The sequence below is a fragment of the Nansenia antarctica genome, assembly GCF_963989245.1.
Source record: "Nansenia antarctica genome assembly, chromosome: 5".
NCBI classification, from domain to species: Eukaryota; Metazoa; Chordata; class Actinopteri; order Argentiniformes; family Microstomatidae; genus Nansenia; species Nansenia antarctica.
In genome coordinates, this window is record NC_137690.1 from 56,080,474 (window position 1) to 56,224,652 (window position 144,179).

At 41.5% G+C, this 144,179-nt stretch overlaps 1 protein-coding gene across 1 annotated transcript; it reads left to right on the forward strand.

Annotated features, from left to right (window-relative positions):
• Nucleotides 1-15,725: 15,725 nt before the first annotated feature.
• khdrbs3 (KH domain containing, RNA binding, signal transduction associated 3) lies at nt 15,726-87,997 on the forward strand (the record flags this gene model as incomplete). The annotated part of the gene is made up of 9 exons (XM_080530526.1): nt 15,726-15,816; nt 47,299-47,417; nt 55,760-55,876; nt 61,888-62,034; nt 62,928-63,067; nt 64,095-64,281; nt 70,105-70,187; nt 81,045-81,103; nt 87,906-87,997. 9 exons carry the CDS (start codon nt 15,726-15,728, stop codon nt 87,995-87,997), a joined length of 1,035 nt encoding a protein of 344 aa, XP_080386652.1.
• Nucleotides 87,998-144,179: the final 56,182 nt, after the last annotated feature.

Here is a 144,179-nt window from a genome sequence, read left to right on the forward strand (position 1 = left end):
AATACAACACAAAATTTATGGACAGTGTGTACGCCGATAATATGCAAGGAATTTTTCCTGGATACATGGTGTACAGGTTTTTGCCCTTGCTTGCTTGCTTTGTGCCGGTGGTCCTGGCCTCCCCTGGACCGCTGGGTACTGGTAAGCAAACTGGCTAGTAGTCGCTCTATTGGTAGAGGGCTGCAAGGGAATTTTTTCCTGGCTACATAGTATACAGGTTTTTTACTTTTGCCTGCTCGCGGCTCTGTCAGTATTGATTGATTGATTGACTGATTGACTGAACATTTTCATTGTGTGAAGCGCATTGAGTTACATCTTGTAAGAAATGCGCTATACAAATAAAATTTGATTTGATTTTGATTTGATTGGCATTCACAGGCCTGATTGAAAGGTCTTCAGCTGGTCTCAAAAGTGAGCAATCCCTCATAGCAATGTTGTATCTGGTTTCCCTCCTTAAAGGAACAGTGGTTACATACTGTATGTAACCTAACAATAGTATTAAGGGTTATGATTAAGCCTTGCCTGATGTGTGAATTAAGAAGACAGAAAGGGTGTACTTCTAACCTATATCCCCCACTCTGCATCTATAGAGTGATGTGGCAAGCCTGAGTATAAAATCATGAGTATAAAAATAATACTGTACCTTCGAGGAAAGTTGATTTCAGTCATATTGCTGTATTGTTTTATGTTGGTTGCTATCTGCTGATGTTAAGTCCTTTTTGGGCAAGTAAAAGGGCTTTAAACCAACAGATCTAGTATCCACTCATAGTAAGCAATTGAAACCCCTCTTATTGTAGTGTGTAATCTTAACCGCCTCACCCTTGCACCTCCACATAATTCTCTCCTTTTGACCTCTCCACCTCAAAGCAGACCAATGCCACTTATCCACCTGGCTGCTGGACAAATTGGAGAGACCATATCTGCAGCTGATTTAAACCCACAAGAGGCAGCCCCTTGAAAAAGGATCCTGCATCAGCAATTTCTTCAGCTTCTCGACTTGTCCACCCCCCCGCCACCTGACAGGGATCAAAGGTTTGCAGCGGAAGAGTCTTATGCTGAACATAGGGTTTACTGTGTTGCTTAGATAAGGATTTATTGTGGGATGTTGTGTGTGTTGTACTGTACACTAGAGTATACAGGTGCATCTAAACAAATTTGAATATCATGGAAAAGTTCATTATTTTCTGTAATTTCATTAAAAAGGTTAAACTGAAGGCCGCTATCAAAGCAACCTGGGCTTCCCTAACACTTCAACAGTGCCACAGGCTGATTGCTTCCATGTCACGTCGCATTGATGTAGTAATTTGTGCAAAAGGAGCCCAGACCAAGTATTGAGTGCATAAATTAACCCACTTTTCAGAAGGTCAACATTTCTGTTTTTTAAATCCTTTTTTTTAATGGTTTTAATATTATGTAATATTAAAATATTTTGATATACTGGATTTTTGATTTTCATGAGCTGTAAGCCATAATCATCAAAATTAAAACTAAAAAGGCATAACATATTTCACTTTATGTGTAATGAATAAAAAATATATGGAAGTTTCACTTTTTGAATTAAATGGAAAATAATAATCTTTTCCATGATATATACAGTACGGTATATATATTTTAGATGTACCTGTATGTGACAGCAGCTGGTGATAGCGGGAACAAAAAATTCTGAAAAATGTAAATACATTTCAACGTCAATGACACACTCACCAGTCAAGCAAAGTAGTGTTATAGTTAGTAGTGGTGATTACTCACTGAATCCATTGCATTTCAATATTTTGGCTCGACTAGCGAGTGTGTTGATGATTTTCAACAACGTTGGAATTTATTTTTTAAAATCAGAATAAAAGTCTGAACATTTGATCGGTTGCCTACTTGTTCCCGCTTTCTCCAGCTGCTGTCGCATATGTTTGTGGGAGTGGGAAGGGAGGTGGAATTGAGGCTTAAGATATGTGGGTATTTTAGGATTTACAGTGCAGACACCGTAGCATGACCCAATTCTTCCTTTTACATTATTCTGTTTTGAGTCACAGAGCTAGTCCATACTGAGACATCCTCCAAATGACCAAATGGGGACTGAGATGTCCTCCAAATCGTCCCTTAATGGTTATCAAAAGTCCCTAATGCGACATCCTGCCACGACCAAATGGGGACCTATATGTGACGTCCCCTAATGGTTACTTACTGTCTGGCCCTGTCAAGACCAAACCAGGACGTCCCTGTTAGGTCATGTGGGAGACATCCTATTTTGACCGTCCTCAGGAAGTCCTCAAGAGGTCCTTGAAATGACATCCGAAAAAAGACCATGAGAATGGGTAGGTCCCCCTGGGTATACACTTAAGCTGGGTTGAAAAAAGAGAATGCACTAGTCTCAAAGTACACTACACTACAGTATTTTGCATCAAATTGTGGCATTGATGGAGAATGCAGACAATATGTCTGTGACCAATAGTGGGGGATCTCTCAGTCACACATAAAACTGTTAACTCAACTGCCCTTAGAAGAGTCACAATCAAACACTGTCAGTAAAAGGAGGTTACTCAACTATCTTTTGACGTAAGCAATCACAGAACATGTCAGTTTGGAAGGATTATACTACCCAAATAACTTGATTCTTTAATCTTCTCATTTAGCTCTGTGATTATGTGCTGAGTTTTCCTCCACCCCCACATCGCTGACTGAATCCCAAGCGGCCACAACTTCTCAAACACAGAAGTCACAATCCCTTGCCTGAGAGGTTGTGAAAATTTGCTTGCAGGGTCTTGCTTGCTGTGCTTTTGTCCCCTCTGTTGCTCAGTGGGGATTAGAATTCATTGTGTTAAATGACATTTGAAGTGATTAAAGGGACTTGTTCAGTGGAGATGACAGCTCTAATGGAGAGCAGAAGCCGATCGCCCGGCCCTAATAGCCAACCACTTCTGCTGACAGCTGCTGGAGAGCGCTGCAAGGCTGTGATGAACTAACTAACTACACCAGCAAAAAGTGCCAGGCTGTTCTTCAGCCTAATTTGAATAGCGACTGCTATTGTTGCCTCTGCTATCCACTCTGAGAGAGGATAATTATGATACAGGTATAGTGTGTTTCCTCTCAGGCCCTAGCTTTTTCCAAGAGCTGTCTTGGGATGTTATAGGAAGATGTAGATAATGCTCACAATATCTTATCTTGTGCTCTTGGTAATGGTATGTCACAGCTGCCTCAGTCTCAATGCCAAGTCCAAGACATGCAGTATAATGAGACATAGCAATTAGTGTGTGAAATCAGAACATAAGTCATGTTTGGATTTTTAGTCAGTGATTCTCAGCGTTTAAAGAGGAAGGGAACATGATTCATTCTTCCACACACTTGCAGTCCTCTGCAACTTAAAGAAAGTAAATGTGTTCTCATTAATACCCGGGAACCTAAGCACCTCACTAGACTATTAGAGAGTGCACACACATTTTACAGATCATTATCAACCTGAGAATCCATCCCCCTGTTAACCATCCGTCCGCAGTCAGATGCTCCTTTGTAGTTAACTGCAGCAGCCTTCCCTGTGCTGACACGAAAGTTCCTATTGCTATAAGACCTCACACAGCAAGAATCAGACACAGGCACAGCGCCTTTGGGTTGGGAGGCAGCCGGGGCCAATTACCTATTTTTCTTCATCTTTGCTTTCCTTTTCTGTTCTAAATCAGAGCTAGCAGGAGAGTGCCTGTCAGAAACAGAGCTATTTGAAACCTGAACAAAAATAATGAGGTTGAGTGATCTCCGATTATAGCATGACAAAGAATACTCTGTATTTAATTGTTTGAATTCATTTACTATACGTTTGAAGACCAGAGTCTGATTTTGGTGTATTTACAAAAACAATATTGGAGTGGCATCTCACAAACAAAACTGTGATCATATTAAAGTGTCAACTCCCTGGCCTGTATATACTGTAGTACCATTCCTTAAATATATTCCTTCTCAACCACCTCTCCCTCTCCCACAATAATTTGGTGAGTGGGAGAACCAACTATCAGGGGACTCTGATCCTCTCCTCTATAGTGTCCTCTATATACAGTGACCTGTGTAATGAGACAGTGAAACGTTTTTATTTATTTGATGGTATTTGTATACATAATAATTTCACCATTCAGAAATTACAACACTTTTTATCCATAGTCCCCCTATTTCAGGGGGATTCTATAGGGAAAGTGGTAAGTGGTCTCCACCACCCCCCATCGTTTGAGCAAGAACCTTTTCATCATCTTTACCTTACAGTTACAGGGGTGACATACATTGCACTGATGTATTGTGTTTCCTGTCTGGGCCAACAGGCATTGTAATGTCAGATCAAAGGTGCTATTGGGACCAGGGTAGGGGGGGGACAGGCTTCACCTGCCTGCGCTAGGCAGCTGATAGGTGGGGATAAAGAGGACCCCAGCTGGCAGGACCATCCATCTCCCTCAAAGTCGTTTTCACCGTTCACCCAGCTTCAACACCATTGACATGCAACAGAACACACACCTAGCCCTGCTATACCCCATGGAGGCATAGAGGAGTGGGGCTACTGAGCTCTCCCACCGAAAAATAAATAATCATATGAAAACAAATCGCTCATAGGTCTGTATGTCCTAGAAATACAAAAGGAAATAAATAAAGGGAATTGGGAGGTGAGAGGGGAAAGAGGGGAAAGAGGATATGGCCCCAGGCATTGTCGACTGGTGATATTTCACATAAGCTGCTCTGAGATGTCTCTGCCCTCTTCCCCCCTCGTTTACTCCTTCTCCTTCCATCATCCTTTCCCTTTTTCATGTGAAAACGTGAACCATTAACAAGGGCCATAAAAGGGTAAGTAAGGAACCGATGGTTCTGGGCGATGGTCTAATAGTGACATTCTTTATGTATCAATAATGAAAGAACAGAGACTGATTTCAGGTGTCAGTTTTCAGTCAAATTCATCTTTATAACTTCCTAAGTGAAACCCATCATGTGGTATGGTATGTCCTATCATAGCAAAACAAGTTACTCATATGCAAGTGCTGTACCAAAGGTCTTCCTCTGTATAATGTCATTATTGATACTGTATTGGCAGTTGACCAAGTGCAAAGAAAAGAAAGAATACTTGCAAGAATGCTGATTTATTGTCTTGTATAAAGGCAAAAATACACCCACTGAACACTTTATTAGGAACACTATACTAATACTGGATAACCTAATACTAACACTAATACTGGATAACTAACCCTAACCCTAACAGCCTAAATTCTTCATGGCATTGATTCCACAAGATGTTGGAAACATTCCTTTGAAATTCTGGTCCATGATGACATGGTTGCATGCTACAATTACAAGCTGTGAATCTCCCGTTCTACCACATTCCAAAGGTGTTCTGTTGGATTCAGATCCAGTGACTGTGAAGGCCACTGAAGAACACTGAAATCATTGTCATGACTCATGTTCATGAAACCAGTTTGAGACGACTTTTGCTTTGTGACATGGTGCATTATCATGTTGGAAGTAGCCATTAGAAGATGGCCATGATGGGATGCACATAGTCAGCAACAATACTCAAATAGGCTGTGGCATTCAAGCGATGATTGATTGGTATTAACAGGCCCAAAGTGTGCCAAGAAAACATTCCCCACACCATTACACCACTGTAATGAGAAGGTGTACAGGTGTTCCTAAGAGTAGTTGCCAAATCCTTTAAAAAATACTTTAGGAAACCATTACACCTGTGTATGCCTGTGCAGATCAATCGATTAATCAGATAGATTAATAAACTAATGCTTTAGTTGACACCTAATACATATTTTTATACATAATTGGATTTCTATATACCAGCCCAAGGTCAAGAATTTAAAGCTAGAGATTGGTTCCAGCAATAAGTACCCTTTTGCCTTAATATATGGGAATATAATATATAATATCTGGGAATGTAAGTGTATAATACATGTACTATTACTCCACCACTCATTTCCTAGGCACCACTTAGAGGTTACTGTATAGAAATTGCAAGGTGAAACATTTGTAATTGACTGACAGCTCTACACAGTTACTTCTGTTCAATAGCACTTTGATGACAGGAGACATTGTGCTGCATTTAATTATTCACAAATTGTTGACAGGAATATATAAAAGCCATGTGGCTTTGTTTTAAGGCATGTAACACATTTAATAGTGGACTATGTCAGCTTTCTCCACATTACCTTCAAACTAATGCATATCATGTACACATTTGGCATATCAGAAGTAAGTACCATAAATTGTATAGATGTACTGTAAAAAAACAAGGACAACATGCAATCACAAAACAATGATCACAAACTTAATGGAGGTCACATGTGGTTATGTCCAAAGACTTTTCGTCAGTGAAGCAGATCTTGAGTGCCCTTTAAACTGAATGGCAGGGACACTGCTTTGGCTCAAAGCTCTGAGATGTGTGTGTGTGTGTGTGTGTGTGTGTGTGTGTGTGTGTGTGTGTCTGTTGGGATGGATTTGGTGTGTGTAGGGAGAGTGGCAGTCGACCTTGTGAGCACTCCTGCCGGGTGCCATTGATTTGTTTACCTGTGCTCGGTTGACAGCTTCTCATTAGGTTTCTTTTACACTTCCATGAGAGGCAGAGTCCAAGCTTCACAGCCAGGGGAAAATGTCTGATCAATGCATCTGATAGATTGACGCTGGCAATATAATTCTATTGAATGGCTATTTAGCGGATGTGTGCCCACCATTGACAAAGTGCCCTTTGTAACCTAAGTTGCATTGTGTCGAGTTGGAAACATTGAACAAAAAGCTTATTTGAAAAGGCCAATAGAATTCGGAGAGAGAGCGAGAGAGAGAGAGAGGATGTACTTCACTTTGTGAAGGATTGAACCAAAGTCAGTTACAAAAAGAAAGATTCTATAGGAGGCAAAATTGAGGAGTGGAACGACATTGGAATTGAAAATGAATTTTTTTTTATGGGGAAATGGCTACACAAATGTGAGACTGACAAATAAAAATGTGGGAAAGTGATTCAAAAAGCTTTGCATTGAAAAGGCTGATGCTTATAAGGCTGTGCCTATAATAATTTATCTGCCGTTGCTGAATATTTCTCAATGGCGACAGACTAAATATACAGTAGGCCTAATATCATAATGATCCTTTCAGTGTTTTTCATTCAAACATAATGTGTGAAAAGCAGCTCAGTAGCGATGTGGTTAGAGTGTCTGCCCTGAGATTGGGAGGTCATGAGTTCGATCCCCGGCCGAGATTGGGAGGTCCCCGGCCTGAGATTGGGAGGTCATGAGTTCGATCTCCAGCCGAGTCATAGCAAAGACTATAAAAATGGTACCCGATGCCTCCCTTCTTGGCACTCAGCATAAAGGGGTTGGATTGACATACCAACTTGTACATCAAGCCGCCTCACGCTATGGAAACAGGCCCCCTAATAGCCATTAGGCTCGAGAGAACCATTGGTTTAGCAATTCCATAGAATTGCAAGCTCACAGGCTAGCTGACGACCTTTTTGTGTTGGCCGGCCTATGGACTTTGGTGGCCCTTTGGTGACTTTAGTGGCGGGGGGGGGGGGCTAGCAGAGTTTTCCATTGACGGGTGTTTTGTCGACGAGGGTAGCAGAGTTTTTGATTGACAGGTGTTAAATCGACAGCAAAAGTGTGGCCCCCTCTAGCAGTTGTGGCCCTAAGCAACTGCATAGACTGCTTCAATGCTTATGGCCTGCTAGCTCAGAGAGTTAACAGGGGCTCACAAGGTGAACATTGTCAAACTTGGCTTACCAATTCTATGAAAATCTGATTTTTAATGTTGAGCTGACCCACATAATTCCAGTAGAGACAATCTAATGCCCCGGGAGAAATGATTCTCATTGGAACAGTTAAGTTGTTTAATTGAGTAGGGGTCTTCAGCGAAAGGTAGACAAGAGTGTGTGTCCCAAAGGGAGGGGTCAAACCAAGTCGACTGAAAAAGCACGATGTGTGTGAATGAATTGAAGACAAGTTGTTGATTAATTATTTATTTTCCCAAACCTCTATTTTTCTTGGGAATATACAGTCTGCCGTTGTGAGTGTGTTTACATCACTCATGAATATTAATGTTCCACAGCCCTGATTGGCTGACAGTATCGGTTACTGCCTAAGTCCTCACAAGAACTAAAACAAACCAACATCATAGGCCCTAGAGCCAGAAATGTTCAGCCATACATGTATGAGCCTTTGTCTGACCCAGAATGCTAAGACCTAGAGAAAGCAGAACTACCGGAACAGATCCTGAAGGATGTATCCTAATGGTAAGTTGTGGCTAATTCAAATTCAAACAGTTGGTGAGCATTCAGACATCAGCTTTCAAATAAATTTCTCCTACACAAAAAAAATATACACAACACTTTTGTTTTTGCTACAATTTGAAATCGAATACTTTTTGTACACAAAAGGCCTATTTCTCTCAAATTGTGTTCACAAATTGGTTTAAATCTGTGTTTGTGATCCTTTGCCGATCCTTTGCCGAGATAATCCATCCACATATATTTTTGTTCAGTGTAGTTCCGATATCAGCTGAGCTTGCTAGTGAACTACTTCAGACCTATGAATGATGTTGTTATTATGACATTTATCTTTACTGCATGTTGTCCTAATGGAGTAACAGTGGTTGGTCTATTAAGAAATTCAAATAAGTCTTATTATGACTTTAAAAAGATGGCCAATACAAAAAGAGGAGCAGGTTTGTCAAAAAGTACGCCTTTGTAAAACCATGCAGAACACATTTCACATTTTAACATTGCTTGTTCAATATCCCATTCTGAAAATACTATACAAAAAACAAACAAACAAACAAAAAAAACATTTGAATTTAGACTAGAGGGGGCATTTAAGTCAATGGAAAAAATAGCAATGATAATTAGGGAAGGAATTGACTGTTAGCTACGTTTCTATAACAACAAGATGCAGCCTATTTATGAAATCATATGTAGCTTATGAAAGGTTTGGGCTATGGACAGTCTGTTTTCTACACACAAATTGTACAACCATGATACCAAAATTCATTATTTGAAAACAATCTTGTTTAAGAGCATTCCTAACATTTTGTAATTAGGGGAGGGAGAAATTGTTTAATTGAGCTGTGAGTACATATCCTGGTAGGTTGTGAAATATCAGTCCTTTAGAAACCCTGGAAATTCTTTGCAAGAACATAAGTCACATAGGCCTATAGATGTGGTAAAAGCTGGAAAAAAGACAGGAAATTCAATTGAGCAATATAAATCTGCTTTCATTTGGTTATAGGCCTAGTTTAAAGGGTCTACAATGTAATTATCATCTTTGTTGCAAGCAAAGTAAAGATAACACATGGGTAACACATGTTACACAATGTTACACAATGCTCTGGAATTGATCAACACAGCAGCAATATAATATAGATTATATTGTTATTGCATGAAAATGCTAAAATATTTAAGTTTGGCATAATTGGAAATACATTTAAGGTGCTGAGGTTAAACGACCACAACATACAAATATAATACGGCAGCTCATTACTTATTAGACCCTTGTGGGTAGTCTACATACAGAGTGACATAGGCTGGGGGTGGTGGGTGGGACCACACAAAACGTGCTCCCATAGCCCCTACAGCCACGTAACAACAGTTCAATGCTATGGAATGCCATGGACATTGATAAATATAATGTTTCTGAAACAGCAACAGAATCAACAGCCAAACTCACAAAGGCCTCTATATAATTGACTGTGTTCCAGCACCACACATGAATGGTGTTCACACAGAACTGCAGTATGGTCATGTATTTGCTCTCTTTACTCATAAGGAGGGTTAATTACCCAAGACCCTGATTATTAGGGTGAGGTATGATAACAGAAACGTTGGGCTAGGCCTCCCACTCTAGATGTGAGTGCACTGCCATAGGGTGATAACCTAGACTCACTTTGCAGTGCTCTTTACATGAGTTACACAGTGGCTAAAAAGTGTACTTAAAAGATTTAAAACATGAGCAGAATGTGATAATTGCATTATCTTAACCCAACACATGTTAAATTCATGTATGAAATGCACTCTCAGAGTAGTCAAAGCTGAGAGTGCTGTAAAACCTTATCAGTGCATAGGATATAGATTTGTGGGGCTTGATTACGTTCTGTCTTTTTCGGCTATTACAAAGGCCCAATCCCATTTCACCCCTTGGCCCTCGATTTTAGCCCTACCCCTCCGTTTTGCGCCTTCACGTGCAGGGTAGGGTTGTTCCAATTCTTTGATGGCATATGACGGTCGAAATTTAACTTAAGTTCAGCCATAAAGTTGTTGCACTGTTCTTACCGGTCCTATCAGTGCAGACTGGCAGGGTATTGCATGGGTTGCTAGCCTACCGTTAGAGCACCGTTGTTCTGTCATGAACTGGCCTTATAATGAAGCATTGTTCTTTTTTATTTGATGACTTGTTTGATCGATTGATAGCGTGAAACTTAAGTTGTGAATGAATTGCAAGCGTCAATGCTTTTCTATGATACTACTGATGACGTATCAGGGTCTTGAAGGGTTATCTCATTTCATATCATCATTTTCAACCATTCCCCCTGGTGACTCTCTTCCGAGGGGCAAGCTGAAAAGCGAGTGGCACTCCAAAACAAGATGTAGGGGTAAAAATTACAAATGGGATTGTGCCCAAAAAAGTTTTGTTGTTGTTGTTGCATAGAATATTCTTATTAACGTGGTTAGTTTCTTGAGAATATTGTTCTAGTATATCATCATGATCACAGCAGGAGCACAGCAGGAGCATTACATTTCCCTCAGTCAATTGATTGTAATTTATGAAATGAAAAAATGGAAAGCATGTATAATATAATAACATTTTTCATCACACAGTCATCACAGGTTTAAAACAAATATGTTTTACTTAATTGTGAGATTCAAATTAAATAGATTGCTTTTACTGAGTTTTTATTACTTTCTGCCATGGTCATATGGTCACCAGGAGGCAGTATCGTCACTCTATAGCAGTCAGCATACCCATAAACTGAAAGAAAAAATATATAATTGTGCTTGTGATTAACATTAAAAAAAATGGCTATGATGTCTGTGAATTCTTTAAATCTGGGAGAAAACTAAAAGTTGGTGAAATCAGTATAGAGAAAATCACACTGCATATTCAACCTGTGGCCCTGTGTCCCCAACTACAGTGGCCCTAAGGGGCAAAGGCTGCTTTTTTCTTAGAGTTAACACCAAGTATGTCATTCCTGGGTCTTAACTTTGCCTTGAAAAGGCCAGACCTTGGCTAGCATGTGGATGTGGCCCAGGTCCCAACCACACTCAGACCAAAATTGCCCAGTACAGGAATGTATCAGGGCCACATTCTGCATACCAGAGCTGGCCCACAGCAACTGTCACCCAGGGTTGGCCCCACACATTCAGAGCAGCTCTGGCCCATATAATACATGCCGTTTACGGCACTCAGCCATATGTGTGCCACCACAAGTCCAGATCCAGTTGTCTGCTGGCTGGGTACAGGCAGTTGCAGCGAAAACAGGCTACACTTATGTGTACCCACAATCCCTTGCACACTGTTATCCTTAGTATTTGCTCGAAATCTATTTTAAGTTTCTCTTAAAAGATTTCAAGCACACATTTATTTAGAGAGAGAAAAAGAGAGAAAATAAATAAATAACGCACTCCCAATTGTAAGAGGAGGGTTTCTGAATGAAAAACTGTTTGGATTGTTTCAGAAATACACACTTCTAAGTTGTATTACAGCGTTATAATGCACATTTATTTGGAGGTTGTATTCAAAGAAATGTTGCTTTTTATTTTTACTATATTTAAAAGAAATATATTCAACAATGTGAAAACATTTTAGAGAAAAGTGAACAGAGCATGCTGAAGTCATGTTGAAAAACAAAAGCATGCTCTAATAAACAGAGCTGTACTAGTTTAATGTAAAGCAAGTTTATAATAAATACTGTATAGCAACTTTTTAAAAGAGTGCCTACTTTATTTATTAATTTGTTTTATTTATTATTATTTTAAAATATATCTTTAAAAATGCAAATAAATCATAGAAATGATATTGACTTTTCTTTTTGAAAATACATTATACAGATTTGAGTTGATTTGGCCATGCAATGTTGAACTTTGTCTTTTGATTCCATTCACATTTTTTACGAGTGGTGGCTAAAGTTGGACTCAGTTGAATCCATGCAACTGTTTTCACTCATAAGTCCTAGTTTCAGTTAGTTAGTTATTTTGTCTGAGTGGGGCAGTCACACTAATGTTTTTAATTGTATTGGACAGATACAGTGAAGACAGACAGGAAAGTAAGGAGAGGAAGGGAGAGAGGACATGTCAGCAGGGCATGGGCCGGATTCGAACCCATGTCGACATGGGCATGTGTGCCCTGTAGACCACAGTGCTAGACCACTAGACCACCCCAGGTGAGTTTTTGTCTTTACTATCAGTTACATTCAGGAGAGAATAGGCATACACACTCATTCTGAATACTTCTTGCTCACTAATTTAGCCTATTCTCCCTCCATAACTAACTTGTCTAGAAGGCGTATTGGCTCAATAGACGCCATAATTTGAGTTACAAAGAGTAACTTTACTTTAAGTTACATTTTCTTAATCATCTGTTTTGGAAACAATGATGTAATTACTCAGTGTTTCCATCCCATCATGTTAATCAGTCCTGGCTTCAGTTGAACAATTATTTGTACATGCGCCTAGAAAATTACACATTAGGGTAGCCAAGGCGTAATTAACGTTATATTTATTGGACAGGTAGTGAATGTATGACCACTTGCAGCTGGGTGCAGGTAAAGGCACTCTTGGATGATAAAAAAAACGACACTTTGTCAATGTAATGGCCCAATGTTCCACCTTCTTTAGGTGCCTGTGACGGCACATTTCTCATAGCTTTGTTTACACGAATGCTATGCACTGCTCCACAGGAGACCCATGAATTATGAAAAAGTTTGTTCACAAACTTTGATTCTTTTCATTGCAATTGATGTATTGCAATTACAGGAGTGCTCCCTGTTACCTGTTTTGACATGGAAACCTAATTAAAAGAGATATACATCTTTGGTTCAAATGTAGAGGGCAATGCAACCCTTCCTTTGTCAAGATGATGAGGAAACAGATGGCAAGCATATCTATAAATAAGTCTTTCTTCTGAAAAGGAGATTACTGCATTTGAGCCTGTTTTTAATGGTCCACGAAAGAGATTAAATTGTAAGCTGTTTCATAAGAATTCATTTTTAAAATATTTTTTACTCTTTACAGTAAAACATTCATAAACAATTACTGGACAAGGTGTTGATGATCAAATCCGGGGTTGGGGATGATAGTAGATATCGCTAATTGTCCACCTCTGTAATGACTATTCAAAAGATGCTCCTGTTTATGTCAGATTTTACTTCAGCCTTAAATTCTGTTTTAACCTTCAGTGTTTATATCTGCTTGAATGACAGCATCACCCTACTGTTACCAGGCATTTTTTCAAATCGGATTATTAATTGATTAATTATGATATTGAACCAACCAAGCATCACATTTCAATAATCTGTCCTGTTCCACAGGGCACTGCTAAAGACAAAATTAGAAAAAAAAATCAAGCATCCTGTTGCCTTTATATCTATATATAAACCTCTAATTAATTTCCTCAAGCAGTTATTTCAGAGCACAATTCAACCAATAAAAGCAAACAAAAAGAAAGTTCATTGAGGACAAATATAATTTTTAAAAACATTGATAAATATACATAAACCCATCTTGCTTCTAGCCTCTGGGTCACATATTTTCCAAGTTATTGAGATGGAGAACAAAATAAAGTAGCCTTTCACAACCTTTGGTAATCTGAATTACATAACTATTGCTGATCAGCCCACGAATACCGCCCACCTAAGGTGCTACCTTTGCATCCTCCACAAATATCGACAGGAGCATCTTTTGCCCAGATCTTCTACTAAACTGACTTTACTTCTGCTTAGAGTCTGTTTCTGCTCCTTGTAACTTAATGTGAATTGTGTACACTATCCATTCTCTAAATAGGTTTCTCTACTTCAGGACAAATACTGTATGATGTGTGTTTATGTAGGATTATACTGTTTAGTGGATCGATATAGCAGAGTTTGTACTGTATGATATGTTCAAAGACAAGTAATTGTTTTACTATACACTCACTTATTCTGGATTTAGGAAAGTTTTTTCAATCAGCATGGTATACCTGGATGGTCATGATGAAACATCTAATGTAATCTAGGGATGAGATCTTGTCTATCATTTTTTTTACATTCAGTTCAATAGTGTGAAATGCCTTCGTGGCTAGTGGAGACACATGACAAACTGAACCAATTGAACCACACTTTGTTGTGAATGTCATGATCACCATGTACAACAAACGTTTTCACTGCAAGGATCCTTTACATGATACACAATGTTTGTTATACAATTCAGAACATCATAAATGCACAGGTTTTCATTATTTAAAATGGAAAGCATAACCTATAGTAGATGTATTGACTGCTTGTGAAAGGAACCTGAGGAGTTTTGCATCTAAACAATACATTTCTAAACCATGATCTTTACACACTACAGATCAAAGTTGGGGGTAGATTAAAACACAGTAAAAATGCAATGGGATAATCTACGTATGGGAAAAGTATATAGCAAAGCCATGTCCCTTGTTTTCAAACTGTGGTTAATCTACCACATGTTGCAACAGAGAAAGGAAACATACATCTCTTACATGTACAATAACAGATGTCCCCTGTAGCTGTAGACATCAAGCTTTGTCTTCCATTACGGATGATAGTTCATGTTATTTTGACATAGAGGAGTGATAACTAAGCAAGCTGATGACTTAAACTGCTGTCAGGACGAAACCCCACTTGTGCCCTTGAGGTTATGAATTGTTTTTGGAGAGCCCCACAGCTTGAATATGTATGACACACATCATAAAACCACACTTCTTCACATTTTTCTCATTTTCTACCCACTACCCACTTTTCATATCAGCTCCCAAACCTTTTGAAGTAAACACACATTCACTCTGCTGTCTAAAGTCATGGTACTGTAAGCATGTGATCCTATTAAAGGTATATCAAATAATGCGTTTAGGTGTAGTTAATTATGAAATGTATAGCCTACTAACGATATTGGTATTACGTAGTATTATAAAGACACATATTAATACTGAATTTCATTAAATCTATTCATGGTTGTTGTAAATGTTCTCACTTTGCATACAATTTACGTCGGTGCTGGCTGGTTTCACATTGAACAAGCGAAAGCCGCGCGGAATCAGCACCATGGACAGCGCCAGCTGTTCTACCTTGCCGGGGCTTCCGCCCGCCCCTTTCAATGATGAATTTTGTGAGCCCAGTGAACAGCGACCAATAGTTAAAGGACCTGAATGAGCCTTCGTTGCTAGTGGAGACAACAGGGGGAGCTTCAAAGTGCTTGTTTACAGAAGAGAGATCCAGGCTGGCGGTGTTGCATGTATGAGGCACTGTGAATGCAACTCCGATGGGATAACGGAATTCCAACCAAAGACGCGCACAGCTGATTTTTTTGTGTCGCTGTTACAGCGTATATAACTACTTGTACGCGTTTGTAACGTCTTCGAATGACATTGCTGCATAGATTTTCGTTTTTGAGAATTTATCGCTTTTCATTTTGGCGTGGTAGTTTTTTGGGATAAAACCTGCTTTTGAATTATAGCCTTTCATTGCTGAATCATTTACGTGTACGTGGACCAAAGGCACAAGACGAAATGGATAGCGAAAAGTACTTGCCAGAGCTGATGGCAGAAAAGGACACGCTCGACCCCTCTTTTCAACATTCTTTACGACTACTAGATCAAGGTAGGCTAAAGAAAATATCATATTCATTGGGCATGACAATGTTTCCATTGACTTAGAGATATTTACGTTAAGGACAAACAATTGTTCTGTTTGGACAAGGTCGGTTAGGCTACTGCCACTTGGCCTGTTACCACAGACCTTCAATAAATATTAAGTTTTTGGTGAGGAGCTGATTGTCCTGTAACACCATTTCCAGAACCTCCACACCGAAACGCTTGCCGAGCACTGTAGTCTACACTGTACTGAAATAAGTGTCCATAGAATGGACTTGGAATAGATTTTCTCTATGCACATTTTCTCTCGAATCATCGGCTTCTCCATGTGGTGCGTGCATCAATAGGCTACCATTTCTGAGTGGTTTTACTTGTGCATTTCAATAGGCGACACTATAAACTATTCAAATACTATTCACTATGATTATGACTTGGAATTTTGCATATTCGCAATCCATGTCTTTGTGAATAACTCATAACAATATAAGCGCCCCTTCAAGTAGCTCAGTCATCTGTAGCAGACAAACATCTGTAAATTATGTAGTTAACAGTGGAAACAACACACTCTCATTCAAAGGTGCATTTGTTTTCCCCTATGAAGAATTTGATTCAAATGCAATTTGAAAGGATAAAGCAGCGCGTGTTCCACAGCGATTTGAAGACGCTTTAATTAATCCATTGCTTAGACTGCTGCGCCGTGCGCACAGTTGCTTTGAAGCTGTTTGAATTTTGCAAATACTTCCTTCCAGATGGCCCCCCATGGATCACCTCTTGTGGGAAGTGCACTGGAATAGCGTCCAAGAACATCCTTCGAGTACACTAATACATTAGTCGTGTGTATAGAGCTGTGGTCTAGGCGTTTGAGAGAAAATACATTTGCAAAACAGAATTAATTACCCTGTGAATAAAATGTGAACTTTGGGCCTACAGAGGACAAATGTGTTTAATGATTGTTTTTAACACGTCTGGGTGAGACAATACAAATAACTTTTCTGAATACTTATGAATTCTCACTATTTTTGATGGAAAGAAAATATAAAATTAGAATGTGAGTTCATTGAGTTCATAGGCAGAAATAGTTCAATGGGCATCTTTTCTTAGCAATGTAAGCATATAGTGACCACAGTCCCTAACAGTTAGACTGCAACTTGAACACTTTCCTACTCTGTTCCTATTCCTATTGTGTACCTCGCATGGATGCTGGTTCAGTCGCTGAGAATGTGTGAGAATATCTTGGTTCGGAATGTATTACTGTGTGACTTGTTAGACTCACTTCCTTATTTTGTCATGGGACTGAGAGGCATAATGTGCTGGAAGATATCAAGATAGAGGGAGAGGGAGATTTCGGCAGGTGGTAACACATTTGTGAATTTGAAGGCATTGAGTTAGGGCAATATAGGGCCAGAATAGCTGTTATGAATGAGTTTTTGTCCGCTCTCTCACTTAAGGTAGAATCACTGTAGTCAGGGACAGATAAGGCAATATTTTACTCAGCACTTTTCCTTATCAGCTGGTTTCAGTCTTGAAAATTGGGTTGGTCTTTTTTCCAAGCACAGATTTCCCTCGCCAGAAGAGATAAATGGGGTTTAAAGGAAATGTACATGGCTAGTGCTCACTTCTACGGAATGTCAAGGAAAGTGAAAAAAAAAGTTTAATGAATGGAGCACTGTGAATGGAGCACTATGTACTCTAAATATTCTTAAACTATCTTTTTTTTGTGTTCACAAAATAACACCTCACATAACACAATATATATTTACATGATATACTGTAGTACTGTAGCATTTAAAAAAAAGGAAATCGAATATTCCCCAGTTTAGAACTGTTTCACACTCACAGCATCTAGTTATGAGAGACACTAGATATTTCCTGGCTCTATTTCAAGAATATAAAGAGATAAACAAACAAAAAAAGAATTCAAAAGTTTGTGATATCCCTGGCGAGGAACAGATTTGTAGTTGGATACAATCATATGCAGCAGCATTAAACCATGACATTAAACCATGACATAACAAATCAAGCGACACAAGTTGCTACACAAAATCTGGCTGTAACAGTATGTCACAACTCCAAAACTGTAAATACTGTTATCTCCCTCTTACACAACAGATGGCACATGATGCAATTTAATAGAGCACTTCTTCTGCCATCTTGGTGATGAGCTCCGGACTTGATTATGCAATTGGCAGGGGAGGCATACAGAACTCAAAAGAGTATGCACACATACACAGACGGTGAGTGCATACTAGATTACACTACGTCTGGAGAGGCACACATTCTGGCAAAGTTGGGGTGCTGCTCTACTCAAAGGTAGGAGTTCTGGGACTTGGTTAATCTGAGAGCTCCTTGCCACCCTTCCCCCTTGGGAAGCATGTCTCTGCTGCCCTTTACCAATGTCTTCACACCCTTGCACTCCTCTGCTGGCAGTCACTGTCCCTATTGGGATAACTGTAAAACAGGGTGACTTTGGTCAATTACCAGGTTGAAATACATAAGAAACAAGAAGAAAGCAAATGTAGCCGTATGAGTTTTGTTACACTTTGGTACTATGAATTAATAATAAGTGTAACACCTCAGATGGCAACTATCTATAACATGCATACGACTATCTAGTAAGCAGTGATGCAATTGCTGAAATGAATTGTCATTGACTTACCATGCATCTTACATACTGTGAAGTGAAAATCTGATATTTCATTTGTTAAGTCTGCTGCTCTACACAACACACTCATATGTCTGTAATATGCAGTACTCAGAGTATATGTGCATGTTCTGAACACTGAATTTTAGAGGACCTTTGGCCCAGCTCTGTGGACGCAACCTGCAGTTGCTGCGCATGAACAGCACTGCTCTTGTCCTTCTCTTATAATTGGATGTTCCACAACAGGGACTCTACACAATGTTTGCATTAGACAGCAATGATGACCTCAGCTAGAACAGGTTAGGCCACAAAGGAAAGACCCCCAGAATCATGTGATCCTCAACACATTAGACTGTTGTAAATAAAGCAGGCAGGTTTGGTGGACTCCATTAACTTCAGACATCCTTTATACACAGACAAAAACTTGACACGATTGTATGAGATGATGCCTGAAATGAGCTTGAGAAGCCTGAAATGTGTGAGTGAGTGAGTGCAGTGCAGTGCAGTGAGTGAGTGCAGACTCGGGTAGAACGCCCAGCAGTGAACAAAAATAGGCCTTGGCTAAGGATCAAAGGCAGAGATACTATTGTATTGGGAAAACACAGTGCTTGATAGCGATAATCATCAGTGGCCAGCCAGCACACTGAGCAACACATTGAGATTGTCGCGCAAATGTGCTGCTGAACTTGTTCGAGGTCAGTGGTTGGGTAACACCGTGATTTGATCTACAGATGTGTGCTACAGTGTTGAACTTGTAGGTGAACTAACGGCGGAAGGCCAGACAGGGAGAGCCCCAGAGAACCCACTTTGCATTCAGACAAGTAGTGTAGGGGTGTTGAGTGCTGGCCTGGCTCAGAGGTGTTTCCAGAACAGTGTTTCACTCCTCTCCACTGGATCCCATAGGACTCCAGGGGTGAAATGTAGGCCATGAGTAACACAGACTAGCCATAAAACCTAATGCCATTAGTAATGGCATGTTGTTTACAGGTGTGATGATGAGTTAACATGCTTGCATTGATTTCACTGTTATTGTGTGATGCACACACACACGTTACTTGGACTGTAATGAGTTGATGATGCAGTTATTCAACCACGCTCCTCACCAGGATCTAGCTGTTGTGACATATTCAGGTTCACCGCAGTTAAAATGCTGAACCAGGGAGTCATAGTGTGGGTAAACTGGGAATTATTCATAATGTAGTGTTCCACATAAACAACACAGTTATCACTGGAAAAGGATACGTTATGTCACCACAGTGCTTTCAGACAAGATCGAGGGCAATTGAATGCAATCTTCTGTCTCATTTGATGTGAACATAATTGCTTTAGTCAAAAGAGAGATTTTCAAGAAATCGATTCTCTCCCAGTCTAGTCCTCTTTGTTATCCGTATTTTCTTATGTCACAAATTCTGGAATGCTGTGGAACTATTCTTCCGATAAGTATCCTCATCATCTTGCTCTTAGCTGGGATCCTAAGGGCACTGATACAGTGGGGCCACAGGTTTAAAGTGCTTTTTTGCGTGTTGTTACTGCTTTGAATAGAACATTTATCAAAACGAATAGCTTCCAACCAAGTCGAAATATACAGTCACACAAACTTTGAATGAAATCTAAGAAAAACCAGACTGTCTGATAGCCAACTATCACTGGTCATAGCAGGCTGATATTCTGTCATCTGCCTGCTAACATACCCTACTGGGGTGGACACCTTGCAAATCATGATGATCCACAATTATGAACGCTCTATTGCAATTTTAAATGTGATAAAGATGCGCATTTAGTTTCATTTGCATACACACACTCCTGAGGGCCAGCCTCAAATACCGTACCAGGGCTGCAATCCAAATGAAGGGCTATGGCCTCTCATCTACACCCTCTCCAACTAACCAAGACCATCTTAAATAATGCAAGCAGCGCTTGTTAAGAGAGGGCAAGAGTGTTCTGAAAGCCCACATCCCGGATCTTCTGTAATGAGATCATTTAGACCCAGCGTGCAGCGAGGTCGCGGCCCAACCAGTAGCACAGACCTTTACAGTAACTGCAGGGGTAGACTCAGAGAGGAGCACGGCCTCCAGCCCCCCTCACCACACCACTACAGTATATTAACTCTCGTACTCTGGATTAATCCTGGGCGTGTTATACTTACATTATGTTCTCCCTCAGGCTCCCCTGCTTCAATTATGGATTCATTAATCATATTCTATTGGATAATAATGCACCGTGCAGCATGGCACAAGACTTGTTCAAAGACCAGGATAAGTTGGATTAGTATGAGTGCAGGGGAAAGCCCCAGTCTGTATCCATCTGTTTACTGTACCTAAGGGCATGGCATGAAAGAGAGAGAGAGAGAGAGAGAGAGAGAGAGAGAGAGAGAGAGAGAGAGAGAGAGAGAGAGAGAGAGAGAGAGGGGGTTGTGAGGGATTGTACAAAAAAAAAGAAAATAGGAGACAAAATTGAGGAGTGGATTGAAACTGGAATTGAAATAGAAAAAAAGAAAAAGAGGTAATGGGAAAGTGACTACAGATGTGAAACTGACAAATAAAAATATGGTAGATGTCTTAAAAGGAAATGTGATGGTGAAGCACAGGTTAAGGTAGACCCCTGCTCTCTAAATCTCAGATTTCCTGTGACTAGAACACCTTTACAGAGGTGACGGTTAATTTATACTTAAAAAAAAGAAAGAAGGTAATGCATCTACCTCTCTGAGTGGATTGGTGTCATTGCTGCTGTCAAGAGAAACAGGTGTGATTTCCCTCTCCCTCAAGATGGGAAAGGTGTAAATTCCATGCTTATTCAGTTTTGTCACCAGCATAGCATTTCAAATTCATTTTCTTTCTAATTTAAAAAAGAGACTGTCTTCACATATTGAGAAGTGTTTTATTAATTCCCTACCTTGCTGGCTTGACAGATTTAGTAGTTACTTAACACAAGGAGAATGAGAATGAAGTAAAACAATGTTTTACTGTTTCTGACTGACTTTGTGCCCTGTTTGTCCATAACAGCACATCCAAAAACAAACATGGCATGACTGTGTTGCTACTTGGTTTCCTTCAAGTGATTATAAACTCTCAAAGATTCAATGAGCTGCTATTGATTGCTCACTCACAGCAGTCTGCCTGGCATTGCAGTAGTTTCCGTGTTTGTCCTGTTTTGAAAGCCATGGCCCTTTCAGTGCCCTTACCTTGATCTCTCTGTGACAGCTCCCATTTCCCCTCTTCCCTCTCTTTATTTATGTGGTTCTGTGTGCTTGGCACCTCTATTGAGGGGATCGTGCTGGATTAGCGCCTCCGCCTTCCAAACTGATCTGATCCATTTTGTGTAATCCAACTAAATGTAATTATGTTTATCGTTCCACCTCGCTGGAGTCTGGGACCTGCAGTACACCTCCACAGATAAGCAGTGTGGCTTTTTTCCTCACCATTTGTGCCTTACAGCTTGTGCCTTGTTTCTGGTAGAATATGTATCTGTGTGAAGTGTTGATCCATGACTGTTTTGAGTCAACTAGGCTCTTGGTAGGCTTACATATACCTCCAATGATAATGGCCTGTCACGCAACATAGTATTCCTCTGAATATGCATGTATTGTTTGGGTCATATGTATGTATTGTTTGGGTCATATGTATGTATTGGATTGGAAAGCAAAGCAAGTCAAATGTTGGGGTGAGGATTTTTTTCTGTAAGGTGGAATTAAAACAGTGCATCTTGGCCCTCTGAAGTAGCATCAGGGTCGACAATCTCCTTGATATAATGTGGAAGTGTGCACACACTGTGCATACAATCTCTTTTATTACTTTGGCGAGCCTAATCCCCTGCATGCAATATCAAAAAGCTCACAATATGAACCTTAATATAGTTATGCAAGAAGTCCAATGATAGACTTTGCGTTCTGTAAAAAGAAATTAAAGCTCCATTGTGGAAAAAAGGAAAAAACTGACCGAAGGTTAAGATCTAACTTTTTTCTTTCCTTTTTCCACCGAGCATAGCTATTGTACCACAAAACAGCATGAAATGTATTTTGAGATTAAATGCATTCAGAGACCCTTTGGCTACTGCACCACCCAGTGACTTCTGTAGGAGCAGGAAGAGGCATCCTTTCACACCCAGCCGCCAATGTCAGTGTAATCATGTGTGCTAAACACCAGATGCTACACCCCAACAAGTACTGAGGAAGAAAACTAAAAGAATGTTTTCAGTTTTCTGTCTCAAATAATCCTCCATCAACTACACTGCTTTCATTTATATTCTGTTATGAAAGCCACTAGTAAGAGGACTCTTAGGAATAATGCTAGGAATAATCCTTAGTTTTGGCCCTTAACCTTTGCATGTGGCTGTATCAATAAATTACACTATTCATCTTTGTGCTTTTAGTGCTTTGCTCACCTCATGAAAGAAGAAAAAAATGGAATATAGACTTTGGTGGTGGTGTTGGTGGTGGTGGGTATGAATCTTTAATGACGAAGGGCAGTGGAAATAGGATATCAGTGGCTGAAAGTTAAGTGCATTTTCTGGGTTTTTGGAGCAGGAGAAGTTATGCTGTAATGCACTGAAGAGGGGAGGGGGGGTGGAGGCTCGTTTACCCCCATCGCCAAGAGACCTCTTCTCCATGTCCTGCTAGGACGGCTGCTTTACTTTGTCTCCCGTCTCTATTTTAAGGGCTGTTGTTAAGCTTAATTGTATTCAGATTCTAGGGACGTCATGCTCTTTCCCACTGCTCTGCTTGTTAGGGGGACGTAGATTCTTGCAAACCTAAATTTAACCAGAGACCTGTTTAAATGGTGGGGCTTTTTGCACTGCATTTGTAAAGGTGGTGTAAAGTGTAGAATAATGGCACTCGATCAACCTAAAACATCATTGAAATCACACTGTTATGGCTGAGACAATGAGCATGACATTATCTGTTTATGTTCTATCCTTATTGTGATTGGGGATTGAATGCTTATTTATTCGTATAGCCATCCCATAAACATAGGGTCAAGTATAGATTATGTTTCTTATAACAAGGACATTTAGCCCCTGTCTCTCCTCGGTAATGAAACCCGGTTCTATTGCTGCTGGCTGTGTCTGTTTGCTACTGAAACTGATGTCTCCCATTTGTGATTTGACCCTGCTATTTGGCTTCGCTGCTTGTTAAAGTTTGACCTGGGATTAGATCAAAAGGCTTGTTAAAGTCTGACCTGGGTCTGCATCTTGCTGCTTGTTAAAGCCAGCAATACTCAACACAACACAGCACACCACCACACTACCACCCACTCTATCCATGTCTTGGTCTGTCCTATAGATATCCAATCATTCCAATGCTGGCGTGGAATGTTTTTGGAATACCAATTACGAGAGATTGTTTTGGCTTTTGAGACTATTACGATTTTAAGCTTTATTTTGACCATCTTTACCAAATGAGGACCTTGCAGCAGCTTCTGACAGTAGCAGTGGATGGTCCATATACCAGAGAAACACTTTATGTGTAATGGAAAGCAGCGATGTGAGGTTATTAGGAAAGGACCAGTCACACCACATCCCAGCTCTAACTATCATATATAATATCTCCTTGATGACTAGGATGATAATAATACTCAGCGTTCAGTTCACACATAAGAGATCTTCCTTGGTATTATGTTGTTAAGTTGGTTGTAGGGGTGATCGAATAGAAATCAAGCGTATAGATCGGTGGTTCAGATGTGTTCACACTTCCAAGTGTCAGGCCACGGTTTTAATTGCCATCCAGCCGTGGTTTCGTCGGTGAAGACAGTGTTGGGGCAGGAGACGGGGGGTGCGGTGTAAGGGTGGTTTGTTGCCTCAGTGGTTGTTGTATTGACAGCTCCACATCCTGGAGGAGCTGATAAGAAAGCCGGAGCCAGGGAGACACAGAGAGTAGTGGATCATTTTTCAGGTCCAGGAATCTGAGCTGTTTCTGGGGCTTCTGGCCCACAGAGGGCCTGTCAGATACCCATATGCGGCTCCTGAGGAGGGAATCGAGCGATGGCTGGTTGAAATCTGACAGAGCCTCGCATGGCTATACTAAATCCACAGTTGGCGAAGAAAAAAGCGCAGCAGATGGTAATGCATGAACAAGGACCTCAGGCACCGAGTTGCACAATTGAAACAGCTGCATGTATGTGAGGCGTCCTGTGCCCTCTCATTATTGAAAACCAATGAGCCAAAGTACATTGATTTACTGGTCAGTCACTCGTGTAAAGAAAACATTCGAATTGTATGTTTTTTTTAAATTTATTTTTAAGATCATCCAGTCATGACTTATTTCATGGGTGGAATTCTTTTAAACAGGGGCTAATGTTCCTGCCCCAAATGTAAATCTTCGGGAAGAGGACTACACATTCATATCTGATAACTGATTCACTGAATCAATATTGCACTCATACTGTCGTGCATTAAATGTCCCATTAAGAGCACCGTATGATTTCCTATATCCAACATAGGAAAGACATGTTGGAAATAATTAGTAGAGGGATTGGAGGATCTTCAATTGGAGGGTTTGTACTGTACTGCAATTGTAGCATTATTCAAATATCATCTGGAGAAACGGCTTGGTTCTGTTCCCTCAACATAACACAAATAAGCCCCCTGGCAATTAGTAGTGTCTGCCTCATTATCATATTTATTTAAAGTATCATATGACCCATTTTATTCAAGCATTGGCCCTTCATGATTGAGTGAGCCCATATTTAAGGATAGTCCCACGGGAGGCCGGTATTAAACACTGGAGTCTCTTATGGGAGAATGACTGCACAGTTACATGACTATCATTATCATTATTCACTTAAAAAATAGGAGCTAGCACTTTCTGTTTTCAATTGTACCAAGGGTTTTACAAGGAAGAATTAGTCATAGGTAAATACATTCAGATTTAGACTTATACGACATGACGGCCTACAGTACTTCTTTGGAATGCTACTGTACTGTAGTAGAAAGCTATGAATGTTTCAGGATAGTGAATCAGTCCTGTAATATGTAATGAAATACCATCATAAATAATCTGGCCTGTGGACGAATGATAGAGTTTATAGAGCCATGCTGGGTAGAGCCAGAGGTCATATAGTGCCCTCCTTGTAACCCGACCAATCTAATGGTGGACAACTGATGGATGTTCATTGCTTTACCAATAATACGTATGGGGAGAAATTGCTGTGATTGCTGCCGTAGCTTGTAATATCTGTGTAACCTTTTAAAGGGGAAGTACCCGATATCCATTTTATGTGTATTTCTGGTCAATCCATGTTGCATACGTCTCAAACGATCACAATTTCATATGCAGCTGCATCATACCTATTGAAAGGCAATGTCTGTGTCTTACCGCATTAAAATACATCAGATGTTTTGCACTTTGACCGTGCTCTACTATGCCAGTGATTTCCAAAGAGCAGTACGCGCTAGCTCTTGCGCTGTTCAACAGAAGGAGCTCACATGGGAGGGAGAGGGGAATCTTGGGAGTGTACAAATGTACTCAAATGGGCAATATGGAATATCATATATGACATTTAGCTAACACTTTTATGCATACATTTTTCAGTATATATGGTCCCAGCGGGAATCGAACCCACAGCCTAAGCATTGTTAGCGCCATGCTCTACCAACTCAGAGCCACAGAGGACCACAACATCAGGATCGACTTTTTGTGGATGTGTCTACTATTGACTAATGAAAACAACAAAACCCACTGAATTACAGGGTAAAATTCTGCTTTATTGGTTAGTCCTGTCACTAACTGTCTAAAGCCCACCTAATATGTTCCTCTGCCCTGTGGCATTTAATAGAAGAATTACGTGCGGGCGGTCCATTTCAGATGGGAAATATTGAATGAGTTCCCTTGGATACCCAAGATAGAAATCAGTCACTGGCTTCCCACAGACCTGCTGGCGGATGGAACTGTGCTCTGTCTGCACCTCTCATTGGTCAGAATCTCCCTCAGTGACAGCCATGGCTTCATCTGTGTAATTATATCCATTAAATCATTATAATAATTATAACCACCATGACCTTCCCAATGCTTTTCATTTTGGAAAGCATATCCAGACCATCATTAGAAACACTTAATTACTTTTTATCCTGTTATGTCAAATTATACAGAACATATACCTGGCTGTACTTCTGGTATATATATAAAGGACACGCTGTATCAGTTGGACCAACATTGCTGTTGATGCACCAGTTTGTAGAAGGAGCAGCAGATGGTTTGTGAGGCATAGAACAGTGTATAGATATATTTTGTTCATATCTTAAAGTATCTTAACATAGTTGGTCTTCATTTTAGATCTTTGCTGCTCTTCAGAACAGTATTCCCCCAGAGTTAACCACCATTTTCAGTGTAGTGACAACACTGTTGACAGGCCAGGACTGGGGACGTAACATGAATATCACACTGTGCTCCACACAGCACCATCTCAGTCCCTGCCTCAGCCCCCAAACCCAGCCACATCTCCAGACCCAGACTCAGCCTCAGCCTCAGCCTCAGCCTCAGCCTCAGCCTCAGCCCCAGCCTCAGCCCCAGCCCCAGACTCAGACTCAGCCTCAGCCTCAGCCCCAGACTCAGCCCCAGCCCCAGCCTCAGCCTCATCCCCAGACTCAGCCCCAGCCTCAGCCCCAGACTCAGCCCCAGACTCAGCCCCAGCCCCAGCCTCAGCCTCAGCCCCAGCCTCAGCCTCAGCCTCAGCCTCAGCCTCAGCACCAGCCTCAGCCCGAACCCCTTGAGAGAACAGCTTCTCATTAGCATTAACTTAGTCAAATGGCCAGGACCTCTAGACTGATGTTTCAACAGAGACATTATTAATGAGATGTGCTTATATGTTCTGCTCTGCGCAGGCAGAGAGAGATGTCTGTAGGGACTTGGGGTAGGTGCTAAGGCCAGGAGAAAGAGGAGGAGTGTTGGATATTCTCAGCCACAGTGTGGGTGTCAAATGGATAGCAGTACAGCTGTGTTTCTTCTTAACAAACAGCAACTGCATACAAATAAACCACACTTGTATATCATCAAATTAGTATTATGTTGCATGCCCTACAATTTATTTGAATGATGCATGTTTATAACGTAGTATATGTGCTTGACTCTTGAGAATAACCAGCGTTATTTATTTCTACAGTATTCCTTTAGGCATACTATTTTAGCCCAACTTTCCCCACATTTCCAGATTCGATGACAGTTACTCTTGAATGGCTTTTAAAAATTCCTCAGTGCTTTGCAGTAATTTATTAAAATTTTAGTTATGGACATGTTTTCTTCACAACTAAGAAGTTGATACAATTCAGTTATGTTTAGCACATTTGTCAACCATTAACAGATACATGTAAATGTACATTCCCTTTAGCTACTGAGCTTCCGTCACATTATCATCTATTGGGATTTGCATTTGTTCCGGTTGCATTTTGGGCGGCTGTGGCGCAGGAGGTAGAGCCGCCGTCTAATGATCGCAAGGTCGGTGGTTCGAGCCCCGGCTGGCCACATGTCGAAGTGTCCTTGGGCAAGACACTGAACCCCAAGTTGCTCCCAGTGAGCGGGCCGGCGCCTTGCATGGTAGCTTGTCGCCATTGGTGTGAGAATGGGTGAATGAGAGGCCGTTGTAAAGCGCTTTGGATAAAGGCGCTATATAAGTGCAGTCCATTCCAAAGTCTTCTTTCACACCTAGGCTTTCATGGTACCCCGAGCAATGCACAATCATTATTTTTGTGAAAACCTTGGCTGCCAGCTGAGTTGCGAGCCATACATGGTAGTGACAAACAACAAGTGTTTCAGTCACAATTTGCAGGCTAGTGATACAGTTTAGCCAACTTCACCAATACCAAGGTACCAATGCAGCTCCAGCCATACAATAAAACGATGGATACGATATACATTTTCTTGTAGGAGCTATGGTAATGATGTACAGTGGGCGGCGATGCACTGAGCTGTTGTAGATGTGATGCCACGGGTTAATATTCGTTTCTCGCGTCCAGCTGACAAGGCATCTTCAATGTGTTAGACTGTGAAATAGCATTACTGAGGAGTCAATGTGCATACCCTTCAGAGAGCTCCTTGTTTTCTCTCACTTCTACTCTGTTATCCTCTCCTACGGTCCATGTCACGGCTCTGACACGTTAGGCATCGTCAATTCTTATGATACTATTATGTTTGCGGCAGAAGTGTATAGAGAGACTGTATAGAATGAATGAATGAATGAATGAATGAATGGTCTTTATTGTCATTGCTATAGTACAGGTACCAAACAACGAAATCTGGGAGGGGTGGCTCCCATGGTGCTAGGGGAAAAAAAAAAAAAAAAAAAAAAAGAAGGGAAAGGAGCTGGTTTACATAAATAAAGGCTATGTACACTATCCACTATACTATACTGTACAGATAGACGACTAGGGTATAATAATAGAATAAAGAATAAGGCTGAAGTGTATAAATAGACTGTATAGAATAAGGCAGAAGTGTAGGCTATTTAGAACAGGACATAGGACATAGAGAAGGACATGTTCTAATGATAAAGATACTTCTCTTACCGTAGATATTTCCCAGACTGTTGCCTTCTCTTCCACTCGGATTTCTGTTGACATTTTCTCTGCTCACTTGCTGCTTGCTGCTTGACTAAAGTAACATATGCCACTGGTTGACAACATCAAGCAAAAACAGGTTTACATGTTTCATGTGACAGTTCAATTTCCTCTCTGTCAATCAATGTACTCCCTATTTCTCTCATTTACATTAGAGCGACAGTTCAGGATAGATCTAGTTCTGGTTGACTAACAGAAAGTTGCGATTACACACAGACACACAAGCGAACTCTCACACACACGCGCACGCACACACACACACACACACACGCACGCACGCACGCACGCACACACACACACACACACACACACACACACACACACACACACACACACACACAGTGATATAAATGGCTATCCTGATGTCTCTCTGACGGACTCTAAACTACCAGAAAAACCCCTAACGTAGAATACGATTTCCTGTATTTGTATGCATTTCACAAACACTCATGGTTACTGTAAATCCTGCACAATCCAGTCAGTCAGGGAGGGTGATGGCTTTTGCTCTCCTGTCTGCTTGCTGTGCCCCTCAGAGAGATTGTCATAAAAATGGTGCGTCCTGAAAAGACAGCCAGCGGCAGTGCTGAGTCGACAGCCTGCTGTGTCCTGGAGTAGTCCATTAGCTCTACCTGCCCCTTTTCTCCCCAGGATCCCCACAGCACTAAATGAAGCCAGGCATATTTTCATCTTCCTGACAGGCTGGCTCGGCCTGTAACCATGGGAGATGGAGGTCTGCACCGGCATGTGCATTCTGGTGCATAAGGTGGATGGCTGAGGAGAAAAATAACATGGATGGCCCAGATGCTTATGCACAAATCACCATATCATTTATCAAGGGCTTTTTGCATTTGAAATTAGTTGTGTGTTACTGTAAGCCATTTTAGCACATTGCTAAATCAGATACAGTATTAAGTCATAACGATAACATACGGTTGCATTATTCCACTGAACATACAGCGATATGATAATGCTGTGCTGCTTATACGTACTGGAGTGGAGACTAATGACCTCCATGACCACCTCCAGTCTTTTCCTCTGAGGCGTTAGAGGATAAAAAAATCCCTGAATCCAGATCAAACACTCATGCTGGTGTTCTGTTGCTCTACATTCAGAGGAAGCGCTTCTGAAGGGATGGATGGATTTGAACGCACATACTGTATCTGGTCTCTAGTGCAATCCAGCCCTGGGCCTTAGTGGCCCACACAATGTGAGTCACCTGCTGAAGGGGGATGATGTGATAGTCCACAGTCTTACACTTCTTCTTTGAGTCTTAGCTGTTCAATATCCCTGCACAGTGCATTTTGGTGCGGTTTGTCTGGGGAACTCTGTTCAATGTCTCTTATTACAATGCTTTTCTGAAAATGAATGGCAAAGGGAACAGCCCCTCCCTACTTGCAAGCGATGGTCAGCCCCCAAACTCCTGCCCGATCACTCCGCTCTTCCACCTCGGCTCGCCACCTGCAATACTGCCTCTACGTGGATGCAGCAGTCGCGCTACTCAGTCACGACTTTTCACTGTCCTGGTGCCCCGGTGGTTGAACAAGCTGCCCACTGCTGTCAGGACTGCAGAGTCACTCCCTATCTTCCACTGTACACCCACCTCTTCAGGCTACATCTTAACTGTCCCCCCTAAAGACTTCTTCATCCCCACTACCCCCCTGTACAGTTTCTCTACTACTGTTATTCTTCCTTCTTCTAGCATTTTGCCTGTAAATGGGGGCCAGCATAGAATACTTTTTCTTATGATGACTGATGGATAGATGATTCACTTACGGTACATAATTAAATGTTTATGTTGTAAGTTGCTTTGGTTAAAGGCGTCTGCTAAATGGCCAAAAATGTAAATGCAATGTAACGAATCTCTTTTTTTCACCTTCCTTTTGGTCTTGTTGAATACAGCAAATAATGATTCATAGCAGCAAAGAAAGTTTGACTTTATGGGTTTTCATTCTCCGATGCCTGCCTTGCCCATTGAACAATCAAAACAAGTCAGAATGATGACATTCTTAGCAGTCTCTTCTGTTCAATGCTCCCATGGAACTTCCCTCTCCTACAGCACCACAATACCTCGGGCCTCAGTCGGATTCTGTTAGATTAGATTAGATTAGATTAGATTCAGCCTTGTTGTCATTGTAGAGTATAAGTACCAGACAACAACATTCAGTTTAGCATCTAACCAGAAGTGCAAATGGTGATATAAGAACATGATATAAAAACATGTGAAAATGAAACACGGTAGTACTGTTACCATGCCAAGTACTGCTACCATGTGTGTATTAAGTGTGTACATCATGGTGTCGTCTGAGGTAACAGCAGTGCTCATGTAGCTGGGGTCATAGGGGAGCAGGTGCTGAGAGCCCAGTGCCATCCCCACCTGTGTATATCGATATTGCGATTGGTACAGCACCAGAGCAACTCCATGAACTCATTAATTTCATTCATTCTGTTCTCATGTTGCTGGTCCAGTTACTAAGTCATTACTTTCCACTATTTTTTTTCTCACTATTTGATTACATATACAGTATCACATTGGTGTAAGATGAATAAGGGAAATGAGATTTCTGTTCACACATGAAATACCCTCCGCAATGCAAGATCCTCAACAAAGATGTGGAACAAATCTGCCTGTTAAGCTCCATTTAAAATAATTAATTGCAAACCTTTCCTCAACCCCAGGCGAGTGCAACTGGTGACCTTAGTCCATCAGCCTATCAGGCTGGTACAGGGATAAGTGGCATCAGGACAAGGCCTCCCTCTGGCTCACGGTTTAGCCGAGCACAATAAGCCACACAAAGGCATATTCTTTTTGTCGCTTTTCTCATTTTCTCTCCGTTGATCTTGTCACCGGCCCAGCTCCCCGCCGTGGTCTCTCCTCTGTATCCTCTGTATCCTCTTTCATAAAATCCCTGGTTTGATGTGCTTTCCGGGGTTCTGGTAAGTGCTTGGCAGTGCACGCCGGGTGACTCAGCGAGCACAAAATCAGCAGACTGACACTATCGCTCCTACAGCATGGGGCTTGAAGCGAGTCTAAGCACTCACAATTGATTTAGTCACTGTGGATAGGTGGGGGGAATACAGGAAGGCTCTGTTCAGCCCCAAGCCCCCCCCCCCCAACACACACACACAACTACTACAGGCTCATCAGACACGATGAACCTGATGTGGAGAGTTCAGTAGCCTGAAGTGCATACAGAGTATTATTCTGTCATTTCATTAATGTGGACATGAAAATGTAGTTCAGTACTCAGAGAATTTCTGAGTATACTTTTGACAGTGCGAGATACTGATTGATGACAGCAACTCTTCCTAATATAGGAGTAAAGAGAGCACATTTTAGGGTAAAGGGGTTCATTTGAATGGCTTTGCTTCGATGCCTTCCCATTTCCCATTGCTTATGTACTGGGAGTATGCCCTGTAGCAACGTGACCTTTCAACACAGAGCAAGTTGATACAGCTTGTACAGTAATCATCCTACCCTGAAATACTCCATTCATGAGTGGAACAGTTGTTCCACTGTGATCTGAAGCCCAGCTCCATGGCTTAATTTCACCAGGACTGGATCGGATTGTCCCTGCTGTCATAACCTGTGCTACCGCAAGGTGAACATTGACCAAGAGGTCGCTGCACTTGTGGCTCGACTGCAAATGACAATGCGAAAGGAAATATGTATGAAAACAATATGGGGCTGCTTCCCGGCAATTAGTGTTGACTGAATCGATGGCCCGCTGGATTGTCTGTGTTTCTGCATTATTCTTGGCTTGAGATGAGATTGGTATTGGTAGACAGGTCATATTTGCGAAAATGATATCAAATTTGATTAGAGGAGATCTTTTAGGACCCCTCAAATCCACTTCTTGCGGTAGAATCGGAGCCTCTCAGATTAAGTGGCTCAGCTGCATGTTGGCCTCCATCTTTGGAAACATTTCAATGACGATACAGGCTGAGACATTGTTAAAGGGGAGGGGTGGCAGTGTCCATTTACCCAGGAGAGAGCCGCTGTAATCCATCAGCCTGGCTGGCCGTTCGGCACGGCCGGCCCCAGCTGTCTAACTATCCCTCCATCTCTCTCTTTCCCCACTACCCCTTCTTCCTCTCCTTTCTCTCTCTTTCCCTGTCCCCTGTCTCACTTACCCCACACTCCACTCTCTTTATCCCCCTCCCTCTCTCTTCCCCCCTACCCCTACTCCTTCTTCTTTCTCTCTCTTTCCCTGTTCCTTACTCCACATTCCACTCTCTCTCTCTCCTTCTCTTTCCACCTCCCCTCTTCTCTTTTTCTCTCTCTCATACTCCAGTGTCCATCTCTTTGCACCTCAACAGTTTTAATTGGTAATGTTACATTTTCACAGAGCACATGATAAGTCTGAGCATCAATTGAGAAAAGACTGTTTTCTCATGATCCCTCCATAATAGCAATGCTGTCTTCTTGGCTATATTGTGAGGTCTATGAAATAGGATATATACATGTTGACATCTTTCAAAACCTGTCCAAGTGTTAATTTACTGTACATATCTTTACCTGCATTGAGAATTTATGAGGAAACAAATTGTGTCACAAAATGCTCTGTAATTGAGACTCAAAACTCAACAGGGTAGCCCATAACGAATAATTCATGGTCAGATTTTTATCATCCTGTTGTACTGTAATTGAACAAGGTCTTTTTTTCCGGAAAACTGATGCAATCTCGTTGGTTTCCTGTCCCAGTGATACCCCCCATGCTAAGAGTGCTAAATTTAGACCCCATGTCCCATCCCCTCCCCAGTCCCCCTCTCCCTCCCCCTCTGCACAGAGTGAAAGGTGTACAGGAAAGGAAAAGTGAGCCTGGCTTTCAGTGCACGACTGGAAAGGAGAGAGGCTCTGTATCAGTTTCGTGTCCATTCAGGGATATCACTCACTGTAACATAATATGGCGTCATGGGACACTGAGTGGCATATTAAAGTGCTTTGCCGTGCGGCCCAAATCATATTCAAATCTGTGTGGAGATTGAATACATGGGATGTACATGTATGCACATGTTGGCTTTATTGATATAGAGTACATGTCCAGTAATTGAATGCCTATATTCTTTGTTACAATGAAGTCCTTGACGTCCTATGTCCTCTCTGTGAAAGGCTGAAGGCTGATTTGAGCACAAAGCCAAGCATTTCCAAATGAGTCATATCTGTAATTTCAGTATATTTCGTCCAGTCTTTATTTATTTACCTTTTAATTAACCAGGAAAAGTTTAATTGAGATTTTTTTTAAAAATCTCCTTTACAAGAGCGTCCTGTCACATAATTTTTTATTTTATTAAGTCTGTTAGTTAGTCTGTTAGTGTAAATAAATAAGTACATGATGATGATGTCAGATAACAAATCATGCTTTACAAGCATTTACATTACATTTACATTACATTTTTGGCATTTTCAAAGCGACTACATTATGTCTAAGTAAATTAATAATCTATCCACCAGTCATTGCAAGAAAAAAGTAATCTATGCCAGGGCCAGGGGCCATTGGCATTCATAATGCGAGAAGATGGAAGAGCTTGTACATTGTTTCTGAAAACTGCATTGGCAAGAGTACATTTACCGATGGGGCTGATAGAGACGTCCAATAGATAAGTGGGCATACATTAAGTGATTAGGGTGGTCTTTCACTTCAAGGTTTTTTCATGAGTTCAAGTTGCCTGCATACAGAGGACACGACAGATTAATCTCCTTGACAACCAAACTTTTTAGAAAGATGATGACCAGGAGAAATGATCACAGTCCCTGTATTCATATTTGATCATTATGAAATAATTTTAGTCTCCTTTTTTAATTACATTTTTGACAGTGTGTTAATGGCAAATCTGTAAAAGAAATGTATAAAATATCGCATAACTATTTAATTAGGACCACAGAGTAATTAAAGAGTTTATGCATATTCATTGCATATAAATCTAGTGATTTATACTTTCAACTCAGGAATCACATGATACCGTTTTTGAATCACTGTAGAGTATGAAAAAGGAGAACATGGGAAGGACAAATGTATAAAGCCATTTTTTAGATCTTACAACACATTCCCACACTCCCCAAAAAGTTGTTGCCAGTTGTTGGTTTTTACACCACATGCAAAGAAAAGTACACATGAATAAATAATTACTCATACGCATCAATATAAAAGAGGGGCTGAGAGCAATATGCATAATATGCAACAGCCAGATTAATGATCTGCCTGCTATCCAGTCTTTAGCTGCTCTCCACTGGGTCTCACTGTCACAGGGCACGAGAGAGAGAGAGTTAGTTTGTCCATGCCTTATGGGGTCTTTAAACCAGCCAATGGCTTTGAAACACACAGTAACACAGTTACACCACTGTTGATTAACATGAAGTTATTGGGTCCAACATGAAATGATTGGGTCTACCTCGTCATCCACATTACCTTCAGACTGCTTGGACAAGGCTGGGGCTTTCCCCTCCTCTTTTCCTATCCATTCAATACTTGCTAGATCCTCCCTCATAAAATGGCAGAACTGTATTACCTAAATAATGGTGCCTGCTTAATCAAGACATCCTCTTTTTTTGTGTCTGGGTTTTCATGGTACCCTGTTCCCACATGGGTTCATTAAGGGTTATTCACTCTGCTGCAGTCAAAGTAAGAACGTTCTTATTGAAGCATCTCAAGTTTTCGCAAGTTATTGCATCGCAATATTTGGTGACGCCTACAGCGTGACATAACCAACGTTCCTGTTTGAACGCTTCATTAGTTTGAATGTTGGACACTATGCTAATGATGTCAATATGACATAACAATTAACAAAGATAATGAGTAACGTTTCTTAATGAGTAATAAGAAAATACCTGTTATGTTTTGGGAGACATATTTTGACATCATAATTATTATTCTTTTTATAAAAAATTACTTTAAAGTTTTTATTTTTTTTATAGTTTTATTTTTATACTGTAAAAAAGTAAAATTATAACATTAATACTTGATCTTGGCCCTAATAAAATGCCCTCTGTAACTCAGGAGAATCAGGATGAGCTGCTGTAATGATGCCTTCATGGACATCCGCTTCATTACTTTATAATGAACTGTGAAGAGTCACTGGGCAGCACTGACCCATTATGTAAAAGAAAATACTATAGAGAAGTTACAGAACATCATTAGGCATAATCATAACCTGAAATACTGTGCAAACAAGATTTTGCATAATCTTGAAATCGCTCTGGCCTCACACATACATGTCTGACGTGTCTCCTGGGGCATGTCTTCATCTTTGCTAGAGAGGCAGACATAGTGGTACGAGGCTGTCTGGCAGGCCTTTTGTATGTGAGCCAGAGAACCCATCTTTTCCCTGTCCTGTTATGAGGAATTGTCCATTACGAGGTGTTTGTGGCTTTTGTGATAGGTGAGCCAAGCCCTGTCTATCTTTCTACCGGAAAACACATAGTTGCCAACAATCCAATGTTGAATGCATTATGAATGCAGTATGGTGGCCTTCAATCATGACCATGCTCTCCATGGAATTTATTATTATATTTTATACAGAGCTGTCAGATAATTGTTCCGATGTGATAAAAACAAGTAAATCCTGATAAATGTGTAAACCTGATCAAGTGTGTGATCCCTACGACCCCTGCTATTGATGCAAAACATGGGCTCTATATCTGAGCATACACAGTGTATCATTGCAGTAGGACACAAAGTGCCTCATTTCAATTATGATATTGATTCCGTTTGTTCTGGGACTGTTTGATGCTTGCTGACATGAAAAGGCACTCTGTGTAATTCAATGAATTTGGCTCAGGAGCCGTGGATAACAACCAAAGCCTTTGGCCTTCAAAGGACATGCATGGTGGAGTTCCAGGCTATTAGCTGAAATGAATTATCTATCAACTACATGGAAAACACAGAGCCATATAAAAGCTATGTTGTGCTTTGCTTTGTTTACATAGACATGCAACGTCCGTCTGTATGGTCAGGTGATATCTCTTTAAAAGCATTTCCATTCTCTCAAGCACTCCCCTCGTCTGCAGTTTTAATTGAAATCCAAGCATTAATTGAAATGAAAAATGAAGGCGCTCTGGTCATTATGAGTTATGATGATTCAGTGCATTGTGATAATGCAACCTGAGATGAGTTCCAGATAATGATGTACATTAAGCTGCACAGTTTTCATTTTCAACCGCCCGCACCCCGCCCCCCCCCCCCCCCCCTTTTCAGAGCCTAATGACAGTTTTATGGGAAACTTCATTAGGCAAAGAGATGTTGAACCGATAAACATCATCTTATGTTAATTATATATTAAGAGTTCAAATAGTCTTTCTGTGGTCTTTCTATAAGTATTCACAGGAACAGCTTAGCGTGGAGGTGGGTCGCTGTGGTTGGAACAATGAATTGTAGTAAATAAGATGCACATGATGGGATAATTCGTCATGAGTGGTCACATCCCTATAAGTTAACAACAATGAAAAATATGTTTTTGTTTTTTTCTTCTCCCATTAATTCAAAATCCACAGATGTAGTGGTGTTTGCTTTATTCTTCCTTGGATGGCCTTCAGAGTCTGTAGTGTTGAATAGGAAACACTGCAGGCTGTGTTGTTATTAAAGCTGGCCACACAAAGATAGCAATTCATCTTAGATGCAATCTGACAAGAAAAAGGCATTGGGTCTTTTACACAGGATGGCATACATCCGCTTGCATCTCACCATTCCACAATCCCGTAAACTGCATTTTTAATCAGACACCTTCAAAGTGTAGGTACTGTAGTGCTGCTCAGGGAACAGAGGAGGCTGATGGAGACATCAAGGAGACAGGAGAGGTGTGGGGGTTGGGGAAGGACTCAGCCACATCTCACTGGAGCTGAGGGCCATTCCATCCTCCTACTACTCCTCCTACAGTATTGTCATAGAATCCAACTCCATGGACGGCCTTCCCTCTATACACCCTTATACCTGTGAGGTTCCAGACTAAACCTCAAATGTATGCAGCAATTTCAGTGCAAGGGTGTGCTTTGGTTTTATGAGGAGCTTTTGTTATTTTGTTATTGTTATTTTGTTTGCTAATCTAGTGTTTTGTGAGAAAAACAGAATATTTTATCAAGATAACATTTAGAATTATGCATATAGAATCCTATTAACCTATATAACATGAGGAACAGACTTGAGCGCAGTCTCACTGTAGTGTCAGAAGCACTAAGTGTACAATGTTATGGTGATACTGATGTGTTTAAAACGGCATTGTTATGCTTCGCCACTGTTTGGACTGGCTCCCTTGATATTACACGTACTGTTGGAGATTACACATAAATTACACATTTCCTGTGAATTCAATTAAAAAAGGTCAGGTATTTTTGTAAACAACATTTATTGTGTTATGGTTTGTTGAATATTCAAACAAAACGCTCTTTAAGAGGAATATCTAGGGAAATACGTTCCCAGCTTGAGTCTCTTCATTTTCTTTTGGTCTTCATTATTTTTGTCTGATCGCTTTGAATGAATACCAACTCACATGATATTCTTTTGAGTCTGCATAACTATAAATCACAGGAGGTGCTTCTTAAACTTAAAAAATTACAATGTTTGTGATAGAAACAAGCTTTCCACTGCTCTCAGGACTGCAGATTTATTATATTGTTGTTTTTTTATCTTTATCTCCTATGCACCAACCACACACACCAAGTCAATTTCCTGTATGTGTGAATATCACTTGGCAAGAAAAAGAACTCTGATTCTGAGTCACTACCTATCGTCCACCGTAGATTGAAGACCCATCTCTTCAGGCTACTTAACTTCTTAACTGTCCCTCCTAAAGACCTCTTCATCCCCACTACCCCCATGTACAGTTTCTCTTCTGTAAATACATTTTAATAATGTATTTAGGGTTAGGGTTAACCCTAACCCTAACCCTAACCCTAACCCAAATAATTTAAAAAAAAAAGCATTATGACTAACAATGGCCCCTGGTCCTAGCATAGATTTATTTTTCTTATGATGACTGATGGATGATTCACTTACTTAGACAAATGTATTTCTTGTCATTTTGCTTTGCATAAAGGTGTCTGCTAAATGCCAAAAATGTGATGTAATAAATGTAAATGTAAAAAATGTCTCACACACTGGTTGGGTCACATGTAATTCCATGTGTACAGCAATTAGGATGATGTTGGCCTGGCAGGCAAAGAGAGAGGGTGAGAGAGAGAGAGAGAGTGAGAGAGAGAGAGTGAGAGAGAGAGAGAGAGAGAGAGAGAGAGAGAGAGAGAGAGAGAGAGAGAGAGAGAGAGAGAGAGAGAGAGAGAGAGACTGAGTGTCCTTTTAAATGATGTTGCTTAATCAGGCGAGGCTTTGCGAAGGGCAATTTCCATGACAGGAATAAGTTCCGACTTAATCCAGACACAATTCAATTGTTATTTGATTTCTTTAAAGAATCTGGCACCTTTGCCTCCGGGGGGATTCAGAATGGAAATAGCAAGATTTTCACAGTTTCTTGGAAACCTTTCAAATACAGAATACTCTAAGAAATGTACATAATGCTAAAGCTTTATTGAGGGTAATATTAGCTGAAAATGTAGAAGACTTGTGAGGAGTTGTGATTATGCTGTTAAGTTGCAAGAAAGCATTTGTGTACACTACCTGGAGTATACTTATTATTATTGATATTTGACATCAGTGTCACCTGAGGAGAAAGAGATGGGGGATCTCAACATTCAGTTTGGTTATGGATGAGATATGATAACTCACACACCCATGCAGTTCCACTCATGTCTTTGACTCACTTTGGAACTTCAACAACTCTGTCTCCTCAGACTGTTATATAAAACAAAACAAAAAAATTATAAACACAAATGTAATGTTCTTCTTCTGTAATGTTGCTATGACAGGGGGTGTCTTCATCTATTATTGATGCCAAATCAATGAGATTCTGAAATGTTGAACACTTCATCAAACCATTACTCTTGCACAAAGTTCACATAATAATGGAAAATAATCAGTATTCTTTTCACTGTAGGGTTATGGTGTGTTCACTATGGATGACTTAATACACTATGTCCTATGCCGAAGTAACTGAGGGAGAGTGGGTCAACATAACACCATCCCTATCCACCCCCCACCCACCCAATGAATAGCGGGTGGAAGTCAGTGGAAGACCCAGGTGAGCAGGGAACTGAGCCCATTGCTATCTGGGTGTATCCATGATGCTTATGGCCCGGATGCTGAAATGAAAGAGGCCCCACTTGAGAGGCTCTCAGTCTTAATCCCGGACATTATCTCCTCGCTGTAAGCAGACCTTGGCTCGTTACCCCGCTGCAGAGAGCAGGGCTGGAAGGGCTGCAGGGAGAGGGAGCGAGAGGGAAGGACAGAGAGAGGCAGAGCCCGGGCACGGAGAATGTAATCTCCAGATTAGGGGGCGAGACGAATTCCTGCCGCCAGTCTGACCTTGTCAAGGCGATGGAGAAGCCAGAGTGAAATTGAGATTTCAGGACGGCTGGGTGCGAAGGGCTGTGAGCGTTAGCTTTTCTCTTTCGAGGGTCACAGGCTGACACCATGATTCACACTAAATGTGGGGTCGGTCACACTGGCAGCTCACATGAAACATGCCTGGGCCTGACATCCATCGTGTCACAGTCTAGCCCCCTACAATATGTCTTGATAGTGTCTTTGTATTGAACAAAGACATACTGTTGTGACAACCAGACTAGTGAACCCAAGACACAGACAGGAGGCAAAAGAAGAGTTAAACCCAAGCTGGGTGAATTTATTAGGACCAGGGAGTAGGGGCAGAGCTTCTATAGTGAAGCAGGCAGGTAAGGAGAGGCAGCAGGCAGGACAGGTAGGCAGGGCGGGGCAGGCAGGTAGTGAGGGCAGGCAGGTAGGTCAGTAGGGAGGCGAGGCAGGCAGGGGTATAGGGCAGGCAGGCAGGTGGACAGGGTTGGTAGGGCAGGCAGGAATGTAGGGCAGACAGGCAGGTGGACAGGGCTAGTAGGGCAGACAGGCAGTTAGACAGGACTAGTGGGGCAGGCAAGTAGACAGGAGGCTGGAGTAGGCGGCAGGAATCAGGCTGGGGTATGTGTAACAGAAGCTACGATCTGGCAGAGTGGTGAAGGCTGGACCAAGTATTTATGGTGGGCTAACGATGTGGTAATGAGGAACAGCCGGACACCTGACTCCTGCACACCTGACTCCACTCCTGCCAATTAGAGAGAGAGCGAGAGAGAGAAAGAGAGAGAGAAAGAGAGAGAGAAAGGCACTGCTGGCTACATAGAGGTAGAGGGCGTGACAGTACCCCCCCTCTATGAGCGTCAACTGGCGCACATTTAGGATGGTCCGGGTGCTCCCTGTGGAAGGTGGTAATGAGCAAGGGGTCCAGGATCTGGCGGTGAGGTACTCAACAATGTTCCTCAGGACCGTACCCCTCCCAATCCACCAGGTATTGGAGACCACGACTCTGACGGCGCATGTCCAGGAGCTGCCGGACAGTGTAGGCCGGGTGGTTATCAATAATCCTGGGTTGGGGAGGAACGGGAGTGGGAGGGGCCAGCAAACTGGTGGTGACAGGCTTGATCTGCATGGAGCGGGGTAACCAGAGGCAAACAGCAGAGCGGGTGATAACCCTGCTGATCCGAAACGGACTGATGTATCTGGGAGCCAGCTTGCAGGACTCAACCCTGAGGGGTAGATCACGGGTGGAAAGCCAAACCCTCTGTCCAACATGATAGCGGGGGGCAGGAATCCGATGATGATCAGCCTGACATTTGTGCCTGGCTACAGAGCAGAGCAGGGTGGAGCGTGCTTTATTCAAGGTTTGGTGGCAATGGCGGATGAACTGTTGGGCCGAAGGTACCCTAACCTCCCTCTCCTGGTCGGGAAAGAGAAGGGACTGGTACCTGAGAGCACACTGAAAGGGTGAGAGACCAGTAGAGGAACTGGGCAGAGTGTTGTGGGCATAATCCACCAAGGGCAACTGTTGACTCCAAGTGGTGTGGTTGGATGAATACAAGCATCATAGGATGGTCTCCAGATCCTGGTTGGCATGCTCAGACTGTCCATTGGACTGGGGGTGCAAACCAGATGACAGACTGAGGATGGAACCAATGAGAACACTGAAGGCCTTCCAGAACTGTGAAGTGAACTGATGACTGTGGTCTGACACAATGTCCGTGGGAAGTCCATGGATCTGGAACACATGTAGCACCATCAGTTGGGCTGTCTCCTTTGCCGAAGGCAGTTTAGGCAGAGGGATAAAATGGGAGGTCCACCACTGTCAAAATGGTAGTGTTCCCCTCGGGCGGTGGCAAAACCTTTACAAAATCCATAGAAACATGCGACCAGGGACAACAGGGAACTGGTAGAGGTTGAAGGAGACCAGAGGGAGGCAGGTGTGGGGTCTTGTTCTGGGCGCAGATGGAGCATGCTGTGACAAACTCCTGAGTATCTCCTCCGTTGGTAGGCCACCAGAAGTGCTGCTGAAGGAAGGTGAGGGTACGGTTGACACCAGGGTGTCAGGTTCTCCGGACCGTTGCCTGGATTGTCCCGGTCTTGTTGAGCTTGGTGAACGAGGGACTCAATCTCCTAAATAACGGAAGCAACGTAGCATGTAGGTGACAGAATGGACTCAGAACTGGCATCATCCACTGCGAACTGACGGGACAGCGTGTCGGGCTTGACGTTGTGGGACCCAGGCCGGTAAGTTAGAGTAAAGTTGAAACAACCAAAGAACAGAGCCCGCCTGGCTTGCCAGGAATTCAGTCGCTTGGCAGACTGATTGTAGGAGAGGTTCTTATGGTCAGTCCACACAATGAAAGGCACGACTGCTCCCTCCAGCCAATGGCTCCACTCCTCCAAGGCCAGCTTCACCGCTCCCGGTTGCCTACGTCGTAATTTCTCTCTGCAGGGGAGAGCCAACGAGAGAAAAAGGCGTAGGGGTGCAGCTTGCCGTCAACTGCTGACCTCTGGGAGAGAACCGCTCCAACCCCTGTATCTGAGGCATCCACCACCAGTACAAACTGCAGGTCAGGGTCAGGCTGGATCAGGACTGGAGCGGAGCTGAAGAGCTCATTGAGGTCCCTGAAGGCACTCATAGGTTCTTCAGTCCACCAGGGAGTGGTGGTAGAGGTGTGAGCAGTGAGGGGGGCAGCGATGTGGCTGTAGTGACAAATAAACCTCAAATAAAAATGTTGCTTTAAAGTGGTACGAGCGGGCCACTGTTTGACTGCTGTGACCTTGGTGGGGTCCATCTGCACCTCGCCGTGGGCGATGATGTAGCTGTAGCTCTATGTCGCTGGTGAAAGTAAGAGAATAATGATATGATTTTCCTATTCTAGCATTCATTTGGCCTGTAATTGCGCTTAAAAGCCAAAGCATACTGTAGTTGAACATTAGTGACTCATTGTCTCCACTCTGAAGGAAAAAAGAAAAATATCACATTTATTTTGAGGAAAGTGGATGCAACAACTCTTCTACAACTCTCTTTTTATATCAGGTTTATTTTCGCACATTGGCCCTTAGAGTATGTCTTCTGAAATGTTGAGAGAAAGGTTTGTTTCCTCCCTTGTGTTAACGTCGCCTCAAGGTAGCAACTGAAACCCAACACACTGTAACATTTTTTTCATCAAAGTCTTTCAGTTGTCATGGAAATCTATAGACACTCACAAGCAGGTGGTTATTTGAAAGGAATATAGCAGTGGGTTTGTGACATATTAAAGTGACAGTTGGTAGCCACTGTCCTTTCCTGTGACTTTCCTGTGACTGAAAAGTATTGCTGAATCAAGATGTGACAAAACAGGTAAGGTATTGCCTGTTCATTACAAAGTTCGAAAGATAGATTAAAACACTAGCATACAAAAGTACAATATAAAATGACTTTTATGCATAGTTTTATGAATAGTTATGCATAATTTAATCTAGATATGGTGTTATAAAATATGACTTATTCTCCTTTAACTATGTGTGTGGAGAGGTTTTGTTCACGCTACATTACCAGTCATCAGTCCATCTTGTCCAGCCGCATGGAAGATCAACATGAGATTGGAAGACTTAAAGGCCGGATCCGGAGTTGCTGAAACTCCAGGGGCTACCCCACCACTTGTGCTGAGGAAGGGGAAAAAGGGTTGAATGAAAACATGAGGGCTGGCCTTTTGGGCAAGGTGTGTCTTTGACGTTGCACACAATTTGGCTCACTCAAAGAACGTACACGTTTTCCAAAAACTAAAACCTAGCCAGAACCTGGATGTTATTGGTGGAAAGATTAGATTAGATTAGATTAGATTAGATTAGATTAGTTGGAAATCCATCATCATGAGGGATGTTGGCATTGCATTGTCCATCACTACTTGGAAGGGTGGAGGTCTGTAGTCTTCAGTTAGCTTCATTTATTAAAACATGTTATTAGATTCTTATTACGTAGCTATTGTACTGTAGTAAACTGGTCAACACAGCAGTAAGCTGGCTAACTATTATTATGTAGGCTGGTGTTTTGTTGCTGCAAGGCAAATTGTGTGTGTGTAAGAGACTAAAGTTATTGTGTGGGTATGTGTGCGTGCATGTGTGTGTGTGTGTGTGTGTGTATGTGTGCGTGCATGTGTGTGTGCGTGTGTGTGTGTGTGCGTGCATGTGTGTGTGCGTGTGTGTGTGCGTGTGCATGTGTGTGTGTGTGTGTCTGAAAGAGACATTGTCAAGTTGCAAATAGTACAGTACCAATGAGAGGTTGCTGCTGTAGCTAGTCTTTGGCCGCTGATATCATCCTGATGTTATGGGAAGTAAGGGCGCTAAGCCAAGAGAAAAGATGTATAGTTGCCAACAATCACCATCATTTATCTTACATCTTACATCTTACTTAGAAGGCTAATATTGTAACTGAAAGGAAAGCGTATTTATTTCTGCTGGAGAAGTCTCTCAGAGGCAAGGGGGGAGTGAAAATAAAACACACACACAGCACCAACTTAAAGTTGGAGGGAAGAAAAATGCTGCACAAACAGTAACATCGCTACCAAAGACAAAATATGCTTTGGGGGTGTGGTTTGAAAGCCTCAGTTGTTTTCAGTTCTCCAATGTTCTTTGAGTGGGTGGGATTTTGCGCAGTTAGACAGCTCTCGTGTTTTGATTCAGACCTGCTTGTTCTCCTCCACAACACAAGCAATGGAGCGGCCACTGGAGTTTCAGCAGCTCCAGATCCGGCCTTTAATGACCTGATTGCCTCATCCCTCTAACGCAACTTCAACACTCGGCTTATGTGCAAGTGGAAGTCATGCATAATCCCTCAAATCTACCCAGCTTATGAATTTTTAATGGACGGGCCTAAATCACTGGGCTGCTCTTAAGTGATTCCATTTCTAATAGAGAAGCAGACAGCTGGGATGGCCCACTGCTGAATGTTGCCGTCACTCAAACGCATGCATTTTAAAGGCTGTAAATACAATTTTAATGTGGGACAGTGTTGTGGGCAAGACAGAGCTATAAAAAAAGATCACCAACCTCAAACAAGATATTTTATCGGATCAAGAGCTCCACAAGGGCCCACAGAAATCCATCCTCCACTTGAGTCAACTCTGCTTCAGAGGAGGCCACTCTTCTTGCTCAAACTCTGATCTTTGTAGATTTTTGTCTAAATGTTGGGTAACACTTTTACTTTTTACATTAAATGGCCCCTATACCTGTGTAGTAACATTAGAATTACTGGTGTAACAACATTGTGTTAACATGTTGTTACATAGTCATTCGAAAATGTAGTTGAGTGGTTTGTTTTATTAGACAATGTTTTTACTAGTGTAAATATAACATATTGTGAATATCGCCGTTGTGAAAATTGAAACATATACTGTACCATAGTTGTTTGTTTGGATAGAGGACCACTAAGTAGATGTGCACAGAACAGATGAGGAGTCTGTGCCCTCTTGGGATAAGATGAAGATATCCCCGGTTTACAAATACATGGAAAGGTTTACTGAGATCTCTAAAAGATTCCAACAAGAACCTGTGTGTTTTCCCTGGCATGGAGCTGTTGGAACTAACACTGAGGCATTAAATGAACCATAAAACACTGAATAGTGCCTTGAGGACGACCAAGGAATTGAGGGAAGAAGACTCTCTCTGCATGTTATTAGGGCATGCATTAATATTAATCTGGGCTTTTCTCAGAAAGTGAGAAGTCTGCGCCCTCTTGGGATAAGATGAAGCTTTAAAGATATCCCCGGCTTACAAATACATCTGTTATCCGAGTAAAGAGAAATGTGAAAGCTTTTCATGACATTCCTGGAATCTAATGCTGCATAGCTTTAAGGAGCTTGGACAATTACCTTATTTATTTTTTAAGATTGCTCTGCCAACAGTGTCCACTACTGTAAGTCTGAGTCTATGTAATTGAAGAACTAAGAATTCAAGATGTAATAATGATAATGATATGCTTCATTGAGAAAGTTAATCTAGAGACAGCTTGGGTTGCTACCTACTCTGGCAGAATACAGCTCTATAGCCTGCATGTGTTACTGTATGCCCTGCATTTGTTAGGATCGCATGTCTCAAAGACTCAATGTTGAGCCTTTCCAATATTTTAATTGTATGCCCTTCCTGTAATGCTGGCGGGTGGCATTCATCCAGTAATCCAAATACGCTGACGTTTTTTAGCATGCTTTTTCAAACATGCATTCAGTAGACAAGTGTAAAGAATGAGTGCATGTCAGACAGACATTTTCACCGCCTTTGCTCTTGACCAGTACAAGCCTGAAGGCTTGTGTTATGTCCTCTTATGTCCCCCCCCCCCCCCCCCACCCCCCACCCACCCACCTGTCCCCCCTCCCTCTTCCATTACCATCATTTTATTGGCACTGAAACACAGATGTTATCCATCTTATTAAACCTTCAAGGTTAAATCTACAAATACATCAAAGACCACCTTTTTAACAGGAATTACCATGACGGCCAACATTTTCTGTACCCTCGAGATACACAGCTCTGAACACACAAGTGTCCTCATTAGCATTTCTTTTTTCATAATGCGTATGGACGCTATTCAAGGGTCTAGAAAAAAGTAAATTGGGATCTTCTATCAAATATCACTACCAGAAAGTGTCTTCCGATGGGTAAGATGAATGGCCACGATATGAGTATAACCATATCCAATTAAATTACAGCATTGCCAAAAGAGCCTATTTCACAGTTGACTGAGCAGACAAAAAAAGGTGTGAGAATGAGCGACAACTGGTGAACATAAAGGCTTTTATTTCAGTTCAGATCAAATTGTGATAGAGGGACAAGCATCTTTGATCCTTTGATCACATTTGGAGTGTTTGTCTGACTGTTTCTCGCCATTGACTGTTTGTCCTTTTTTTTTCTTCCTATTTAGAAATCGAAAAAATTCAAAAAGATGAAGATAAAGAAGACGAAAAATTCATTGACGTTGTCATCAACAAGAACATGAAACTGGGACAGAAAGTGTTAATACCTGTCAAACAATTTCCCAAAGTAAGTGGAGATACAGGGCAGAGCTTTTTCAGATCATAGTTAGACAATTATTGAAAAAACATCACAGGCTAATTGAATTCCAACCATTGTCTAACTGGTTTGAATTCAATTAGCCTGTGATGTTTTTTCTTATTCTTTTTGATTTTGAATTTCAGACAGAAGGCATTTGACAGTGTTAGTGTGTCTATTCTTTCATAATGAAAGGTAACATGCATAACTTAGTAAAAGTTAAGAAAAATATGAGTACACCGGGAGCTGACAGAACTAGGCCACTTTCAGAAGACATTTTGTTCTGCAAACATCCACATTTCATTTTATGTCCAACATTAGTCTCCACCCCCATCCCAACTGATCTGCCAGGGAATATTGTTGCTGGTCAGTGACGCACACATGTCCATGTGTGTATTCAAGTAATTATCATTCCGAATATGCTTATGATTAAAGGAAAATGTCTGTACACTGATGCTCTTTTGTTTTAACATGCTATTTTCTGTGTAGTCTAGGAAGAACCAACCAATAAAATTGTTCAGACTTTTATTCTGAAATGTTTAAATAAATGTTAACATTGTTGAGAATCAATAACACACTCGCTAGTCAAGCAAAATATTGCAATGCAATGGATTCGGTGAGTAATCCCCACTACTCTACACTAACTAGGTAGTAATGGGAATACTCACTGAATCCATTGCATTGCAATATTTTGGCTTGACTAGCGAGTGTGTCATTGATTCTCAACAACGTAGAAACTTCTGAATAAAAGTCTGGTCTAGAAAACGGTTGCCGACTTCGTTCCCGGTTTAACCAGCTGCCCTCACATATATAAGCCATTTAGCTGACGGTTTTATCCAAAGCAACTTACATTGCAGTGAGTGCATACATTTTTCAGTATATGCTCTCAGCGGGAACAGAGTGTCTCTAGACAGAGAAACACTAAGCTTACCAGTGACACAAGTACTCTACAACAACAACAACATGGGACCAGTGTGCACACAGAGGTTCACGATGACCTCCATGTGAGGATGAAAAGCCTCACGCTGTTTGAGTGATAATGCTGTTGCCATGAGAGCATTTCAGCACACAGACAGATGCAGGTTCACGATGACCTCCATGTGAGGATGAGAAGCCTCACGCTGTTTGAGTGATAATGTTGTTGCTATGTGATGAGAGCACTTCAGCCCCACTGAGACAGAGCCCCTCAGAACCAGCAGCGTTTAATGGAGCCACATGCTCGGTGCATGACAAGGATACCCCACTGGGAGCACGGCGGGGAGGTTAGTGTAAAAGTGAGAGCCCCTCTCAAATGGTGACATCACTCAAGTTTTCACCTCAGTCCTCCGGGGAGGGACTGTCAATAGAGGGTCATCTTATGAGGGCAGGAAGCTGCAAAAGTGACATGAAAACCTTTCTTTGTGCTCTCAGAATATTTCATGTATTTCATTTTTGGCTTAATCACAATATTAATTTAATATGTAATGTTATTGAACTGTCAAAGAAAGTTTTTTTGGCCCACTACCACGCCCCCTCTTTGGAGGACATAAAAGAAAAATCACAATATTTATTTTAAATAAATATATAATAATATATTATATAATAATAATCATCATAATGATAATGATAATAATAATAATAATAATAATACGTCTTTGAGGGGGGGAAGAAAACAGTTTTTTTCTTTTAGATTGGCTGTCGTTGTATCTGGATTTATGTCGCTCCTTATCAATGGCGATGGCCTTTGGCTCCATTGGTGATGTTACTGACTGGCCATGCAAGATACTGTAGTAGATCATGGTAGTTTCAAGTTTCAAGTTTATTGTTACATCCCATTATATAAGGATAAGAGAGTAAAATTCTTAGGCTTCAGTTTCTCAACATTGCAGCGACAAAGAAATAAAGTGATAAGAGACAAATGGGACAAATGAATGAATGAATGAATGAATGAATGAATGAATGAATGGTCTTTATTGTCATTGCTATAGTACAGGTACCAAACAACGACATTTGGGAGGGGTGGCTCCCCTGGTACTAGGAAAGAAAAAAAACTAAAAAAACAAGAAGGGAAAGGAGCTGGTTTACATAAATAAAGGCTATGTACACTATCCACTATACTATACTGTACAGATAAAACGACTAGGGTTGTCATATTGCACATAGTGTTATTGCACATTCATTTAAAGTGTCACAGTTTGCAGGCTTGAAATGTACACATTTGTGCCTCAGCACTACACCTGATTTTTTCAATCCAGCAGCTGCCATCAATCCGTCCAGACTGTCCAGGGCCCAGAACCTAGGTCTTTGCTGTGTTCAAATACAGTAAGACAAGCGACAATAGTTGTAAGAGACAAATAGGACAAAGGACAAATTGAGCAATACAATAGTGGAAGTAATACAAATAATAGAAAAAGCATAAGTATTGCACTCGGTGGCAGTGGATGCTAGTGGTGGTGCCTTGATTTGGGGATATACCAAAATGATTAACATTCTCTGAACCCAATATACTGAATGTGAGAGCAAAATGTTTCCACTGTGTAAAACAATGACACATACGCATGTAATGTCATCAGAAGGCCAGTATCTTTTCCTCATAGGATTGTAGCTAAACAGATTTGCTTTGACAGGTTTGATAAGTGGAGCCGCTAATACGCTGTTTAGAGCTTCAACAAGCCACTGAAGGAAGACAAATTCAATTTGTTCTATCTGACAGGTAGCAATGGCGAGAGTGATCGTTGTGACTCGAATGGGTTTTCTCTTGAACCACAAACATCACCTTTTGGCTTTTGCCATTGAAGTCGCAGCCATTTTCCAAACATCCATTTAGGCTCATGTTCAAAGGGTCCGAAATCTATCTTCTTAAAGCATGGCTTTTAATATCAGTCCGAAGCAGGGAAGGACAACGTGGTGCAGTTTCCAGATGTGTGTTTTTCTAGGACAGTTAAATTATACTTCAGACATAGAATTTAGGACCTAAAACTGGTCCACATGTCTTGTAAAACACTCAACCATATATTGCATGAAAATTATAATACATTTACATTATTATGATAATACATTGGGGTAATTGGATGGCTCCGCTCTGTATAGCTCTCTGCCTGGAGTAAAACGACCACAAGATACTGTGCACATAGACAATATGGCAGGAAACCCATGATTTATCAACCCCCCCCATAGGTAGGCTACATACAGTATACCAAGCGGGTGGAGGCTGGGGGTGTTGGGAGGGACGACCACACAAAACTTAGTCTCATAACTAGTGCAACCACTGCACTGTTGGATGCTATGGAGGGACTGTAAACTTGGCTGCTTTTAAGCCTCTGTCCCTTGAACATGTGATGAATGTTTTTGCATACAGTACGTGTGACAATTTAAATTCTTCCCCAATCTTCTTGGGGTTTAGTTTACCAGCCCACAAAAGGAAAATGGCTGTGAGCTCTGTGGGATGTCTTGAGGTGTCAAAACTGTCATGTCATCAGTTTAGATTCAATAAGATGAATTATGGTTGGTGGTCTCCTTATCAACAGCTTCTAATTTAGATACTGTGGTTTTTAGGATGATATAAAAGCAGAGGTCATAAAAAGGTTTTCTCTGGTTCTTGTGTCCTGTTGTGAGGTTCTCATCATATTGTTTTCATCATAAGCAGAGTTTAAACTAGTTATTTTCTGCTTTCTGGTATCTGATTCTGGTGAGAATATTTCATTGACAGTGTTTTGCTTCAAAATGGCGTTTGATGTTAGCAACTTTGCTAATCGCTACCGTTTGCAAAGTGATTAAGCAAGTTGGCTTAGCAATGTCTAGTTAGAATGAAGAAAAATGTATCAGTCCAATCTGCATTAAACAGTCTATTTTCTGTATCGACTTAATGTTTCTTTGTAGCCATTTTATGAACTTACTTATTTGTGTCATCTGTCCCACTTTTCGATTCACTACAACTGACGTTAATAGTATGTTTAAGGAAGGGGGCTGGACTATACAATGGCTGGGGGAAATAAGAGGGAACATTTCTTCTTTGATTGCTGAAATTATGAATTATGTTTGGAATATGTGCAAAGAAATGCCAGCCGGAAAGCATCCTTAAAATTATAATTTCGCTATCAAATTATAATTTTTTCCTTCTGGTATTTCTCAAAAAATGTGGTGATACATGGGTTGTAAACAAACTTAAGTTTTAGGACTTGTTTAAAAGCAAGGACTGTGTGATCATCATCATCATCATTATGTGTAGTTATTAGAGTTGTCAATGTTAACACATTAACGTTCGGGATTCATCTGGAAACCTTAACAAGTTTTTTCTTTTTTACATACATATTACCAAGTTTTACTGACATGCGTGGCAAACGCAGATAACACTGTAGAGGGGTTTCAAGACAGACTTATTTGTATACTGGGTTGTAATAATGATGACAGCCGTTACATTCGTGAGCACTTAGGATGTTTACACAATGTAATCACTCTCTATGCTTGGGAGTCAAAGCCCCTAAACCCCAAAATGCACTGTCACTGGCCCAGAGAGTTGTCCCCAAGTGCTTCAAGGCAACAACCATTGTGTTGGTGCTAAAGAACTCTGCTGCAGCGAATCTAACGGACTTCCGTCCTGTGGCGTGTCATGTCCGGCTCCATGAAGGTCTTCGAGAAGTCGCTCCTGGTCCACATAAAAGCTCAGTTTTCCCCGAACTAGCCCCCCAGCAGTACGCCTACCTCAAGAACAGGTCAACGGAGGACGTCATCTCCACGGTGCTTCACTCCACCCTGACCCACCTCGACACAAGCAACACCTACACTAGGAGGCTGTTCACTGATTTCAGCTCAGCTTTCAACACCATCATCCCCTAAGCTGGTTATCAAACTCAGAGACCTTGGTTTCAGCACCTCCCTCTGATCAGCACCTCCCTCTGATCACTGATTGATTTAGATCACAAAAACTCATTCCCTGGGCACCATTTAGTGTGATAATAATAATACTAATAATAATAACTTAAATTTATCTCTGGCGTCTGGAGATGTTCTTGAGGTGGAAGGATTTAGTGATGGATTTGATATGTGATTGGAATGAGAGAGTGGAATCCAGAATGACACCCAGGTTGCGGACTTCAGGGGATGGGGAGATGGAGCAGCCATCCACCTGGAGGACGAGATCTCCAACCTTCTCGAGCAGTGCCGGGGGTGCCACAACCTTGAGCTCTGTTTATCCAGTTTTTTATTTCTTTAAGGCAGTTGATGAGTGACTGGGGGGGAGCAGTGTGGATGGTGAGGTGTTGAGAAACAGTTGAGTATCATCAGCGTAACAGTAAAAGTTGAGTCCATGGCGGCGGATGATCTGACCGAGTGGGAGCATATAAATAGTGAAGAGGAGTGGACCAAGTACAGAGCCCTGAGGAACACCATGGATGACTGGGACCGGGGGGGAGCTGGAACCATTGATGGTGACACACTGCTTCCGGTTGGTGAAATATGATTGAAACCAGGAAAGGACCGGTGAGGCCTAGATGGTCAGATAGGCGGTTGAGGAGGGTTGAGTGGGAGATGGTGTCGAAGGCTGCTGAAAGGTCAAGGAGGATGGGTAGGCTGATATGGTGGGCGTCGGCAGCAATGAGGAGATCATTGGTGACCTTGATGAGGGCGGTCTCTGTGCTGTGACGTTTTCTGAGGCCGGACAAAAGTATCTCAAAGAGCTCATGGTTGGACATGTGCTGGTGGAGTTGGTCGGCCACTGCTCTTTCCAGGATTTTGCTGAGAAACGTAAGGTTGGAGATCGGCCGGTGGTTGTTAAGATCAATGGGATCCAGTCCGGGGTTTTTGAGAATGGGAGTTACTGATGCAGTTTTGAAGCTGGAGGGAACTGTACCGGATTGCAGTGAGGTGTTGATGATATCTACCATAAGGGGGCAGAGGGTGGGTAGGCAGGCCTTGACTAGTGCAGTTGGCATGGAGTCCAGGGAGCAGGTGGAATAATAATAATAAAAAAAAATCTGGCCAGGGGTGGAATATGATTTATTTTCAATTTCTTTACTTCGATAAATGTTTCCACATGCCCTCTCACAAAGTATCTTTTGGCAAAAGTCATCACAAGCCTGCTCAGAGGTGTAAGGAGTCCCACTGGCTTATTTCAAGTTTGAACAACGTCTTTCCTCTGTGGCTGTGATAATTATTTATCCCTCTACTGCCGACTCCGTCCTGCTGTCCTCAGCAGAATAGTGGCGCGCTGGCTTTCTCTGAACACACCTCTTGCCAGGCTCACAGTAATGCATTCAGGAAATGATGAAAAGATATTAGATGTGCATCCCCATCCTCCACAGTTAAGTGTGATCAATCATAGATCCTTTCACTACTTGTGTCGGACAACTTTTTAATCATCCGCGAACCCCATTTCTCTCCTTCTCATGTGACAACTTCAAGATGGTGTCATTGGAAAATGCTATAGTTTTAGTTCTAGTGGTTGTTATGATGACCACTCTCCCTCATGCTCATCTATCACCCTTAAACTAGGGCTGTGTGAGGTTTGTGTTTTAATAGTGTGCTTCATAACTACAAAACCAACATCACAGCAAAGTTTCATGAGACAGCCCATGATTAAGAGACAAACATACCAGTGCTGGAGCAGTTTAGATTATTGGTTTGGTTAGGGAAAACATCTTATGAATAGCAAAAGCCATAAGCACTGTAAACTGTCACAAGCATCGATCAAACTTGGGCAGTTAGATAGGACTTGGTGATGTAAGCATATCAGTGTACAAACACAGAAAGTCACAGAACATCCAAACAAAATCCATTCAAAAATGCAATTATTCTCACTCAATGACGTCTATACAGCCATTAGGTAAATGCCTATACCGTGAGATGTGGTTTAGGAGCTTTACATTAGCAAACATATCAACATGGCTGTGTTTAATGTCCAGATTAAGCTTTATCTCTGCCATTTAGAAGCATTAAACAGATCTGATCTAAGGCAAATATCAATGATCTCTCTGTAAATAACTAGGATGTAACACACAAGCAGTAGGGGACCTATTCAATCAGCACCAATGCTGTTTGGGGTACAGTGAGACAGAGTGTGTTTGAATTGATAACTGTGGATTTTAAAATTATTATTATTATTATTATTATTTTGTTTAGACAGATAAGGCTGTTTTGTTGATGTTATTAATGAAAGGCATGGTCTCACAGCATAAGTCGAGTGATGTTTTGTCTAACTAAAAACCCTGATACTGTTTTTAATAAGGTCCTTGGGGCCAGATTTACTAAGCACTTACCGTACTAAGTCTACATCTGTTATTTTCAAGTTAGACGTGGGTAGCAGACAACAAAACTGATAACAAAGACTACAATGTGTCCCAAATGTACCAGAGTGCACTGACCATGGCAACCACAGTCACCTGGTTGCAGCATTTGAGGGAATCATTCTTAAGCATGGTTCTCTGTTACTGACTGATCCCTCTAGCACAGGAATTGGCAGGAGGCTACTAATAAGCACCCTGCGAGGGAACAAAAGGCAGGAGACATAGGTGAGGTGTAGAACAAAAATGGAAGTGTTTTTTTTCTTCTTCGCTAATTAATGACCCAGAGAGTTGGGGGAGACAGCTGTATAACTCACTGTTAAAGGGAGAGAGCCTGTGAGCAAGCAAGAGCAGCCTCTTTCTCATTCTGTTGCCATCTCCAACTGTCCTCTTGCTCTCTCTCTCCCAGTTTTGAACTTGCATGACCCTGATAAGGGATACTGACTACTACAGTCAGTCATTAGCCAAATGAAAATACCACGTATGCTAATTAGAGCATTATTTTCACAATGGTATCCCTAAAATACCCCCCAAAAAAGTACTGTATTGAGGTGTTGAACAAAGCATCTTCAAAGCATCTTCAAAGTATCTTCATTTCCAACATGATTTCATTAATCATTTGAAATCTTTAAATGTCCACAAGGCACTGCATTAGAAACAACTTACGTGGCGACAAGGCAGTATTAGGCATTCGTTTTGAGTGGTTACGGTTACGGGGTGCTTCGTTCAGGTTGCTAGTCTTGGTTATACAAAACGTCATGCTTCTTTCCTTAAAATCGTAAGAATCTGAAATAAAATTAATTAATGTTTCAGTAGCAAGCTGCCTTGTTCGGGGTTTGAATCAATATACATATTATTATTATTATTATAATATTCTTTTTATGGTTATATATTTTGTGTGTTAGTGATGACAAACAGAAAGCTTGGTAGAGATATCTTCACATGCATAGAAAAATGCTAACAATTCTTGTTTAGTTTTAATCAAAGTACTCTGTTTGAGCCAAATGTGATTAACTGTCTGTTATATTTATCTCCAAAGCACAGATACTCATTGTGCCTTGCTTGTTCTCTTTCTAGTTTAACTTTGTCGGTAAACTCCTTGGGCCACGTGGGAACTCGTTAAAGAGGCTACAGGAGGACACTCTCACAAAGATGTCAATTCTTGGAAAAGGATCCATGCGAGACAAAGAAAAGGTAACACCCAAGCCCCATCTCTTGCTCTCCCTCTCTGTTTCTATCGCACTCCTTATCCCTATCTTTTCTTTCTCTTTCTCTCTCTCACTGTCTCCCCATCTCTTCCTTTCTTTTAATGTTTCTCTCTATCGCTCTGTCTCGATCTCTATCGCAATTTGTGTTGTGAGGTAAATTGAGGCAGAAACCCTGAGTGGAAAGGTATCAATAACAGAAGATGTATTGTGGCTGGGCTTGTCTGCGATCATCTCCTTCTTCATCAGTTTGTCATGGTTGATTTGTGGTGTCAATGATTCTCGGTATTATACAGCACATTCTGTTTGATCGCTGTGATCAATACCCTTTGATGGCAGACAACTCTTGAACACCTGGTGAAAAGACCTGTCATAGAGATGTCTTGACATACAGTAAGCAGACTCCCAGGCCTCCACAAACTCACTAGAGAATCTCTGAGTGACATATCTCTCAAAAAGAGGCATGCTACAGTAGTTTTACTTTAAATTGATTAGAAAAATGATACTCCCTGAAAAACTATTCCTTGGTCTTTTGCTCCAAGTTTTCTAACATGAATAAATTACAGCATGTGGAGCTCTACCCTTTCTCATTGTATCTCTCAATGCCTAAAATACCCTGCAGAGGTCAGGAAGCTGCTCTGCTGTGGAAAAGAGAGAGAGATGGTTTTTTTTGTGAGAGCTAGGACCTGAAATACTGTAGAAGATAAAGGTCCTCATATGCCTGGAGGCATCTTTAGAAAGAGCAGAACTACAGTTATTTACCATGTTACTACCACCACTAATGCAGTGATACAGGTTTGGGTTCTTAAGGCATTCTGGGAGGTTAAAAGCTTAGCGCAATAGAATGGTATAGGCCTACTGTACAACACTACCTCACAGTCCAACCCAGGTGCAAGAGTAAAGAAGCAAAGTAGATGTTAAGATGTTCAGGTATTATTGGAGGACAATGGCAAAATATTCTAGCCTTTTGTAAAGAACCAATGCTTTTAGTCATACAGTGTTCATTCAGGAGCCACATCAACCACATCAGATTGAATCAGGCTCCCTCCCTTCCTCTCTGTTTCCCAGTGTCTCGTGGTGATGACACCCTCGACGTCCTGGAGCTGTCACAGCAGTATGATCTAAAGGCATTCAGAGTGCTCAGCTCCATAGTTTGTGCCATAATTAACTCATCCATTTTCTTCTCTGGGAGTTCTATTCCCCCTTAATCCCTGTGACAGACAAAACAATGTAATGTTCTTTGTCTCGGTTTCTGTGACTCATGCACTGATTTAAATCACTGAACTGTTGTCCAGAAATACCTAAATTGTCTTAAATTAATGTATTAGTTGCTGGAATTCATTTGATGCAAGAGAGATAATGGACATACATATTATGTACATGCGTAAGGCATAAGATTGAGTTAGAGGAAATGACATAATCAGGTTGACATTTTACATTTTACATTTTAACCATTTATTTTAACCACCTCTCATAGGGCTTTCACACCGGCAAAGAACCGTTCCGATTCGCGTTTGAGTTCGGGAACCTCCGAACCTTGGTGCTGTCTTCATACCAAGTTCATACCAGTGTAACCAGAACCATCCGCGTCATCAACAATGGGTGATGAAGGGGCGGGATAAACAAAGATTTCACAACTAGATGGCAGCTACTTCACTGGAAATGAGGATAATATTTTCCACTACAGTATCTGAAATAAAGACTATTTTCTACGAAACAAAACAAAATACACTTTCTACACCAGTGGCGGATACAGAAAGTGGCTGATGGGTAGGCCTGGAAAAATCTGGGTGGGCCTGAGTGAAACTCATCACCGCACGTTTTAGACCTATGTATGAGCAGCCAGATGGATGTGTCGTATATTTTCTACTTAAACACACACATGCATAGATAGTATGATAGGGGCCCATATATATGCTGAAGGGGAGTGTTGTGCAATGTTGTGCAAATAGCCCCCTGAGTGTTGTGCAATGGCTCTTGTAACCTGACCAGCCCTCGGACTTGGGGCCATGGTGACATCACAGGGGACGGCCCTCATGACCATCTAGATAGGGTGATAGGCTGTGGCCTGTGACTGTATTTGCATATTGTTGATGAATAGGGGTGAGACCCAAGGGGGGGCCTCTTTACCAGCCCAGCCCAGCGGAGGACAGACACAAGGCTCCACTGTTGGTATATGTATACCCTGTTTTTGTACTTTAATTAAATCGTCTTAAAACTCAATAACTGTTCTTTGATTCATAACCAATAAGATAAATACACAACAGATGGAACACAACCGGGCTCGCGATCATAGGCGCCGATTTATGTTTCTGCTCGTGGGTGCTCGAAACATTTGGGTACGACCAACACGCATGCACACACACGCACGCACGCAAAATATTCGCAGGGACTGGAGGAGATCACTATGCAGACCATGAAACGAACGGAAAATAAATAAAGTACCTGTCTACCCAGAGAATGCAACGGACAGCCAAACAAGTTATTATAATACACACACGCAAGGCATTCAAGTGCCCGCAATAGTCAACGAATTAACCAATAACCATCAACTATGGAGGACCAAGTATAGAAATTGTAATAAGAAATGCCTGTATTATCATTTGCAAGCTTTTAACTGTGGGTGTTGACAGTCCAGTGCAAACCGAAAGCTCAAGTTGAATCATACATGTACCTGGCTCGGACCAGTTGTGGTGATCCATCATTTTATTACAAAACCTAACGCTGCTTATTAGGGGATTTACGTAAACTGGTGTATACACATATATTGTTGTGTAAAGTTGTGTGCTTCTATTGTATTATATTATTATATCCAGTGAAGGCATACACAATGTTGTTCCACACAAATGTTTCCCTCTTCGTTTTAATCTTGGAAAGTCTCATAAAAAATATACTTCACCGAACTATTACAGCGCTGTCTCGGACTCTCCGCACGTCAGCGTGTGGCGTCATCATCTGTTATTGTGAATAAATAAGATTTCTAGACAAGGCCTGGTCCAAACTTTCATTATTTTCACTGACTTCCAGACGTGGCTTTTTAAGAAAGCGGGGCAATGTTAGCTGTTTAGCCATCGTAGCGCGCACACTGAACAACTGGTCAAGGTCAACTGAACAATCAGAGTCAACGTAAAAGAGGAAGCAATGTAAACGTAAGAGAGGAAGTTGAATATTATTAGTATTAATACATACTTTTAATCATTTCCAAGACAAAACTATTCACATTACAGTTAGTTAGTGAAAATTAAACTTTAAAAATATTTTATTATGAAAAAATATGTTTTTTTATGAATCTGACTGGGTGGGCCAGCTGTCAATCTGGGTGGGCCTAGGCCCACCCAGGCCCACCCATAGATCCGCGCCTGTTCTACACGCGTTCGCTTACTAACCAGCTGCTCCATTGCTGGAATAGAAATGGCTTACGAAATGTGCGCATGTGCGCGCGCCTGTATGTGTTTACTGAGCATGTGAGGAAGATAGAGAGAATGATGAAACTTTTGATAATTGTTTTGATCACTAATGATTAGATTTAGATTAGATAACAATTTTCTCCTTCCTTCTTTCTGGTCTTTGCAGCCTAGAATATGACACACCCACTGACGACGTGACTATTCTACGTCCCACTTGAGAACCACTATTTTCTGGTTACCGCTGCAAACCAACTTTTCAGTCTCTGAATCAATTGAGTTTCGGTCTGAACGCGCCGGCCGGTTCCAGACTTGGTTCGTGAACTGGAACGGTTCTTTGCCAGTGTGAAAGCCCTATCAGTGGTCTGAATTAAAGGTTTACCCAAAATCTTTTTTCAAGTGTATTTCTGGTCAATCCACACATTATTGCACTCTGATCCTGCTCTATTATGCCAGTGGTTCTCAGAGAGCTGGGTCTTGCGCTATTGAACAGAAGGACCTCGAATGGGAGGGTCTTTTAGAAGTGGTAGGAATTTACTCAAATTGGCAATTTGGAACATCAGGATTGATCAGGGCATTCAAAGCCAGATATTCTGACTCAGTGATCATTTTAAAACTGCATGAAAACAACAAATCTACTGGATAACAGGATCAAATTCCACTTTAAGTTAATGAAGGCGTACACTTTTTTTGTTCAGAAAGGGAAATAAAGGCTAGTAGAGCTTAAAAATGTTGCTTATATTGATTCAATGATGTATAGTTTTGACTCTCGTTTCTTTGTCTTTTGTGGCTTTATTTATGTCCGGAATACCTCACTGTAATAATTACTTGCAGTGGTGATTGTTTTTATGCTATTATTCAGATTACCTAATAGGATGACACTTGCAATAACTAAAAGCTCTTTTGTGTACATGTGCATGTATGCTCTGAGCTGGACATATTTTTTTCCTGTGGATTTCCTCATTTGCCTTTGTGCTTCTCTGTTTCCAGGAAGTGAATAGCTTTTGATAAACTGATTTTCTTTGATAAATGTAAACAGGAGGAAGATTCAGCCAATAGATATGAAGAACAGACAGCTTTAATCTCCTGCCATGGGCTGCTTAGCCCCTATAGGACAACAGTATATTATTGATGCCTCTTATCAGTACTGCAAAAGGGTCTATGTAGCTCCTTGTGAGAGGGTGCGCACACACACAGACACAGACACACACACACACACACACACACACACACACACACACACATGCACAGACACGCACACGCACACACATTCACACACTAGCAACACACCGTGTGAGCCCAGCAGCTCCATCAGCAGTGATGTTATACACAGAGGAGCCCTCTCCTCGTAAAGCATAGATTTATGGGGGGAATTACCATATCATTAACATACCACGAGCAATCTTAAAAGAAGGTTATTTATAATTACGTGACATCAGAGACACTGCCTTGCATGGTAGTAGAGAAGGGAAGTGCTCAGTTGCAAGCTGCCATTGGAATGCCCTGGAGAGGACCGGGGGGTTTTGTTGAAAAGAGGAAACTGGGGCGCTAAACCTCCTGTTGTTGCCTGTTCTGTCGTGGTTGACATAGGGTTTGGCTGTTCTATTTCCTCCCATCTATAACATGGACTGGCCTGTTTCTGTCTGGGTTAGATGGCCCATTAAAATTTACACCATTTTCAACCAATGTATGTTTCAAATGGTGCCATGTATTAACATAATATTTAGTCAATTAATGTAGTTACAGTGGCATTGAATTGATTATTGTTGACTTAGATCTTGATCTATATTCACCTCTTTAAACATAATTCCAGTATCTTTTAGAGTTTTGTTGCATTAGAAGTTAAATCAATAGTGTGTTGTATAGTATTGTATATAGTACAATAATCTACTCATGCACACTAGGTGAATTTGCCTTGCTGACACTCTCTTGTCTGGTTGAAATGAACTGTGAAGACAGCATGAGGTGACACTTTGATAAAGTGCCTCAGAGGATTCACAATCATGTGTTGTTTTCAGTTGGTTTCATCTGTAGATTTGTAATGAAGACAGCTATAGGTAGAGACCAACGTGATGAGTTGAATGTGACATCAGAGCGAATACTCCAGGAACTTAAAAGTGATTGATGAGAGATGGGGGCATCATCTGCTCACGGAAATGATAATAGTTTACAGAGAAATAGATGTTTTCTCTGAATAGCTTTAGGGTTACTGAGAAATGCTGCTGTCGCTATATAAATTGCCAAATTTACCCCAGTGGAACACACATTCTAAACACTCTAGTTTGTTGGGTATCAATGGACCCATTCTCTAAAAGACAAAGTCTCACCTAGCAGTTATAATAAATGATAATAGTTTACAGAGAAATAGATGTTTTCTCTGAACAGCTTTCCAATTAGTGACAAATGCTGCTGTCACCATTTGTATTCATGTGCTGGTTACAAACAAAGTCAACAATACATTTAAAAAGTACCACATTTCCCACTGTGGAACACTGCAATCATCTTGGAAAGTTTGTTGGATAGGGGTAGAACTATCAATGGGCCTATTTTCTAAAACGGTGAAGTCTCACCTAGCAGTATGTTTCTTATTGAACAGGAGGAAGACCTACGGAAGAGCGGAGAGGCCAAATATAATCACCTGAGTGAAGACCTCCATGTCCTCATTGAAGTGTTCGCTCCTCCTGCAGAGGCTTACGCCAGGATGGGTCATGCTCTGGAGGAGATCAAGAAGTTTCTCATACCAGTACGTACTGTACTCACTATCTCTCTCTCTCTCTCTCTCTCTCTCTCTCTCTCTCTCTCTCTCTCTCTCTCCCTTTCCCTCTCCCTCTCTCTCTCTCTCTCTCTCTCTCTCTCTCTCTCTCTCTCTCTCTCTCTCTCTCTCCATAGAGCTCCCTCACCCTCTGCCCCTTCATAGTTATACAACATGTGTCAGCACTGTGCTCTATACAGAAGTAACCAATGGCTAAACTTAAATTGAGTCTACAGAATCCTAACACTTCTGCCTCATACAAGTCAGCCTTCTGTCTCACACAAGTCAGCAGATGCTGTGAAGACTCTGAAGGTTGTCTGATTCAGTGCACGTCCCTGTGTGTGAAGCCCTGGGTATAACAGAGTGAAATAACACAGGCAGAAATCACTCAGCGTGAGGCAAGTCTCTCTGGGACTCACATACTGGGAGTTTATTTACTCTTCGTCCATTTATTATGTATGATCTGTCCCATGCTCTTGAGTGCTGCTGATTTATTTCCTAACATTAATTATGCCTGTAATTCCCTTCACAAATATACGTATTGATACGGGGAAAACACACGACAATCATCTCAATCGCATTATGATTAAAGACTTATTTCCATATTAATTGGGTGTTTCATTCAACGGTATAAACAACTGTGTGTGTGATGATAAAGCCAAATGGGATCCCTGGATTTATCAACGGGGATCAGAAATGTTTTGCTGCCTCAGGAACAGCGGTCACGGCAGTACTGTAAAGTACATTAATTAGATATTCCCGGGGCTGTAACCCTGGAGATAAAGGACGTGTAATTGAAAGAGTGTGTGTGTGGTGTAATTGAAAGAGTGTGTGTGTGTGTGTGTGTGTGTGTGTGTGTGTGTGACTGTCTCTCTTGTCTACAGGATTACAATGATGAGATCAGACAGGCCCAGCTGCAGGAGCTCACCTACCTGAATGGTGGCTCGGAGGATGCCAAGGTGCCAGCGGTGAGGGGCAAACCAGCCGCCCGTGGGAGAGGGACACCTGCTCCTGGGCCTCTCAGGTACCTGCTGCCAAAGAGAGAAAGGGGGAGGGAGGGAAGGAGGGAAGGAGAAAGATAGAGAGAGAGAGAGAGGAGGGGGGGAAGGGAGAGAAAGAGAGAAAGAGAGTGTATGTGTGACTAACAGATATGTGTGTGTTTGTGTGTGTGTGTGTGTGTATTAATAGACTTCATGGTAGAAATGCTTGTGCAACTCAACAAAAGATCGACAGTATTTCATTTCCACCGCACAGTATAAGGACAAATTTATAGGGCATTTATAGATACAGTACAGGACATTAGGGGTCTGTAATTCAGTCCATGCCATTAAACATGTTTCTTTACAAGGAGCCGTTATGTCTTATAACACATTATCTGTCATACACTGTGAACAACACAACAATAGGGGTAACAACTACAGTATTGATATTCAATTATTTTTCATATGCACTGCTTGTTACTGATCTAATGTATTCTCTTTGAGACCTAGCTCCTCTGGGAACTCAAAAAGAATAAGCAAATAGTCACTGCCATCGTAATATTATTTGTTGCAAGTATGTTAAGCTTAAGCTTTCTATGTCAACAGCATATTTGAAAAGAAAATGCAAAAAAAAAGAAAAAGCATGGTGTTGTTTGTTCTTTGTGTTTATAAAAGCAAACACATTTTTCATCAGATGTACAGATAAACAAGGTCATTGAGAAGGGATGTTTGTATAGCTCTGAGACAGAATATAATTGGATCTGTTTTGAATTACACTATAATTAGCATTTACCATGTCTAATTTGAGTGCGATAAGCAAGAGGTCCCACAGGCGGGTACAGTAAGTGATATGTATGCTTCATATTCACAACAAAACATTATATGCTATAGCTCCATTGGTATCATACAAACACACATGTGAGGGGAGTTTATAGTATGTGGTTGTGGCATTGCTGTATTACGTAATTTCGTTTCTTTAACTGGCTAGAATGAAACAAAGATTGACAGACCTTCTTCGTCCACTGTGTCTCACACCTGCTACCTCTGTCTGTCTTGTGTGTTGTGCTTTAGGAGTCGAGGAGGAGTTCCCCCTCCACATGCAGCAGTGCCCCGCGGTGCAGCACCGAGGGGGGCACCACCGAGCCGGGCGCCTTCCACCAGAGGGAGGGGTGTGCCAGCACAGAGAGCGAGAGGGGCACCCCCACCAGCAGGGTACAGACCACCACCACCCGTAGTGCAGGACACGTATGTGGAATATGTGAGTATCCACTGTGAAACAAATGTATCACACACCCACACACGCACGTGCATGCACACGCGCGCACACACACACACACACACACACACACACACACACACACACACACACACACAGACACACACACAGACACACACAAAAACACACACACACACACACACACACACACACAGACACACACAAAAACACACACACACACACACACACACACACGCACACATACATTATGTTGTTGTTCTCAAGGGACTCTCAAGGGGGCTAAAATACTGTATTTACATCTGCCAGATATGAATATTAATCTTAATCCCAGGCAGACATACGGTCAGACCTTTGTACTTTTGTCAAGACGGACTCCTTCTGCCGTACTGTCAAAGCAGGTTCCCCAGGGACTTGGCATCAACATAGCATATTTAGCAGAGAGGGGGTGAGAGGAGGTGGCCTCATTTGGAAAATTGCCCCACCAGCCCATACCTAACAACATCTGACAGCTTTATTCAGAGGTTGCAATTCAAATGTGTGGAGGTCATTGAGAACGACTCCTGGACCAGCTGTTTCCCATCATTGTCACAGTTGTAAACTGCCTCCCCTGACACCAGCACCTGTGTATCAGAGAGGGAAAAAACTCCACACATCTGGCTGATGATAAATCTTACCATATCGCTGCAAATTAGAGGCGGAATGAGTTCTGCTCCGCAGTCTGAGTGTGTTGCTTCCCAGGTCTACTGTTGCTGTCAAGTGCTAACAAATAGCCTATTGTATCCCTCAATGCAATGACTGCTGAGAATGAAACGTATTTCCTGCTCATGTCTGCTTTCCAAGTTTGTTATTGTCTACACACAATTTGAAGAGTTTGGCTTGTTCTCTCCCCTTTGCTTCCCTGCTTAGTTAGCCTATGGGCAATGTTGTCATAAAGATAGGTTAATATCATTATGTTGGTGATTCAGTATAAACACAGCATTTACTGTAGTTTTTTTTTGCGTCATTCAGTTCTGAAATCTGAGATTTGATTTGAACAGTAAGTAGTGGTATCATCAAATTATTTGGAATCCAATTGTAAAAAGAAAAAGAAAAAAAATAATCTAAGAAATCTGATTACACAGTGGATCAGTCTAGCAGTCTCAATCTGATTGCATGGCACAGTAATTGCATCCAAATCTCATTTCATGTATTTCACAGGGCACCGGTGGCCCCTTTTCTTACCTGCCACCCGTCCCATTGGAAAGGCATTAGTAATAATGCATATCTTATTCTTCTGCATGTTACCCAATTCTAACCATTTGGGACCCTTGTCAGTTCAATTTGGAGCGATAATTAGACATGTGTAGATTGTAAGAGGAAAGCTGAAACCATTTCCATGTCGCCGTGGTGACGTGACCATACATAACCAGCCCTCTAATACCCTCCTCCTCATAGCCTGCTAGGATGATGCCTTCAACAAATACTTATAAGTGCATGGATAAATACAACCCTGTAGGATTATCTTCATGATCTGGATCTGATCTGTGTGTATTATGTCTCATCTTTACCAGGAGGATACTATAGCCTTACATAGTGAAGTAAAACAGTGTATGTAGCTAAAGACCACATCTGTTTGAATTCCTACCAGATGAAAACCATAATCCCCTTTGGGTGAGGGGCAGAGCAATGTGTGATGCAAATGGGTCAGTTTTGTTTATGCAAATATCTTCAGAGGGCCCTCTCCTGGGTGTTACAAGGCTATATCCTTCTTGCTGACTCTGTAAAGAGTAGACAACTCTTTTAATAGTTGCTGATGACAGTGTAATTGTCCTGAATGCACTGTGATAGATGTGTGTCCATGCAGAAGATCACAACAGTAATACATCCAACAGTATTATCACTCTTTGAACTACAGTATGGTTATATAATCCGTTTTTTATTTTGTGTTTATACCATTTTATTACAGTGGTTTTTCTAGTACTGTCATGGGTAAAGCAGGTCTATTGTTCATCCCAGTAGGTATAAAAAAAAAAGTTCCAGACTGCCTTGTACTCAATACTAATCCTGGCTGTGCAGTAATTGCTTGTTCACACCAAATATTTAGCTCTGTACCGTATGGCATTTAATTCAATGTTTAGAGTAGGTACAAAAAACCTGCATTAAAAAACACTTTGGATGAATGATGAGTGTATATCATTGTCTGAATCTTTCAGATTCTCTGGACAAGTAGAGCTTCAAACCCCCTCTTCATTTCAGAGGCGTCCCTATCTGTTTCTGCCGTATTGTAGAGCACAGCGGAGCGGCTGTGATAGTGTTGTTCAAACATGCAGTGCCAGGCCCTCTGTAAGTCTTCAGTGCCCTCAGAGGGCAGCCCTTATCTTTTAACAACACGCCTCTCAGCTATCCACTGGCATACAAATGAAAGACTCACTTAGGAGTAGCTGTCTGCTCTCTCTCTCTCTCTCTCTCTCTCTCTCTCTCTCTCTCTCTCTCTCTCTCTCTCTCTCTCTCTCTCTCTCTCTCTCTCTCTCTCTCTCTCTCTCTCTCTCTCTCTCTCTCTCTCTCTCTCTCTCTCTCTCTCTCTCTCTCTCTCTCTCTCTCTCTCTCTCTCTCTCTCTCTCTCTCTCTCTCTCTCTCTCTCTCTCTCTCTCTCTCTCTCTCTCTTGGCCTCTCTCTCTGTCATGCTAATCCTGTTGAAAGTTGGAAATGTCGCCATATTGTATTAGCGTTGTGTGCACTCATTTCTTTCTCCAACACATTTAATTTAGTATACTGAGATGTGCAAGTGAGCAAGAGATACAATGGAGGTTTGTCAATAGCATTATCTATAACACTCTCTTTCTGGTTTAGAACCCATTCGATTTGCCAAAGACCCATTGACTGAAATAAATAACAGCTGTTGCTAGCTAGATAGCATAGTTGAAAAACAAACAAACGTCCCTCAGCTCAGCACTGCCCGAAATTGTTTAACACAGTAAGCTGCCATTTATAAATGTTTAATAATGGTTATAAATGACTGAGTATTTGATTGATTAGTAGTTGATTAGTATTTTTTAACAATTAGTTAAATTGTTCGATACCTCCTAACAGGATGTATTAAATCGTTTATAAACCAGTTATAAGTCAATTATAAACCCTTTGTAAGGGGCACCTTAATGTAAAATGTTATCCCAAAGGTTAGATCCCAGTAGCTACACAGCTTGTAAAATAATGGTCATCACCCACGGTTACAGAAGGTTATATATGTGACATGAATGGGACATCACCCATAGATATCAGGAAAACCAAGAGAATGGTTTTGTAATGTGATATTCTGTATATTCTGGAGGTGAGATATACAATATGTAACAATGTATACTAAATAAGTGGTCAACCGTTTTACTATAGTACTAACTGATGTTATAAATAGCTGATAGTCTAAATTGTGGTGCTAGCTATTGCTTCCATCTTCTTCCAAGATAAGCAACATATTGCAAATGCATTTTGTGATGTTTTTGACATCACTCAAGGGTAAGGTTAGATATGGGATATTAAAGGGAAGGTGTTTCTTATTTTCCTATATGTTTTGTATTCTGAACATTTTACCAATCACACATGCTGTATACGGCTTAGGCCTACAGGTTTCCCATAAATAGTATGGTACTACATCAGCAAGTTGTTTTATTTTGGGCGGAAAGTGAATAACTTGCAGTGTTGGTATGTATTTGTGTTGATGCTCATCACAGCACATGTGATTCATAGATACAGAACAATAGACAAAAACATTGCTATGGCAATGATCACTCCACAAATACCTCCTCATTAGCAGCCTCAGATATGCTCCTTCACAACTCTGCTCCAAAGAGTCTGATAGTCATTCACCCTTCTCTTCTAATCAACAGTACTCTCACCTTTATACACCACCATGCACCCAGCCTACATCAACTGACATCAGCAGCAACAAATGACAATTACTCAGTCAGCAGATAAATTACAGCCCAGATTTGGTCCACGTCTGTTTTCCTACCGGCATCCAGATGTGGCCCAGGTGTAACTTTATTCCCCAGGCCAGAAGTGGGCCTGCCATTCTTGAACTTTATCTTTGACATGGAAACCCACCAAAGGCCACCAAAGATCACCCAGAAGCTACAGGAACATATCAGGGCCACATAAATCTTAACCAGGACTGGCCCCTTTACAGACACGAGGTCTGGCCAATGTAATACCTACCGTTTCCGGCACATAGGCATACTGTATACCACAAGACCAGATGTGGCCCACAATTGTCTGCTGACTGGATAATGTTGATGATGATATTTGTATACACATAATCTATTCTGATGATGTTCCTTGGATCAGAGGTCAGAGGAAGTATTAAAGGAAGTATACAGTACACTGACTGCAACCATCCTACTTTTATGAACTTCACACATAGTTTTGCATACATAGTTAGTTTCGTTGAGGATTAAAGATAAAAGACGGAATTCAGTGTCATTTGGCAAAAGCATGTTTCTAATCAGGCATTAGAGCCTTAATAATAATAAGGATATGATGAGCATTTTCTCTGTTGCTAAATCCTACAGCCATTCATTTCATGCATGCAAATCGGGGGCAGATGGAATTAGTGTAGAACTGTGTGGGGGATGAGAGATGTGTCGCGAGGGGTCGATGTCTTTTGTGGAACATAAGTCCCATTTATCCTAAATTAGGACGGGTGCGGCACTGTTTCCCTTTGATGTTTCTCTTGACAGGGATGTAGTGGGTTGGGGGGGGGGGGTGTATCGCTGGAGCACAAACAGATGTTCAAGGCTCATCTTCAGAGATGGTGATGAAATGGAGTCAGGGCTTGAGTCGATACATCTGGCTGTCACACAGTCAAATACTGAGACAAGGACAGAGCTGTGGTTGTCACTTTAATATATAGGCTTCACAGTCCTACTATATCCCTATGTTCACAACAATAGCAGAATGTTTGGAGTTAGCATGTGTGTCTAACATGTATTCAATAAGATTAGACTTTATTAAGTAATATGAGAACCATGAATCAGTTTGAATGTCAAAGTACTGTAGTTGTGGTATTGCCCCACACAGAGGACGATCCCCATAAAGAAGGATTAGTTAAATCAGCTCAACAACTGCCAACTTTATTCCAAACAAATGCATTCAAAAGTCAGACATTTTTATGAATAGAATAATACATACATGTGTAAAAGATTAATTTTGTATCATCTGTGATATTTTTTTAAATGATATACAGTAATTACATAAACATTCAGTTGGTTGTTATAATCGTATGGGAGCAATTTTGTTTTGGGGATCAAAAAATGCTTTTGACATACGTCCAAGAACCAACAGAGATACCAACTCTGAGCTGCCAGAGATACATAATGATTTATACTATAATACAGTTATAGGGGAACTAATTAGGCATACGTCTGCTTCATTATTCAGTCCTTGATTCAACATACTGGTGCTCACCTTTCATGTTAACTTGAGAATTGAATTGTGATTAGGGCCAATAAAGTAATTAACCTAGTTATGTTCTGTAGAATGGATGCATGTTCATTTGGAGGGCATTTCAATGCAGGCAGTAGTACATGCCATTGAAGGTAAACCCTTCACCTTGATTTATTGAGCAGCACTTGTAGACTACTTCAAGCATTGGATGTTTTAAATATACTTTGTATATGTCATTGTGGCCAATTATAATACAGGAGTGAGTAACCTCCAGTACGGCAAACTGAGTTTTCCTCACCAGAAACACAGATTTGACCTCAAACCATTATACAAAGACAAAACTATTTTACGCTTTTTGTAGAGCACAGCAAATTCATTTGTGATGATGTCACAAATGTTATTTCAAAAGTGTATCCTCTCTTCCTCTAGGAATATGATGACGGATACGGAACCGCTTACGATGACCAAGGATACGACTCATACGACAACAACTACAGCAATCAAGGACAAAAGTAAGGACCCGTCTCTTGTTTCTCCCAGCTCTAAATACATTTCCTCCCTGGGATTCCAGATCAGACGTTGTCATCTCAGTTGGGCCCAAAATGATTTGCCCAAAAGAGAATACTTGTATTCTACGCCGGATCTTCATGTAATGTTCCCTAACTATCAATTAGCAGTACAGTATGTATGTAGTGTGAACGAGTGTGTGAATGGTGAGAATGGGTGGTTAATGATGAGGAAAGCTAGCCATAATGGCATGCACCTAAAGGAGGATGTCAATGTCCTTATAATAAGCATTACAAAAGGTGAATGTTGAATTATAATGGAAACATGGTGGGGGATGTTGGCTATGTGTGTTTGTATGCATGTCTGTTGTCTCTGCATTGTGTTTAGTACCAACAATTAAAATAAGTACTACAACCTTGAAGAAGACAAATGCAAGTTCATTGTCCAATTAACTCCAAACACAGATATGAGGCGGTTTTGGCAGAAAAGGTGATGTTTATTCAACAAGTTCAGATGTTTACAATCTTTACAGAGGAGGGATCCCAAATGAATTCCTGTCTGTTGCCTGTTACTCTGCACACACATACGTGTCTGTCGCCTTGTGTCCTGCACCCATATAAAATAATCTGGCATTCAGACAACATCTTATAGAGTTCTCTTCCAGGGGGTGCTATCACAACTTATCAGTCACACTCTAACCCATCACACCACTCCTTACTCAAAACACGAGCTAAACTGTGTACAAGGGTCAAGGGAGCGCTTGACTGTGGTTTCAGGGTTTTTCAACATTGCATTCCTGGATGAAAAAACATTACCCTGTAAGAACTGCATGGCAACAAGCAGATGACTCAGAATAAGACTGGGGACAAGGCATTTGGAAACTGTCTTACTGTAAATAACACAATTCTTAGTAAGAGATGCCTTGTCTGTATATAAAGTGAAATGTAAGTGAAATGTTTTGGTATCCATTTCAAGGTCGACTCTTTGTATGACAAAACATGCATTGCTCAAAAATATATTCCACATAGCAGTCATTTTACTTTCCAAGTTGTTGTTTGGGACATTGGTTGACAACTACTAGCACACCCCATGACCCCAGGAAGAGTAGCTGCTTTGCATCAGCTAATGGGGATGCTAATGAATCAAATGTCAATGGGACATACAGTAAATGGTCTTGGTGGCATATTGCTCTATAGTATCTATACAACAGAAGACCTTGCATAGCTGAATACACAGTATTGATTTTCTCACATCATGGTATCTATTACCCTCCCCGTGTCACATAAGGTCAAAGGCTTTGCCTGGGCTCGTTGGCTTGTAATGCTGGTGTCTCTACGTTTGATCAATCTGGAATCTGTGTCACACAATGCTCCATCTTTTTTGAGCTTGCATGGGCAGTTTCAAAGAGGGTATGATTGTTACCGCACTTAAGGTGTCAAAAAATTGCATTATAGGCAGTTGTAAAAGAAGAAAAAAAAGAAAAAGAGAGGGGAAAAAGAAGGGGGAAACATATTATGCCTCCACATCACACACACTGTCTCCTTTTTGGACCAACCTTCCTCTTTCTACTGAAGGCTGTGTGAAGGCTGAGTGACTGAGGGGCATATCTTGAAGTGCTGGCTGTTAGATGTACAGAAGCCCACTAAGGGGATGCTGGCCCCTATCCGCAGCTATTTGTTTTAAAAGCAACCTTGTGAATAATAGCAGAGGCTTAGGGCAACAGAAAAATGGATTCTATCATATAAAAGCTGGCGCCCAGAGACCTGCTAGACTCAAAAAGATTTTCAGATCTGTTATCTGGTTGGAGACGAAGCAACTAATGGGCCCTACGCTTGAGAGCCCATGTGACTCCAGAGACAGTTGATTCCGTTTATTTACTTATTTTCTCTACTCGTTTCTATTTCTTATGTCTCAGATCTGATGAAAAAACAATTTGTCTATGATCAAAGTAAGATCTCTTGCAATTTCTTACAACATAATGCGTACTTGCTTCCAGTGTGGTTCTATGACAGTTCTTTGATTCCTATGAGTCTAGTATCTATTCTGAGGATGTGAATCAATAAACACTGTGGATATTTGCATGTAGAACACTTTATCCGTATGGAACTTGTGCGTCTTTTTCATTAGTTTGTATAGTAGACAATAATCACCTCTAAGAAAATACATTAGATGCAATGGGCCTCATTCAACAATATGTTCTTAAATAATGCACAAAAAAGACTGAACTCACAAAAATTGGCATGTGAAAATACTCTATGAACATGATATCATCACAATCCCCATTTCTACAGTATATATGTAACTGTATTCTTTAAAGGGATGGGTCAACCTATTCATATTAAGGAGGCTTTGGCTTTAATTTCAACAATGCTAACTTAAGTGCCGTTGGAATCCTATTGGAGACGGCACTGCTAACTGTTAGCCTGTGCTGTGGTAGCAACACAGAGAACGGAGAATCTGAGAAGCTTTCACTACTAGCCTATGAGGACAACTCATACGATGATATTTCACCTAAACATGAAAATAGGCTGAACCGTCCCTTAAAGGTCATCCAATTTAGTCTGCTAAAGGTAAAAAAAGGTGTAGAATAGTTTTTTTGCCCAGAGCAAAAGAACGCCGCGGCAAGTCAGAGCTTGACCGTGGCCCTAAGAAGAGAGAAGCTGGATACAGTACCATAGTACTGTAACTTACAGTACCAAACTGCCTTAGAAACTACCAGTCACCCCATCTGAGCTCTGACTGTGTGGCAGGACTTCAGTAGTTGTAGGATAACAAGCAGAGCAATTTACCATCTCTCCATTATGATAGTACCCCTATGCCTTGTGGGAAATGTGGGCTGCCATTTGTGGAGATTTTGTTCTCAAAATTAGAAAATGATTTGGAGTAGGTGCACATATTGTATATGTTATTGGGGAGTACAGTAGGTATCTCTAGATGTGAAATTAAATACTATATCAAAGGTGAATTGCAGGAGCAGGAGATGTTACTTGTTCTGACATTCTAAAGTATTATCTAATTATCATTCAATTATCAATTATCATGTTAAGACCCCACCCCAAAACATGCATTTTATTAAGCATTGTTCATTTTCAAGCTTTAGTTTTCTTGTTATACCTGGCATTACATACCGTTGGCACACTAATGTTTCCTATACAATCAAGGACACAACTTAATGATAATGAACAAAGTTCACAACTTGCATCATTAACTGTTCCAAGTGACAAGGAAAGATGAGATGGTCCCAACCTTGAGACATGAGACTGTAGCTAAAAGTCAACCCTGTGTCAGATTATAAGAGACATTTACATGTTTCAGAAGAGACCAGAAGCCAAGCCATGGAACACTACCTCAGCATGACGGCCATGGCAGACAGCAACAGTCAGGAGCGGTCTGTAGAGGGACGATCATACAACCTCTTTACAAAGCGTTTAATACACCCCCACAAAATTATCATCTTATTAAAAGCAGCAGAGGGCTGATTCTCAGGGGAGTTGGCTGGAGGTGCAGTGTGTGGATATTAATCAGGTGTTGAGGTCGGGGAGACTTGGAGGAGGAAGTGTGGAGGAGAGTCACTTTGATTTGATTAGTTGAGAGGAGGTAATCTCCCTCTGGGTAAATGAGGAGGATGACAGGTGCAGCCCAGCTCCGGCTGGACATTGGGAGAGGTCATCCAAGGGTTGAACTCACAGCTCTGTTTTGATCAGAGCATTATTTCATTCTTGACACCTGTGAGACTGAGGGGGCTCCTCCTGACGCCTCTCACCCACCCCTCCTGCACCATCACCTCACCATCGCCTCCCAAAGGGCCACAGTTACGGGGATAGTTGTGACTTTAAAGGGCAGACACATCCCAGAGGAACGACTGCATGTAAAACAGAGACAGGTGTGGAGGAGCAGAGGAGGAGCTCTGGGGCCTCATTTATAAAAAAGTACTTGAACGTCATCTTTGACTTGCACGTAAGCACATTTTTCTAAACGGACGTAAGCATTATCTATAAAACGGGCTGCGCCTGTTTAAAATTGCGTACATACTTCCGTCTATAAATACCAAATATACTTGAAATTGAACGCAGGTGAATGTGCTTTGTATTTACGCCCTCAATTATAGCGGCTGAATTAAGCCAAGTGCGGGAGAATTATGCCCTGGATGTGGGAGAGGGCAGAGAAGGGTGGCTTCTCGGTAAGTTGCATTTGTAACGTTTGATCATGACAACTAACCAGGCAAATGCTTATACTGTAATAATATAATGATCTTATTCTTATCAGGTGACATTGAAAACATGGCTGCTCACTCCCTTTGCGAACCCTCAGACACCGGAGGAAATCCAGTATAATTTAGCGCATGGCCGGGCAAGGACCGTTGTGGAGCGCACTATAGGCATGTTGAAGGGGAGATGGCGTTGCCTTGACAGCTCCGGAGAGATATAAAGGAAGACTGAAATACAATCATAAACATCAGTTCCCTTTAAATCTTGAATTAAACTGATTTTCTCGGCTGATAACAACATAGTTAATTTTATTACGAGCCACTTTAGTTTCACTTCGCATGAATTACAGTAGGCAGTGCGGCTCACATGCCTCTAATAACTCCGCATAACCAGTAGGTAATGTGCGTACGTCAAGTCAATACCTGACGTAGAGCTACGATCATTTCCACGGTCAAATTGACTCACGTTGAAATTGTATAAATGACTACTTTGACGTGGTTTTCTACGTACGACACGGGTAAGATCACATTTGATCCAAAGTACTTTCTATAAATGAGGCCCCTGGATGTCTGAATGGCAAGGGTTGTCTTGGCGTAGACCACCAGTGGTATCGCTCTAATGTGGAATGTTGTCTTTACTCAATTTTACTCAGGGACCACTCAACCTAGACCAGTCGTCTGTCTACTAATCATTCAGTGTCGGTCTCTGATGCTTGGAACACAGTATTGATTTCAACATTTTATGTAATTTTTTTGAGTGGGGCAGTCCCACTCTTTATTGGATAGAGTCAGTGGAGAGTGACAGGAAAGAAAGGAAGAGAGGGCATGTCAGTAGAGCATGGGCTAGATTCGAACCCATGCTGATATAATTGTAATAGTGTGTGCACTGTAGGCCACGGTGATAGACCACTGGACCACCCTAAGCCACACAGTATTGGTTTTAATCCAAAGAGTCTGATGTTACAGTACATTTTCCCAGTGAGCAGAGGCATTCGTAACAGTAGGTATAGGAAACTGTAACACCTATAGAACAACACCAAATAAACCCACTGAACTCCAAACAAAATGGGGTGCAGTGATTGGCTAAAATTGCAAGCCCTCACAAAATAAGTGAGGAATGGAATGGTTGATTTTGCATTGAATCAATTGCAGAATAGCAAAATCCTGGAGGGACTGTCTAATGGCAACACTTGTCTGAATCATGGTGGATCCTCATAAAATAAATTAACAGGTAGTCTAAATAACAATAGCTTAATGCTCATAATAACCTGATATTCAGACTGATAAGTGTGATTCACAGTGCTGGCAAACATAGCATCACTCCCATCTCTGTGGTCCTTGTGTGCCCAGGACTGCAATTGCCCCCAGGTAGCAGCCATGACAAACATTATGTGCTGTTCCTCAATTACATTACAATTTATAGCCAACAATCATAATGATACAAGTTAGGATTCACAGACAATAAACCTTAAAACAGCAGAAGAAAAATATATAGATTAAATAGATTAAATAGATTTTAAAAAGTTACATTTATCCCTCAACACTACTTAAAATCTGCAGATGATGAGATACTTGACTGAATGCAGGGAGTAAACCTAACTGTGCATGCACTGAGTGAGTTTCATCTCTCTAACTTGTTTCTGATTGGAGAGTAGCAGGGTGTTACAATTGACCCTAGTCTCCCCTACTCTAGAAATCTAAATGCCTGAAGATTACTGACTGGGGAATGAAGGAGATGTTTTGGGTAAATATCAGCCTCAAAGGTGAAATTATATACATATCAATGTTCACAAATTGACCCGGAATGATTGTGAGCTTACTTTTGTCGAGAATAATGACCAATACCAATACAAAGGTGACCAATACCAGTACAAAGGCACATTTGTAAATGCCACTGTACATCGACTTATCTTTATGTGTCATTTGCGGTAGATTTCCTCCCCTTCCAATGAGGAATCGCTGTGTAAAAAAAATATCTGTATAATACATTTTTCCTAAATCCCCCCAAAAAGAGAAAACGTGAATGGGGTCTGATTCAGACAAGGGAGATGATTTGACTCATGTAAATCTTTGACGTCTATTTGGTCACTCTTTGTGACAACTCAGCAGGGTTCAACAGTGGAGATTGCCTTGCAATCAGCTACTGTGCCATGCAATCAACAGCGTATCCCTACGGGAGTTTTCAATTGCAATTATGAGAACCTCATCTTGGACAATATATAGGGGACAGTTCCTCAAGTTCCTCAATGTCGATTCAGTCTATTGTTGCCCTTAGATCAAAAACATATACGTTTCCTTAGAGTGGGATAAAAGATATCTAAGACATCTCTCCCCCAGCAGAAATCCTCCTTTACTGTACCTGCTTGAAAAAAAACAAAAAACGTTGAATGTTCTATTCCCAAGAAATTTAAAGAGTGGCTCCTCTCCAGATGACATGCCTGTAGACAGGTCCTGTGTGCCTGTGGACCCTCTCTAAATGTCCTACCAGATTTCTGCAGATTTATCACATAGGAAGGAAAGAGTAATGGTAGTGAAAGAAAACAAAGTCCACCGGGGACGTGTACTACATCATTCAGATTAGACACTGCCATCTGTTTAATGGCGCCAGGGAATGCCAACATCAGTGCTTAAGATCAGCCATTCATGGAGATGACAGATGCTTCTGAGAGTCAGGCTTATACCTTTGGAAAAATAGGTCTCGAATCAAATTCCTGATCACGACACAAGGTTACCTAATGGGAACAGTGTTTATTTCTCAAGGTCCAGGCTGGTGGTTAAGACAGATTGCTATTCTCTGTGCCTTGGCCAACTAAGATGCTGGGAGACACCGAGCTCTTGACCCATTCCACTGATGAATGTCAAATCAAACACTGACCTAATTATAAAGTCAAATCACTTTCACACCTATGACAGGGAAATAGCTCCACCGAGATTTTGAACACCCCAGACAACTAATCTTATCCTTGCAGACATGCTGCCGACGAAGCTGGGATGCACAATCAATGATGAGAAATGTGTAATATACAGCATAGAAGGCATGACAATCAAACAGACAGATGTTGCATCGTTGAAGCCCTATTCAATCACACCTGCAGACTGAGGACGCTTGCAAGCACGTAGCCCAGCCGATAAAGGCTCATACATAGCATGCTAATTTATTCCACAAACCACTCTTTACAAGGTCAGTGTGAGAGGGGCAACAAGGTGAGCCCCCCCAATCTCCTTCTGAGGACCTAGGTTACATTCGTAAACCCTAGTTATCTTTCAGTTGACTCAGCTCGACCCCTGTCTATGGGACCCTTAAAAACACCCAAATTGCCTGGTACGAACAGAAACCCCCATAGGGATACTCCGTTCCAACCAAAACTTATATGGCTTGCCAAGATGGCAGAAAGGGTTCTGAAAAAGCAGCTCTCACACCACACCTCAAAAAACTTACATTTTAGGTTGTTAAGACCTCTGGTGGATGGCGCCCTAGCACTGAATCTTTCAGAGGCAGGCCTTCCGATAATAGGTTGGACCTTTCACGGGCGAATAGGTTGGACCTTTTCAAGCCCATCAGCTCAGGTTGAGGGTGGAACAATTGACCCTGGCTTTACAATTTTACAACTCGTAAAAAGTAGATTCAGTAGATGTCGAACTGAAACTGTAGGGTTCAGGTAGAGACAACCTAACGTCCGGGAGAATCATAGGACTCTAAGTGGAACAGTTAAGTTAAGTTGCGAGCTAACCACAGAAATGCGCTATTGGAAGTTTCAGACAGTTAGCTTTGGACAGTTAGCAGAAGAGTGGTAAGAAATGAGTGCGCTATGCATGAGCCCTTATATGCTGGACACGAGGCGTGCCTGCAAGCCTCCTCTTCCTGTACAGGTGTGACTGAATAGGGTTTCAGCAAATAACACACAGAGTGCGTGTCCCATAGTGAGCAGTCGAAACAAGTCAACTGAAATTGACTAACTGGGGGTAGTGGTGGTCTAGTGGATAGTGAGTTGGACTTGTGATCGGAAGGTTGTGAGTTCAAATCCCGCCTGAAGCCACACCACTACTAGTGTGCCCTTGGGTAAGGCACTTAGCCCTCAGTTACTCCAGGGGGAATGTCCCTGTAATTCGTAATTGTAAGTCGCTTTGGATAAAAGCGTCTGCTAAATGGCAAAATGTATTATTAAAATTATTAAATAGAATTCTCCTTTGAAGCCAACGATATAAATACCAGTGCAGTGAACTCTGGCTTTCCTTGCCCCACCATTAGTTGTTAAAGAGTGTTTGCAAACTTATGATTAAAAAACATTAAAAAGTTAATTAAGTTGGGTACAGAGGGATTGTTTTTCCCAGATGCATACAAAGCATCATGATTCATGTTTAGAAGTCTCTGAATGGCAAGATGTTTAGAAATGTTACTGTATTTGATTTAAGGGCATATACAATTTCCCCTGGAAGTTTGACCTTGAGGACATTCCTGAGGGCTTTCTGACCAGGATAATTGAGAAGGAAAGGACATTGGTCGAGGCAGTGTGGAGATATTGACAAAGTGTCACCCCAGAAATTAGAGGTGCCTAACAGCTTTTGGAACCCTTCTTTTATCTGTGTAACGGGAACGGTTGACTTGGCAGCTTGCAGACGGTCCAACCACAAATATTGGTTCTCGTAGCCTTTAGCAAAAGGGGGATGCTTTTATTTTCTGAATTCCACCCACAGTATGACAAACTGGGCTGTAAATGAATGTTTATTTAGAGTGAACCTACTTTGGAATACACCCTTGTGTTTATCCATGGTGTGAAATGTAATTACTGCATGCCCTGTCAGAGTGTGTCATACGGTACATCACAGGGCATGAGAAAACAAGCATTCAGTTGTTCAATCTCTCTCTCTCTCTCTCTCTCTCTCTCTCTCTCTCTCTCTCTCTCTCTCTCTCTCCCTCTCTCTCTCTCTCTCTCTCTCTCTCTCTCTCTCTCTCTCTCTCTCTCCTTCTACCTCTTTGTATTTTTCTCTCTTTGTCCTTCTTTCTCTCTCTCTCTCATGATGAGTGACGCCAATGATGTTTAGCGATTGGACACCAGTGATGGCACCTCTGCTGTGAGAGTTGATTGGAAACCTCACACCCTGCATAACAACGTCTGGCCTCTCTTTGTGTGGTGAACATAAATAGTCACCTACAACTCAGAAGCACTGCAGTTTAGATAAGGGGAAAATGCCTGGTATTGTTTCATAGTTGAATCATAGGTTCTGAGAGCAATTCAATACTCAAACCCAACCCAAACTGGTGATCTCCCTAGGCTATATCTCAAGCAGACATTTATAGATCTCTGACCATGGACCTTTTCACCGTCTTTAACATGATGTTCAACTGTTCACGTTAACGTGCATCTGTAAAGTATGTTGTTATATATATATATATATATATATATATATATATAAAATATTGCAATGCACTGTATTCGGTGAGTAATTACCACTACTCTACACTAACTAGGTAGTAGTGGGGATTACTCACCGAATCCATTGCATTGCAATTTTGTCTTGACAAGCTAGTGTGTCATTGATTTTCAACAACAAAAATGTATTTACATTTTTTAGAATAAAAGTCTGGACAGTTGTTTGGTTGCCGTCTTGTTCCTACTTTCACCAGTTGCTGTCACATATTTTGATGATTTAAGTGCTTTGAATAGTTATATCATAAAAGTCACCCTCAGAACTCCTCTTGTGTAGTAGAGCTGGTGTGTGCTGAGCCCTATGATGGCACCTCCAGCCCTCTAATCCAGAGAGAAGAGAGAGGCTCCTGTCACAGTCTAGACTGACAGGCAAGGGGAGAGGACTCAGCTGTGATGGCTTGCGTCGGCTCAATGGCAGCCTTATGATGAATTACCTTTCTGGGCTTGAATGATAGCACTGATACTGAATGATGCCAGCACCAGATTGTTCTGTCAGCAACTCACCATGGAGCCGGAGAGAAATAAATAAAGAAAGCAATAAATGAACCACAATGCAACATGGCCTCCTTTTTAGTTTTCATTAAAGTTGCCATCTTTCATAGATCTCCATATGCACTGATATGGAACTGTAAGGTTATGGGGAAATACAGGGGAAGGAAATTGCCATGTGCATGCACAGATGTACTGTAGCTTACTTATTAGTGATTGTAGTCTGCCTAGCCTTCTCTCTGTATTTTCTTTTCTAAGGGAAGGTGTAGTTATGAAAGACCCTTTCTGTATACATATTGTATGTATGTTTATTGTACCATGTAGAGTACTGTATGTTTGTAATTACACTACTAATATGACTCCTTTTGCTTTTCACCTACGGGTTTTAGATTGTAGATTCTGGTTCAGTATGTCACTTTAACACTCATACATAACAGGTTATCCCTATTCTCAGTTATCATCTGCGTTCTATTATTGTTCGATATGCAGTTTGTTTAAAGGAGTCGTATTATGCTTTTGAATGTACTCTCTGGGGTCCCCATAACATTTAATTGAAGTTTTTTGTTGAAAATACCACTCAGATTTTAATCTAAAATTTTAATTAAATCTAGTTTTTAATCTAAATCTCTTATTAATGTGCCTCCGTTGCTCTTTATTAAGGAGAGGTCATATTGTCATTAGTATTTTTAAAACATGTTTCTGTCTGATGGATGTCTCCTCTGTCTCTCACTTTACAGCGCAGACGACTATTATGAATATGGCCAAGGTGCAAGTGGGGAATCCTATGATTCATATGGTGAGTTACTGCTTCATGACAAAGGGAAATGGTGTCAAAATGATCTCACCACTAAATGCTTGCTTACTGTAGGTCTGTTCATCATCAACATTATGCATACAGCATCAGTATGTATTCAAATGCAATGTAATTTCCTGTGTGGTACTGTTTCCTCCTAATGATTTATATCTTATATCATTACTGTATACAGTATGTTAGAATGGATTCAGGAAGCCAGGTGGTGGGGCAACATTAGTCATGGCTTTTCATATCATATGTTCAAAGAATAGATTAATGATTAGATTAATGATGAAAAGGCACAGTCGCGCCTAAGCTTTAGCAAATATATTGTGGTTTACTTAAGACTGTTCAGCACTTGAGGTTACATTCAATGCATGACTTGTGCTATAGGCAAAATAAAATTATGAAAGTGGCAAGTAACAAGTGTGCGCATCGAAGGCATTAGGCACGTAACATCCATGCTGAATAAACACATGACGACCGTGCGTAATTTCCCGAACTTTGCTTCTCAGTCTGTCAGTCTCGATAGGACAACCGGATCGAGTCCATTCAAGGCTGGTTATCTCACCCATTTTCATACGGTCACTGATAGGTCACTATGAGGTGTGTCGTATTTGACGATAGCACCCCGGGAAGTGAGGCTAAGTTCGCATCCTCCCCCCACAGGCAGCAGGTGCCTCTGCCCGCAACAGGCGCGCCTATCCCACGGCCGTTGCGCGTCTCTCTACTGGGTAAACACTTACGGCACCGGGGATTCCCAGGTGGTCTCCCATCCAGGTACTAACCTGGCCCTACCCTGCTTAGCTTCCGAAGTCGGACGAGAGAATAATGTCACCGATCATCCATATAGAACAAACTGCGGCTGGGAGTCCTCGGCTAAACGGCTAGCGGCTAGCACCTGGCAGTCACTCTCCCGGCATGATGTTGAAGTATTCCATCACGGAACTGCTGAACCTCAACCTCAACAACTGCACCAATCCAACGTGCATTCCAGCCATCAAAAAACGTGGATTTCTACGCCGACCCCGCTACACTCACAAAAGCTTGCGTCGAAAGTTTGTCTATTCCCAGCCTGGCAACTTCATCACATCCATCGCCTGCCGCGTCATCGGAACACCGTCGCTCCTGAAACTAGTAGCGCACCGCTAGACACCAAGCAGGACAGAAAACGTGGAGTGGATTTCAGTCTGCTTCGGCCTCTACAGAGATTCATCACCCCATCCTATGTTAAAATAGAACTCTTTAATGCACAATCTATCAACAATAAATCCTCCTTCATACAAGACCACATCATGGAAAAAGGACTAGACATCATGTGCCTTACTGAAACTTGGCACCAGCCTGAGGTTTACTCTGCTCTAAATGAAGCCTGTCCTCCTGGTTACAGCTATCTGGAGAAAGCTTGCAGTACTGGTCGCGGTGGTGGCCTAGCTGTCATACATCGACAGGAACTGGAGCTGTATCCCATACCCTCTGCCCACACAGTCCTCATTCGAGTGCCTTGCATTTATCCATACTCTTCATCTACCGCCCCCCAAACCAAACTCAGCTTTCATCTCAGAGATGCACAACCTTTTCTCTACACTCTGCTCAACCTCTACTAACATCATAATTATTGGAGATATGAACATTCATGTTGACACCCCCTCCTGTCACCATTACCAACCTACAGGTCTACGTTCTGGGTGTGTCTGACCACAAGACCATCTCAATAGAACTGCTGTTCCCCTCCCCCCACACCAAGCCCAAGCGGCAAATCCACTTCAGGAACCTGAAAAACATTGGTCCAGACGCCGTGACCGTGGACCTCTAACATCTCTCCTCTGGCTCTGTTGATCTCCCCTCAGTCACTGAGTCAGTGGACTTCTATAACCAGTCTTTGTGCAGTCTCCTGGACCTCCAAGCCCCTCTCAAATCCCGAACAGTCTCCTTCTCGCACTCAGCCCCCTGGTACACCTGCAAGCTGCGGAAGATGAAGACGGCTGGGTGTGTCCTTGAGTAGAGTGGCGTCTCAAGGCCTCGGGATTGACTGTTCATAAACAGGCCTACAGAGAACATCTAAAGGCCTACGCTAAATCCCTCAGAGATGCTCGCTCACACTTCTATTCTAACATCATCAACAATAGCCCTGGCAACTCTAAGCAACTCTTCACCACCATAAATCACCTTCTCAAATCACAAACTCTCTTGCACTCAGAGGCCACAGAGGAGAGGTGCAACAACTTTGAAAAAAGTTGACAACATCCGCTCTCTCCTCTCCAGCTCCGCCGTCCTACCTGTCCCGACTGCTGACCCACAGCCTGGGATTGCCCAACCTCTCTCCTGTTTTTCGGACATCACACAGCAAGAGGTTGAGGACATCATTAGGACGATGAAGCCTTCCACCTGCACCCTGGACCCCTTTTCCACAGCCCTGGTGAAGTCCAACGTCTCCGCCATAAGTCCTCTTATCACCAAAATCATCCACCACTCCCTCCAGGCAATGTTTTTCTGGTCCATGTCCCATCTGCACTGAACACTTCTGTCATCAGACCACTTCTCAAAAAACCACCTTAGACCCAGAAGTCCTAGCCAACCCATCTCCAACCTTTCATTCGTATCCAAGGTACTGGAGAAAGCACTTGCCGTTCAACTCAAGGATCAAAATAATCTCTTTGAGTTTTTTCAGTACGGCATCCGCCCTGGCCACAGCACGGAAACGGCTCTGGTCAGGATCACCAACGACCTCCTGATGACAGCAGATACTGGCTCCCCATCCCTCCTCATTCTCCTGGATTTAACATCAGCTTTTGACACCGTGGACCACAACATCCTCCTTCACCGTCTGCACTCCACCATTGGCCTCTCTGACACTGTCCACAACTGGTTCACCTCATACCTCACTGGTAGAACTGAACACGTCACCCTGAGAAAGGCAAAATCCCACACCCACAACGTCACCTGCGGTGTCCCTCAAGGTTCGGTGCTGGGCCCCACCTTGCTCACACTATACATGCTCCCCCTTGGCCGTGTCATCCGCAGACATGAAATGTCATTCCTTTGCTATGCGGATGACACTATCTCAGAGTCAACCCCACCTCCTCTGCACCCCTGCCACTATCCACACTAACCACCTGCCTGGAGGAGATAGAGAGGTTGATGAAGCTCAACTTCCTACAGCTGAACAGCTCCAAGACTGAAGCCATCCTAGTCAGCACACCACACCAGGTCCAGTCATCCACCATCACCAGCATCACCTTCTCTGGCCAGAACATTCTCCTCTCCACATCAGTCACCAACCTGGGCATCAAAATGGACCCTCACCTCACCTACGAGACCCACATCAAACACCTGTGCAAGACGTCCTTCTACCACCTGAGGAACATCACCAAACTCCGTCCCACACTCACTCTGGCAGATGCAGAGAAGCTCGTCCACGCCTTTGTCTCCTCCAGGCTGGACTACTGCAATGCACTCCTCATCGGGATTCCTAGTAACTGCCTCCAGAAACTCCAGAACAGCGCTGCTAGGATCCTGATGAGGGTGCGCAAATATGATCACATCACCCCCATCCTCAAATCACTTCACTGGCTCCCCGTCTCACTCAGAATTTAATTCAAGGTCTCCCTCCTCACCCACCAGTGCATTCACGGAACTGCCCCCCCCCCTACCTCAAGGAACTCCTCCATACCCCTCAGACCTCCTCACGCACCCTCTGTTCTACTGCCACCAACATCCTCAAAACCCCCAGGACCAAGCTCTGCACCATGGGGGATTGGGCTTTCTGCTCGGCTGCTCCCAGTCTGTGGAATGCTCTCCCTGACCACCTAAGGGCACCACAGCCTTTTTTTATTTAACATTTTTATTGTTTTATTATTTTGATCTTTCTTCTTGTTTTTAATCTGTAGCACTTTGAGATTTCTTTAAAGTAAAGTAAAGTGCATTACAAATAAAATGTATTATCATTATTATAATTATTATTTATTATTAAAACAACCGTAGGCACCTCCACACGCTGCCAGCGAGCGAGACTGCCCTGCCCGATCGGACACTTTTTCAGAGCGGGGAACATAGGACCCTTTTTGGCCGGGGAACATAGGACCCTTTTTCGGGAGCGGGGAACCTTAGAGAGCGGGGAACATAGGACCCTTTTTCGGAGCGGGGAACATAGGACCCTTTTTTGGGAGGGAGCTAAGGTATCGGGGAACATAGGACCCGGGGAACTGTACGCTCCCCTCTAGGCAAGATAGCCTATGAAGAATAGTAAATTACTGTGTCTCATTCATATGCAGAGCATGCTATGGTTCTGTGTCAAACCAATAGCTTCAGTTATTTTAGTTGATATGTCTAGTTGTTATATAATCTTCCAGTTTGCACCACTGACCAAATGGAAAAAGTAATATGTGTATTAAGCGAATTAAGTGCATTTTTGTAGATTTTACATTGAAATGTTTTGGAGTTTTCATTTGTCTTGAAACCTTCCCCAAATGTTCAAATCCATCTCAAAACTCTCGTCTTGAATTATCCAAAATAAAATACCCGCAATCCTTGGAAGTGAGAGTGAGATGTAATTTCGAATTGTTTGTTTCTCCATCCATCAATGGTGTGTAATGGAGCAAGTACGTGCCACATTTTCCCGTCACCCACCAGCCATTTTCTGCCAGCAAGGAAATGAAAGGCACTGCTGGTTCTGCTGGTGCTGTCTAGTTCTCATTTGCTACTCATTTGACCTGTGATTTAATAATTGCTAGACAATGCATATAGAAATAAAAGGACACAACTGAATTTTTACTCTCTTATGGAACGACTTCGACAACAGCTATTGACATGCCGCAAAACAACGGATCTAGCATGGAATGGAATGATCTATGGGCCTATTGAATAGGCTCTTGTAGCCTTTGTTAGACATGTTACTGCTAATTAGCTATGTTGTTATAACAACTTAGATATGTTGTTATAACGATTTAACTATGTCATTATAACAACAAGTTCTTCTGACGAGGCAGTATTTCGTCCAAACGAGATAGTAAGTGGTCCAAACAAAATAAACGTAGAGTTAGACTTTCTATTTGTTTGGCTTTATGCTTCAGGGCTTCTGTATGTCTCAGTAGCTGAGCTTTTAATGTGATATCATTAAGATGCTCTCCTCTTCCTTCTGCAGATGTCAATTCAATCTGTGCATTCTTCACAATAGGTGTCACAATAGATCCCAAACTGAGTCACAAGATGTGTACAATGGGAGATTTACAGTATGCAGTTAGCTTGTTAGTCCATAACAGCCTTGTAATTGACCATAACTGAAAGCGAACTGATTCATATTTCAATTAGCCACACTGATTAACACACAGAGACATATTCTGGCAGACAAGTTCTAAATAAATCCACACACACCCAGCCACACCCACACCAACACCAACCCCCCCCAACCCCCCCCCCCCCCCCCACACACACACACACACCAACACCCCCCACTCACACACACCCACACACTAAATGCTGGGGGCAACACAACACTAAATGCTGTTTTGTAGATCAAAAGAAAAGGGTGCTTGACAGTTCAAAGGAAGCCTCCAGATAAACAGAGTTGATGTACATCCTTGTTCTCAAAAACGCAAGGTTACCTTGGTCACTTTCTCTAAAGTGACTGTCAGTGAATGGGTGACAGGCTTAATTAAAGAGTATTGGTTATGGGCTGCCAACACAGAGCATGTCACCGGAAAAACAGTCTTTTGTGAGCGCCAGCTCCAGGGAACAGTCTGTGCTGGCTGAAGATCAGACAAAGGCTGCCATCGATGCAGGCACTTGCACATTGACAGCGACGGGGGTGAACGAGGGTTGATTTGGGCTAATGGTAATTGTGACCTTTTGCCAGGAGCCACTTAATAGCCTCTTTTCAAGTAGCTATTTGATCTTCGGTTTCAATTATCTAAAACGCATCCTTCCAGGTGAAAGGCAAGCTTCTTGGTTGAGTTTCTGATTGAACTGAGGCTGGGAAGTTGGGATGATGAGTCCCAGTTTCAACAAACTTTTAAGCCTTAATAAACCCTTTATAAGGCTTTTCTACTTGTGATCTACTAGATGCCATGCTTACAATTGATATAAAAAAATGTATTGGGTCTGATCTGCTTGATCCAGGCCTATTGCCGTAGACTGAAGAAGCCTCTTGCATCTTGACTGTCCCTCCTAAAGACTTCTTCATCCCCACTACCCCCATGTACAGTTTGTCTACTGTAAATAATAAAACGTAATCCTTCCTTCCTCTAACATTGTAACTACCAATGGCCCCTGGTCCTAGCATAGATTTGGTTTTCTTATGATGACTGATGTATAGATGATTCACTTACTTTAGACAACTTGTAAGTCGCTTTGGTTAAAGGCATCTGCTAAATGTCAATGGAAATGGAAATGGAAATCATCATAAGCAAATTATCATTATCGACGTGTGGGTTGCACGGCAATCTGTTAATGCCTCCACCACCCCACTATCCTCCTTAGCTATACGGCCTTCTGTATTGACCTGCCAGTACAGTATAAGGTGTTCAATATACTCTGGAACCATAAACTTAATGACACATTGTTTTCATTGTTGAATTTTTATATCATTTGTCTCATTTGGACAGAATGAGTACCTTTCTGAATCATAACTTTCATTTCAGATCTGTGTTGAAATATTTAGCACATTTTGTATGTCCCTCTGACATCAGTATTACTACTCTACGCTAACACATAATTTACAAGTTAGGAGTCTGCCCTCTACACTGTAGAGTCTACAGTATATCTAGAAAAGTTCCTTACTTTTGGCTGTTGTTTCCCTCTAAATCAGGTCAGGAGGAGTGGACAAATACTCGCAACAAGGCGCCAGCAGCACGGACAACCAAGGGAGTATACAGAGAGCAGCCATACTCCAGATATTGAACTGTTTATACAATCTACACAGAGTCCCCATGGCCGTGTCATCCCATGTAATGGATTTTTTATGGACGCTCCCTCCTTTTTAGAATAAAAACAAACAAAACCAAACAATAACGCAGAGGAAGTGGTGAAGGTAAAGACCGTGAATCAACAATAAAAGTTGGTTTCAAAATCGAAGACCTCCATATAATGTCAAGACTGTTTCCACAGGAAAATTGTATATCATTTAGGTAATCTACCCACTCCTGAACAAGTAGATATCTAAATTATGATCACTTTACATTAAGTACATCTTATACCTGTAATCACACGTGTTACAACAATGTTTTCACATGTTTTGACAAAGTATGTATAATTACTTGTAATTGCATAGTAATAGAGTTGTTATTACACATGTGAAAAGATGACTGTCCCTTACTCCACTTGTGTAAAAACAAACACACTCAACTCCATTATGATTACATTGCAATTACAAAATGACTATATACTGTAACATGTCAATATAACATTGTTATTAGAGTAACTACAGCATTACTGGACTGGTATAAGTACAACTTAATGTTAAGTGTTACCCTAATTTCTCTGAGAAATTGAGTGATTGATCACTTGAAGGTGTTAGTAAGGTGTAAGTTCTAGAGAGGTGAAGTATTGTAGATATTTTTTTCTGAGGGGTGATTCGTAAATTGTGTCCTTTGTAAAATATTCCTTTACAAACCGAAAACAGAAAGATCATGATACTGTACACGTTGTTGTTTTCTGCTTTTGTAAATGATAGTTATTTAGTGTTAAAGGGCTTATAAAAGCATGGTGTGCAATCATTGTGGATAGTTCCAACTGTTTTATTCTACTCTTAAAACGTGTGTAGATGTGGGAGTTTCTGTTTACATTCCCCGCTCAATCTTAAATCACAGGTCATATTTATTTTGTACAAATTATCCTCAGTCTCAAAAATGTCCAGGAGCTCTTAGAATATTCTATGTGATGCTCTTTACAGTTAGTTTCAATCAATCTTTTCGGTTCTTGAAATGCTTTCAGACATTGTAATAAGTAGGTTTTCTTGATAAATTAAACCATTGTAGACTTGGTAAGGGTCTGGTAACAGAAATAGTGTATTAGTACATTAACCTTTTTAGCTTATGTAAGCCCTTTAATATCTTCTTCTTGGTTGATGCTGAATAAACGTTTTGAAAGAAAGAAGTGTGTTCAAGAGAATAATTCTGTATCTACATAAATAGACAAACACAATAATCTAAACTAAGAAATCTAATATCATAATGTTTCATGATGATAATCTTGAAATGGTCTTGTAAAACGTTTTATAGCCCACAATGACTGTATCAACTTTTGAGAGATATCATATTGACAAAGAGTTAGCCTTTAAATAATAAGATGTAAAACTGCATAAAGTTAAAGAGCCTCTACCTCTTCAATGTGCTCAGAGTATGGTATGGCACAAATTAACTTAACAAAATTCGAAAGACAAAACAACACAAAGTGTAACAATTTCATAGAACTGTGTTGTATATTTTATATGTTTTAGGCATACAGTATGCAATCCAGTTGATGTATTTTGTAGGCATTGGTTTTGATAAAATTCACACACATACAGTTTTATATATACAACAAGGTTTGTTTCTCTATGCTATCTCTCAGTATGTGTACGTTTACAGCAATACCAAAACCTACCATTAACATTGATATTTTCTTGCTTGCTGCCCATATGACATCCAAAATAATTGACTGTGAACATCTTATAATAGTCAGTGTTATAATATCATATATCAAATGGATATTACATGTTGAGTTATGAAAACAAACAGAGTGATACCTGCAGAAACTTTCAGGACTCTTCACAGTATTTCACTGTTTGTAAACTATGGCTGTTGCAAACGTTTTCTAGCATTTGTACAGGGGATTTCTTTTCTGTTGTTGTTTTGCTCTTTCTGTTCTCCTCTGGTCGTGTGACCTTCTCCGAGCCTATTAAAGAGGCTGCCCTTGCCCTGTCCGTTAAAGACTCTAAATGACCCCCAGCTGACCTCAGCAGAGAGAGGATGGCAGTAGCTGTTTAAAAAGGCCTCCATTCCACAAGGTAATCAAACCGAACCAATCTAACTATCAACCCTAATGTAGTTTAACATAAACCTTTTCTAAAACTTAAAGGACCTTTAATATGTTTTTTTTCCTGTCTCTTTAAAGTCTTCCAGTTAAGGGGGTTTTAAAGTCAAAGCTGGGGATAATTAAATTTCGTAAACATTGTAAAAAGTATCATAAATAGCTGTAATATTTTAGCAACTTCTATAATGAAATAACTGTATCATAAGATTCAGACAAAATATGTCCTATTGTTTGTTAAAATGAACTACTCTTTAACCATACTAAAATATTTACTGTATTGCTTAATTGGATACTTGCTGTGGCAATGTTTTGTTTGTCTTTCGATATGTTCTATTCAGTCATGCTATTTTCTGTGTTTTAGGCTGATGCCACTGAAACCAGGAAATCATACATCTGATCATCTAAGAGCTTTAAAGGTGAGTTACGTATTTTATTTGGCTGATCTGGGGTCAGTTTCCTGAAAGTTTCATAGCTTAAGTAGTACGTAAGCATTATTTATAAAACGGGCTGCGCTTGTTTAAAATACGTACTTCCGTCTATAAATACCCAAAATACTTGAAATTGAACGCAGGTGAATGAGCTTGGTATTTACGCCCTGTGATAGCGGCTCAATAGTGGCTGAATTAAGCCAATTGCTATAATATAGGGTAGCCGTTCGTCTGGATGTGGGAGAGGGCAGAGAAGGGTGGCTTCTCGGTAAGTTGCATTTTTAACGTTTGATCATGACAACTAACCAGGCAAATCCTTATACTGTAATAATATAATGATCTTATTCTTATCAGGTGACATTGAAAACATGGCTGCTCACTCCCTTTGCGAATCCCCAGACACCGGAGGAAATCCAGTATAATTTAGCGCATGGCCGGGCAAGGTCCGTTGTGGAACGCACTATAGGCATGTTATAGGCATGTTGAAGGGGAGATGGCCTTGACAGCTCCGGAGGGATTTAAGGGATATAAAGGAAGACTGAAATACAATCATAAACATCAGTTCCCTTTAAATCTTGAATTAAACTAATTCTCAGCTGATAACAACATTGTTAATTTTTTTTACGAGCCACTTTCACTTTGCATGAATTACAGTAGGCATTAACGTGTTCGAGTGCGGCTCACATGCCTGTAATAACTCCGCATAACCAGTAGGTAATGTGCATACGTCAAGTCAATCCCTAGCATAGAGCTACGATCGTTTCCGCGGTCAAATTAATTCACCTTGACATTTTATAAATCACAAATTTTACGTGTTTTTCTACGTACGACACAGGTAAGATCAAATTTGATCCAAAGTACTTTCTATAAATGAGGCCCCTGGTCTAGAGGAGGAGTGGGTTTCGATTGTCCAAAGAGCTATGATGCTTTCGGGAAAGTCATTCAGTTGTGTTTTTCTTTATCAACATGAACAGGTCACTTCTGTCATAGGTATTTGCCAAGAACAAGAAATGACATACTGTAGATTATATGAAATTAGGATTTGTGTTTGCCACAGTAGAGTAGTAACCAGCACTCAGTCATGGGTGTTCGTTGCCTCGAGTTAAACATGAGGTAAATCAATCCCAAGACTCAGGAAAGCCTCTGGGATTCTCTCCAGGGAAAAGCCTGGACGTCTCCATAGAGCACAAGGCTAATCCTTCCTGTTTTACCAACCCACAATCCCTGTGGGTGTTCTGTGCCAGACGGAGCCTGTGCCACCCTTTGTGGCGGTGCGATTACTGCACAAGAGCACTCTGTGTGGATGGGGTCTTCTGCCATGTGCCAACAACAATGGGAGCCCTTCCAGCTGGAGTCATTTGAAAATGTTAGCAAACGCAAAAAAGAGAAAGATAATGACTTATTGATTGTTTTTGACAAAAAGCCATTTACTTCAAAGAGCAGTTTACACAATGTATGTCCAAGAGGAAAATATGTTTAAAAAGATTAAGGAGCTATTTGTTATTGTTGTCATTGTTGTTGTTGTTGTCCTCTTGTTTTTGTCAAGCTACTGATGAAATCTTTTTTGTACCCTTTTAGGATGAAACCAAACATGGCTTACGTGGTGTGGCTCTAAGATACATTTTGAAGAAAGCTCTATCGGTGGAATCCTAATTCGAGAAACATAACTCGAATATCATCCACATTTTCTACTGACATCAATCCAAGATTTATGCGAATGTCTGAATTACATGTGCTGATCTTGAGATAGGATTCCACCCTAAGTGAACCATATGGCAGACCACATTTTTTACGAAAATGTCAAATAGAACACCAAAAAAAGGGAAAGAAGAAAAATCTCCCCCCGGCAAAGGACAGAGTTATTGTAAGAGACTTTACAATGGATCTCTCCAAGCCAAAATGGTGGCATTCAGTTTCCCCCTACTGAACTCAAGTGAACTCTGTGGAGGTCAGTGGGGATCCAGGCACCACCTGTGAAGGATCACAATAGGAAGGAGATTAATGTGTGTATAACACTTCCACCAGCCTCCAGAGAGAGATGAGACCTGCCAGGCAAATGGAGTTCCTCATCCTCTGGGAGGACTCTGTCGGAGACCGTTTAGTTCACAGAAGCACAGACTGTGTGTACCAGTGGAGGCTGGTGGAGGTAGAAATCAGAGGACCGGTGGCTCATTGTTTGATACAATTCCTCATTTCATACCATACAATAAACCTGTCCTCCGATTTCGGACTCCACCAGCTTTCACTGGTGTATACATTTTTCCATACAGTAGGCTGAACTGACTGTGAACCCACATCCACTGTCTTCGTTGACTCAGATTGTTAATGGAGAAATGTGTCTCATCCTCACATTGAGACATGTACTGTAGGAAGGAGAGTAAATTAATAATACACTTTGCCACAGGCCTGACATGACAGTACTAGAAATGACAGTCTTCTAATTGCATTTTGTTTTGTTCATTACCCTATATCGAATCCACTCAAATGAACAAATACTACTCTTGCAGTGCCTTATTGTTGTCAAGTATGTCAAGAAGCTTAGAAATTGAGGCTTGTTACTGTTTTGAAAATAGGACTAAACCCAATTTCCATGTACGGTACCACTTTTACACAGCAGTTCAATATTTAGAGTATGAATGATAAAGTGGTGTATGATAAGGATACACACACTGGGTATACAGATTACTTAACAGGTCTAAAATGAGGTTAAAAGAGAACTTTCAAATAAAATATAGCTTTTCTCTAAGAAGAAATATCCTTGTGCATAAGTCTGGATAGAGCCCAATCTGTATTCCTCACAGTTCTATGTCCTCCGTGGCAGACAATAGTTTTCCATTAGGAGAGGTGATTCTCTTTTTCCTCTCAGGCCAAGCCCCCAGACAATAACACTGAGGCGTAAGCTTGCTTCTCTGAATCCCAGTCAACTCTCATCACCTCCTGGGGCCCAGTTCCTCACTGGAGTGGCTTAAAATGCCAGCCTTATCTTGGGTTAGCCTGTCGGAGTTAATGCAAGTAAGCTTATTTGATTATGAATGTACACACAGGAAATTGTGATCCTGTCACTGTGAGACAAGTCTATTCATGGTGTCTTGTGCGAGGTCCACACACTCATGTTCAACATCCAATTCATTCCACGGTGTTGATAGTAGAAAGATGTTTACAGTTATTGACATATTGTAGGGCAATTGCAATGCCACCTAGAATACCAGATGGTTATCCAGCTTGAGAACATGTAACCCATGCATCTGTGAGTATAAGTAAATCATTATTTATGTGTCAAATGAATCATGAGTTTATCTGATTTTCATTCTCTGAATTTGGTTTGGATATTTTTATTTTTATTTTATTTCATAGCCCACAAGCCAAGTCAAAGGCATATTATTTATTATGTTCTTTTACCAAATTTAAAGCATGCATAAGGATAAGGCACGTGAGTTGTGACTACGTAGACCCAATGCAGGTCAGAAAAACGTGCCTTTACATTGCCCAGTTTTAGAATGTTGTCATAAAATGCTGCGACAGTTCTGATCACAACTGTAGAAAATTATGTAACCGAAATGATATTGCTAGCTCGCTAAATTTCCCTGACGCAAACAACAACAAAAGTTATCATTAGTTAATCAATCCATAGCAGAAGTGCTGTGACAACACCATATCGTCTTAAGACTTAACCAAGATTTGACATGTTGAATCTTGGAGATGCCAACAGCTGTCAGAAGATGTTCTCAAACTGGGTAGTTAAGATCAATAAAACTACTTTCTAAAACCGTTGCTTATCCACTCAGTTGTTGTATTTGTACCTGGCTCAACTCAGATAATGACAAGCTAAGCTAACAATATTGTGGTAACATAAACATTAACAAAATGATAGCCAAAGTTCTCTGACACTCATCAGCAATATAAAGAGATTTATATTTTAATCAGGTTCAAGAGCTTTTACTAGCCCTTCCTAGCTTTTGTTCCATAATTAACTTAAGGGCTCTTAATCTTCTCTTGATTAAAACACTGTGATCCATTTCGAAGTGCTTCTCTTTTATCATCAGAAGTCATGTGGTCTTGGCATCAATGTGACCACTGGTTTTTGAAGAGGAGAGGCCTTTGATGAGGAGAGGTAATTTTGGTAGGAGAGGAGAGGTAATCATGTTGATGCTTTTTCTTTAGGAGCTAAATACTATTTTGCACATGCGTAGATATGTCCATGCTATGTTCACATTGTATGTCATTTTTCATATTGTGCATACCTGTTATGCTAATAAATGTTTAACATTACCTCAGGATGTATTTATTGACCAACAAATACCTTTCTTTTTTGCAAATGACTCATCCTCAGACACTTCACACATCTGAATGCATTTGTAAGTGCTCTACCAGACCTAAAGGTGTGGTTGTTAGTCACAGTAGATTTTGAGTGTTCTGACAAGAGACTTTGGGCTATATATTTTAACGGCATAAACATCAGCCTTAGCGCAACCACAGGCACTTAGCTTAGGGGGTTTGTCTGAAATATAAGAGCTATTTTCAAGACCAGATTTTTCAGCACACATAATGGAACTGGAGCAGTTTATTGTCATGATATTTGAACTTGTTACCACTGACACAACTTGCCAATATGCCTGTGTCTTGCGTCTGCTTTGCGTCAGCTGAAAATAGGGCCCATAAGGTCTTTGCCCTTCTGTTCTATGCCTCAAAGTCAATATAGGACCCAAATGAGAATCACAGCGTGCAATGTCTAGGAAATAAATTACCAATAAATTGCCAGCATCTTAACTGCGTTCAATTGACACAGTAATGAAGTCTGGGGTAAATATAGTTTAATGTCTTTAAGAGCTCCGGAGGGAAACTCTTGATGGATTTTGGCTGATTTGCAGATTTCTTTAAGATCAAAAAGGATATAAATTCCATTAATTCCATGATATTATTTACCTTTAGATGCCCTTGAAACAATACTTGTAGATCAAAGAAGTTTGTGAAGTTTGTTGCAAACCTTTTTACTATCGGATGTTCCTCACTCCTGCTGTCTCGGATACATCTTTTTCTGAATGTAAATATGGAATTATTTATTCTTTCTTTTCTTTTTATTCTGCCTCAAACTCATTTTTCTCCACTGGATGAAGTTTTAGATGAAGTCCATCTGTTCATGCCCTCATCGAAAGACATCTAAACAAGATTATTGATATATACTGTATATATATATAAGATTATTGCCGTTTTTATTGCCAAATTGAGTCTCATTCAATGTGTGTGTGTGTGTGTGTGTGTGTGTGTGTGTGTGAGAGAGTGCTTGTGTGTGAACTACAGGGTTTGTTTTTAACTACAGGGTTTGTTTTTAATCACAGGTGAGACTAACAACAGAGTCACTCATAAACCCCGACGAGGACGAGAGGACGAGAGGCTAGCTCATTTGTGCTGGTCTGAGGCTGCTGCAGTTTATATGCCCTTTTCAGTGGTCAGCTTCTGACAGCTGACCTGGTAATAGGCTTCTGGTGCCTGGTTGATATCCAGTCTGAACAGTGAGCCTTTTTGCTGCTCTTCATTTCAAAGACAGAGGAAATTGAGCTTAAAACAGACCCAAGGACATAGCACTGAAGGATTAGTACGGTAGTTAAATCCATGTTTGTTTCAATAAAATAATTATGTTAAAAGTAACTCCCAAATTAACATATAGGGAAATGGCAGGAGCTGATATGATTGTTACCAATCATACCAAGAACGTTTATTTATATCCAACCCAACTATATGAGAACCTTGACTAACCATAACAACAAACCATGCTACTGTATTATCATTAGATGACCTGGCAGTGGGGCCATGAGGAGGAGATTAAAAAGCACATCACCTCCACCATTTACCTCTTCACTCATTTCCCCTCATGGAACGTTGACCTTCCAATTGACATTTGGCTCATTTGAAACTGTGTTGGTGTGACATTTTAAACTTTTCACTTTCTTGATAGAATCTCTCCTCGGCGTGCGTGAAGCAATAAAGTAAGCTTTCCATCACTTTCAGAAACAGATGAATCTCCCTTTTCCCAAGGAGTTCTCATCATGCAATTCTCAACTTTGCAGTAATGCATATGTATTCATGAACATACAGATTAAAATGGATCCAAAACCCTTGGGTCAGAGTGGGGGAAGCTAACAGTAACAGCTTCCACTTACATACATCATTTAAGATCCAGGCTTGAGTGACAGATATGGAACACATAGGCCTTTGCAATGGTGATGATTTAGTAATATGTATTTTTATTCAACTTTATACTTGATGTGAAACGTATTTCAATGATTGATTGAAGTGTACAACAAGATATGCCTGACAGGTTCTGGATTGGTTGATGCGTGAATGTTTAAACAACAGGGGGTCTGCATTGTTCACGAGTTATATTGTACTTAACATGGAAACTAAATGATGTACTGTGTTAAAGTATCTGTGCACTGAAAACCATAGCTTTAAAATAGCTCATCCCTCTCTTGTATTTGTTGCTATAGCATAAATGTACTAAATAATGGAAACAAGTAGATACACATGTATTAATCATACTGACATTTAAAATTGATGTTTTTTGGGGAAATGGAAGCATTGCATAGATACTCTGAAGGGGCAATCTGGGATTAAAACAACAACAAAGCGGTCTTTCTGACACTTATTTTGGCAAACAGCGGAGGGATGGGCTGGAGAAATGTAACCGCTATTAACCACAAATTCATAGACAGAGCTATATATGCATGGAATGACCATCAATGAGGTCAAACTTATAGTTTGAACCATGTTTTGAAGCTATACAGTGTTTTGTTTTTTGTAAAATAAAAATTTAAAAAAGCTTATATTTTGGGTCATAATTGGGTAACACAGTTGAACTAAGCACTAATGAGGCATGAGGTAAGTTATATTCTTCAACAATCAGTAGCTACAGCATATCATTAATTTAGAAGTCCAAAAATGTATGTACCAATCCCAGATTGCATACAGGATATGTATTGCTTCACAGGAAACATTTATTTCCCCCCTCACCTTAATGATTATCTTTATGCACACCTCACACATCCCACCTACTGTAGTTTGGCAGTAAAATATATTTGAATATTCCCAAGCATCACCTTTGGGGTCAATAGGGAGTTGTAATAAAGTTCTTGATTTAATTGAATCGCTTCATTTTATGTGAATGAGAGTAGTCCAATTGGTCAGGGAGGTGATCAGTCTGCAGTCTCTAACAGTGGTTAGATGCCATAAAACAGTAGTGGAGAGGTTTCTCTAGTGCTGCCGGGAACACAGAGGCCCTTTTTGACGTTAATTTGTCACATAGTTGTGTGCACACACATCCCTGGGGAAGATGATAACGCTCCCTCCCCCAACCATCCCCTCAACCCCTTTCCAGCACCCCTCAGCCGTTCATGGTAATACAGCAGGCTTGGTTTAATAAATCACTTGGGGTGGGGGGGGAATATAACTCTCTGGGGATACCTCAGACTAGAAAACCTCCCCTGGATTTCCAACAGGGTCACTTTCTTACAAGGTCTGGCAAAATTAGATTTTCTTCATCCAAGCTGTTTGTCACATGAACAAAATTGGGCCACCTATGTTCAGTTTCTATCCAGCAAATAGTCAAAATGACTTTTTTATCTCAGGTGTAAAGCAAAATTATATGACCTTCTGTTCCCTATGAATCAAACAATGTATGATGACACTAACAGTCAGGTGTGAGTGCGTGCACATATCAGGCAATTATAACTGTCAGGAAGCTACAAAGGGACGAATGCTTTGCTAGGAAGTAGATTGGGGGTGCAGGTGGGGTGAGGTGAGGGGGGCTGGGGTGGTGTGTCTGTGTGTGTGGGTGGGGGGGGTTAAAACCAAGACTTGCAACCAGGATGTTCTATGTTCGATTTGGCTTTCTGAATATCTTGATAAAAGTGTTTTGGTTTCTGGGCGCTCAGTAGCGTAGCACACTAATGCACATACCGCATCATCAGAAGGTTCCTGTTCGATTCGGACCCTCGATATATCTTGCATGTCATCCTTCCTCTCTCTCTTCCTGTCAGTCTCTACTATCTCTATCCCAATAAAGCAATGAAGAAATGCCCTAAACATATATTTAAAAAAAAGTGTTTTAGTTTGCTACTGTGATGCCTAACCACCACATTAGTCGAAAAGACATTGCTAATATATTTTATTTTGTATTTATTTTCTATGTATTGTAGTGCAGTGTACATATTTCATGTTTTAGAGACATGCAGAAATTCCTATTATGGTAGCCTTGTACTGTAGTATCTGTATGCATGTTTTGCTAATGTAGGAGAATGTTACACTGCTACAGTATAACGAATGGTACTTGTCTAATGTAATTGGGAGGTTTTTTTTCAATCTCAAAATTACAATGATAATTCACAGATTCTGTTACTATCGGAACATTTTGGCATTAGGCCAAAGTTGACTGTCAATCACTTTCACTGTGTTTCACTGTGTTTCACTGTGCCTAAATGAGGAGGATCTTATGTGTCCTTTGAGGCGCTCTTCATAGCACAAAAAAAAGGACAAATTGGATTTGCAGAATATGCATATGAATATCATTTTAATGTCAGAAAAACAATTACATTTTTCTCAAATATAATTAAATGAAACAAAAAGACCAAAATTAGAGATTAACAAAGTATGGGGAATTACTGGCAACAGTTGAAGCCTAAGAGAGTTCTACCACAGTCTTGCATTCTGGCTGAATAGCTCCAGTCGGTCTGGTGGAAGTTGATAGGGCCAGCATGACTATATTCTGAATCCAATGAATGCATTTTTTCGGTCATGTGCCCATGCAAATACTGCATTGAGCAGATACTACTGCAATAGTCAATTAATTATGTTCCCCCCCGCTACATCCTCTCAATTACCTTCTAGGTTAGTGAAAGTCTCAATTCACAATTTTAATCAAATACTATTATGATTCTGTACAATCCAGCTAGCAAGCTCATATCGAGCCACTGATGGCAACAGAGCAGCTCATCAGCCAATATCAGACCCCTAAATGATGCCATCCGCCATGGCCTTATGCCACTATTAGCCCAACAGTGTACCACTAATGATGACAGTCGCCATACCACTAGTAGACCTATGTTGGCATGCTGATGGAGGGCCGACAGTTGGCATGCACATGACAGACCGACCTTGGCATGCCAGTGGTAGACCGACTGCTAGCATGTGAATGCTAATCCGACAGTGAATGGTGGACCAATGTAGGCGTGCCAATGGTAGAGTAGACCAACGGTTGGCATGCAAAAGGTAGGACAGTCAATTTGCCAAAGGTAGGATGGTTAGTATGGAAATAGAAGACGTAATGACGTTTTCTGATAATTGATTCCGGATGGGCTTTTTAAAAATATAATCTTCCATGGCGGTGTATGATGACTCACTTAAGGCTGCGAAACTAATTAAGAAACATTCCCGATTCCCTCGGCCCTGTCATGCTCTCCTCACCTGCAACCGACCAAGAGTATCAGACCAATTGATCTTCTGCAATCTTCTTCTTTTTTTTAATGTTAGCTTTTTTCAGCCTCAGGCCCATAAAAATGTCTTCGATGTCAGGCTCGGGCTGTGCTCGACGGGCTTGTCTCAATGGGCCCGAGTCTGGTCGGGCATGAACTTTCAGGCAAGTTTAAAAATCGAGTAGGAGGGCGACAAGGTTGCTGGAAGAGGATGGCAAAGGAGCAGAGAGGATGGCTTGCCAACAGCCTTGGCAGTGTGCCACCAGTGGACTGGCGGAGGGCCAGTGGAGGTTTTCAGCTTGCCGATGGCGGTCCTATCTTTGACCGGTATGAATAATCAGCTAGCCCGATGGCAGTGTGACAATGAACCACTTTTTGTGGTGTCGGCTTGCCACTGTTGGGCCGTCGTAAAGTCGTTGAGCTAAATCCTGTCATGCCGACAGCTATGCAGACAGATTTTGCCATAGAGGGCTGCTGACTCTGCAGACAACACAAGCTTGCTAGCTGGGAACTGTTCATCATGTATAGCTGAGCTTCCATTTATGGAATTCTAGCCAGGATATTGACTGGATGAGTTCAAGAATTAATTCTGAAATGATTGATGGAATAAATGGCCAGAGGTAGACTGTGCTGAGTGAATATGTTTCAGATGACTGTGCTGAGTGAATATGTTTCAGATGGGGACCGTCAAGGCTACCAGCTGTCCCAAACACTCTGGCAGCTCAATTGACTAATTGACAGTACATATTCTCACTTGCTCACATTGCGTGGCAGTTGGCCAGTTAGTCGCTATGGGAGACCCTCATTAACATAAGTTGGGCAATGCTATCAGCCAAGACATATGCCATAAGAACAGTGGTTAATGGCAAGTGCAACTCTTTTCCTCATCAACTGAAGCATATTGTTTTGATTGAAATCAATCAAAAAAACCGGAACAACACTACAGAAAGGCAGACAGTTATGGAGTGATGTTGAGAGATAGATACTGCAGAGAACGACAGAGAGTCAGAAAATTAATGTGACCCTCAGTATTGTAGCCTCAGACCATACAGTACCATGAGAGTTGGGTTTCTGTGGCAGCATAAAAAAAAGAGAAAGTTTGACAAGAGTGGCATTCATTTTTAAACCACTTATTGGCATCGCCTCAAAGGTTGCACCTCCCGCTGCCCTCCCCTTCAGCTGCTGTACGCCTACATCAGTGTCACGCCTGCGATCCCTGGAGGAAACCCAGTGGAGGGGGCCGGCTGGGCTGCTGGAGCCTAATTGGGGCCTGAGGAGGCCTGCATCTCCTGTGTTACAGCTGTGCCGCCGCGGGGTGACGGCTGGATCAAAACCCATGACCGACTGGGGGTCAGAGGTGGGCTGGTGGTTGCTCTGATCGGCTGGTGCTGCTCAGAGTGCAGGCAGACAAGAGCTCATGACTCGATGTTGACAGACACGCAGACTGAGCAGGCTGTCCACTTGCCAAGTCGCTTCACTGCTCTGTGGTTTGTGTTCAATTTCATCAAGAAAATAGGTAATTCAATGAAAAACAGCTTTACATGAAGTGTCTCTGTAGTAAGAGTGTAATTGTCAATTCCAGTCTTAAATGTGAGGACGCCTCTGCTTTTGACCATGGAAAGACTGGTGCTAGCACACATGAGGCCCCTGGTGAAGATATCCTTGGACCGCCTGCAGTTTGTCTACCAGGCAGACATTGGTGTGGATGATACCATCGTCTACCTGCTACACAGCGCTCACTCCCACCTTGATAAGGCTGGCAGTCGTGTTGTTTTACTTATCCAGTGCATTTAATACCATACAGCCCTTAATACTTGTGGATAAGCTGCAGAGGATGCAGGTGGTCTTCCCCATTGTTTCCTGGATTATGAACTACCTGACCAACAGGTCGCAGTTTGTACGGCTGCAGGGAGGTGTGTCGGACTGGGTGGTGAGCAACACTGGACAATACCTCCCATCCCCTACATCACACTGTGGAGCTAAAGCTCCTTTAGCAACAGATTATTACAACCAGGTTGCACTAAGAAGCCCTATAGGAGATCTTTTCTGCCTGCCGCAATAAGACTGTACAACTGTACAAATTGCCTCGATCGGGGTGATCACAGATCAGAGTCAGGCTGGGGGATGTTAACTCATACTGCACTGTTCTTACTGTATAATGTTTCAGATGTCTATTTTATTCTATTATTCTATTGTCATTCTATTGTATTTTGTTGTTGTTGTTTGTGATGTGAGCTGCTGTAATGCCTTAATTCCCCCCCCGGGGATCAATACAGTACCTATCTATCCATCTATCGATCAATCCTATTTGTTCCCCTTGATGGTTGCAGGTTCCAAGCCTATTCCTCATGTTTAACATTGAAGATGACTGTACAACCACAGAAGACTTGTGTGTTGGTTCTATGTCCTTTGATTTCTAAAAAGGAAGAGCAGTCTGAGCAGATAATAGGAAGTTCACATACAGTATGACAGCCAGAGTACATTAATAGGCAATAGGACTCTTCTTTCCTCTCAGAGCTTTATATGCAAATGTGACAGCAATGTACCAACTGGTCATGAGGACCAGTGGGGGAGCAGTATGCATTAGTCATCCCTGCAGAATGAACTTCAGTGACAGAACCACTAATTAATGGTTTAAAAAAAGATTCAAGAATGATTTTCATTCAGCTCTCCTCCACCTAATCAGTTTATAATAGCATCTCTGTCCTCTGGGATGATAATGGCTTGCCTCAAATGTATTCTGCTCCACGGTTAAGTGCTTGCATATATAGTGTATTTGTTTTCACCGTTTCGCCATTTGTCATACTTTTAAGTACACTGGTAAATATGATAATATGTTATATGGTGTCCTTTGTGTAATTGTTATTGGTGTTAGACACTGATTTAGTGTTGTTCTGTCATAACACTTTGACATCAATAAAGCAGAGAATTGGTTGTGACCTTTGAATATGACTTAGAACTGGAATTGAGGGGTAGATTTGATCCTGGACTTCAGTGGATGGCAGGACACCTTAGGTCATGTTGTCTTGCCAAAACTAACTCTGAATACAAGGATAGGTCCTCCTTTTTGGTGATGCATCATGCAAACCATCATAAAAGCTCCCGAAGTCAATGATGCACCACTAACTCTGTGGATACGTAATATTCCAATTATTGCAGGAGTTCTTATCTTGGAATTGATGATCCGCAACAGCATAGGTTATGCAGCATGTTAGTCTTCGAGTAAGCAATTTAAAATGGAAAATGCATATGCCTAAATTATAAAATGTTTACTTTTTCCCTGTGATGTGATTGAAATGGGATTTAGAATTGTGATTAGCAGGCCATATCATCTCCTGCAAGAATGGGAAAAGGAATCTTGTTTCACAGCTGACACTTGAAACCTAGCAGACAATACAACAAGCTCAAAACATCCCAGAGCAAAATCCATGTTTTTAGTTAAGGCCCTCCTATTTAATCCTTGAATTATTCGGGCCAAGCATTAGCATGCTGAAATAAATGAAAGATTGAATGCACAAGATTTTCACTGTGTTACAGTCTGAACACTTATTTTGCCCATAGGTCAAGAGAAATGTAAATGAGAGTTGGTAAATAAATGGAAAAATATGTAAATTGAAAGAGAATTCTTATTTGAAAAAGTATTTGGGCTTCTTGGGGCATATTTCATTTATGTGCGGATATTAAACTTTTAAATGAAATATGGGCATCCAAATATAACTTGATTGAGATGTCTGTCATTTAGAAACAGAAACTTTTGGTATTTTTTGTCAATGGAGAAATTAGGATGGTGTTTTCACTTTGACCCTGCTCTTTGACCCTACCTTGACCTGGCTTGTTGTAGTGCTAAGCATACAGTATGTGGAAAGAGATTGTAGAGTAGTTAGTCATCCTTGATTGACCATTAACTTTTGGTGAAGTCTTTGCTAAATATACATCATATATGTGTGTGTGTATGTATTATGAATAATAGTGTCTACACAATCATACAGAGAAGCACACATACTGTATCTCTTTCAGATGAGAGTTGTAGAGTGCCAGCGTAAACCATTCACATTTGCAGAGCCATTGCCAAAATAATAGGGTGAATTTTCTCAGGGAATGGTGACAGATCTGTTTTCAAAGCGGTTGTCCCTGAGGTGAAGAAGAGTTTATGTCAACCTTTGTTTTGAGAATGAAGTCACTGGGGCACTTTCTGTCTTCCTTGCCTCTCATTTGGAAATATTAACCAAAAGACATCTGTTTATCACAATAACAATTGTTTTTGCCATGGACCAATGCACTGGAGCTATCGGTTAAAAAGCTTTCTGCCCCTGTGCATGACGTGTATGCAATAATCATGCAGTGTAAGTAAAAGGTTTGGTTGAGTCCATGAAAAGCCAATTATCGGTGAACATTGCAATGAATTCATATTAACGTTGTGAAAATGGCTCTTTCAATTTAGCTTTTCATTGATTGTTTTACTGCCCTCCTCCTTCTTGTCCCCCGATGGATCCATGCTTGTGTTACAAAGAAAAATGCTGCCTGAAAACTGTCTTGACTATCCTGAGAAACACCTATTTATTTTTGAAAGGTGTACTAGATTATGATATATGTGATCACAAGCTTTAACCGAATGCGGTACATTTATTTTCTCTAAACTACAAAATCCATAGCAAATTCATGGCAGGACAAGCTTCTTTGCCAGGCATGCTTTCATTTGACTGTTTATAAATCTCTTCCAATTAGATTTTGTCTGCTTTTGAGATGCTCTTGTTAGAGAGGATATCAATAGGAATTCATGATTCAGTCACAACAGTCCTGAGAGAACTGCAGTAGCTTGTGAAGTCAAAAGCAGGCATACTGTAGAGCCATTGCTGCTCATGCAATGCTACTGTAGAAAATAAACCAACTGTAAATCAGCATGAATCCCCAGAATGACAGAATATCTCATTCTGGTTTCCATGGAACCACACAATGTAGACATAGAGAAATAAAGCTCTCCCACAGCACCTCTCAGCTGCCTCGGCTGCAGAGATGTAGGAGCAGATAGCCTTTGGGCCTCTTAACCCATATTCACATCACAGAGAGGTCAAAGGTGGAACCAGCCCCTCCTCTGTGGGATTTCATTATTGCTGTCCATAGAGCTGTTTGAAGATGAGCATGCAGGTTACACATCACAGAGCATCTTGCTGGCTAAGGCATTCCTGACAACCCAACAAATGGGAGACACCGCCCCTGGATAGCCCCAATCCTTTGGTACGCAGTACTGTCCTAACACATTATCCACATCAAGTCGCAATGACACCTTTGGTTTAATATGTAAGGCATACAGTGTAATACATCTGTGATGCTAGGGTGGTAAAAAGAGATTTATGACACACAACAAGCTATTAAGGAGCTGTATGTGGTGGGGTAATCAGAAGGGGAAATGGGGTGGAAATTCTCCTCTTCATGCCACATTGATTCATCCTTCAGTGAAAGAAACCTCCCATTATGCACACCTCATCTAAAAGGGCCCCTAGATGATCACCGCAGGGCCATATCACCCTGATCCCAGGTCTTTTAGGAGGTCAGAGGAGACCTTCCCTTCAGTGCTCTCTCACTTTCTCTCATTTTGCTCTCTCTCACCAGATGTGGATTTTCAGGAGGCGGTCCCAAATGCTTGATAGAAGGAATACTGATAACATCCTTGCAGGAGCAAAGGAAGCAAGAGAAACCCCATTTTACCGTTTTGCTTATACAGAAATTGTTAAGTTTACAGTAGGCTCATTTGCATCTGAATCTATTCAGGACGAAAATGCATTTTGCTAAGAATGCAAGGTTTGCTTTTCACTTTTTTCTGTTTTTGAGGGGTATCATGTATTAGATTGACGTCATGGTTGTAGGATAAAAACAATTAAATAATATTTTTTTATAATCACTGGCATGCAGTGAACACCCATTCCTCTCTTTCTTTCTTTTTTCTTCTTTTTTGACTTTTTTTTAGGTCATGGGGCCTCTGTTGGTAAAATGACATGAAGGGGTTACACTAGCACAAAGTGGCCCCCGAGTGCAGCAGTGACCAAAGTACAGAGCAGTGGGTTCACTCTGGTCAAGGTTATAATGCTGTTGAAGCCTTTCCCTCCATATTCCTCAGCTTGAGGCAACTACAGCAGATTGATGCTGCCCTCTTTTGTTCATGGTTCCAGTAACAGCGACATTTGGTTCTGTTTCTATACCTTTGGTAAGAATTGTAATCATTATACTCTAACTGAGAAAATAGGACACCATATTGACAACTGAGTGAAGTCAGAAGTTGTCCTTGGATGCTTTGGGACATACTTTAATCGGCTTGGTTCCAAATCAATATAGCAAAGACTTGCATTTGGAGTGCAGTGTCCCTCATGTAATTGGGACCAATTTTACCCCTCATCAACGTCAAACGTGTTGGCATTCCCATCCGGCCCCATTTAAACAGTTTTTCTAGTACTACTGGGGATGAAGGCTTTTGTTCCAAGGCTTCAATTAAATCCTGAACACATTACACCAATCCTGAGATCCCTGCACTGGCTACCAGTCTCTCAGAGAATTGAATTCAAAATCCTCCTAATTACATACAAATCACAAAATACACATCACATAATGTTTTGCAGCAGTTGATTAAACACAAACACTTCTATCAATGTATTTTTATCCATTATCCAACTATTGTCTTATTAAATGTTTTACCATAGAGGTCCTGCCCTAGCTCCTAAAGTACCTTCCCATGGAACGGATCTCAGAAAAAAGACTCATTTGGAGGAATGTAAAGTATAGCATAGAATAGTATAGAATAGTATAGTATAGTATACTCAGGAAGTACAGAATCATCAGGATCCTCAGGTCCCGTACCAGCAGCTTCTTTCACAGAGTGACAATCCCCCCCTCCACACACCCCACTGAACTATTGCCCCCCCCCCCCCCCCCACCCAAACACTTGACTATGACTCAGTATCCCCCCCCCCCCACCTTGGGATACTATGGCTATGACCATGAAAAATGCCAATACTATGATGACGATGACAATACTACGATGGCTGCTCATCCATGGTTAATGTGATCACTCTATAACCTTTGCACCACTAATGTTTACATTATTACCTTTGAACATACTGTATATTGCACATGTCTCCTGATATAGCTTTTTTATACTTCTGCACATTAGATACTGTACATAAACTACCTCACTGTACATAATTCATACCTGTATATAGCCCATAACTGTATATATACATGTACCTCTAAACTAAACTGATGTTTACAATACTACCTCTGCACATACTGCATATTGCATAGTTACCTATCACTACCATTCTTGTTCTATTTATATCATGCCCTTATATCACTATTTGCACTTTTGATTGGACGCTAAACTGCATATAGTACTTGTACTCTGCAATGACAATAAAGTCTAATCTAATCTACAGTATAGTGTAGTAACAACATGTTGGTACTGAATTTGGCTTTTTCCAGTAATTCTATTATATTTTACATAGAATTACCAAGGAAGATGAAGTGAGAGTATGTCTGTATTACATCATGTATGTCCTTCAGGATGAGCAGTGTCTGCTTGAGTGACATATCTGCCTCCACCTCCACCTCTCCTTTCTTGCATTTTAATCTGTGAAGAAAAAAAGCAATTGAATCTTGTTTGTTTCCCAAATTCAATTTAGATATGATGAGGAGCTATGTATTCTGGAATGGTTTTCTGACATGCAGGGTAAACAGCAATCAGGTGATACGGTGGGGTTCAGCTTATCTAATGATCAGAGGAAATGCAGTGACATAATGGGAAGGGATATTCGCCATGAGAGGATCTACAGACCCTGATTCTGAGATCCATACACAGCTGTGACATGATCAAACCTGCAAATCCAGCAGAAATTGCAGTGTGAGTTCAGCTCTGCATGACTTATTCCAGCCTACCTCAATAATATCTTCAATATCTTAGGTAAAATAACTTCCTCGAACCTGTAAGATGTTTACATATCAGTCAGTGCAACAGGTTTTACACATCTCCTCCAGGCAGGCAATGGCAACAGGTAGGAAGCTACAAAAGATGAATGCTTTGCTAGGAGGTAGTTTGGGGTGGGGGAGGTGTGTCCATATAACCAACACTAGCAACCTGAACATTCGACTTGGCTTTTTTGACAAAAGTGCATTTAGTGTTTATGTTTGCTAATTATTGTTGCTAATGCTAATGTATGCTAACACCTTCCCCTGACAACAACTCAAAGTTAACCCTAACCCAAACCACTCAAAGTTGATGCCAAACACTAACCTTAATCGTAACTTTAACCACCTCAACCAGCCTAAGAGCCACATACTGTAAGTCATTGCTAATGCCGTGCTTCTTAACAACTTAAAGATTTTACATGGAGGTCACACGTAAGTGACGTAAATGTATTTTTGTGTTGTACAAATGAGATCATGTTGCTAATTTAAGTTCAGTACATAAACAGTTCTAGGTGTAAATCCTAACATTCAGGTAAATATTCCTCACTAGATCTACAGTACGACATTTAGCAATAAGAAATCACATTTGACCCACTGTGTATCTCAATTATTACTAAAAGCTGGCTGCCCTTTTTAGTATGACTATGATTTTGTTCCTCATACATCACAGATCTGTGGTCATTTCAAAACCACTCTCTGGCCTGAAACCCATCCTAAAGCTCTCCCTTCTGTCTGAAGGGCTCTTCATTACATGGGGCTCGCTTTATGATAACCTCTCCATGCTCAACCTGAACCTTTCTTTTTCCCAAGATTGGTTATTGATCCTGTTTTCTTTAAGCATATCGCTAGATGCACATTTTTTTCTCGCCCTTCAGACAGTGTGTTATTGTGAAGATATTGTAACCTTACTGTACTATCTTGTTGCATGAAGAATGCTCAAAATAATCCGCAATGTCATCAGCTGTCTCATTCCCTCATAAATAACAATCATTTTAGAAGTCAGCCAATTGAGCTTTGGAGGGAAATATTTCCCAAAGCATCTATTCCTCCGATTTAATGGATCCTCATATTTCATTACCTGAAGCTGCAATTTTCTTCCCTGAAGAGCGGCAGTAGACATTCAATCCAATACAATGGCATACTGGAGTTTTGTGTGTTATTAATATTCATTTTTTGTCAAATATCATTATGAAAAGTCCACAATGTATGTTAAGATTGTATGAAAACATATAAAACCTCATCAGGATCTTTATCAGTAATTGTGTCACAGGCATAGATAAAGATGAAATATTGGTGTGTGTGGGAGTATTCTTGCATCTCAATGTCACTGAGAAGCACCAGAGTAGCCATGGCATTCATTAGAATAAGAGGAACAGATGGAGGATTCTTAACAAGCGGCGGTATATTCTGCCACTTGCTCAATGCATACTTAGCACTGTGGCTCTCTGGTGTGACAAGCTGCTACCAGATATGGTTAACCTAACACCATCAGTATCTCAAAGTCTCTGGAAGTTGTCTCATTAGTAGTTGTACTTTATTCATCACATTCAATTGAATGTTCCTTACATGAAATATACAGTACACTGTAAGGCTGAACGCACCTTTGGCGAGGGCCATCATATTGCATTGCAGGGGGGTTGTTTTTGCTTGTTTTTTTGTAATGGCACTCTTATCATTTATCCACCAACATTGACAAGCAACCAGCTGTGTCCACGTCAGTGTTCTGTCAGAACAAAACTGCTCCTCCATCAATCATCTGATTACTATCCTAACATTTAGAAGATGAGAATGACGTGGTGAATTAGATTAGAATTGGTTACTGCAGCTGAATTAGCCAGCGCTTTCTCCCTGGGGGTTCTGTGAGTGGCCTGACACAGTGACTTATTACGAAAACATAATTAGGCTTCTGTGGCAGTTCGTTGGGCCCCTATTGTTGGTGACTCACTGGGAATGCTGGGATTGTGAAGGGAGAGGCATTGTTTGTGTCTTGTGCTGTTGTACAACAAAATCAATGAATCGTAAAAGAGGGTTCAGTGACCCAAAACATTGCAGCCAAAGCTCAGTGTCAGATAGGCACCCTACCAAGAAATGTGCAGCCCACCCACACACACATACACTAACCCCCTCAATACACTTATACACAGTCAAACTGGCCAGAACATTAACATTAACTCACACATGCAGACACGCAGACACACACACACGCACACACACACACACACACACACACACACACACACACACACACACACACACATACACACAAACAAAACATTTATATTTAATAATTATAGAGGGCCTGCCATGTGTGTTTGGAATCACAGGCCCGGAGAGTCACCCAAGGGGTAAAAGACCGCTCTCCAGCAAAATGTGTAGATTCATGCCAAGGGCCTACTGTACTTTCCTATTCCTGCTTGATTTAAAAGCAACCCTCCCATCCACACAGACACACACACACACACACACACACACACACACACGCACACACACACACACACACACATACACACACACACACACACACACACACACACACACACACACACACACACACACACCCCTGAGGAGCAAGAGTCTGGCACACGCTGCACAATGTAGAGAGGGATTAGAGAGATTTGTAAGTGCTCTAGCTGGCTACATCCTGTCAGGATTGCGGTCGTAGCTGGAGGGGTGCAGTTGGAGTCTTTTAAATGATGAGAGTTGTATTGTTGGCTTCCTGTTCCTAGCTGTCCTGCTGAACCTAATGTGTGAGAGTGCGCAGGCTTTTAAAACACAAGAATACCTCCTGGTCACAACATTCTTAAGCTGCCATGCTATAGTTGTTTTTTTTCTCTGGAGGTGTTGTGCAATAGTAGGATTCCTATTTTGCATTTTTTCTTCATATGTTGTATGCTGAAAATGTGACTTTGACCTAGTATGGGAGGTGAAATGGCAAAAAAAATCTTGATTTTACTGAAACCCAACATAAGGTCTGATTGGCCACATGTGACACGGTCTGGTCATTTGGAGTCTGCAACCAATCAAAATGTTCAGACTTTTATTTTGAAACGCGGAAATACATTTCAACGTTGTTGAAAATCACAATTTAAACTCACTAGTCAAGCCAAAATACTGCAACACAATGGATTTGTTGAGTAATCCCCACTACTACCTAGTTAACTATAACACTACTTTACATTGTTAGCAGGCTCACAAAACAAGGTGTGTGTTAGTTGACTAGCGAGTGTGTCATTGATTTTCAACAATGCTGAAATGTATTTACATTTTTCGAAAGAAAAATCTGAACATTAAATCGGCTGCCGATACTAACTTACCTATGAATATATTGTAGCTCATGATCTGACGAGCCTGAATATGACTTATGTAAGCAGCAATCTCCTAATTTTTTATGTGTGTATGTATGTATGTATGTAAAAATATAATTTAAAAAAAAACTTGCGACTTGTGGACCAATTGACCAGACCGTGTCAAATGGTATGTCAAATGAGAGCTGTTCAGGATGTTTTAGGAATTGCCCAACCATAACTGTATCTAAACTATGATCTGTTTCAAAATGTAAAAGAAAAATACATCTAAGGCCTTATCCACACCAATACGTTTTTTTAATAAATGTTTTTCGTATAGAAAAATATTACCGTCCACACAAGCATGTTTATAAAAATATCTGTATCCACATGCATACGCATGAACGTAATATAAACGCTGTCATTAAGCATTCCACACCAGTAGTTGGCGATATAATTTTAACCCCGCTGGCCAATCAGACGCCAAGAAAACAAAGCTACTACCGGTTCTTCTGAGTTACCGTGAAATACACAATTTCTCCCTCGTAAGCAACATGCCGCCTCGGGGAAAGGGAAAGGACTGTGGCTGTGTTCGGAATGGTATACTAACTAGCATACTGCATACTAGTTTTAATATGTTTTTAATATGACTTTACTGCCTACCTAGAAGCCATGGACTTCACAGACATTTCCGACAAGCGGAAAATGGCGCTGCCCCGTCACTGTCTCGGTACGGAGGGTCAGAGTATATTCCGAGCCCTCGGTTGCGCTGAGATCTACGAGGAAGCTGTCGCTCTCCTCACTAATCACTTTGCCGGCAAACAACGGGTGCTTCTCCGGTGGTACAAGCTACGATAACGGCTTCAACGCCCCGGTGAGTCTGTTCTGAGCTACGTGACCGATCTCAGGGATCTGGCGCGAAAATGCAACTACGGGGTGATTCACGATCAAATCGTACGGGATCAACTTATTGAAGGGACATTGTGTGAGAAAATGAATGAATGAATGAATGGTCTTTATTGTCATTGATATAGTACAGGTACCAAACAACGAAATTTGGGAGGGGGGGCTCCCCTGGTGCTAGAAAAAAAAAAAAAAAAAACTAAAAACAAGAAGGGAAAAGAGCTGGTTTACATAAATAAAGGCTATGTACACTATCCACTATACTATACTATACAAATAAAACACTGTGCTGTACTCTATGCTATGCTATACCTATTCTAACATTTCCTATCTCTGAACCTTATGTACCCGAGGGTTGTCATATTGCACATAGTGTTATTGCACATTCATTTAAAGTGTCGCAGTTTGCAGGTTTGAAATGTTCACAGTTGTGTTTCAGTGTTGCACTTGATTTCAATCTAGTAGCTGCCATCAAATTGTCTAGATTGTCCAGGGCCTAGAACCTAGGTCTTTGCTGTGTCCAGGGCCTGAATGGCCCTGGGGTAGAAGCTGAGCTTCAGTCTGTTTGTCCTTGCGAACATGGTCCTGAACCGCCTGTCCGAGGGCAGCCGAGCAAAGTGTTCGTACCCAGGGTGGGATGGGTCTATGGAGATCTTGGAGGCCTTCCTGAGGCAGCGTGTGTTGTACAGCTCTTCCAGAGAGGGGAGGGGGGCGCCGGTAATCTTCTGGGCCGATCTCACGACTCTCTGTAGCGCATTCCTCTCTGCGGCTGTGCAGCTGGAGAACCACACGCAGATGCAGTAGGTGAGGATGCTCTCCACTGCACAGCGGTAGAAGGTCACAAGCATCTCCTGTCCGATGTGGTCTTTCCTGAGGACTCTCAGGAAGTAAAATCAGAAATTACTTTTGGAGCCAGATGAGCTAACACTAGATGATGCTCTAGCTAAAGCCATGCAAGTAGAATCAGCGTTACAGTGTACTAGCATGCTGACTGCCAGCTCACGCTCCGACTCCGCCCCCACGGCCTCACTTAGCCTGCCTACCAGGACAGCCAAGAGGACACAGATGCGTGGTTCCCAGTGCAGCAAGCTCGCAGACAGGGGAACACACGTAGCTCTGATAGCTGTAGTAACTGTGGGGCTAGCTCACACAATGCACGGGCTCCTGACTGCCCAGCTCGAGGGCAGACATGCAGGAACTGTTTGAAGCCCAACCATTTTGCTAAAGTGTGCAGATCTGCACCTGCGGCTCATCCCCCACAGTCCAGACCCCACTCAACTCGCAGCGACCATACTGAAATCAGAACTGTGTCTACAAACCATGTGAGCTTTAAAACATGCACAGTGCAGCTGGGTGAGGTCAGCCTTCCCTTGTTACTGGATAAAGGCGCGGCTGCGTCTCTTCTCAATCTCAGCACCTACAACAAATTCTTTGCCCACCTGCCATTACAGCAGCCCTCCACTCCTCTGTGCGGATATGATAGCTCTAAGATAGAGATTGTGGGCATCCTTCAGGTACCAGTGCACTATGGATCTAAGCACATGTCTGCATTCCCATTCCACAGCGCTAAGCGGGGTGCCAATCTGCTGGGCCTCGACCTGTTCACGGGCCTGGGATTCACACTGCATGACGACAGTGGGTCAGCCATTCAACATGTCACCTCCACCTGGGAGCAGAAATGGCCAGCGTTGTTCGATGGACTGGGCTGCCTCACAGCCTTCACACACAGACCCCTGGTGAACACAGAGGTGTCACCAGTCATGCAGCCCCTGCGCCGGATCCCTCTCGCTCTGAGGGATGATGTCACAGAGGAACTCAACATGCTGCTGCAGGCAGGCATCATCGAGCCGGTCAACGCCGCCCCCTGGATTTCAAACCTGGTCATCGCTAAGAAAAAGTCAGGGGGGTTGAGAGTCTGTGTGGACCTGCGGTCTGTCAACAAGGCGGTGATTCCAGATAAATATCCCTTGCCTACCTCAGAGGAGCTGACCACCCACTTCTATGGCTCCACGGTTTTCACAAAGCTCGACCTGCGCCAGGGCTATCTCCAGGTACCCCTCCACCCAGCCAGCAGAGACTTGACAGCCTTTGTATCGCACGCTGGGGTCTTCCGGTACACCCGAATGCCTTTCGGGCTTAGCTCCGCCCCCAGCTGCTTCCAGAAGGTCATGACCACCATCCTTGCTGGTATCCCTGGGGTCGCTGTGTTCTTGGATGACATCGTGGTCCAGGCCCCAGATGTGCCAACACACAACGAGCGGCTTCACAGGGTGTTTGCAGCCCTCCTGGACAATAATCTGACCCTGAACACAGAGAAATGCTCCTTCGCTGCTACCGCCATCGACTTTGTGGGGTTTCGCCTCACAGCAAAGGGCATCACACCTCTCCTGTCCAATGTCGACGCCATACACCGGATTCCGGAGCCCACCTCTGCCTCCCACATAGCCTCATTCCTCGGCATGACAGCTTATTACCTCCGGTTCCTGCCCCACTACTCTCAGACCACAGCTCCCCTTCGCCAACTGCTCAAGAAAGAGGAGCCATGGAAGTGGACTGCAGCATGCTCAAGGGCGTTCCACTCGCTGAAGATCCAGCTCACCACAACCCCCATCCTGGCCCACTTTGACCTGTCCAGCCCTACCCTCGTCACCTGTGACGCCTCAGCCGGGGCGGTGGGTGCCGTGCTCTCACAGGTTCAGGACGGCGTCGAGCGGCCAGTTGCCTTTGCCTCCAGGGCTCTTAGCCCCACCGAACAGAGGTATTCAGTCGGCGAATGCGAAGCTCTAGCCTGTGTCTGGGCATGTGAGAGGTGGCACCTCTATCTATACGGCCGGTGGTTCACCCTCCGTACAGACCACCAGGCCCTGACCACACTGCTGTCAGCCTCAGGCAGTGGGCACAGGCCTCTCCGTTTGCACAGGTGGGGGGAGTGGCTCAGGCAGTATGACTACCAGCTCAGGTTCACCCCGGGGAGGGACAACGTAGTGGCCGACCTCCTCTCTCGGTCTATCGAGGCCCCCACCCCAACTGTCTCTCCGGATGACGACACAGAGTTAGAGCTCATCCAGATGTTGCATGGGCCCCTGCAGACAGCAGTGTTACTAGAGGAGCTGCAGCGGGAATCGGAACAGGACCCTTTGCTATCCACCCTGCGCACCTACATACGCACCGGATGGCCATCACGGCTGCCGGAGGATCTGGCCCCGTTCGCTAGAGTACGGCACGAACTCTCATGCTGGGGGGACGTCTGTGTCTCCAGGGGCCTCTGCACTGTGGTCCCAAGTGGCCTGCGTGCGCGTGTCATGTCCATGGCGCACGAAGGTAATTTGGGCATAGTGAGGGTCAAGCAACGATGCCGCGACCTGGTGTGGTGGCCAGGCATCGACCGTGACATCGAAACAATGGTCAAGGACTGTGCACCATGTCTGCTCAGCGGGAAAAGTGGGTTGCCAACACCCCTGCAGCCCACCCCGTGGCCGCCCCGCCCATGGGAGCATCTCCAGCTTGATATCTGTGGAGAGATCCATGGCCGAGGGGTCCCGCACCACCAACGCTTTCTGGTGGTGGCATACGACCTCCACTCCAAATGGCCTGAAGTGGTCCCAGGGGTGCACATTCCAGGCCGCACTCAACCAAACACTGTTGCACTACAGAGCTAGTCAGCATGCAACAACGCAGGCCTCTCCAGCATCCCTCATGCTTGGCCGTGAGATGGACTTGCCACTGAACAGACTCAGGTCCCGGGATGCAGTGACACCTGCAGCAGGCAGCACCCGAGATGCTGCTCAAGCAGCAGTGGCCACACATCAGGGGGAGATGAAGCGACGCTTCGACAAGAAACGTGGAGTAAAGAGCACCACCATCAAGGTGTCCGACTGGGTTCGGGCCTGTAGGCCCCAGCGACATAACAAGATGGCATCTTTCTGGTCTCAGCCCCTTCAGGTGACACGTCAGCTGGGGCCAGCCACGTTCCTGCTAAGCGACGGATCCCGCTGGCACGCCAGCCGACTGCGGAGGGTGCCTGGTCCTCCTGGGCCTGCCATGGCCACACTGCTGCCAGCAGCCGGTGCAGCAGAGACAGATAGAACTGTCTCAAAGGCCTCGAGACCTGTACTGCTAAGGGCAGTACAACCACAACCGCCGCAACCACTGCCTATGTGCCCTCCACCCGCTCAGCCTCTACCTGCTGTTCCTCTTCCTCACCCTCCTCCACCTAACCCTGGCTTCCTCGCAGGGTCACAGCCCAGGGGGGAGGTCGATAGGCCACAGCGGGAACGGGCTCGCCCTGCACACCTCCAGGACTATGTCACTACATTTCACACATAGGCCCTACTCCTGTTTGACTGTTACTTTAGTTGTTTGAGTTTTGGATGTGTCAGAATGAATGGCACATGACAGTAAACGGAGCTCAGTTTGTATACCTGTGTGGATCTACACTTATTAGCATCACACAAACACTGTTTACACTAGTTTACTAGTTGTCTTAGCAGTTGGTAAAAGAACATGATTAAAATAAATATATATGAACAATAACATATTTGTGTTGCAGCAAGAACAATACAACCAACTTGTCCGTCTGAAGCGACAATACTGGGATCATTCGTGATTGGGTTACAATCAGTCAAATACTAGGCGAACATGTGTGTAAGACACAAATAAACTTGGATTTCATGCATTTCAAGTGGCATATTTGTAATCATGACTACGTAGCCTGGTCTAAGAACGCATTTCACCATGTTAATTCCCAGTAGGCTATAGTGAAAAAAATACCGCTGCTCATCCGTGATCAGACTTAGCTGGGGTGCTGCAACTGAAGAGTATCAAATAGAGTGCAAAAAAGCAGCATCTGCAAACTCAAATATGTGCAAAAAACTATGTTTATTGCAAGCTTTCGGTTCCCAGGCTATCGGACAATGTAAACAAAAGCTGTATGACAAGTTTGTATGACGCAGTTTGACGAGGCTGAAAGTGCACAAGGTTGCCAGATGGGATTGACAATTTACAGCCTAAACGTTCTAGAACCTCAAAATCAAGTAGCCCATTCGGCGGTAACCCATCCCATCTGGCAACCCTGGACGCAACCCTGCAACCCTGGACGCGAAATGCATTTTGGGGAAGCAGTATGCCAAAAGTGTCCATCGTAACAGACTTCAATTATCCCGGAAATAATTGCTCGCATACTAAATTTCTCGCATACTCAAATCTCGCATACTGTACAGTGTGAACGCACTACATACTCAAAATCTACGTCATATCTAGTATGAGTAGTATGCTAGTATGCTATTCCGAACACAGCCAGACAGCGTAGTCGAAGTATTCTTGAGTAGTTACTGGCGCCAGGATATGACGTTGGAGGGAACAGCAAACAGCTGCAGTGCACATTATCATAAAAAAAAAACTGTCTATCTCATCCCCACGTCAAAAATATACGGTGAATATACAGCGTTTTTTAAATGTTCATTTTAAGGGGGCAAAAATGTGTTCGCGTGTGGACGAACCCCACAAACCGAATGTAAAAATCCAAGGTTATCCAAAAAACATATACAGAGTAGATGTGGACAGGGCCTAAATGTTTTGCAGTGAAAATGGGTATGCATATGTAACTCTGAAACCAACATTTGAAATCATTTATTTTTACCAAGGTTCCCTGACCTGCACACAGATCTGAAGATGACATGTTCACCAAAAACTGTTTGTTTCCCCTCAATCTAATGGCCCCCACCAATGACTCTTTCCAGCCCTGTGATCACAAACCTACAATTTCATACATGGGCCTCTGTGTCTGCAGAGAGGTTGTATGAATAACATGGTTCAGGCACAACCCATTCAGGTTTTCATTATTCATTGTTCTCATTTTCCATTTCTTTCAGGAAGTCATCTAGAAAGCATTGAATGCCCATTTGCTGGTGGCCAAGTGGAGACAGCGTGGAGAAGCAGGAGTGGGTGCAGGGAAATCCAGCAAATAGAACCAAGAAAAAAAGAAAACTAAATGTTCTGCACAAATTGCCTGAGTTTCCATGGATAGGGATTACAATGTGTTTTTTGTTGACCATGGCCATTGTTTATTCATGCATGCAGAAGATGTATACCATATTCTTTCTAATACCTGTGCGATATATATATACGGTATATATATATATTTTTGATTCTCCCTGAAAATACATCTAATTTCTGTATTTATTAAAAAAACTAAATGTGAGGTATGGATTGGGATTGCTTTCTAAATAGCTGAATACTGAAAAAGCATTCTGCTAAATGGTATCTGTGTGTCTACCCACAGACTCGTTCTTCAATCACAGCTGCAGTACCGAAGCCTTATGCAACATGAGGGCATGCAGTTCAACTGACAAGCGCCCTGAGAGTGTCAATCTGAGAAGACAAGAATACACAATCAGTGGGAGGAATGTGATCATTTGGCTTAACGGGAATGCACAAACTTCGACATAAAGAAAAAATAGCAAGCATTATTATTCTCCAGATTCAAAAGAATAATTTTTTAAACTCATATGTGCTGGATGGGATGTAGGTAATATACCATCCTGTGCAATACACCAGTTTTGATTACATATTTTGATTGCATCTGTTTTCTACAGTACATTCCATTTCCTCAGAGCACACAGGGAAGTGTCCACACATGCAGGACGGAGTGCCTGAGTCTGGTCCCGAGGTTAGTGCAGTAGCTCCTCTTCACCTTTCCTTTCCTCACCTCATTCTTTCTACCTATCTATATAAAGTGAAAAAACACAACAAGGACAAAGGAATTAAATATGAAAAAAAACGGTCTACCCTCTCCTGTCCCTAACAGTGACTATACATACAGTAGGCCTTTCTTAGGTGTACTGCAGTGGTTCACATCATACCGCTCGTCCAAACTCCATTTAACGTGTTATCTCTCCACACTAAAGCCATTACTCTCCATCAGAGTAAAATTGAGAGAAATTGAGACAGTTTCTGTTTCCGACATCAGTCACAGAGTTCTCTTTTACGGATGTAATGACAGATATGGCTTGAGTGGCTTTATCCACTGCTCTTGATCTCAAAACATGACATATATTTTAGATGAGGAGATGATCGGGGTATGATAGTGCCATATGTATCACAAAATATTTTGCACTGCAGGTAATGTGGTGATTCACCAGTAATTGATATCCTATGACAGCACGACAAGCAAGCATCATGTCCCTGAACCAGAGAGCAGTGTGAACTTGATATCAATCAAAGTCACATTGGAAACAATCAGTTGATATGATACACTGGATCAGAGAGAGAGAGAGAGAGAGAGAGAGAGAGAGAGATAGAGAGAGAGAGAGACAGGAGGAAGAGGTTGCAGACACCATTGGTATCAGACAAGATGTTGGTCCATTATCACATCTCTCTTCTTCAAAGAATGTCACCTGCCGGTTTGTGAGCATTGACTGCATTTTGCACCAGAAAAATAGACACAAGATAAATGCCCTTTTTTTTTTTTAAAGGTCCTTGAAGAAATTCATCTTCTACCTCTCAAATGAGCTCAGAGACGTCTCTCATTCTTACTGAGCAAATGACTGTTGGAGAGAATTACGTGTTCAGCCAAGGCCTATTAACAAGCAATGCTATCTGATAGAATTTGAATTCTAATTACATATTTTCAATGCTGATCGACCCCACCCCCCAAAGAAAAAAAAAGAAGGCATAATGACATAATTGCTTCTGCCTCAAGTAATTTAAGAATGGGGATATGTCTCGAAGGAAGAGCATAAGAGACACTACACTGTTAAAAGAAAGTGACTCAAAACATGTACAGTATATTGCGTTTTCAAACCATACAAAGATTTGTTTTTTGAGTGGTGTTTGAATGTAATTCCCCCCCCAAAAAGTGTTATGATACACTGAATGTGAATTACACACACACATTTTGGTTTAGAGAGTGTGACAAGAGAGTGCTGTGAAAATACTTACATTTTTCCGATGTACTTAAAAGCAACATCCAAATACTAAAACACAGTTTGTATGAACTTAGTTAATATTGCTAGCAAGCTGTACTGTATCTATACAGTTTTTGTATTGTTTTGGGGAGTTAGTTAATTATGGTGAGCAATCTTCAGTCATAGACTGTGGAAGTCTTCCTTGTCGTCCCAGCTCGTCTGCGATTGCTGAGCTCACCAGTGCTTTTGTTTCTTTTTAATGACGTTCTAAGGTTTTGGCTATGTTTCTGATAGTTTGTTTCAGTTTTTCAGCCTAATGATGGCTTCCTTGATTTTCATAGATCCTCACATACATATTGTTTTGTGTTAAAAGTGGCCTCAAACTATGACATATTGACTGTAGACCTGTGACGAAACTGCCTACTGCATGCTTAACAGATTTGCCATGTAGATGTGATTTTCAGAACATTTAAGAGGTTACAGGTTGAAATAATTGGATACCTGTCCAACATTCCAACCTAGCCACCCCACCCCCCAACCCCCAACCCCCCTTCTTTCCCTGTGCGCCTGAATCTACAAATAGACACCTTGCACCTCAACCTCCTAATGAAGTCACATCCTGACAACATAAAGTACATTTCAGTATTTTGCAGTATATCTGAACTGAGCTGACACCTGTCGTCTCGATTAAAGATATAAATCAGCCCTTCGTATTCTAAAAATATGTGGAAAGAATCTAACTGCCGCTCTATAAAGATCTATAATTAATGTGGTCACATTTACAGCGGGAAGGGGAAATTTGATGTTCCCTCTCTTCGCTCTCTCAAGCATATTCTTAACTAGCAACCCAATAATCCCTGGGAGAGCCGGAAGAGCTGTGAAAGTGTAAATATAACCATAGTATCAAAACTTTCAAACTGATGCCATTACTGTTCTGACAGCTGCCTACACTAATTAGTCATCAAAGAGCTCTTCCTGCCATAGCACTCAACAGTTCGATATCATTGGCATAGTTTAGGGGGGTCTGCTGTACATGCTCTGCCTTGTGCTCTCTCCGTCGCTGAGTGTAGAAGTGGGAATGTCATTTGATTTTGAATTATACAATTTATTACTATTATTTTCTGTATTCATTATTTATAATGTGCAGATTACAATATTGAATATAACACTGGAAAAAAAAACTATTTTTGTCATATATTATCAATTATTATCAAACCATTAAACATTTAAAATCATTGACAATTAAAAATATTTAACAAAATGGCCGGCATGCCATCTGCAGACTTACACACTTTTATTGTATTCAAATGATAAAAAAATGCCCCATTTGAGCCTAGTAATCCAGAGTGAGAGATAGATAGAGAGACTAATGACACCAGTGCACACTCTGTGCCCTGGCCCTCTAAACTGAAATGATCCTGGTTAGTGAGGCACCAGGTGGTGATTTAGCTAACTTTATTTGGTCATTAAGATCTCCAATGGCCTCCAAGCCAACCCCCCCCCCCCCAGGCCCTAGGAAAGCATCATATCTACAGTTATTAAAACCCAACCATTTGGCTGCCTGGATCCAGGCCTTGACCCGGCCACCCTGCTGCTCCACAAGACCCACAGACAATAATATAAATGATGCACATAATGAGAGAATTTCAATAACTCATGAGCTCTTTTGTAACCTATAATATAGGTTAGATATTATAGGCATATACTGTATATATACAGTATATATATACAGTATATGGGCAATATTATTGTAGAGCGGAGCCCCGTACCACTGTCAAAGAGTTAATGGATATTTTATTATTTTTAAGTATTTCTCTCTACAGTACCACAGTACCTGTAGTCCTTGGACATGACTATAGATTATTTCTGTATTCAAATTATGTGTCCTAATAAATGCTAAAAATATATATTTTATTTGTGATAATGAATGCTCAAAAATCCTGGATTACTCCCGTCATAAGCAAATACCATAGAGAGGAGCATTACAACCCAATTAACCCAATAATCAATCCAGATCAATCAATAGTCTTTAAGCTCTTTTCAAATGAAGATGCCACTGTGTGTATGTTTGGTCTTAGACTATACCTCTGTCAATAGACATTGACGTTGTTATGGATGGACAAGTCAGCTAATTTTCCCTGGCTGTACCCCCATCCTCACGCATACCTCACAGCTCTATGGTTTTAGATTTGGCTCCTGAAAATGTGTTGACAAATCAACTTAAGGGAGCCTAAAGACTTTCAACAAGAACATTTCATAGACCTTGACAGCATGAGGGACATTTTGAGAGAAATTATACAAACATGTCACAATCTAACATGACACAGCACTCATTTACTTCAGAGGTGAGAGGACATTCATTGCTGAGGTGATGAAGGGAGTTGGCAGTTGTGACCTCAGGGGTGGGTGAATTAATAGCTGACCTTTAAATCTCATACAGTACCGATCTCTTTTTGTTTTGTCTTGCATGCAGAAGTCAGTCTCATACCCATCATACACTGTTAAATGGCTCAGCAATATGATCTGTAGTAGATTTGAGATTATAGTCTGTTATTGTTGTACTGAGATGTTATCATTTTATCATTCACAGTCTCTAAAATAACTTCCTCTGCTTCATGACAAGCCTTGGCTTCGATATTTGTGTGTCTGTCTGTCCTAATGGATAAAAACAACATAGGCAAACATCTTCTGAGTGAGCTATGTTTCTGCTCTCCTGTTAAAAGCCATACAGTACCACAGGCAGCCAACCCATATGTTGTCACTGAGAACAGTCATTGAAACTCTTTTTTAACTCATTGCATCATGTCTGAATCCCATGGGAATTAAAGGCATCACCAGTCTAGTGGCAACTGCTCTAGTTGACAAGATTATTGAAAAATGTAAAAACAGATAAAGAGAAGAAATCTCTTGCATAGCCACAATAAAGTAGGAAGAACAACATACCGTAGGTCATTTGTACTGGTCTGTATTGTATCTCAGTAGATACTGACTCATCCTAGTCCATCCATGCCTTATAATTGTTTTTCATTGTATAAATGTACTGCTGAATGAACAATTTCCTTAATTAAAGATTTAGTGCAATTAAACGTGTCAGAATTATCAAATGAATGGAGAACGACATACAAAGGAAGAATAGAGGACGAAAGTAAATAAGTTCCAATGAGGAAAGTCTAGGAAAAAATAGAAAAAATAGATTAGATTCAACTTTATTGTCATCGCAGAGTACAAGTACTATACAACGAAATGCAGTTTAGCACCTAACCAAAAGTGCAAATAGTGATAAGAACATGATATGAATAAACATGACAATAATAGTGATAGGTATAGGTATGCAATATACAGTATGTGCAGAGGTAGTATTGTAAACACAAGTTTAGTTTAGAGGTATATTCAGTTATGAGCTATGTACAGTTAAGGTAGCTTATGTACAGTATGCAATGTGCAGATGTATAAAAGAAGCTACATCAAGAGACATGTGCAATGTGCACTATACAGTATGTGCAACGGTAGTATTGTAAACATCAGTAGTGCAAGGTTATAGAATGATCACATTAACCAGGGATGTGCAACCATCCTAGTATTGTCATTGTCATTGTCATAGTATCCCAGGGTGGGGGGGGTTAGAGTTCTCAATGTCTTAACACTAACATGACAGTCGGATGTTGAACTGTATTAAATATTCAGCCATTAGGTTTCCTGCACATGGGAAATGTTTTATTGACGCTAAAACAGTGGTGGAAGGTGTGGCACCATTGATGTTAAACTGGAGCACTGGTGAGGTGAAACAGAGGTCACCAGTAAGGCAGACCTCGGGCATAGTTTTATTTTCCATAAGAAGGGATTTATAATTCATCAAATGGATTCCCTTATTATTATGGCATGCGGTTGCTTTCATTGCCATGCCACAGTGGTGCATTAAAAGGAACAGAAACTTGCCCTTACCCTCGAACTGCAATACCTACTCAGAGGTTTTCAAGAAGATTTGATATTCACTGCTTTTGCTCATATAAGGTAGAACGTCAGTGTATCCCTACACTGTAGTGATTTTGGCATCTGTGAATCACTTAAACAATAAACAAAATTCATCAATAATTTTCGGATTGAATTTAAACCCATTTATCTTAGGATGTACAACTACCATTTTATCTAACACATTGTTTGTCCTTTTAGAGAGCCTGTGTAAGAGTGGGTCACATCATTAACGTGTGTAAAAATATGCTCCTTCTCTTCCCCTGATCCTCAGACCATGGCCACATTTGCATAATGTTTCTCCAGCCAATCTAGGTCTAAGATGAGTCCCAAGCCACGGGTTCATGAGGAATATGTGAAATGAAGTGTAAAATAAAGCAGCAGATGAGACCTTGTTCTTTCATGGGATAGATCTCCTGATGGAAAATGGAGATCTTCTTATAGAGATAGAGGGGTGAGGTTTTATGAGACACTGATTGTCATTAGGATATCATTGCACTCATCTTACTCACAAATTTGCAAGGGCTACTCATGGTTAAAGGTTAAGTATGTTGTTTTGAATGTTGCTGCCCTCTCTGGCCACACTGAACATGTGAAAAAGTACATATGCTAAATGTTCTAATATTGGCAATTGTTTGAACATCCTTGTAAAACAAAAAGTAAAATAGGTACATTACGGCCAGTGTTTTTTTTTTTTTACCAAAAAGACGCTCATCACTGAACGTTCTTTATCATGTAATATCATTCCTTGATGGCTACCGATTTATCATGCCGGTTTAGCACAATTCAAATGCTCAATATTTGCTTGTTAATGTTGCCAATGCTTGCTATTGCGTTCCCCTGACAGCTTTTCCTTATAACCACTCAAAATTAACGCCTAATACTGCCTAACCACTGCGCAATTCAAAGTTAATGAAGATTAACTTCTTACACAAGTCACGCAAATTCACTAATAATAATATTTATTATAAATAATACTTATCTATTTTCAGTTTTCAATGCATCATCCAAAAATGTCTTATATACATGACCCAGGACATGACTTGGGAATGTGTATTAGCGTGTATAGGCAGTGTACACATTTTAAATAGGAGACTGTGTTGTGGTAGATGTGGCAATACAATTAATGGTTTCTATGGGGGGGTTTATTTTCTATAACCATTGGCCCGATCCCGATTCCCTTTCCTACCCCTACGGCTTGTTTTGGAGTGCCACTCACTTTGGAGCCAAGGCCTCTGAACAGAGCCACAAGGGGTAGTGGTTGAAATCTTTCCCTATGAAATGGGACAACCCTTCAAGACCCTGATACGTCATCAGTAGTGTCATAGAAAAGCATTGACGCTTGCGATTCATTCACAACTTGCTATTAATCGATCAAACAAGTCATCTAATAAAAAAGAACAATTTATTATCCGACGTGACAGAACTGGGTGCTCTGCAGTGTTGCCACAGTTACTTTGAAAAAGTATTCTGATTACTGATTACTGATTACTCCTTTAAAAAGTAATCTAGTTACTTTACTGGTTATTTGATTTTAAAAGTAACTAAGTTAGATTACTAGTTACTTTTTTAGTTACTATTGGCAGCTGCCTAGGCACCCGACCCCCCCCCCCCCCCCCGCAACATAAAAATGAAAACTGGTTTTGCCAAAACTCACTTTATTTTAACAGTAACTTAAATTACATAATTAAACTTTAAACAATAACTTAAAACAACAAAATAAAGACTCTTTCTTTGCCTCACCCAACATAAATACTTGTTTTTAAACAATAAAATAAATATAATCTTTATTTAACAGTAACTAGCAAGGAGTGGTTTCACAAAACCTAAAACCTACCCTGACCATTCAGGCTTTTACCACAGGACAATATTTTCTTGCCAGCACAGAGTGTACAACGAACATTTATGTTCTTGTCATCCTTTGCTGACACAAACTCAAAATAATCTTTATGTCCAGGTTATAATATAATAGTCCAGCTATTTAACGCATATCTCTGTTCTCGCTCCATTGTGTAGGCTACGCTTCTGTTTACACTGTGCAATCAGCGTGGTGATACACGTGAGAGATTCTGCTGCAACCTCGTGTTGAAAAGTGAGCACTGACGTCACTCCCCAAGACGCGAGAAAAGCAAACAAATGTTTGTTTACTATCGAACATTACAAAGAAATACTGCATTTAACCTAAGTTATGAGGTAGTAACGCAATAGTAACGCACAGTCACTTGAATAAGTAACTTTAATCCGATTACTGATTTGGAAATAGTATCGCGTTAGAATACTCGTTACTGAAAAAAGTATTCAGATTAGAGTAACACGTTACTTAGTAACGCGTTACCGGCATCACTGGTGCTCTGTAGGCTATCAATCTGTGCTCCTACCCTGCCAGTCTACACTGACATAGGACAACAGTGTAACAACTTCGCGGCTGAACATTTGTTACATTTCGGACGTCATATGCCATCAAAGGGGGAAAATGTGACATGGAAATAGGTCAAAATGCGTGACTATCATGCACAAATCAGCTTAATGTTAGATAGATAACTTTACATTACCTTTACATCTACCGCGGCGCAGTGGAGAGCATCCTCACCTACGGCATCTGCAACTGGTTCTCCAGCTGCACAACCGCGGAGAGAAATGCGCTACAGAGAGTTGTGAGAACAGCCCAGAAGATCACCGGCGCCCCCCTCCCCTCTCTGGAAGAGCTGTACAACACACGCTGTCTCAGGAAGGCCTCCAAGATCTCCAGGGACCCAACCCACCCTGGGTACGAACACTTTACCCGGCTGCCCTCGAAAAGGCGGTACAGGACCATGGCCGCAAGGACAAACAGACTGAAGAACAGCTTCTACCCCAGGGCCATCCAGGCCCTGAACACAGCAAAGACCTAAGTTCTGGGCCCTGGACAGTCTGGACGGATTGATGGCAGCTGCTGGACTGAAAAAATCAGGTGTAGTGCTGAGGCACAAATATGTACATTTCAAGCCTGCAAACTGCGACACTTTAAATAAATGTGCAATAACACTATGTGCAATATGACAACCCTAGTCGTCTATCTGTACAGTATAGTATAGTGGATAGTGTACATAGCCTTTATTTATGTAAACCAGCTCCTTCCCTTCTTGTGTTTTTTTTTTCTTTCCTAGCACCAGGGGAGCCACCCCTCCTAAATTTCGTTGTTTGGTACCTGTACTATAGCAATGACAATAAAGACCATTCATTCATTCATTCATTCATTCATTCATTCAAAATATGAAATCAGATGTCTGTAGATGATTTGCAGTGCATCCTGGGAGGTAGGGGTATGGCTCCGAATCAAATGTGGTCCCAAAAAATCTCCAAACGGAGCCGTGGAAAGCCCTCCCCCTTCCCCCTAGCCCTCGATGAAAACATGAATTGGGACACCCTTACCCTAAATGTGAACGCAAAACAGAGCCGTAGGGGTGAAATGGGATCGGGCCTTTGTGTTGGTATAGCCAGGGATGCATGGTTAGAATGTTAGTTGACTTCATCCATAAATTATTTTCTGAGATGTTCTCAATATATATATATATATATATTATAATTCACAGAGGAAATTACATGATCACACCATTTCATCCAATTAAATTCAATGTATAACCATGGTTATGGCAGTTGTGCACAGTGCAGTATGTATTTTGTATTTTTTGAGGATCACTTATCAAAGAAAAACACATTTACACTCATACATCATAATATACTGATTTCAATCAGGAACACTCATGTCTGAGTTCATGAATACATGCATAGCATATGTGACTTCTGAAAGCCTACACTACTCTTTTTTTCTGCAAGACTTTTTTGAACTAGTAAAACAAAGTAAGGTCTGGGCCAAAGTTACAAGTAGAACAGTATGGAGCATACTGCACAACAATAATGACATTACCATTTCACATCCTCCTGAAGTCTTTGAATCATCTTACAGGGTGGATGAAAAGCTCAAAGTCGTGTGATGATTCAAGGACCATTACCGTACAAAGATTTAGTCCACATAAGTATGCGGTTGTTGAATCATGATCTGCAATCATTTGCACTTACAGTACATGAGGCTCACATTTTTCCTCCAATTTATGAGTAAGAGGGGACCTTCAAGAGCTCGACTCTGTAATTAGGGAGTCACTGGTATCAATCACGGTGCTGTGGCAGGCTCATTTTTTATCATCAATTACCTTGAACATTTTGGACGCCGATCAGACGAGGCTCATCTTAAACCCACTGCCGAGCTGTCATTGACGCTAATGGAATTTTAAATCTTCCCTCACAGTCGAGTTCTACTTAAGTGCAAGTCCCAATTAAGGCGAGGGTAATTTAGCTAATCTCCAAGGAGGCGACGATAGGCTGCAATCAATATCAAAATGTATGTGCCCTGGCTAACAGCAAGCATATTTCTCTGCTTTTGACACAATTCTACTTGTTTTTGTGCATTCAGAGCAAAGAGGAAGTGATCAAATCAATATTCAGTGATCAAATCAACAATGGTTTCATCATGTATTCATTTCACGTATTGAAGAGCTTCAATCAGACCTATTAACCTGTGATAGTGGAGGGTACAAGAAGACACCAAGACTACCTCAGTCTACAAACGTATCAAGTAAAGCTAAATCTACATGCAAAAACCCTTTATGATCACACAGCACATAATGAGGTGAATACTTATGCCTAATCAATCAATTGTAGACCTATAAATGTAACTCATTCCCATTCTCATAATTCCTTCAATGTGGCCAGTTAGATGTATTACCTTTCTTCTATGAATAGAGACCATATCATCAATTGGCTCTATTTCCGCTCACAGCTTACATAAATTATTTTAACTTTCATGTTTGAATGGTTTCTATCCTGGAGTGAGATCAAATTAATCAATAAATTCAGACAACAACATGAATTATAAATATGCTGTTCCCCATCACAGGTTCTTTATTCAGTGACTCCTAACTATTATTAGTATCTTCCTGTGCCATACACACAGTCTAGGCAGCTGTGGAGATTTTAAATCCTGTGTCTTAAACAGATTAAGCTCTATTAAAACTGCTTTACCGTGACATGCTCTTCAAGGTGCGCACACACTGTCAAGGACGGCGGCTATACAATGAGTCTGGACTTTATTTTTCAATTTTAATGCAGTCTCCGCCGTGGATAAGGCGGGCGATAGGAATACATTCTCCGCTGAGTGAAATGGCATTTACTGACAGAATAGGATCACTGTGTCAATCGTGTCACCTAACCAAATTAATCCAATGGAGATGTCTGGCGGGCAGGAATGATTTGTGTAGCAATCTTCACTTCACCTCATCTGTTCCTGTTGGGATGTATGACATATACACTTTCTCCTTAACGCACTAAGGTGTCATTCACAAAGTCAACACATACAGTACACATTTATGTGGGATACAGATAGTCCTACACACACACACACACGCACACACGCAAGCATTCACAGACACACACACACACACACACACACACACACACACACAGTTATTACACACCCACAATCAGGATGATGTTGTAAGTGGAGAGTCGGAAAAAGAGGTCATAGGTCAATTTTGGTGCCCCCACAGCCATAAAGGCCTACAATATAGAAGCTGATCTGTAATGATTCTGACTTTGGTGTATCTGAATAGGATTATTCTGTTTGACATATTTTGCTCGCAACATATGTACTGTAGTGAACTTTAGAGCACAATCTCTTTGTCTGTAAGTGTTAAGTCATATGCAGGTGTCCAGCATTAATTAGACAAGAGTTTTACTCCTTTTGTGGTCCGCAGAGTCTGGCACAGGGGAAGAAAAGACGTGGAGAAGAATGAGCTCATTATTTGATCAAGGTCTCACATCTGATTTCATTCCCTGCCCTAACAGTGCAACTCTAAATCTGACATAGGACCGGATATAAATGTGAATTCACAATGAATTATTCTTTGAGGAATAGCTATTCCAGAACTTCCTCTCAGGCACCGGTCTTGTCTGCTGCTTTTGTTCCTGTTATGCCTGCGCCTGTCTGGTCAATAAAAACACAATCTTCTCTTTTTAATCTAAAGATCCGCCGTCTGATCCTTCATTATTGATCACTTTGAATCCTTCTTAACTATTGAGCTTTTTTTGCAAAGCATTAGAGTGGCAGTCACTTAGAAGGTGTTCCACCTTAGTTAAGGTCATCATTATCATGATTAAATAAATACCTAGCTAATTACTTTCCGAATTAAAAAATCGATCAAGTTGTCAAGTTCGAAATTCCTTACTCTCATTCTGATCTGTTTGATGCTGTGTTTTACAACAACTCAAACAATTGGTTTATTGTAGTCGATCTTGCTGTTTTCTGTCTCAGATGTAAACAGGGAGAATGCAAGGTTTATCTACAGCAAGGGTAATGAAAGGCAATGAGCATACCACATCACATCAATACACATAATCAGTCATGCTGCGAGTGTGAGTGTGTATGCATTTTAAGTGGGATCCTGAGCACTCCTCTTAACACACACACATACAGACACACACACATGCACTCACACACGCACACAGACACACGCACCTAACCATCCTCATCATGTCTGTTCTGGAGTGAGGAGCATAGAAAAGCTATAATATTGAACTAGTGGGTCCGTCCTACAGACACATCCCTTCCAGACCTCACTATGTACAGTAAGTGCATAATTTAGCAAGACCTCAAGGCCATAAATTAAATGCCTGGATATTGCTGAAATCACAGTTCCACCGGGGGAGGAATATCTCACGCTGGGACAGGCAAAGAAAAGAGTAGCGCAGACCGGCAGAATATCTCTACTATGCTGAGTATCAGGTTATCAGAAGAACAGCAATCAATGCATGAATACTTCTCATAGGTGGCCCGAGGGGGGGAAATGGCTCGGGTTTAGATTTCACTCCAGATGTCCACAGATAATATTGGTTGGTGCATACTCCTGTTTAAGAACTGGAGAGTTTGTCTGACTTGTGATTAAAATGTCAACGCAAAGCCATCTTGTGACCCGTCTGAATCTAAATTAATGAGATATTTAGTGGTTGAGTTTCTTTCTTCAGAGCACTGGCGGCTCCATGATTATTTTAAACTGTGGAGTACATCTATGTCTATTCATTTTGCTCTGACAGTAAGTAGGCATATATTCAGCCAGCGCCCTGACCACACACATATTGGAGATTTGGGCTCACATGCTGTGGGTCATCAATCTGTCTGGTTTTTACTCATGAACTAATCGGTGGTAAAAAAAAAAAAAGAATGTCTTACCAATCTATTCATGTCCAACCCTCAGACGGTGGAACTTGCTATTCTCCTTCCCACTGATCTAACCCTTGATTAGGCCTATAGTATATTGGACTGGTCTCCCTTGTAAAATAAGTATTTCGACCTCAATGGGACTCCTGGATAAATAAATAAACATCTCGCAGATGAGCATGACATACTGTAAAGTACTGAGAAGACTTGGTATTGTTTTATAGTCCATGTGGTTTGTATCATGTAGTGTTACAGTGTGTGCTGTAGTGCACCGTGTTCTGTAAGGATATACTAATATATGCCATTTAGCAGACACTTTTATCCAAAGTGACTTACAGTACAGTAAGTCCATACATTTTTTGTATATATGGTGCCAGCGGGAATCGAACCCAAAACCTTAATATTGCTAGTCCCATGCTCTGTTGTAGTGTACAACTACTGTATCCTCTCCTTGTTTGGCAATTCAGTCAGTGATGATCGTAAGTGGTGGATATCCGACAGTATGATGAGCAAGTGGCCCAGACAATTATTCCTTAGATGTTAATACTAGAAGCCCCAGGCCCTCATTACTAAGTATCATAGTGATGTCTAGAGACCTCTATTTGTTGATGCTAGTGTAACAGTGTAATCATTGACTAAAATGCAAAAAAGAATGAACTGATTATGTTTAGTCAGGACTTAACAATCATTAGAATATTACATTTTGTAATTTAAGGAGCTTATGTATTGAATAACATATTTACTGACATACAGCAATTGATTTAACTGTACATAGCCTACTGTAGAAGCAAATACACACAAATGTGATGAAATGTGAAGTGCCAAGGCCTTATAACAAGTAAAACAGAACAGAAATCTGAAGCAATAATGACATGAAATGAAAATAACATTACTTGCAAGAAGATCATTTATATCCACCAGTCATTTGCTTATCACTGGCGAGGTAAGTTTCTCAAAACCATGCAAATTCACAAAAAACGGTCTGTACCCTTCTACAGTATGCCATTTACATCCAAAATAAAGATTTTATCCAGAATGTATCCTTTGTTACTATGGATATGTATCTGTCACTTCACAGGGAAATGATTAAAACGATGTAATTCATAAAAAAACAGAATGGATATTCTAATTGGGACACATTAGATAAGAGAAGGAAAATGTTCACTCTGCCTCTAGTCTTCCCTCATAAGCAAAGATAACTGGATATCACAAATAACACAGAGATTTAAAAAACAAAACAACAACAACAAAACTTAAAGGCTGACATGTGCACGCTGTGCCTATTTATTGAGAAGCTGTCAAGACATCACTATACTGCACTTGTGTGTGGAGGTGGGTGTAAAAATAGGATATGCATTATTTAAATAACTTATGCACATCACTCATATCATTTTACAAGGGACTGTGTCTTGGAAATCCAGGTCAGACAACTTTACCAGGTCAGACAACATTTGAAATCATATACTTGCATCGTTTGTAAATGCCATGCCAATTACATATTAGACATATTATATAGTATGTTTATATACATCATTGGTATGAGTAGGTGCCCAAGAAGACTAAAGGTGAATGACTGGGGAGCCAAGTATTACACTGGGTTCCCAGTGTCCATCACTCTACGGCCCCTGAGGTGGCCTCTGCCATGCATCTTTGTCACATCCCTGGCCAGTGCAGACACCACAAATCAACAGCCACATGATGTGTTCACACCTGCACATGAAAAAGTGATATCATAAATGAATCTGTTCAAATAGGTGACATCATAAACCCATCCATTTGTCTTCATGCAACAGAGTTCCACTATATAGCATTAACTGTATCAGACTGTGAAGGGTGGACAAATGAATACCCTAAAAATAAATAGTGGAGAATTGTGGCTCATATATGAAGCCCTATTGTGTCTGTCAACAGTTTGAAGAGAATCCAATGTCATGTTTAGTTCATGTCTTTACAGAGAAGGGGGTTTAGAAGAGATGGGGGTTTGATTTATGTATTTGTCATGTATGAATAAATGAATTAATTATTTTATTTTGCACATCTAAAATACACAGAGGGCCCATAGCCATTTGAGTACAACAATACATGTGAACAATTATCGAGGATAATATATAAACAATACATTTATTTCAATTTGATTTATTTCAGACTCAATCCTTGTTCTAATCTAGTGTGCAGCAAGATTGGACAGTTAGCATAATTAGACAACTACATGTCTGAAATTGATATTGACATATACATACGGTACATACTGTACGCTAGAGTATATAGAAAGAACATAGATTATGATACGTTTGTCTGGGGCTGCAATTACTTTCTCTTGTCTTCACATAGCGAGGTTCGATATAGTTCTGGTCTGGCGTGTGTGGAGCTAGAATGATCATTTTTCATTAACTGTCAAGATTTGAAATTACCATTAAATAGAGGGGAGAGACTGTGAGAGGCTGTTTACTAAGCTGGCGTGCAATACCACACTCTCACAACACTGCTTCTCTCTTCCACAGTCCGTGTGACAGCGAATTCCTGTGTCATGTAAAATGCAGCAATTCATCAATTTCTGAAAGAACTACAACACCGGGGTGTTTTTGTGCTGACTGTGCTTCCCCATTCCCATTGCTAAGTCATACGGCCCTAATAGCTGTAACACAGCGTATTATCCTTCAGTGAGTGGGGTTGTAAGAATGAGGTGCTTTCTAACTTGATTTAGACTCTAGTCAAGATAGACATACTGTATATAACCGGCTGCCTGAATATTGCTCTGGATTTTCACATGGAGGCCTGTGGGATCTGTATTGAGATAACGGCAAATGGAATTTCAGAAGGTACGGTATGAATTGAGGTTTCATCCCCACTATGGTCCTTCGGTACAGGAGTTCCCCCTGTACTGCCTTCAGGGTTGTAGTGCCACCCACCAGAGACACTTAAACAACTCCATTTGTTCCAGCATCTCTTATTCCTCTGCATATGGATTTCCCAGTTGAATCTATGTACATTTTCAGCAACCAAAGTCATCATTGTAGACACGCATGGCTCCTTGTCTATTGATTTCCCTTTAGACACCAACTCAAATGTCTGTTTAATAGAGATAACGAGAATGAGATAGAGAAAGATTCGTTTGAGATCTTTCTAATCACTGAACTTTGTCTTCAAAATGATCTACATTAGTGACTCAACCCATGTCTCAGCCCAGGAGTCAGAATCTCTTTCAAACATGGGGGTCATTTTCACCACCACCATCCTGCTAACATTGAAAGCAAGCACAGAGGGCATGTCGCCTCCATCTCCTATACAGCTTTTGGTTTTATATTTCATGAAAGGTAAAAGAGGGAAAAAAAGTCTTTACAGGGAGTAGATAATTTGATTAAGCTGCAGAGGTTGAACTGTTGGCATTTGTTGCGGACAAGCGAAGGAGAGGGCACAGGGGGTACAACCAATCCGATCACTAAACAGACCTGTGACAAATAGCTCTGACAATCCTGTCAGTGGAGCAGGCATCGGGCCATAGCGTCTGGATCAGAATGGAGACACGCCAGGCCCTCTGTGACAAATCGCCTCAGACTGACAATCTGTTTCTAGGAGAGAAACTTTCAGCTGTCAAATAATCTGGAGCCAATGCAATGAGATGACTAAAACACACACACACACACACACATGTACGCACCTACGCACACTTTCTTTCTGCATGAACTGTGTGTATAGTCTATATGACTATGAAACTGCTGACATGTGTCTTTTGCTATACCTTTTACTTGGTTCTATACTTTCTGTGCTTAGTGTAATTGTGTAGGTTGTACTTTGAAAGGGCACTTACTTACATAGCAGTTAGCCCTTTGTCTCATGCAATTTAGTTGAAAATGCCAAGCATATTAACTTTCAGTCTGACCCCTCCTCCGGTCAGAAATTTGTTGACAGAGCATAATGCATTTTTCTGTTTCATATTAACCATTTCCTAGTAACTTCAAATCCAAGATTCAATAGAGAGTTGGTCACTATCATGGCATAGTAAAGCAATGAAGAGCAATCCAAAGATACAGTAAGTCATTTGGGAAGTGGACCACAACATTGTTAGAGTCAGTGATTTTATGTCCTTAAAAATGTAAACACTGGGCTGGGTGATGAATTAATTTGTATGAGTAATCCAGGTATAATGTCATATTGCTTTGGACAAGGAAAGATAATCTCCTCTCTGGCGTCGCGTAATGGACTTTTCCCTGTCAGCGTCAGATCCAAATGCACGGATCAAGCCAAATGAGACATTAGGCTTACAGGATCTTAGTTCTGTCTCAGATCAGTCTGCTATCTAATGGCTTGCGCCCACCAACAGCAGATCCACTGCACATTCCGCGCTAATGCTAGGCGCCAAATGAGCAGCAAGGATTTATATAGGTCCGGAATCAATGTGCTGTATTGAGCCAAATGTGCTTCTAAAGAGGCAAAGGAAAGGGGATAAGTTCTTATTGGACTTGTTTGGTAGTGGATATTCTTAATTCACTCTTCTAATTACTGTAGATAGCACTATCCTCTGTCAAAGAGATTATCTTTAATTATTAATTCAAAATATCGATAAACGCATGGTTTGACCCTTTATATGACCTGTAAAATGAAGGGCTATTGGAGTGACTTAAACAGACACCATCTTCAAGTGCCACAAGATAAGCAACTTGACAGAAGGTTTGTCAGACTTGTAACCTGACAAAGATATTTCTGAGATGTTGCGAATAATTCACACTGACAGTGGAGCATTAGTCTTAAGCATAGGAGAGAGAAAGAGCCTTTGGCTGTGGAATGATTCTCTGTCTCGTGTTTGTCACTTTGTCTGTGTTGTTTCTTCTTAAGTAACTTCTTTGAGATAGAACAGATAAAAACTTCTGAGTTTTAAGACTATTTATTAAACAAAGGCACAGTTTACAAGAAGAGCTGATGCTGGTGAGGAGGCTTGCTGGAATGAGAGAGAGGAGCTGGAATGACCAAGAGACCGTGCCCCCGGGCCCACTCCCCTATTTGTATACAATAATATGTAAATACAGTTTCAAATAATAGCCTATCACATTTACTGTAGACATGACCCAGGTGTGATCTTCTAATCCTCTAAGAGTCATAAACTGTGGCCTACCCCCCACAGTTCAGGAGGAACCTTATAGCAAAAGGCAAACTATGCAGTTGATACATTCTATACAGTTTACATGGTTTATGTGCGTGTATGTGTGCCAAAATATACTACATCTGTAATACATCCTTCTTCTGAAGCTGCTTTCATCCCTCCAGAAAAGGGGTGTACTTTTTTGGAGTGAAAAAAAAGTACTCCAGAGCCAAGGATCACTAGGAAAGAGCTCCAGAAAGACTTGGAGGCAGCAGGTACAACTGTGACAGAAAGGACAGTAGGCAATGCACTCCATCACCATGGCCTCTGTGCACACTCAGCCCGCAAGACTCCACTACTGAAAAAAAGACATGTTGAAGCTTGTTTAAGGTTTGCTAAACAACATTTGGACAAGCCAGTGAACTACTGGGAGCATGTACTCTGGTCAGATGAGACCAACATTGAACTTTTTAGCTGTCACACAACACACCATGTTTGGAGGAGAAATGGCACTGCACATCACCCGAATAACACTATACCAACAGTGAAGTTTGGAGGTGGAAGTATCATGGTGTGGGGCTGTTTCTCCTCTTGTGGTAATGGCAGACTATCATTGAAGGAACCATGTACCATGCCATGTACAGAGAGATTCTTGAGATGAACCTGCTGCCATCCACCAGGATGCTGAGGATGAGACGTGGGTGGACCTTCTAGCAGGACAACGTCCCAAAGCATACAGCAAAGGAAACTCGCAACTGGTTTCAGAGAAAGAAAATCAACTCGTTGGAATGGTCCAGTCAATCACCTGACATAAACCCAATTGAACATTTGTGGAAGAATCTGAAGATCCAGATTCACAATAGGGCCCCCCGCAATCTTCAAGATTGACTGAATACCTGAATACTGCGGCCGATTAGTTACTTCATACAGAAAACGCCTTGAAGCTGTCATTGCAAACAAAGGCTTCTCCACTAAGTATTGAATTAATTTCAGTTAGTGTGTTCAATACTTTTTTCCTGTTTCATTCCACTTTATACGATACAGTATGGTTCCACCCTTGCCGAGGCCCTAGGCTACTTACAGACTGCCTTTAACCTTGTGGAATCACTTTGAATTGCACTTTGAATTGCTCCTGTTGTATGAAATGTGCTATACAAATAAACTTGCCTTGCCTTGCCTTGTGGAACGTTAGCTTATAGACTTGAAACTTTTTTCAAATGGCAGGAAGATACCTGAGCCCCCTCCCAATGTGTTCTCCTTACAAGGAAACGCAATCGATTTAGTGTCTTGTTATAAGTACCTGGGTATTTTGATTGATGACCGGCTTTCTTTTAGATCTCATATAGAGAACCTGACCAAAAAAATAAAACTGAAACTGGGTTTCTTTTATCGCCACAGGACATGCTTTACATTTGCTGCCAGGAAAAAGTTAGCTGCAGCCACCTTTCTTCCTGTATTGGATTATGGTGACCTTCTTTATATGCATGCCCCTGCAAAATGTTTGCAATCTCTGGACTCTGTGTACCACGGTGCCCTGAGGTTCGTCATATGTTGCAAAGCCATCACTCACCACTGTACCTTATATGGCAGAGTTGAGTGGAGTGGCCCTCATTGGCTGCACCATTGCCTGTCTCTCACACTGGCACGCCTTTAAACTCAGATTGGTGAGGGTCAAGGAGGTTATTCTGAAGGAGATAGTGATATAGTTGGTTAGATACAGCACGTTCAAGGGTTTTAGATAGGAAGGAGAGGAGGGACACCGGGCTGTAGTTGTGGACAGAAGACGTTTTTGGGGGGAAAAAAGCTGTTCTGGAGCCTGGTAGTGGTGGTCTAGTGGATAGTGAGTTGGACTTGTGATCAGAAGGTTGTGAGTTCAAATCCCACCTGTAACCATACCACTACTAGTCTGCCCTTGAGTAAGGCACTTAGCATTCAGTTACTCCAGGGGGAATGTCCCTGTAATCAGTAATTGTAAATCGCTTTGGATTAAAAGCGTCTGCTAAATGGCAAAATTAAATTAAAATTGGTACGGGACCTGAGGATCCTTCTTGCATCTACACGCAGTTTTTTGTTGCACACAGCCCTGTGGCATGCCGGTGTTCAGGGTCAGAGAGGAGGAGGAGTAGTCGTCCAATTTGACGATCTGGGGTCTGTTAGTTAGGAAGTCTAGGGTCCAGTTGCATAGGCAGGTGCTGTTACCAAGGTCACTGAGTTTGGTGACCAGCTTGGAGGGGATGATGGTGTTGAATGATGAGCTGAAGTCAAGTCAATGCAAACAGCATCCTTGCATAGGTGTTGCTTGTATCTAGGTGGGTCAGGGTGGAGTACACAAGTCTTCAGTAGGACCTGGGGCCTCATTTATAAAAAAGTACTTGAACGTCATCTTTGACTTTCACGTAAGCACATTTTTCTAAACGGACGTAAGCATTATTTATAAAACGGGCTGCGCTTGTTTCAAATTGTGTACGTGCTTCCTTCTATAAATACCAACGCAGGTAAAACGAACGCAGGTGAATGAGGTTTGTATTAACGCCCTGTGATAGCGACTCAATTATAGCGGCTGAATTAAGCCAAGTGTTCTGATAGGGTAGCTGTTCGTCTGGAAGCGGGAGAGGGCTGAGAAGGGTGGCTTCTCGGTAAGTTGCATTTGTAACGTTTGATCATGACAACTAACCAGGCAAATGCTTATACTCAGTACTCAAGTTGTAAAAGAAAATCAGGTGAGGTGGTGGATTTTATCATATGAGGACAATTTTAGCATCCCCTCAGCGTCAGTGACTTCAGTGTCAGTGACTTCAGTGTCAGTAACTTGGTAAACATGTCATTGCATGTGTGCGTGCCCCCTCGCACCTTGAAATAGCAGTAATACCACGTTCATTGATAAAATAACATAATGGATGGAAAGGGGGGATGGCAGTTTTAGAAGGGGGATGATTTTGACTGTTTTTATTTCAGTCAACTCGAGTGCTGCTTATACTGTAATAATATAATGGTCTTATTCTTATCAGGTGACATTGAAAACATGACTCCCTTTGCACTCCCAGACACCGGAGAAAATCCAGTATAATTTAGCACGTGGCCGGGCAAGGTCCGTTGTGGAACGCACTAGGCATGTTGAAGGGGAGATAGACAGCTCTGGAGGGATATAAAGGAAGACTGAAATACAATCATAAACATCAGTTCCTTTAAAATCTGGAATTAAACTCATTTTCTCGGCTGATAACAACATCGTTCATTTTATTACGAGCCACTTGCATGAATTACAGTAGGCAGTGCAGCTCACATGCCTGTAATAACTCCGCATAACCAGTAGGTAATGTGCGTACGCAAGGTCAATACCCGACGTAGAGCTACGATCGTTTCCACAGTCAAATTGACTCAAGTTGAAATTGTATAAATCACTACGTTGACGTGGTTTTCTACGTATGACACGGGTAAGATCAAAATTTGATCTAAGTACTTTCTATAAAAGAGGCCCCTGGTCTTGAATGGAAGTGTCAGAAGAACCCATTCAACAATTTCTACATGGGAGAAACAGGACTTGACCACAAACGTCCATAATTGCAATGTAATCATCCTGATTCTTAAATCCACAAAAAACAACATGAGACCAATTAATAGACATAACCGAGTTATTATTCTCCTTTATGAATACAGGTTGTGTGCTTTCCACACACACACACACACACACACACACATGCACACACACACCCAAGATTCCCAACGGTATTTAGAGTGAGTGATTTATTTGATTGGGACTCCCCACCGAGTTCCCTCTGGCTGTACTGCCATGCACTTGGTGATTTTTTCATTGTGTGGAGCAGATGGGCCTGGTGCTGCGCTCTTGATGAAATTTCATGCAAGTATAATCTCAGCTCTCTGGGCAGCACCTGAGCGAAAGAGGAAGGGGAGCAGATTCCTAATCATTTTTTGTTTGCCTTTTCAAAAGCTGTTCTGCTCGAACATGTGAATCATTAATACATTACAAACTATACCATGCATATCATGTTAAATGCTTTGTGTGCTTCACCTTTGTGGGTGATATGCATTTGTTTAAAATGGTTTGTGGACTAATTTGTTTGATTTGTTTATACAAGAGCTGGCTGGCCAGTTTGCTTAACTGGAAAAGCTCCCTCCTCTATAAAAAATGTGGAGGCCTGGTTTCTCTTACATAGCAGATTCAATGTTAATGTAGAAGGAGTAAGGCACCGCATCTCAGTATGCATATCCCATTAATCTTGTTATAGTCCCATCCTCCTCTGTATCTTTAAATATGCATTAAAAAGAATGGAGTCATTGAGTATATTTGGCATATAAAAGATACGGCCTCATCATTAAAAATCCATGTAAGCCCTTTAAAGCTGAAGAGAGGTGATTTCATGCTTGGCTGCATAGTTTCGCGGCGTGCTGTGCCCCCCTTTCCCTACCCCCTTAGATGCCGACGTCCTTGGTTCTACCTCCCCCATGCGAGGCGCGGCGCGGCGGGATGGATGCGATGTCTGAGCTAATGGAGCACAGAGAACACAGGCTGGCTGTGAGGAGAGGGAGAGGGAGGTGGAGGAGAGATCAGGGTGCTCTTGAAGCCTCACTGTGCATTCTCACACTGAAACTTAGACATGCAGCTTCTCTGTGATAGGATAGTATCATTCAATATACAGTAATAAGTTAGAGATGGGACCCATGGAGAGCCAGGAGACCAGCAAAGCAGAAATGGCCTCTTGACAAGTCAGACTGGAGAACAAGGAGACTTTGTTTATGCCTTATATCATTAGGAACTAGTTTGGGAAAATTAAACGCTTTTCTGAAAGAATCGTGATCATAATGACGCAAAAGCACCAGCTTTCCCATAAAGAACATCTGGGGTTCCATAATCATAAAAACATTTTCCTTCAGATTAATGTGATATTCTTAGGCTCATGGCTCTCCTTAGCAGACCACCAGAAGAGATGTTCAATCAACTATGCATGACTTGACCTTAATGGATTTTTCACTGGGAGGCTTGAACTGGTTATTAAGGAGCCAGTTCATGTGGAACAACCTTCTCCCCTTCGGAGGGGAATTACACTAGTGGAGAGGAAGCTGACATTACCGCGTAAAGAGACTGAAAGAAAGCATGTGTTCCATCTTGGCAGCTATGAAGGTTGTATATTTAAAGGTGCAATCTGTTGGATATCCAACTTTTCAAATTTGTGAATGGTTTTCACTGCTCTTGGAGATATTGGTGATATTATCAACCAAGAAGTACTCTGGGTTGGAGCTGAGATTTTAAAAGTGTAGGGGTTCTAGGGGTGGGTGGGACATGAGAATCGCATTGTCCCCGCCTTCGGCCCCCATTCCAGTCTCCACAACATGCCAAATTAAATTGAATGCTATGCATTTCTACATTTTCTTCATCACCATATGCAAATAATATTGAGTTCAAAATGTACATTGTAGCGCCACGCCCTTCACCCCAAGATACTATATTCACCAGCATTCACACACCATAGTATTAAGCTATGACTGTGAAAAACACGCTTTTCACAAAAATATAAAGAATAAGACCCTAACCTTAATTCTTTTAATTCTTCCCGGGCAGTTCCTGCCACTACTGTTACCATGGCTTAATACTGGGATAGCTAGCCAGTCCTTAACTTACCTAGTTTAATCAACTTAATAGAAATGTCCATGCCCCCTGTGGCTGCTATATAATGGGGCTCTGTCACTTTGTTCTCCCAAAAGTACATAATACAGCCAGGTAGAACGAGAAGTCGACAAGAAGTCGAAGTGGGCCAGAAGCCCTATGGGGCTCCGCTCCACTCATAGAACTGGAGTCTGCCTCCAATAACTATCATTCTATTTCATGGAGCTCCGCCCCATAGTAAGTAAGTAAGTACATTTTATTTACTTACTTTTATAAAGGAGCTCTGCTCCTATTGGTTTAGGCGGAGCAAGCCAAGGCCAAATGTACCCCCTCTAAGACTCTAACCCTTAGTCAGAACATAATAATCTCAGCGGCACCCGGAACTGACCACCGATGTTGACTCAAAACAACACAGAAGTGTTGATCCAACCTACACCAGGTCTGTTCCTCTGATCTAGTCCTTAAGGATAGCACAAAGGGCCGTCATTATAGAGGAAACAACATGGAGGACAATCTCCCCCTCAGGTGATATCTGCATATACTCTTGACAGCAACTTGAGTAGAATTCCTCACGACCAAGGTATAACCATGGTATATATATAACCCAAGTGCCATCCCCGCTACATTAGTCACCAGCCAAGCTGAGGACAGAATGAGCGAAAGATGAGGAAGAGATAGAATGAGGGAAGGATGAGGAAGAGATATCTTTCAAGCAATACCGTACAAAAGGTGATGGCGACGACCAAGAACGAAATGCAATGTACACATCTCGAAATACAAAACAGCTGTATTGTTTTCATTTTGGCACAAATATTCTGTATTTTTGCATTGTATTTATTGTTACACGTATTGGATTTCGATGTGTATATTGCATTTCGATGTGTGTATTGTATTCCATTCTGGCATGCTTCACCCTCCATAGTAGTCCCTATTCCACTTGTGTAATGACAGAAATGCAGTGACTTAATTATTGTGTAACAAAATGTCTCATACAATTCCAGAAAAATTAAAAGAGTAATGGTCATCTACATGGGATATCTTGAATGTAATTCCAAAACGAGCCAGGAGCCTTGATCATCAGGCTCTGTTTATGCTGGTCTATTTAGTCATGTTTGTAAATAAATAGACAAAATGGCCCAGTGTTGAATTAATTTTCTCCTCCAGCTGTGTACTCTAATTGGAATAATCAGCGGAAAGGTTATCAACACTCCATGAGGCAATATTATTCAACCGCTTACCTGAGTCTGTGTTTTCCCTTCTTAATCATCAACTCACAGCCATGTGTGTGTGTGTGTGTGTGTGTGTGTGTGTGTGTGTGTGTGTGTGCGTGTGTGTGTGTGTGTGTGTGTGTGTGTGTGTGTGTGTGTGCGCGTGTGTGTGTGTGTGTGTGTGTGTGTGTGTGTGTGTGTGTGTGTGTGTGTGTGTGGTTGTGTGATGGACACTTGATCCGCAAAAATCTAACAGTGCATTTGTGCATGACAACAATTGTTTTGACTTTTCACTTGAGCCAGGTATAGTAGTTGCCCTTCAGTTCACTGTACATTGTGAATCACCTTGGATAGATGTATCTAACATACGAAGAGACAGTAATATGATAATGGAGACCAGACCACACAAAATGGGTTAAATCATTTATGAAATGACCCGGTCTGAGCTCAATTGCATTACATGATATGGAGAGGGAGCTTACAGGCGTTCCCTGCCCACTGTAATTATGCATTGCAATGGAGCCAATGCATTTAAAGCAGCCACATTATTACAACTGACAGTGGCCTCATCTCTTCATCACTTATTAAATGGTAGGCAATTTTCCAAGGTTTCCCCAGATGGTTGTCAATTTTATACAAAATGGAAAAGGGATTAAATTCAGCCAAGCTCAAATTAATACCTCCAAGTCATAGGCCAGACAGCTATTTGGATGCCTTAAATAAAGCATAGGGGTATGGTTTCATTATCTCTCTGACAAAACAGTCAAGAAAAATACATGTTTGGAGTAGGTGTGTCTCTCTAAGAGGAGGGATGTAGCCTGTTTTTGAACACTTCCCTGTGACACGAAGCTATGACAAAATGGCTCTGCTGGCTTTTACTTTTTTACTTTTACCATTTATTCCACTTAAATAATTGCCCCAGTTGGCTTTAAACGGGACATTAACACAGCACTCAGAGACAGAACAGTTTCTTTACCAGCTAGGACCATCACAAGTCACAACACTTGA